We start from the raw sequence: 144,179 nt of genomic DNA on the forward strand, positions 1-144,179 counted from the left end.
TATTCCCTTTGCTATTTGGAAGCACCTCAGCTGGTTGTGGTTTTTTTACCTGGTGGCGTGACCCAAACCTTCATTTCTGAAGTCTGGGCCATTTGTAGTCCTGCCTGGATTGAGTTGCTGTAGTTTTCCACTGACCTTAATTACAGGGCAGGGTGATACTAAGAGACACCCTGAGGGATCTCCTAAATTACAGACATTCTTCCTTTCCTCCATTGTGGAGTAGTAGTCTGATTTCACCTTGACAGTCTAGGTAAATCACCCCAGGCAACACTGTAACTCACTTCCTAACCTGTTGACTCGGAAGCTTGAGGAGCCTAAAGTAGCTCCTCAAGCTACTTTTGTATTGTGTCTCCTGGTGGCAGCATTTCTCCCTCTGGAACTAAGAACTCTAGGCGGCAAACCATAATGTCACTGGAACAAGAAGCAAACATTTTGCTAGTGGTCACTAGGGGTGATGGTGAGTGGTGCCACTTCCACTTCCACTCCCACTCCTTGATTCCTGGACCTGTGAATCCTAGCTATGGGAGAAACAGTACCGTATACTAGACACTGATTCAGAGCATATACAGCCTTCTGGAGAAGACTTCAGTCCTATAAAGTATTGTCACCTAGTTCGCATTGTAATTGCAACTTCAAAAGGCCATTCCACCATTCTATCAAGCCAGCTGCTTCAGGATGATAGGGAATATGGTAAGACCAGTGAATTCCATGAGCATGAGCCCACTGCTGTACTTCTTTGGCTGGAAAGTGAGTTCCTTCGTCAGAAGCAATGCGATGTGGAATACCATGGCAGTGGATAAGGCATTCTGTGAGCCCACAGATGGTAGTCTTGGTAGAAGAATTGCATGCAGGAAAGTCAAATCCATATCAGAAATAACTATCTGTCCCAAGGATAAACCGCTGCCCCTTCCACGATGGAAGTAGTTCAATGTAATCAGCCTACCATTAGGTAGTAGTTCCACTCAAAACTAGCAGCCTTTTGTGTCACTCAATAAATGGGCCAGAGTAACACACCCAAATGAGGAATGTGTTGCCTCGAAAATCCAAATAAGCTCACTAGGTGTTGCACCTCTTTCATAGTTGTAGGAGAGGCCAGATACAACAATTTATCCTTCACCTTAGAAGGAATATCTCAACAGGCCCCACACCACTGGACTCCTAGAAATTTCACTGAGGCAGAAGGCCCCTGAACTTTAGTCAGATTTATTTCTCACCCCCGATATGCAAATGTCTCACCAAATAAGGCCAGAGTGGTTGCTACTTCTCACTCACTAGGTCCAATCAGCATAATGTCATCAATGTAATGAACTGGTGTGATATCTTGTAGAAGGGAAAAGCAATCAAGGCCTCTGTGAACAAGATTATGACATACAGCTGGAAAGTCAATATACCCCTGAGGTAAGACAGTGAAGGCACATTGCTTCTGGTGGGCCTTATGGGCAGCAATGGAGAAAAGGGCATTTGCCAGATCAATAGTTGCATACCAGGCACCAGAGGATGTATTAATTTGCTCAAGCAATGAAACCACATTTACTATAACAGCTGCAAATGGAGTCGCCACTTGGTTAAGCTAATGATAATCCACTGTCATTCTCCAAGATCCACATCTTCTGCACAGGCCAAATAGGAGACCTGAATGGGGATGTGGTGGGAATCACTACCCTGCATGTTTCAAGTCCTTAATTAACTATTTTCCTAGGTAGAGGCATTCTTAATGGCTTCCATTTGGCCTTTCCCACTGTAATAGCCCTCACCCCACAGGCCAGGGAACCAATTTGGGAATTCTGCCAGCTACTAAGAATATCTATTCCAATTACACATTCTAGCACTGGAGAAATGACCATAGGATAGATTCAGGGACTCACTGGACTTGCAATAAGTCAGACCTGAGATAAAACTCCATTAATTATCTGACACCTATAAGCCCCTAGTCTAATTGGAGGGCCACAATGATTTTTTTTTTTTTTTTTGAGATGGAATCTTGTTTGTCGCCCAGGCTGGACTGCAGTGGTAAAATCTTGGCTGACTGCAACCTCCACCTCCTGGGTTCAAGTGATTCTCCTGCCTCAGCCTCCCAAGTAGCTGGAACTACAGGTGCATGCCACTAGGCCCAGCTAATTTTTTGTGTTTTTAGTAGAGATGGGGTTTCACCATTTTGGTCAGGCAGGTGTTGATCTCCTGAACTCAAGTGATCTGCCTACCTCGGCCTCCCAAAGTGCTGGGATTACAAGTGTGAGCCACCACGCCCAGCCCCACAGTGATATTTTGGCTCCCCTAGAATCAATGACAGTTCAGAACCAGTATCCAGTAGCCCCCCAAAAGTCTGATTATTTATTTCTTCAGAGCACAGTTACCCTGCTAAAAGGCCAGAGGTTTCCTTGAGGAAGGTTAGGAGAAAGATTAACAGTATAAATTTTCAGTAGTATAGTGGGGTCCTTCCTCAAGTGGACCTGGCCTCCCTTTCATTCAAGGGGTTCTGGGTCTATAAACTAGCTCAAGTCTGGAAATTGATTGAAGGACCATGATTCTCTGTTTTTATAATTCAAATTGGACTTTTGTTCACTTGACCTGGAAGTTTTCTGCTTATACAGATCAAGTAAGAATATAGTAGGCTTCCTGTTGATTTCACTTCTAGGAAAACCATGATAAATTAGCCAATGCTAGAGCTCTACAGGTTTCAGACTATTCTGATTGCTGTTTTGCCTCTGCTGTCCATTACTAACTATGCCCACCTTGCCTTTGACGGTTGAGTGCCGCCACTTTGCCTCTGCCACCTCGGGATCCAATTATTCCCATTGCATTTAAGTTTTTCAATTGAGTGGCTGTGGTTCCCACTGCAAGATCTGACATACAGAGAAGAGCAATCAAAGAGCTCTTCAAGGATGCTGGTGCTCCCTTCACAAATCTATTTCACAAGGAACTGGTGAAAGGTGTGTCTTCTGGATCCTCCCAGTTGGGATGAGTAGGTCCTCACTGACAAATCCAAATCCACTCTAACATTCCAATCTCCCTAAGCCTTTGGATCCTTCCTCTACATTAAACCAAGGGAGATCAGGCATTTCCAGCTCGCTCACAGTGGGCCATCTTTCGATCCATGTTTCAGCTAACCAAGCAAATAAACTATTAGAACCCTTTTTTAACTCCCTGAGCTGCAATTATTAAATGCAGAATCTCTGTTTAGTGGACCCATAGTAATGAGTTCATCCTGATCTAACTTTATGGTCCTTCCTCCATTATCCCACGCTCTTTTTTTTTTTTTTTTTTTTGTACTTTAAGTTCTAGGGTACATGTGCATAACATGCAGGTTTGTTACATATGTATACATGTGTCATGTTGGTGTGCTGCACCCATTAACTCATCATTTACATTAGATATATCTCCTAATGCTATCCCTCCCCCCTCCCCTCACCCCATGACAGGACCTGGTGTGTGATGTTCCCCATCTTGTGTCCAAGTGTTCTCATTGTTCAATTCCCACCTATGAGTGAGAACACATGGTGTTTGGTTTTCTGTCCTTGCGATAGTTTGCTCAGAATGATGGTTTCCAGCTTCATCCATGTCCCTACAAAGGACATGAATTCATCCTTTTTTATGGCTGCATAGTGTTCTATGGTGCATATGTGCCACATTTTCTTTATCCAGTTTATCATTGATGGGCATTTGGGTTGGTTCCAAGTCTTTGCTATTGTGAACAGTGCTGCAGTAAACACATGTGTGCATGTGTCTTTATAGTAGAATGATTTATAATCCTTTGGGTATATACCCAGTAATGGGATGGCTGGGTGAAATGGTATTTCTAGTTCTAGATCCCTGAGGAATCGCCACAGCGTCTTCCACAATGGTTGAAGTAATTTGCACTCCCACCAACAGTGTAAAAGCATTCCTATTTCTCCACATCCTCTCCACCATCTGTTGTTTCCTGGCTTTTTAATGATCGCCATTCTAACTGGTGTGAGATGGTATCTCATTGTGGTTTTGATTTGCATTTCTCTGATGGCCAGTGATGATGAGCATTTTTTCATGTGTCTGTTGGCTGCATAAATGTCTTCTTTTCAGAAGTGTCTGTTCATGTCCTTCACCCACTTTTCAATGGGGTTGTTTGATTTTTTCTTGTAAATGTGTTTAAATTCTTTGTAGATTCTGGATATTAGCCCTTTGTCAGATGGGTAGATTGCAAAAATTTTCTCCCATTCTGTAGGTTACCTGTTTACTCTGATGGTAGTTTCTTTTGCTGTGAAGAAGCTCTTTAGTTTAATTAGATCCCATTTGTCAATTTTGGCTTTTGTTGCCATTGCTTTTGGTGTTTTAGTCATGAAGTCCTTGCCCATGCCTATATCCTGAATGGTATTGCCTAGGTTTTCTTCTAGGGTTTTTATGGTTTTAGGTCTAAAATTTAAGTCTTTAATCCATCTTGAATTAATTTTTGTATAAGGTGTAAGGAAGGGATCCAGTTTCAGCTTTCTACATATGGCTAGCCAGTTTTCCCAGCACCATTTATTAAATAGGGAATCCTTTCTCCATTTCTTGTTTTTGTCAGGTGTGTCAAAGATCAGATAGTTGTAGATGTGTGGTATTATTTCTGAGGGCGCTGTTCTGTTCCATTAGTCTATATCTCTGTTTTGGTACCAGTACCATGCTGTTTTGGTTACTGTAGTCTTGCAGTATAGTTTGAAGTCAGATGGCATGATGCCTCCAGCTTTGTTCTTTTTGCTTAGGATTGTCTTGGCAATGTAGGCTCTTTTTTGGTTCCATATGAACTTTAAAGTAGTTTTTTCCAATTCTGTGGAGAAAGTCATGGGTAGCTTAATGGAGACGGCACTGAATCTATAAATTACCTTGGGCAGTATGGCCATTTTCACGATATTGATTCTTCCTATCCATGAGCATGGAATGTTCTTCCATTTGTCTGTGTCCTCTTTTATTTCGTTGAGCAGTGGTTTGTAGTTCTCCTTGAAGAGGTCCTTCCCATCCCTTATAAGTTGGATTCCTAGGTATTTTATTCCTAGGTATTTCATCCTTTGAAGCAATTGTGAATGGGAGTTCACTCATGATTTGGCTCTCTGTTTGTCTGTTATCGGTGTATAGGAATGCTTGTGATTTTTGCATATTGATTTTGTATCCTGAGACTTTGCTGAAGTTGCTTATCAGCTTAAGGAGATTTTGGGCTGAGACAATTGGGTTTTCTAAATATACAATCATGTCATTTGCAAACAGGGACAATTTGACTTCCTCTTTTCCTAATTGAATACCCTTTATTGCTTTCTCCTGCCTGAGTGCCATGGCCAGAACTTCCAACACTATGTTGAATAGGAGTGGTGAGAGAGGGCATCCCTGTCTTGTGCCAGTTTTCAAAGGGAATGCTTCCAGTTTTTGCCCATTCAGTATGGTATTGGCTGCATTATCTCACACTCTTAATATCCATCCCATACCTGTTCCCTGGATTTCTGCTCGTGTAAATTAGAAAATTTGAGTAGTTGGAGCCAGCATCCAGTAGCCCCCCAAAAGTCTGATTAGTATTTGGAGCATAGCTTGCCTTCTCATGAGTCATACCCTGAACCTCACCTCTAGGGGCCTGTAGGAACTGGAGTCCAGTTAGAGTCCAGAGGCAAAGACAGGTGGTGGGGATGGGTCCTGAGGAGAACCAGCATTGTCTTTCCTGGCAGCTGCCTCAAGGGAGGACATCACTGTTTCCCCGGGCAATGCAGGGTTAATCTCAAAGATGGAAAGGCTGGAACTGGAATGCATGGGTAAAAGCATGTTGCCACTACTGGGGGTGGGGAGGCCATTTCCTCTGGCAAAAAAAGGCTCATCAGAATTTAGGAGTTCAGGTGTCCCCAGCTTCATCAGAATCCCCCGTATTCCCATCCCAACTTACAGGGTCCCATTCTTTCCCAATCAAAGCCCTCCCTTTGACAGTAGACACTTGGTGAGGCTGAGCATGAACCTTCCATTGCAGATCAGCCACTTGCATAAGAGCTTGTGTCTGATTTTCAGCAATTTCAACTCTTTGTCCACAGAAGAGAAGACTCTTACCCAGGGCACGCTGAGAAACTTTTTGGCTATGTATGTGTATCTAGAACCAGGAGATAGAATCCCTCAGCTCATCCTTTTCCTTCATCACTTTGCCCAGTGAACTTAGGAGCAACCAACCAACTTCATTATATTCCTTGGTTCTCCACAAATGTTCAAAGGTATCATGTACAGAGTCACTAAACTCCTTGCCTCTTAGGAACAGGGAATCAGGAATATCAAATGCATTTATTTTGCGTACTTCTAAACAGTTCAAGCCAAGGACTATTAGTGCTATTCATACTATTAGAAATAGAGTCTTTAGCATTTGGGTCTAATCAGATTAGATATCCAACTCCAGAAATCCCAAAACCGACAAAGGAAATTTATGCTTAAAATTATGTTCCTCTAGAACCACTCCTGATACCAAAACCTGTATTAGTTTCTCCACAGGGACAGAACCAATAGGATATATGTGTGTATATATAAAGGAGTTTATCGGGGAGAATTGGCTCACAGGATTATAAAGCGAAGTCCCATGACTGGCTGTCTGCAAGCTGGAGAAAGAGAGAAGCCGGGAGCGTGGCTCAGTCCAAGTTTGAAAGCTTCAAAACCAGGAAAGCCGACAGTGCAGCCCTCAGGCTGAAGCCGATGGCCCGAGAGCCTCCAGGAGGCTGCCAGTGCAGGTCCCAGAGTCCAAAGGCCGAAGAACCTGGAGTCTGATGTCCACGGGCAGGAGGACAGGAAGCAAGCATCCTGCAGAGGAAAAGAGAGCACCAGAGAGGACCCAGGAAGCTGTTTCTTCCCCTTTTCTGCCAGATTTGTTCCAGCTGCTCTGGCAGTTGATTGGATGGTGCCCACCTACATTGAGGGTGGGTCTTCCTCTCCCAGTCCAGGGACTCAAATGTCAATCTTCTCTGGCAACACCCTCACAGACATATCCAGGAACAATGCTTCCCCAGCCATCCAGGCATCCCTCAGTCCATTCAAGTGGACACCTAGTACTAACCATCACAGTACCTAATTCTAAACTCATAATTTGGCCGGGCGTGGTGACTCAGGCCTGTAATCCAAACACCTTCGGAGGCCGACGCAGGCGGATCACCTGAGGTCAGGAGTTCAAGACCAGCCTGACCAACATGGTGAAACCTCGTCTCCACTAAAAATACAAAAATTACCCAGCCTGTAATCCCAGCTACTCTGGAGGCTGAGGCAGGAGAATCGCTTGAACCCACAAGGCAGAGGCTGCAGTGAGCCAAGATCGCGCCACTGCACTCCAGCCTGGGGGACAGAGCCGGACTCTATCTCTAAATAAATAAATAAATTCATAATTTGTACTTTTTCTTAGAAAGAACCCACATTCATCTCCCCTTCCTTTCTCCCATAATGTAAACTTCAGGTTTTGCAAAATTTGGAACTTGATTTACACTGAACCTGAGAGAGAGGGGGTGAGGTGGAGGCTGATCACACAGGAACTGGTAGACTTTGATCTGGATATTGACCTACTTTTGAATGAGATCCGATATTACTGGAGGGTTTTGAGCAGAGTGGTGACATGATCTGAATTGTATCTTTAAAGGACCACTCTGACTGCTGGCATTGAGAAAGACTGCCTAAAGCAGCACCGTCCAGTTGAAATATAATGTGAGCCACATAGGTAATTTTAAATTTTCTAGTAACCACATTAGAAACTGCAAAAAGGGACAGGTGAAATTAATTTTAGTCATGTTTTTTATTTAACCTGATATGTCCAAAATATTATTTCAACCTATAATCAATGTAAAAAATGATTGAACTATTATTATACATTCTTCTTTTCATACTGTCTTTAAAATCCAGTGACTTTTTTCCACTTACAGCACATCTTAATTTGGACTAGCCACATTTCAAGTGTCCAATAGCAACATGTGGCAAGTGGCTTTAACACAAGTCAAAAGCAGTGTGCCCTGGCCCCCAATCTAGAAGGTTGGAGGCACTCCTTACCCCAGCCTCTGGGCTGGTGGAACACTGTGAGGGCATTTTCCAAAACCCCAAAGGAGTTAAACCTCCTCTGAATGATGAAGGAATATTGTAGGCTCCAATTTGAAGTTTAATAATGACAATGTCTGATCTGTTACATATGTTAAATCATTTAATTTTTTTTTAATAGAGACAGGGTCTCACTATTTTGCCCATGCTGGTCTCGAACTTCTGGCCTCAAGCAATCCTCCTGCCTTGGCCTCCCAAAGCACTGGAATTATAGGTGAAAAATTATCTGCTTTTAAAGGGCTCCCCGATTGAGTTATGCTCACTTGGATACTTTTATAGTCAACTGGGACTTTAATTATATCTGCAAAATCCACTCATAGTTATGCCTAGATTAGAGCTTTAATTAATAATCAGGAGATAAGAATCTTTAGAATTCTGCCTAGAGTTTTTCATCAAAAATGTTAAGTCAACTTTCCACAGATATATAACCTATGTTCAGAAAAGCACCCAAATCACATCTGAATAGATTAATTTTCACACAGTAAACACACCCATATTAACTCCTACCTAGATCAAGACTTTTAAAAGTTCTTTATAAATTCTTTGGTAGGCTGCCTCTGATGGCCCACCAATTACCCTGCTTCCTGGTATTTATGCCATCTGCAATCCCTTACCTATGAGTGTGCACGGGATTTACTGATTCACTTCTAATGAATAGAATGTGGCAGAAGTAATGAGATGTCACTTTCAAGGTTAAATTATAAAAAGACTGTGGCTTGGGTGCTCATTCTATCTCAGGTTGCTTGACCTGAGGGAAATCAGCTGCCATGTCATGAGGCAGCCCTGCGAAGAGACCCATGTGACAAGGGACCAAGGTCTGCCTACAACTACATGAGGAAGCTTGAAAGTGGATCCCTCGCTTAGGTCTTCAGATGAACCCACTGCCCTATAGCTGTCAGCTTAACTACAACCTCATGAGAGATCTTGTGCCAGAAGCACCCAGCTAAGTTGTACCGAGATTCCTGACCCACCAAGATTATGAGATCACTGTTTTGGGGGTAATTTGTTACGTAGCAACAGCTAACTACTATTGAATTCTAGATTCAAATCCTTTATCAACTCTAGGTATTGTAAATATGCTGTACCACTCTGTGGCTTGCTTTTTCACTCTCTTGACAGTGTCTTTTATGAATAGAAGTTCCTAATTTTAACATTCAATTTAACTACCTTTTTCTTTATTATTCTTAGTGCTTGTATTTTGTTTTAGTAATCTTTGCCTACTCCAAAAAGGGAGCTTTTCTATATTCACATTTAGTGCTCGCCTCGGCAGCACATATACTAAAATTCTATATTCACATTTATATATAAAATCCATTTGGAATTGATTTTTGTGTATTGTTTAAGGTAGGAATCAATGTAATCAATTTTTTCATTATTGAAATCTGATTGACTCTCCATTTATTGCAAAGGCAACTCTTTCTTCATTGCAAAGAAATTTTGTATTTGTCATAAGTGACTAAATATGTGTGGGTTTTTTTCCCCTGAACGTCTTTCTATTCCATTGGTCTATTTGTCCTCCTTGCAACAATATTATACTAAGTGATTGCAGTTTTACTGTAAGTCTTGATATCCGATAATGTAAATCTTTTAATTTTGTTCTTCTTTTAAGATTGTCCTAGCTATTCTTGGTCCTTTGCATGTCTATATAAACTTTAGAAACAGTTTCTCAATTTCTTCATAAACATATCCAAATAAAAACCTACAGTCATTTTGATTGGATTGCATGGAAACTACAGATAAATTTAGGGATAAATGACATCTTTCCAATACTGAATATTCTTAGTTTATTAACATGGTATGCCTTTTCATTTATTTTACTTTTCTTCATCTGAATAATATTTTGTAGTTTTCAGTGAAGAGGTTTTGCATATATTTCATTAGATTTATTCCTAGATTTTTGATAGTTTTGATCCTTCTGTAAATGATATAATTAAAACATTTTCTATTAGTTTGTTGTTGGAATATAGACAGGAAGTTGATTTTCTTTATATTGACTGAGTGTTCAGCAATCTTATTAAATTCATCTATTTATCCTAACAGGTTATTTGCTTATTCTTTAAAATTTTCTACATACATAATCATGTCACCTGCTAATCATGAAGGCTTTATTTCTTCCATTCCAATCTTCATACTATCTATCTATTATCTATCTATCTATCATCTATCTATCTATCTATCTATCTATCTATCTATCTATTTTATTGCTCTGGCTAAGACCTTCAAAGCAATATAGTACATGACCAGGCACGGTGGCTAATGCCTGTAATCCCAGCACTTTGGGAGGCCGAGGTGGGAGGATCACTTGAGCCCAGGAGTTCAAGACCAGCCTGGGCAACATGGAGAGACCCCATCTCTATAAAAAGTTTTAAAAATTAGCTGGGCGTGGTGGTGCACATTAAGGGCATTCTCTCCTATCCTTTTTTTTTTTTCTTTTAACAGTATTTTGAGTTGCTGTTTTATCTCTTTTTTTTTTTTTTTTTTTTTGAGATGGACTTTCACTCTTCTTACCCAGGCTGGAGTACAATGGCTCGATCTTGGCTCACCGCAACCTCCGCCTCCCAGGTTCAAGTGATTCTCCTGCCTCAGCCTCCCGAGTAGCTGGGATTAGAAGCATGCGCCACCACACCTGGCTAATTTTATAATTTTTTAGTAGAGACAGGGTTTCTCCATGTTGGTCAGGCTGGTCTCGAACTCCCGACCTCAAGTGATCTGCCCTCCTCAGCCTCCCAAAGTGCCAGGATTACAGGCGTGAGCCACCGTGCCTGGCTTTTATCTCTTATTCTTAATAAGCTAAGAGTTCTTACTACAAATGACTATTAAATTTTATCAAAAAATGTTTTGTATCTGTGGAGACTGTCCCACAGTTTTTCCTCATTTATTAAATGGAAAACACTAATTTTCAAATGTTAAATGAATCTTGCATTCCTGGAAGAAACTCCTTTTATGAAGAGGTCTTATTCTTTTTATATTTCACTGGATTCAATTAGCTAATTTTCTTCAGGGTTTTTATGATAGAGACTAGCATGTAATTTTCCTTTCTTTTAATGTCCTTACATTTTGGCATCAAGGTTATGCTAAACTCATAAAATGAGTTGGAAAGTGTTCCCTCTTTTTTCTACTTTCCAGAAGTGTTTGGAGAAGAAAGGTGTATTTCTTCCTCAATTGTTTAAAATGATTCACTAACCTGGCCCTCAAGATTTTTTTTTTTTTTTTTTTTGGTAAGAAGGTTTCTTTTTTATCACAAATTCAATTTCTTTAATAAATAGAAAGTCTGGTTAGTCCTATTTACTTTCTGTGTCAGTTCTGGCAAATTTTTTTTTCTAAGGAAGTTGTTTCAGTAACTTTGGAGTTATTTATAATATACTTTTTTTATCTTTCTAATGTAAGATCTGTAGCAATATCTTACAAACATAAGATCTGTAGGAATATCTCATTTTTCATTCCTGATACAGGTGTTTTGTAGACAATATTTTTCATAATCTATTATTGGATCAACTGATGAGTGGATAAATAAAATGTGGTATATCCATAGAATGGAATATTATTTGGTCATAAAAAGGAATAAAGGATTGATACAACATGGATACATCTTGAAAACATTATACGAAAAGAAGCCAGTCATGAAAGACCACATAACGTATGATTCCATTTATCTGAAATGTCCAAAATAGGCAAATCTATAAAGACAGCAGATTAGTGGTTGCCTAGGGATGGTAGGTTTGGGGGATGGGAAGGAGTGGGAGTGAGTGCCAATGAGTATGGGGTTTATTTGGGGGATACTGAAAATGTTCTAAAATTGATAGTGGTGATGGCTGCACAACTCTGTGAATATATTAAAAACTACCAAATTGTATGGCATGTGAATTATATCTCCATAAAAGCTGCTTAAACAAATCTATCATTGGACAGATTAGATCCTCCTTCAATATTGTTCAAAACAAGTTGGAAACTACCTAATTTATAAAAGAAGGTGTTAATCATTCATTTTTTTCAACCTCAATATCAGTATTTCAATTATCCCTTTCACTGGTATCCCAGAGGCTTTTCATTCTGGTACAATGCACAATACTACAGCAAAACACTTTGATTGCAATAGTTCTCAGGGAGATAAACTTTAGGAAATATTTCATATGAGAATATGCCTGTGTATCCGTAGAAAAGTCTTTACATATCTCCAGGGATACTATTACCTAGCCTGAAGACCACTCTACTAGGCTATACTGCCTCTCGGTATAGGCATGCTGGGGAGGATTGTGCTGTATTATCTGCTAGCTGTGTGAAAATGTATTCCATGGGAAGGCCCTTTGTGAGCCAGTTGGGATCAGCATTTGAGTTGCTGACCCAGATATGGGTACTTCTAAGGTACCCATGTCTGGGTCAACAACCGTAATCCCAGCACTTTAGAAGGCCGAGTGATAAGGTCACTTCCAGCCCAGGATGTGTCAAGCGATATAGTCAGACAAGCCTATGACGTCTGGAAGCCATAACAATGTAGAAAACAACCCAGATAACCTTGGTTTCATTTGGTGACAGTGAACTAAACATTGTGCAGTTCTCCACCTGAGGCTGCCTGAATGATTTCTGGCAATCAAAGGTAGATTTATATAGCTGGAAAACTTGATCCCTTGCCTTTCCCCTTTTACTTTTTCGTGGGTGCATTTCATCTTTGTACCTTCCATGTCTGCTGGGTGTATAATTAGCATCCTGACATCTGAGCAGCAGTGCCTCTCAGCTAGCTTTATTTAGGGATGGAAATATTTTTTGCTTTGGATAAACTTATGTACTGCTTCCCCCCAAAAAACTTCCTTGTTATACTGGATATGACAGCCTTTTAAACCTTGAAACATATCAAGGACACAGAAATATCTGTGTCTAGATTGCAATTGGAGTTACCCTGTCCTTTAAGATATACATGAAATTGGCTCAACCCCTGTCACTCTCATTCCATGGGCTATGTTAAGGTCAATGTCCTCTTCACAATTTTCTGAAAATAACTGGGAAACACTGGTTCATGTAATCACCTCTGACTTCAGCTCCTATGAACTGTACTAGTTTGGGGATTGTCTCACTCTCTTCCCTGCTGTCCTTTTTCCCCCCAGGTCAACCTAGTCATGGAATTTAGAACTTGTTCTCTTTTGGTGGTGTGCAGGGCTGCGGAGGGATCCCCAAGTCATGTGTGTCTAGCAGACTTCAAAGGAAGTTAGGTAGAAAGTAGGGACTTAATTCCAAGCAATGCAGGCAACATAAAATTGAGTATCAGATATCTGTGTTCTTAAAGTTTTCCCACTTTTCCTGCCTGCATAGGGCTCCAGACTCCTGCCTGGGGCTTGGCTGTCTCCTCTCTGTTCTGATTTCCCTATACATTGCAAAAGCTAACATCCCAACCTTTTAGGCAGAGTAAATCTTTTTTCCAACCCTTCCCGTGGGTCTAGGTTTCTGTCTGCATATCATATGACACAAAACTAAAGCTTTAAAATTACCACTTAAAAGGATTCACCCCATTAAAGTCACAGACAACCATTATCCTCCTTCCTACTTTTATTTCAGAGACTAGGGGTGGGAATTTTGTTTGTAATATTAATCAGGAAGAATTCCTAGGAAAACAAGGCACTGCATATTAACTGAATAGCAGGATGACAGGGAAAACTGAACCAGTCAACACTATTTATTGAGTGCCTAATATGTTCCAGGCACCACGCTAGGCACAGAGGGAAACGAAAGACACAGTTCTGCTCTTGGGAAGCTTACAATGCTAATGGGAAAGAGAAACATCACTCGCGGAAGCAAAATGAAAATAGTAAGTGCCAAGCACCAGGAAGGTCAGATGCAGGTGCTGTAAGAGTAATATGCGGCCGGGCGTAGTGGATCACGCCTGTGTTCCCACCACTTTGGGAGGCTGAGGCAGGTGGATCACAAGGTCAGGAGATCAAGAACATCTTGGCCAACATGGTGAAACCCCATCTCTACCAAAAATACAAAAATTAGTTGGGCATGGTAGTGCACACCTATAGTACCAGCTATATGGAGGCTGAGGCAGAAGAATCGTTTGAACCCAGAAGGTGGAGGTTGCAGGGAGCAGAGATCGCACCATTGCACTCTAGCCTGGCAACAGAGCGAGACTCCGTCTCAAAAAGAAAAAAAAAAAAAGAGTAATATGCTACCTAGTGGGGAGGCCAGGGAAGGTTTCCATGAGGCTGTGACTATAGGGCTGTGATCTGAAGGCCCAGTAAGGGTTAACTTGGGGAGAGGAAAAAGAGCATTCCAGGCAGAGGGAGCAGGACTTGCAAAGGCTTTGTGACAACAGAAAGCCCTGACAAAGGACTGAAAGAAGACCCACGTGGCTAGGGCTGCAGAAGTGTAGAGGAAGATTAGATTGGGAAGGTGGGTAAGAAATGACCATTAAGTTTCAAGCAGGGGGAATGTGAGACTCAAATGTGCATTTTGAAAAAAACAAAACACACAGACTCAGACTGCAGTATGGCGAATGGGACTGGAATGTTACAAAGGCTTGAGAGCAGCTGCTAACTGCCTGTAGCACCCATGGGGAGACACGCAATTGATAAGATTACCCAGAGCAGCACCTTATCTGTGTGTGTGTTTTAATGTAATTTTTAAACTAAATGAATACACACAAATGGTTTAAAATATAAAATAGTGCTAATACTATTAGGCTTATAAAAAATAGCGGTCCCCTGACCATCCGTCTCCACCCCCTTGACCCTTCTGACCCCTTCTTCCACTCTTAACTATTCATCTGGTAGTCTTTCCTCCCCTCCTCTGCTTTTAAAAAACATACTATGCTTAGAGTACTATTTATTTTTCACTTTTAGACATTGTTTACTTCCTACTAAGGAAGAAAAGAATTTTGCGATCTCACCCGCCTCCCTGCTCTATTCTTATCCTGCCAAGAGGGAACATTCAGAGCATTACCAGCGCTTCCTTTTTAGTCTTCCCATGTAAGAAAAATACTGACTCATTCATTACCTGAAAAATCCATCAATCAGTAAGTACAGAACCAGCACATTTCACGATAAATTTATACCTTTGTTAGTAAAAAAGTACCTTCCCTGTACATCTATCATGGACGTATTTGAAGCAGTAAGAATTTTTACTCCTAAAGTAAAAACTACCAAATTTTTAAGTTGGCATAAGAATATTCAAGGAAATCACAATACATCCTACTTGCAAGACATAACAAAGTTATTTGCACTGTGAGGTGAAAATAATCTTCATAGGACTAATGTCTTGGGGAAGAAGCGTTAGCAAGGTCATGAGCTGATGATACTCCATATCATCTCCAGATAGAATATCGAAACAGGCCATTCCTATTCACTGCTGCTAGGAGTGTAAAAGAACATGGAAACCAGTGGGCAATTCCTACGCAGAACCTCCAAAAAGAGGTCAGATTTTCACCCTCAGAGAAATCAATTCTAAGGAAGGAAATACTCAGAGATACAAGGATTTATGCATAAGAATATTCATAATAGTATTATTTGTAATAACGGAAAACAATCTCACTGCCTCCAAATAAAAAAATGGTTAAGTGATACTGTATCTATAGAATGCAGTAACAGAAAATCATTAAATTCATGCTTTCAGAGAACACTTAATGCCGTGGGGAAATGCTCATAATATGCTAAATGAGAAAAACAGTGGAGGTCAGCCTACATGTAAAAATATACATGTGTACATGTGTATAATATACACACATACAAACATAGGTAGAAACACATACAAAATATCTAAAAACACACAAAACTTTAAAAACGCATAGAATAGACAGTTTTTTTCTCCCAATATGGTCTGCCACTCATATACCTCAGAATCACCTTGGGGGCTTATTAAAAATGCAAATTCCTGGGTTTACCCCAGACCTTTGAAAACAGAGCCTAAGTCTTTGAAAACACAGCCTAAGGATCACTGTCTACCTACACACCCTGAGTAATTCTCACCCACCCCTCAGTTTGGGGACCACTGGATCAGAAATAACAGCTCTCTGTGGGTGAAGGAATTACGAATAATTGTCTTCTTTTATAGTATCTTAAAAAAAATTCTCTACCAAGCATACGCTGCTTTTATAATTCAAAGTTCATTAAAAGTGCATTAATGAGGCATGAGTATTAAACAGAGATGATTTAGGGTCTATCTGGGCAAGTGTAAACAACTTTGGAGAATTAGAATGTGCACTTTTTTTTTCTTGAGACAGAGACTTGCTCTTTTGCCCAGGCAGTGCAGTGGTGTGATCTCGGCTCACTACAACCTCTGCCTCCTAGGTTCAAGCGATTCTCCTGCCTCAACCTCCCGAGTAGCTGGGATTATAGGTGCCCGCCACCATGCCCAGCTAATTTTTGTAGAGATAGGGTTTCACCAGGTTGGCCAAGCTGGTCTCGAACTCCTAACCTCAAGTGATCCACCCACCTCAGCCTCCCAAAGTGCTGGGATTACAGGTGAACCATGGTGCCTGGCCACAAGTGTGCATTTTTTAAAATCTAAAATACAGAATGAGACTGTCTCAAATAATAATAATAATAATAAAATAAAATCTAAAGTAGGTATCTATGGATTCCTTACAATGGAGGCAGTTTAGGACAAAGGAAGTAATATATTAAGTGTAGACATGGAAATCATTAGCTCAATAAACTGTGCAGGTAAAAAAAATAAATAGAATAATTTTGCGACGTATGGAGAATGCCATTTCTAAAGTTACAAGATCTTCCGTGGCAAAAAGAGGATTCAGTAATCAAATAAATTTGAGACACAATACATATTATGGTCACCCTCCCCACTTAAGAGTCAAATCCTTGGGTAGATTACAGGTTCTGAGAAGTCCAATATAAGTTTCTTTCTTAATTCTAGCTCCACAAATTCTTAGAATGTCCCTATCACTGAAAACAAATTCTAGCCCAGAAGAGGGTCTAGAAAAAGTTCTCATCATGGACTGATACTCTACACTTGACCCAACATACCGTTTCCACATTCCCATGGCCTCTGAGGGCTTAGCCCATATGTATTTATAGAGCCTGATTCTAAGGGCATGGCTCAAGTCAGCTACCAAGTAATGCTCAGGAACAGCAAAATTCGAGTGCCCAGGATACAAGATTAGAACATGTGAAGCAACTACAGATTTACTTTTATCTACTGGTCTCTTTCACTAGGCTGTGCACTTAGGGCTGGAATTTTGCCATTTGTCTATTCATGTATGTACTACCAACACAATAAAGTCTGGCACTTATTTAGTACTCAGTGAATGGGGCACCACCAAACAGGTGGTTTAAATTCTTTCTGGTAAGCTCAGTAATGAAATGGGCTAGTTTCATTACTATGCACCACCACAGCCAGCTAATCTTTGTAATTTTAGTAGAGGCGGGGGTTTAGCCATGTTGCCCAGGCTGGTCTCGAACTCCTGACCTCAAGCAATCCATCCACCTTGGCCTCCCCAAGTGTTGGGATTACAAGCGTGAGCCACTGCCCCTGGCCAAGATGGAGTCTTGCTATGTCTCTATGGACTTGAACCCCTGGGCTCAAGTGATCCTCCCACCTCAGCCTCCTGAGTAGCTGGCACTACAGGCACACACCACTGCACTCAGCTCTAGGTGGGCATTTCTAAGGATGTGGCAGTGACTAAGACATAATCTCTATCCTCAGGGGCTTCATGCATTAGAAATACTCATCTGAGCCATTCTAGTCCTAGAGTCCTAGCCTCTTGCACAAGTTTAGGTACATTAGATGTCTAATTAATGCTTATTTGAATTTAGAAACCATGACATGCTTTATGCATGATCAAAATTTGGCACTTTTTGGGGGGCAGAGTCTACAGTAAGACAGACCATTCTAGAGACTGCATCAGAATGATCATCTCTTAAGTAACCAGACCTATCTTGATCATTGTTCATTTATTTATTTATTTATTTATTTATTTATTTTTTGAGACAGGCTCTTGCTCTGTTGCTCAGGCTGGAGTGCAATAGCATGATCATGACTTACTGCAGCCTCAACCTCTCCAGGCTCCCACCTTGGCCTCCTCAGTAGCTGGGACCACAGGCACACCACCATGCCTGGCTAAGTTTTGTATTTTTTGTAATGATGGGGTTTCACCATGTTGTGCAGGCTGGTCTGGAACTCCTGGGCTCAAGCAATCCGCCTGCCTTGGCCTTCGAATGCTGGGATTACAGGCATGAGCCACTGCCCCAGCCAATCATCACTACTTTGGAGTCTCCACAACTAGCCAGGGGTCAAAAATTTTGGCCAGAGAAGCCCCAGAACTCAGAGGAATTGAACAGTATGTACTACAACAGTGTTTCTAAATATGTGTGCTGTAAAGCACTCTAGGTTCCTGAGATGTTAACAGGTAGTACCTGGTGAAATAGGACTGAGAAAGGGGTTCCATAGAGCTGACAGGCCTCTGTACTGCAGGATTTCTCAACACCTTCAAGCAATGTGCTACGCTCCTTATATATGTTGTCTTGTTTAACAATCTATGACATGGGTCTTACCGTTTTTCCCATTTTTGAAATGAACAAGCTGAAGAAACTCAGAGAGTGAGTTACCTGCTCCAGACCACACAGAGGTACCACCACACGTCACAGAATGGGACTCTGGGATCAGGTATTTCTGGCATCAAACACTGGTTTATGATCATTTGAAGCAATACTGTTTTTAATATGTTGATGGGCACTACACCATTCCTAGAAGGACAGACAGCAATAATGTGTTTCCCAAACTGACTTGACTGAGGAGCCCCTGAGTGAATCAGCACTCAAGACTAGCTTTCCATGGAGCATGTTTTAAGAAACATTGTGGGGCAAATAATGTTTATTAATAGGGACACACAAATGAAACCTCAGTTTAATAGATAAGCATTTTTTACCTCCAGGTTCATAAGCTTCACTTGATGGCTCATTTCTTTTGAATGTTATTTGGTATGACACTGCAATTCTAACATATTCACTCTTCAGGATTTGACTTACCTAGTAATTCAACTCATTATGTCACTAATTTTGGTAAACTATATTCACATCAAGAGTATAAACTTTAACTTGCTGTGTATCTCAATGGGCCTGCAATTTGCATTTCGGGGTGAGATGATTCTTTATTGTATACGACTGACCAAAACTTTGCAGGACATCTAACATCCCTGATCCCTGCTGACTAAATACCAGTAGTAGTAGTACCACCACTATCACCACCTACTCAGTCACTGTGACAAGAAAACATACCCATAATTTCAAACCTGCTTCTAGAGGAGCAGTGTCACCCCAGCTGAGAACCATGGGTTAAGAGCCAAATAGAAAGTTTAATAAAATGTTAAAATAAACACCTAGCCAAATCCTGCATTCAGTATTCCAGCAAAGCTATGGTCATGCTATTGTCAATCCTACGTATCCAACGTCTCATGACATTTCTCCCTCTTCTGTTAATAACACAAACAGATTCAATACAAACTGCCAAGATACCATTTTTAGCCACGAGGGCTGAGTCCTGTGCTCTTTGCCAATAGCAGCAATAAAGCTGGGCAGAAGCTAAGCCCAGGACTGCATGAAATATTGGCTATCTGTGGTAGTAGCACAAAATAAGACGTATACCTGAATAGTCTATCATTTTGACAAATCTGGACTTTAAAAAGGATGCTGGGGGTTTTTTTCTCTTAAAAAGATTTATTATCAAAAAGCTTGCTCCCTTTAAATACTGAGCAGCTCCGTTCTTTTTAGGATTATTAGGGCCCAAATAATTTCAGACTAAAACAAGAAATAAAAAACTGGACTATAGGTTCAGTAACATATTCACAGACATGTCAGTGTGCACTCAGGAACACTGGTTTCATTTCTTGATTGGAATGCTTATCACCATAAAATCTTCTGCTAGAGTCACTTCTTGGAGATCTAACACTGATTCAGCTTGCTTTTTTAGTTCTGCAATGCCATCTGTTTCTCCTTCTCTGGCCAAGGCAACTGGTTTGTACCTCTGACTGAAGTGAGTCAGAACCAGCCTCTTTGCATGGCACAACTTTGCAAATGTTGCTGCCATCTGTGGTGTGCTGTGGCCGTGCTCCTTTGCTTTGTCCATCTGGGCATCATCCAGGGTCGCTTCATGGATCAACAGGTCTGCTTCAAAGCACAGCTTTATTCCACCATCACCCACAACCCCAGAGCAGTCACCCAATATGCAGATTTTTCTTCCAACAATAGGCTTTTTTAAGACATCTTGGGGAGAAATTGTAACCCCATTTTCCAGAACAACAGAAATTCCATTTTTCAGCTTCCCATAGGCAGGACCTGGCGGAACACCTAATGATGAAGGCAGATAACATTACATCATAGGAATGGAATTTATGACTTTTCAAGAGTCTACTTTAACAGCATTGCAAATAGCTAATGGAAAAGGCATCCGTAATTGTTATAAATGTTTTACTACTTGTGGAAAACTGGAATTATTTATACATTTTTAAAATTTCAGTGTTGATTGATATTAGCAATGCCTTAGTACTTAACACATTTCCCATGCATACATGTCAGACAACTTTTAGTCTCCTAAGTATTGCTAGGACCTTATTGTAGTCACTATAACATTCTTGATTCTCTGCTGTGCACAGAAACAACAGTTTTTGAGAGTGCTTTATTTAATAAGCTCACCTTTGGGTAAAATTTGAGAGTGCATTTAAATAGTGATATAGTCAGGCTGGGTGCAGTGGCTCATGCCTGTAACCCTAGCATTTTGCGAGGCCGAGGCAGGCGGATCACTTGAGCTCAGGAGTTTGAGACCAGTCTGGCCACAAGGCGAGACCCTGCCTCTACTAAAAATACAAAAAATTAGCCGGGCGTAATGGTGCACACCCGTAGTCCCAGCTACATGGGAGGCCAAGGCACAAGAATTGCTTTAACCCAGTGGGCAGAAGTTGCAGTGAGTGAGCTGAGATCACACCACTGCACTCCAGCCTGGACAACAGAGTGAGACTGCTTCAAAAAAAAAAAAAAAAAAAAGATATAATCAACACCTAGTCAAAACAAGTACCTACAAAGTAACTTAATAAAAAAATTGTTAGTGGGATTGTTTGTATTACAAGATCAAGGAGCATTTTTTCACGCAATTGTACATTATTAGTCTTCTTGGCAGACAAGGGCAGTTTCACATTTATCAAAGTGGGCTTAAATTAAGGCCGGGCGCGGTGGCTCACGCTTGTAATCCCAGCACTTTGGAAGGCCGAGGTGGGCGGATCACGAGGTCAGGAGATCGAGACCACGGTGAAACCCCGTCTCTACTAAAAAAAATACAAAAAATTAGCCGGGCATGGTGGCGGGCACCTGTAGTCCCAGCTACTTGGAGAGGCTGAGGCAGGAGAATGGCGTGAACTCGGGAGGCGGAGCTTGCAGTGAGCCGAGTTCGTGCCACTGCACTCCAGCCTGGGTGACAGAGCGAGACTCCGTCTCAAAAAAAAAAAAAAAAAAAAAAAATCTCATATTAATTTAAAATAAGACCTGATCATCACTATGGACAATACTTACAAACTAGTATAATATGACCACCAATTCCAACACAGATCTTGTTTAAAGTTTCCAAATATAATAGTATTTCCACAGGCTTTCAGGTAATAAAAATACCCTTGGCCTAAGTCACTTTTCCTCATTATCTAGCATTTTGTTTTAGTTGAGGAAGAGATCACATAAATAAAAAAACAAACATACACAAAATGCTACCATGCTTTTTACAGGCACTGCCACAGCATGCCCGTGAAGGCAGTGACGCTGGAGATATAACGTACCTGGACTCTACCTCGCAAGAGGTGCTGGAAAGATCCCCTCATGCATGCTGGCTTAGCATGGAGGAGGTGTGAAGCCTTAGATAAACCCCAAGCCCACCTCTGTATGCTTGCTTTCAACTATGATGAACCCTGATATATAAAACTGGTTGAGGCACAGGGTTTTGAATACCAAATTAATTTAATCAAGGTTAAATTAGTAAGCAAAGTAGATACAGAAGGAAACTCTGAAAGCACGTGGTTGCAGCTGTAAGGTTAAGAATGATGGCAAAAATTCTCAGACCAAAGATGTCATCAAAAACACATATCAAAGGGAAGACATGAAAAAATAAAGCCTGGACCTAAAACCATCACCACTACCACCCAAATCACCTTGCCAACCAAGATAGTATAAGATGAAGACAGACTAAGAATGTGGATCCAGGGAGCTGAAGACAGGATTCAAATGTATACTTGGCTTTTGCTCTAAATAGCATTTTTTGGCCCCATGGATTTTCCTTAATAAGCAAACTTTGGGCAAAGGGACTAAGTGGAGAAAATGTCAGTTTTAGGCCTGTGATAGAGGAATGGAAGCTTACTATGACACTTTTTTTTTTTTTTTGAGACAGAGTCTCACTTGGTCACCCAAGCTGGAGTATAGTAACACCATCTTGGCTCACTGCAGCCTTGACCTCCCAGGTTCAAGCGATCCTCCTGCCTCAGCCCCCCAAGTAGCTGGGACTACAGGCACATGCCACCCCACCCAGCTACTTTTTGTATTTTTAGTAGAGATGGGGTTTCGCCATGTTGCCCAGGCTGGTCTTGAACTCCCAAACTCAAGTGATCCTCCCACCTCGGCCTCCCAAAGTGCTAGGGTTACAGGCGTGAGCCACCACTCCTGGCCTTACTATGACACTTCTTATAGCTTCAGTCAACAGGAGCCCTATTGATGAGAAGCGGGGAAAAAAACAAAAAACAAAAAAAACACTTACCAAGGTCTTTAAGTTTCTGTGCATTGAGTTTACCTGGGCGTTTCTTTTCCACGACTGAAAACCCAAATGAGGGAATTCTGTGAAAGAGGCGAAATGCTTTTACAACAAACTGTTCATCATCAAACAGAAGGTATGAGTTTTCTTCTGAGTCTAATAGGATAGTTCTTCCTTGTTCCTCTTTGGGAGGACTGTCTGCTCTATTCACATGCGCAAATCCTTTTAGTTCTTCTGCAGGACATTGATCCGCTGTAGGAACCAGTTCATGAACCACATAATGGAAGACCAGCTCCGTGTGAGAGAGTTCCATGGTTCGCCAGATAAAGTCCCGAAGCCCTACAGGGCCATAGATTTCAATAGGCTGTTTGGACACCATGGAGCCACTCTGCAGGCTGATTGTGCAGAGGAGCCCCGGAAGGCCAAAGAAATGGTCTCCATGAAGGTGTGTGATGAAGATCTTGGTAATTCTCCCTTTTGATTGAGATAGAGAAATACATTTGGAAATTTTTCATTAACTAAAAACCCATACAAAGCTATCTGAAACAAGCCTAACAATTTACATTAAAAATAGTAAATTGAATTTAAAAGTCCTACTTATCATCATAAACTTATTCATTTACATTTTGCTACATGATTCCAAAAACAAGAAGACAGGCTTTATTTCACCAGATGGTTTTTTGTTTGTTTGTTTTTAATAGTTTTTTTTTTTAAAGAGACAGGTCTTGCTCTGTCATCCAGGCTGGAGTGCAGTAGTGTGACCATAGGTCACTGCAGCCTGACCTCCTGGACTCAAGTGATCCTACTGCCTCAGCCTCCCAAGTAGCTAGGACTACACACCCTACCACCATGCCTGGCTTTTTTTTTTTTTTTAATTTTGTAGAAATGGGGTCTTGCTATGTTGCCCAGGCTGGTCTCAAACTCCTGGCCTTAAGCAATTAACCCACCTTGGCCTCCCAAAGTGCTGGGATTACTGTGCCTAGCCCCACTAGATGGTTTCAATAAGATATAACATTTTTCATAAAACATCTTCATATTACATAGTTTTGCAGTTTTCAGAGTATTTTCGTACATTTTCTGTCACATAAAAAAACAAGTAGGCCAGGCGCGGTGGCTCAACGCCTGTAATCCCAGCACTTTGGGAGGCCGAGGCGGGAGGATCACCTGAGGTCGGGAGTTTGAGACCAGCCTGACCAACATGGAGAAACCCTATCTCTTCTAAAAAAAAAATACAAAATTAGCCGGTCGTGGTGTCATATGCCTGTAATCCCAGCTACTCAGGAGGCTGAGGCAGGAGAATTACTTGAACCCGGGAGGCAGAGGTTGCGGTGAGCCAAGATTGTGCCATTGCACTCCAGCCTGGGCAACAAGAGCGAAACTGTCTCAAAAAAAAAACAAGTAAAATATACAGGTGTACCAAAATAATTCACTTAACTATTAAATAGATAGGCCTCAAGTATCAAAAGCATCTAGCAATTACATTGCCCCCTACTGCTCCCTCTGAGAAAAGCAAACATATATTCCAGGAAAACAAAATGTTCCACTGGCTCCCACTGACTGGACCAGTGCCTGAACCCAAAATTGCCTTTTAAAGACTCCCTATACTGGACAGGGATTAACCAATCAAGTCACGGCCTGCTTGTCTGGGTGAGGTTGAAGAAGATGGAGAAAAAGGAAGGAGGGTGAGGAAGGGAGGGGAAAAGGGAGGTAGGAGATGGAAAAAGGTGAGGAACTGAGAAGGAAGGTGGGCAACAGATGCCAGAATGCAGGAGGGCCGATCCCCTAAGCTATTATGTAAGGGTACTTGGGTCCATTCTTCCTTTCAGTCTGAACTAACACAACAGCTTTTTCAGTGCATACTGGCTTAGGTTATAACTTGGTTTAGCCAATGGTAAACTGAATTTATTGCTGGAATATGGCAGGATGCCACATCAGCATTTTCTGAGACGCACCACATGACATTTCAAAAGTAACAACCAAAATTAACACATATCTAGTACAAAAGAGACTTCTGGTCCTTTGCTCAAGGCCCACCTATTTTAAACATTTGATGCTATAAACGTACAGAAACAGTTTATTGATACCACAAAAGAACAGGAAGAGTTTACTGTAATGTGATTTGTTCTATAACATCAAGTGTTCTCCAAGCAAGTCTTCCCAGAATTACTACATCCAAGCCCAGGCCCCAGCAACAGAGAACAATAGATTGGCACAGGCTGATTGTGGACCTTGCGAATCCCCAGGAGGCACTCTAGAAGTTTCCCCAATATGCTCCTTTTTGCTGTTTTTTTACTGCCTGAATCCCTCATATCCCCCGTCTCGCTGTCTGGGTTGCCAAGCCACCTCCATGAGTGACCTGAGGACTCTGCAGACAAAAGAACTACAGCAATAGGGCCAGGCGCGATGGCTCATGCCTGTAATCACAACACTTTGGGAGGCTGAGGTGGGTGGATCACCTGAGGTCAGGAGTTTGAGACCAGTCTGATCAACATGGAGAAAACCTGCCTCTACTAAAAATACAAAATTAGCTGGGTGTGATGGCGCATGCCTGTAATCCCAGCTACTCAGGTGGCTGAGGCAGGAGAATCGCTTGAACCCAGGAGGTGGAGGCTGTGGTGAGCTGAGATCAGGCCATTGCACTCCAGCCTGGGCAACAAGAGTGAAACTCCATCTCAAAAAAAAAAAAAAAGAACTATAGCAGTCACTGAGTCCAGATCCCCCAGTGGCCTAAAAACCGCCAGCATCTGACTTTCTGGGCCCTTTCCCTAACCACTCTAAAACAAAGCCAAACTGAATACCAAAACAACCTGTGAACTCAAAGTGAGGCAAATTAAGTGAAAAACTGCTTCCTACAGTTATCACAGTTTCAAGGAGACAAATATTTCATTTTTCAAGAAACTGATTTCAAAGGGAGAAGGAATGGCAACCACAATTATCAAAGGTATGAGGAAGCTCTCAAATGAAGACACAAAAATGCCTGAGTTCCCTTTCCCTTGGGAACAAGGAAGTTATGGGGGAATATGTCATCCACAGAGGAGTGGAATATTGAGCATTCTCTAAAAATGAAGACATAGGTATATTTACTGGATTTGGAAACGCTGCAATATATTGTTTGTATACATTGCTCAGTTGAAAAAAAAAGCAGGTTATGCCAAGAGCAGTATAATTCTATGTATGCAGAACTATACACACACACACACTCCCATACTATCACCATATCTATATACATAGAAAATGCACCTATGAGGGGAGACTTGGACTTTTCTTACTTACACTTTTCTGCTTTGTTTGAATTTTTACAATAAGCATTTGTACTTTTTATATCATTTAAAAAATCATGCTCTTATAATACTTTTAATAATCATTTCATGTGTACACATAAGTATAGGGTGTAGAATAATATACATGGAAGACTTGGAAGAGTGGGAGGGTGGCGGGGGGCAGGGGGATGTGTTGAGGGATGATTAGTTACCTGATGGGTACAATGTACATTATTTGGTGATGAGTACATTAAATCCCAGACTTCACCACTATGTAATATATCCATTATCCCTAGAGGTAGTACAAGCTGGAAGGGTTTCAATGAATCAAATAATGATGGGTCCAAATAGGTTATGGAGAGAAATTAGTATGTACTGAGAGTGCTGCATTCCAGTTTGAGACTAGGGGCATCTGAAGTACTAGAGAGTCAAAGGTAATGCCCTAGGATTACTATCTCACCTTCCTAAGGCCAGAAATTTTTCTTTCTTTTTTTTTTTCGAAATGGAGTCTCACTCTGTTACCCAGGCTAGAGTGCAGTGGCACAATCTCAGCTCATCACAACCTCCGCCTCCTGGATTCAAGCGATTCTCCTGCCTCAGCCTCCCAAGTAGCTGGGTTTACAGGCACCCACCACCACGCCCAGCTAATTTTTGTATTTTCAGTAGAGATGGGGTTTCACCATGTTGGCCAGGCTGGTCTCAAACTCCTGACCTCGTGATCCACCTGCCTCGGCCTCCCAAAGTGCTGGGATTACAGGCGTGAGCCACCATGCTCAGCCTCAGAAATTTTTTTTCTAAGCATATAGAAATGCAGTAAACTAAAGGTTCCTTTGGGCTTTTGGGGTTGTGTTTTGTTTTGTTTTGTTTTGGGTTTTTTTGGCCAAGATTAGATTTATCAATTGTATGTATGAATGCATGCATTTATGTTTATTTATTTGTTGAGACAGGGTCTTGCTCTGTCACCAGGCTGGAGTGCAGTGGCTCAATCATGGCTCACTGCAGCTTTGACCTCCTAGGCTCAAAGGATCCTCCTGCCTCAGCCTCCCGCTGGGACCACACCTGGCTTTTTTATTTCTTGTAAAGATGGAGTCTCTTTATGTTGCCCAGGTTGGTCTCAAACTCCTGGCCTCACGTGATCTTCCTGCCTTGACCTCCCAAAATACTGGGATTACAGGCATGAGCCACTGTGCCCAACTCCAACTGTTTATTTAAATCCTATATAGACTGGGCACAGTGGCTCACACCTGAATCCTAGCACTTTGGGAGGACAAGGCAGATGGATTGCCTGAGCTCAGGAGTTTGACAACAGCCTGGGCAACATGGCAAAACCCCATCTCTATTGAAAATACAAAAAAAATTAGCCAGGTGTCGTGGTGCGTGTCTGTAATCTCAGCTACTCAGGAGGCTGAGGCATAAGAATCACTTCAACCTGGGAGGTAGAGGTTGTAGTGAGCCGAGATCGCACCACTGCACTCCAGCCTGAGCAACAGAGCAAGACCCTGTCTCAAAAAAAAAAAAAAAAAAAAAAAAAAATCATATATAAAGGAACTGTAAAATATACTTGTGGTGGATACTTTAGGTGATCCCTGTGGCCCCTACCTCCTGGTGTTCACGTCCTACAATCCCCTCTCCTTGAGTGTGGCTGGGACTTGTGACTTGCTTCTAACCAGTACAATATGGCACAAGAATGCAGTGTGATTATGTTATGGGACATAACTTGCTAGCAGACTTACTCTAGAGTCTCCTTCTCCCATGCTGGCTATGAAGAAGCAAGCTACCATGAAGCAGAAATCTACAACGCAGAGAACTCAAGGAGCTCAGGGTGGACTGTCCTACCACTGCAAGCATTCTACCAACAACCTGAAAGAGCTGAGAAGCGGAATCTTCCCCAGTTGGGCCTCTGATGAAATTGTAACCCCAGCCAACACCTAGATTGTAGCCTAGTGAGACCCTGAAGCAGAAAACCTAGCTAAACCAGGCCCAAACTCCCTAACCTACAGTAACTAGGAGATAATAAATGCAAATAAGCCACTAAATTTATAATCTGTTATGCATTATTAGGTAGTATCAGATAACTAACACAAGTATTAAATAAAAAGATGTATCCCCACAGCCAAACCTCTGGTACTCACACTTAACAATTTCTTGTTTCTATTTTAGTACACCTTGCCACCTCAACTCCTACTGTGTAAAATGTTAACTATCAAGTCTCTACTCTGGCCTGTGCCTGTCCAGAGGGCTCTCATGAAGGTTCTTATGAAAGGAATCTCTGTATGATCCAAGAAAAGCAAAGAATAGCACCTGAATTATCTCAAAGTTTCAACACAAGACAGTATATAATTATGGTTCAATTGTACCTACCTAAAGGCCATATGTCCCAAACAATATGCATTAGCTCCTTCCTCCAACAACTCTTTTCCGGACTTTTTCTCTAGGTCCAGGACATCACCATCAGTAACTTGTATTAATTCTTCACTTCCTCGCACACTAGACATTCAGTGACCATCTCCTCTTGGCTCTACAAGTATCTCTTAAATTGAATCTCTCATCTCCATCTCTATACTTCAACATCCTCATTCTCTCTCTCTCTCTCTCTCTCTCTCACACACACACACACACACACACAGTGATGATATGGTTTGTGTCCCCACCCAAATCTCATCTTGAATTGTAGCTCCCATAATCCCCACATCATGGGAGGGACCCAGTGGGAAGTAATTGAATAATGGGAGCAGGTTTTCTCATGCTGTTCTCATGACAGTGAGTAAGTCTCACGAGGTCCGATGGTTTGATAAAGGGGAGTTCCCCTGCACATGCTCTCTTGCCTGCCACCATGTAAGACATACCTTTGCTCTGCCTTTGCCTTCCACCATGTTTGTGGGGCCTCCCCAGCCATGTGGAACTGCAAGTAGTCCATTAAACCTCATTTTTTTTTAATAAATTACTCAGTCTTGGATATTTCTTCATAGCAGTATGAAAATGGCCTGATACAGTAAATTGGTACTGGTAGAGTGGGATAATGCTATAAGGATACCTGAAAATGTGGAAGTGACTTTGGAACTGGGTAGCAGGCAGAGGTTGGAACAGTTTGGAGGGCTCAGAAGGAACAGGAAAATGTGGGAAGGTTTACAACTTCCTAGAGATTTGGAGGGCTCAGAAGACAGGAAGACATGGGAAAGTTTGGAATTTCCTGTTGAATGGTTTTGACCAAAAAGTCCAGGCTAAGGTAGTCTCAGATGGAGATGAGGAACTTATTGGGAACTGAAGCAAAGGTGATTCTTGCTATGCTTTAGCAAAGAGACTGGCAGCATTGTGCCCCTGCCCTAGAGATCTGTGGAACTTTGAACTTGACAGAGATGCTTTCGGGTATCTGGCAGAAGAAATTTCTAGGCAGCAAAGCATTCAAGAAGTAACTTGGGTGCTCTTAAAAGCATTCACTTTTACGTATTCACAAAGATATGGTTTGGAATTGGAACTTATGTTTAAAGGGAACCAGAGCATAAAAGTTCAGAAAATTTGCATCCTGATGATGTAATAGAAAAGAAAATCCTATTTTCTGAGCAGAAATTCAAGCTGGCTGCAGAAATTTGTGTAAGTAACGAGGAGCCAAATGTTATCACCAAGACAATGGGGAAAATGTTGCCACGGCATGTCAGAGGTCTTCACAGCAGCCCCTCCCATCACATGCCCAGAGGCCTAGGAGGGAAAAATGGTTTCCTGGCCTGGGCCCAGGGCCTTGCTGCTTTGTGCAGTCTTGGGACTTGGTGCCCTGCATCCCAGCGTGGCTTAAAGGGGCCAAGGTACAGCTCAGGCAGTTGCTTCAGAGAGTGCAAGCCCCAAGCCTTAGCAGCTTGGATGTGGTGCTGGGCCTGCGGGTGCACAGAAGTAAAGAATTGAGGTTTGGGAACCTCCGCCTAGATTTCAGAGGATGTATGAAAACACCTGGATGTCCAGGTAGAAGTCTTCCGCAGGGGTGGAGCCCTCACAAAGAACTTCTACTATGGCAGTGTGGAAGGGAAATATGGGGTGTGAGCCCCCACACATAGCCACTGGGACACTGCTTAGTAGAGCTGTGAGAAGAGAGCTACTGTCCTCCAGAACCCAGAATGGCAGATCTATTGACAGCTTGCACTGTGTGCATAGAAAAGCTGCAGACACTCAACGCCAACCCATGAAAACAGCCAGGAAGTGGGCTATACCCTGTAAAGCCACAGGAGTAGAGCTGCCCAAGACAATGGGAACCCACCTCTTGCATCAGCATGCCCTGGATGTGAGATATGGAGTCAAAGGAGATCATTTTGGAGCTTTAAGATTTGACTGTCCTATTGGATTTTGGACTTGGGTGGGGCCTATAGCCCCTTTGTTTTGGCCAATTTCTCTCATTTGGAATGGGTGTATTTACCCAATGCCTGTACCCCCATTGTATCTAAGAAGTAACTAACTTGCTTTTGATTTTACAGGTTCATAGGTGGAAGGGACTAGCCTTGTTTCAGATGAGACTTTGGACTGTGGACTTTTAAATTAATGCTGAAATGAGTTAAGACTTTGGGGGACTACTGGGAAGGCATCATTGGTTTTGAAATATGAGGACATAAGGTTCTGGATGAGTCAGGGGTGAAATGATATGGTTTAGCTATGTCCCAACCAAATCTCATCTTGAATTGTAGCTCCCATAATCCCCACATGTCATGGGAGGGACCCGGTGGGAAGTAATTGTATCATGGGGGACAGGTTCTCTCATGCTGTTCTCATGACAGTGAATAAGTCTCATGAGATCTGACGGGTTGATAAAGGGTGGTTCCCCTGCATATGCTCTCTTGCCTGCCACCATGTAGGACATGCCTTTGCTCTGCCTTTGCCTTCCACCATGATTGTGAGGCCTCCCCAGCCATGTGGAACTGCGAGTCCATTAAACCTCTTTTTTTGTCATTGTTTTAATAAATTACCCAGTCTTGGGTATTTCTTCATAGCAGTATGAAAATGAACTGATACAAGTCAACTGTAATTGCCTTGGAACTGGTCTCCCTGATGCTATTCTCTCTCTCTCCCAATACATGTGCCATCAGAAAACTCGGTCCTAAAACACAAACAAGATTGCCTTATTCCCCCCTTAAAAACATGAATGGTTCCTTTTTCCCAGTAGAACAATAAAGTCTAAATATCTTACTATGCTACAGAGGACTTCACAGTCAGCCCTCACCTTTTCAGCATTCTTAGTTCCATCTAGCCTAGCCAAGTACTCAATGCTCCCCAACATGCCAGTTCTTTCCTGGAAACTTCCTTACTTGTTGCTCACTTTGTTGTCTGTTCCCTCAATGTCCATCTCTACTTCTCTCTCAGAAAAACTTCTATGTATCTCTTGGATCCTAGCTCAACTGTTAACAATCTCTGGGATGCCTTCTATTAATGAATGGTCAGTTACTTCCCCCTCCTTTGTGCTCCAAAGTACTTAGAAAATACCTCCATTATTCTACTTATCATATTACGTGATTGATTACTGTCTGTTTGCATGTCAGTTTCCATCACCAGACCAAGAGATCCCTGAACACTAGAAGTATCTTTCCTTTAGTCACCAAGTGCCAGGTACTGTGATGAGTTGTAGGAATAATGACTTCAATATTATTTATCAAGACCTAATAAGTGAGAGGCACTGTGCTAAGTTGCTAAACGTCTTATCCATTCACTAAAGTAACGTAAGTTCCATGATCATTTATATACTTAGTAGATGCCTAGTTGAACAGATATAACTAGGCATCTACTAGGTATATAAATGATCATGGAATGTACTTTACAGTATAGGGAGATAAAGAACACAGAAACAAACTAAATAACATAATTTCAGATACTGATGATGCTAAGAAGTCAATAAAAATAGGACAAAGTAAAGGAATGACTGAGGTGAGAGAGGAACTACTTAATCCAGGAGGATTTGGGAAAGCCTCTGAGAAGATGGCATCTGAGCTAAGATTTAACTGACAAAGATGCAATCACACAGAGAATAAATGATTATATGTAATTCTCATAACACCCTTTCTAAGTACACTTTTTATCCCCATTTTCAAGATGGGGAAAGTAAAGTTGAAGTTTGTTGATATGCTAAGGTCACAGGCCCAAGACACAACCAGGACTAGAACCCAGGTCTGCCTGACTCCGAGCTGAAGCTTTTCACCATTGGACTGCTCTATCTCCCAGATGCTGGCCTCTACTCACTCCATTCCCCCTGGTTGAAATGCCCTTCTTCTCCTCAGCCCTGAAATTCCTCTTCCTCCTTTGACAACCCACATGTCAACCTTGCTGAGAAGTTTACCCTGATAACCCCAAGAGGAAAAGAGCATCTCCCTCCTCCAAACATTTCCTACCCTTTGCATCCTCTCATGAAAACTATCTCCCGTTGGAGGTAAGTATGTACACTGCTTCCTTGCTAAGGCAGTGTCCATCTAATATGCCCGGTGTATCCCACGACATTTCCCAAACCCCAAGCCTACATGAATCCTTGCTTTCAGCATCTACAGGATAAATGAAAAGCAAGTAAATAAGTAAATGAAGTTCAGTGGACGTGGCCAGATGCCTGCGGGCCTTCCAAGTCTCACCAGGGTCTAGCATTGAAGTGGGATGCAACCATCAGGGCTGTTTCTAAACAAAATGTCCAAGGAGAGCCAAGAAAATGAAGCAGAACAACAAAAAAATCTAACGAGATAGCTGAAGGCACACTAACCTGCTTTAAGTTGGCTTTTCATAAGCTGTGTCTGTGTTCCCTCACCACAGTCAAAGAGCCAGCACTCGCCTTCACACCGAAGGACCACAGCAGAGGCACCCCGGGTTGGAGATGGGTATGCTGCACCCGTCCCCAGAAATGTCACATCCATAGACATCTTCCACCCTGCAACAGAAAGATCATCTGGGGATTATTTCATATCACTGTACCAAAAACACATTCCTGTAATATTTATCGTTATTATTACTTTTTGGTTATTTAGAACAGTCTGGATTATTGGTCTCTCATAGTATTCCACACATATCCACAGTAAGATTTTAATAACTTGGCTAAAACTACAAGTTAACAAATCTTGTATAATTGTTCACACACCCAAACAAACAAAAATAACCAAACCCAGGCAATTAAAAACTATAGCTGAATTCTAACTATATGATGTTCTCAAAAAGGCAAAACTATGGAGACAGTAAAAATCGTGCTTGCCAGTGATACAGGGGGAGATAAGGAAGAATGAACAGGCGGAGCACAGGGGATGTTTAGGGCAGTGAAACAATTCTGTATGATACAGTAAGACAGACATATGTCATTATACATTGGTCAACTGTACACAGAATGAACACCACTAGAGTGAATGAGCTCTAATGTAAACTTTAGTTGACAGTGTATCAATATTGGCTTATCAACTGTAACACATGTAGCACATTTTTCTTTTCATTTTTTTTCATGAGCCCTTAAGCTTCTGAACATATACCACATTAATGCAAGATGTTAATAAGGGGAAACTGAGGGGTAAGGGATAAGAGAGTATATGGGAACTCTCTGTACTTTCTACTTATTAATTTTTTTAAAAAAATCCTTCTAATAAACACTAAACAACAACAACTCTAGTTGAGATACTGGGCAAGAGATGGTATTTAATGATGCTCACCAAATGGTGTCTCTGATGCCCATAATGATCAGCCCTTTCTCTGAACAATCATAACAGTAATGCTCTATGATGCTCTATAGTCATGCTGATATTTCACAATAATGCTGAACAAATGTCTCACTCCCTACATGACATGATCCATGACTCACGAGGACTCGGGACTCTGCTATTTTAAGTGATCAGCAACAACCTGTTGAATGTGCAGGTTTATTCCAACTCCTGGCACTATTCCTTTCACTATTTCTAGGTACATCTGACATCACTGATATACTTCTGAGATGCAAGATGTGTATCAAACAGAATACATTAGAATGAACTGAAATTTATACATAACTGATTATAGATTATCCACATTGATGGCAGGGAAGAAAACAAATAAGCTTAAGAAAAACTACTATAAGAGAATTTGACCGACAGCTAGATATAAAATATACAAAAACTTCAATAACTCTTCTCAGTCTTAGCAATAACAAGATAAAAACAGAAATGGGGGAAAAAACCCATTCCAAGAGCAAAAACAAAATTACCAGAAATAAAGTTAGCAGAAAAGGAACAGCACCCAAAAGATTCACACGAATAAGAGATACACATTATGTCCTTGATAGGATGACATCACAGAGATGTGATATCACAGAGATGTTCATCCTTCCTAAGCTAATGTAGATGTATTTGGTGCAAATTCTATCAGATTTCCAGTGGGATTTATTTTGGAACAGAAACAATCCAAAAATCATATGGAAGAAAAAATAAACGTCCGAGAAGGGACAAGAAAATTCCAAAAAGCAGTGAGTAGTGACGTGCTTTTCTAGGTATTGACATTTACTACAGCAATCTGACATAATTAAAATAGAATAGGCTGGGCACGGTGGCTCATGCCTGTTATCCCAGCACTTTGGGAGGCTGAGGAGGGTGGATCACCTACGGTCAGGAGTTTGAGACCAGCCTGGCCAAGATGGTGAAACCCTATCTCTACTAAAAATACAAAAATTAGTCGGGCATGCTGGCACACACCTGTAGTCCCAGCTACTTCGGGAGGCTGAGGCAGCAGAATTGCTTGAACCTGGGAGGCGGCAGTCGTGGTGAGCCAAGATTGCACAACTGCACTCCAGCCTGGGTGACAGAGTAAGACTCTGTCTCAATAAATACATACATACATACATACATACATACATACATACAATAATATTGGCACAAAAATAGAGGTAAAAGGGAAGGGAAAGTTCAGAAATAAACCAACTACCTATCGGAATCAATACAGTATATAACAAAGGTGTAAAAAGTGTGGTTTCTTTAATGAATGGCACTGACATAATTGGCTGTTCTAGCAGAGAAAAAAGCAAAGAAAGATGCTCACTTTGCATTGTATATAAAAATACACTTCACATAGTTAAGAAATTTAAATGTAAAAAATCCAATAACATGTTCAAAAAAAATTAGGAGAATGTTTATACCCTTAACTGTGGAGATGGGAAGCCCTTATTGGCAAGACATAAAATCCAGAAATTTTAAAAACAGACATTTTCACTAAATAAAATCTTTTATATATATCGAGACTCACAAAGTCAAAGGACAAGAAAAGAAAACCTGAAAAAAATAGTTTGGACCCCCTTATGACAGGGGGTTAATGCTCCTAAAAAAAAAGTTTATGCAAATGCATTCAAAATACAAAATACAAAAATACTGGTGCAATGGAAAAACAGGCAAAGGAGATATATATATATATATATATATATATATATATATGAATCACAGAAGAAATCCAAATGGCCTATAAGCATGAAAAGGGTTCAAACAACTATCGTGTATCTATTTAAAAAATTTAAATTAATAAATAAAAGATAAGGGTTCAGTCTCCAGGTAGTTAGTGGAATGCAAAACAAAGAACAAAGAGGCTGGGTACGGTAGCTCATGCCTGCAATCCCAGCATTTTGGGAGGCTGGGGTGGGAGGATCGCTTGAGCCCAGGAGTTTGAAAACAGCCTAGGCAACATAGTGAGACACTGTCTCTACAAAAAAATTAAAAAACAAAAATCAGCTGGACATGGAGGCATGTGCTTATAGTCCCAGCTTTTCAGGAGGCCAAGGCAGGAGGACCATTTGAACCTGGAAGGTTAAGGCTGCAGTGAGCTGTGATCTCACTGCTGCACTCCAGCCTGCGTGACAGAACAAGACCCACTCTCACAACAAACAAAAAAAGAGAGACCATTTACCACACATTAGCTGGCAGGCAAATATCAATGGAGCAATGCTAATCAGTGCTAACCGGGATGAGGGTAAATGGGTACTGTCACAAACTAATGGTGACAAAGTTATGAATTGCGATTATGCTTTGGGAGGATAATTTGGAATATATATTACCAGTAATAATGATGCTGTTGACAATTACATGCTTTCACCCAGTAATCCCATTTTTCATAATCTACCCAAATAATAAAGATCTGTGTAAAATGACGTGTATTGTGGTGCTCTCAAGGTGGCTAAAATATGAAAGCAATCCAAATATATCAATAGGAAAATGGCTGAATATTTTATTGTACATTTGTGCTATTATTTATTCTATCAACTATTTATTCTGCAGCTAATAGAGTCTTCTGTAACTACTGTCATGGAGGGATGACAAGGAGAAAAGTTACAGATGGCTATGGTATGATCTCATTTTTATAACAATACCCCAAACCCCTACATTTATGTAAGACAGAGAAAGTCTGATGTGGGAGAGGATACACACCATCCTGTTAATATGGGTTATCTCATGGGTGATTAAAGTGATGGGGTGGGGGCTGTGCGGGGGATTAACTTTTATTTTAAATCTTTTGCATTATGTTTCAATGAGTGGCATTTTATTTAATTTTTTTTAAATTTATATTTACTTAATGCTGATGATTTTTTTTTTTTTTTTTTTTTTTTTTGAGACGGAGTCTTGCTCTGTCACCCAGGTTGGAGTGCAGTGGCGCAATCTCGACTCACTGCAAGCTCCGCCTCCCGGGTTCATGCCATTCTCCTGCCTCAGCCTCTCCGAGTAGCTGGGACTACAGGCGCCCGCCACCACGCCCGGCTAATTTTTTGTATTTTTTAGTAGAGACGGGGTTTCACCGTGGTCTCCATCTCCTGACCTCCTGATCCGCCCGCCTCGGCCTCCCAAAGTGCTGGGATTACAAGCGTGAGCCACCGCGCCCGGCCGCTGATGATTTTTTTTTTTTGGAAATGTGTCATACGGCCAAACATGCTTCTCTAACTATACACTGCCTAGTCTTCCCTTCCATTTTGGGAAACAGCCCCTCCCCATATTTCCTGCCGCCAACCCTCATACATAAGGTGGTGCATCTCTACCTTAAGCGTAGCGTTGAGGTTATTGCTAACATCCCTTTCATGTGTTACTCTACATTATCACCTCCAAGATCAAGTCTTCCTCTGATAATAAAGGAGCTTTATTTGCAGAGGCTTCCTTATTGATTTGCAAGATAGGTAAGAATAAACAGAATGCAGAAAGTTAACATTTGTAAAGGCAAATTAACTGCAGAAGGAATAATAGAATATAATCACTTTGTCATCCCTAACAAATAATGGATTTAGATCAGTAGTACATAACCCCGGGGGCATTTTAGAATCACCTGGAGAGCTTTTAAAACATATCAGCGAAGGTCAGGTGTGGTGGCTCCTGTTTGTAAACTCAGTACTTTGGCAGGCCGAGGCGGCAGGATGGCTTGAGGCCAGGAGTTCAAGAGCAGCCTGGGGAACATGGCAAGACTCTGTCTCTATAAAAAATCAGCTGGGCATGGTGGCATACACCTGTAGTCCCAAACAAAACAAAAAACCGTATCAATAATTGGACTCCATCTCAGAACATTTAGATAGGAAATTCTGCAAGTGAGACATGTTTTAGTATTAAAAAATAAATAAATAAAAAGCCTTCTCCTGTGATCCTAACATGGAGTCCGACTTGAGGATCATTTAGTGAAAGGCTAACAGAGAACTGCAATGTATGGATCAGGCTGACCTAAACTCAGTACTCAACTAATCAATCTTTTTAAAAAAAGTTTTATTCTGAAAAACTTCGGACACATACAGAAGTAGAGATTAGCACAATGCAATGCCATACACCCATCATTGAACTTCAACAACTGTTAACTCATAGGCAATCATGTTTCACCTATACACACCACCCCCATTATTCCAAGAATACTTGATAAGACAAACGGTGTGCTGTCTAATGGAAGTACCCCATTAGGCAGCACGCATTGTCTAGCTGTCTCTCTTTCTGACGTTAACAGCCACTAGTGATCATTGCCAGGATCCATTATTTCATTAGGGGTTGCCAAAAGGTGATATTCTCTCATTTCTTTTGCATGTATTTGCTGGCATTCCCTGGTCAATTGTTACCCTATGGTGCTACTTGTACATAAAAGGTCCACAAAGAGAGGCAAGATGCTAATTCCTCGTGTGATACAATGTGAAAAACACAGTAATCCCCCATTAAGTTTTCTTGCCAAAAACTAGAACCTGACCTGAAAAAGGCTGCAGGTCTAAATACCTGCTTATTAAAGGATACCAGAGATGGAAAAAGCAAAATCCTGGATGTAGAAAACGTGAACCGTACAAATGACTTGTTCAAGTAAAATACAGGGAACAAAATAAAGAGCGAGGGAAAAAGATTAAGAGAGATCTAAGAGGCATCAACCAAATATAACGTGTGTAGATTGTTTGGATACTGATTTGGACAAACTGGGTAAGAGGAGAGAGACAACTAGGAAAATGTAAATGCTGACTGGATAGTAGCGGGTAAAATGAAGTGCTAATTACACTGATAATGGCTTTATCTCTTAAAAAGGTGTTATTGTGTTTTATAAACATGAACAAGGTAACAGATGGAATGGTACATTTCAGATTTGCTTTTAAATACTACAGTGGGGGAGAGGGTAACAGATGAAACAGAACTGATTCTGAATTGGGAGTTCAGTATACTATTCAATTTTCATATATGACTTGAAGGTTTCCACAATAATTTAAAAACAAATATAATGAAAACCCTCCAAACAGGTCGGGAAGTAATCAGAAATTATTTAATCAATGGTGCATGTTTTGGGACATGCACAATTCTAGGCACTAAGAATTAAATGCGAGCAAACCAGATTAGGTCCCTGTCTTCTTGGAAAAAAACAAAACAAAAACCCAGCTGCTTGCTTTCTCAAGACTGTGATCCACGTTCGGCAAAGTGCGTATTCCAGTCGTGATCACAGTACTGTCATTTCACTCTGGGCCCGTGGATCTCAGTCCCGGCCGCAGATCACAATTCCCCGGTGATGATGGGGCATCAGCATTTGGAGGCTTCCCAAGCGATTCTACTGGCTGCCGGGTTGAGAACCGGCGCTCCTTCGTTTTCAGGCAGGCAGTGTCAACCCTGCAATCACTCTGTGGTGTGCCTAGGGCAGATATCGCCGTCCTCCATCTTAGAGCTGAAAGAACCGGGGCCGGGCGGCAGAAAGTAAGAGGCCAAGGCACAGGCAGGTCCAGAGGCCAGATTTCCGGCCTCTGGAGAGCCCAGGCTCCCCCACGAGACCGTGTTAGCCTCGAAAAAGGCTGGGTGGGCGGCGGCGGCGCCGGGCGGCCGAGGCTCCGGCCCGCCGAGACTCCGGCCCGGGGCGGTGAACGAGGCGCGTCCTCGCTCCCGGGCGCTCCCCAGGCTTAGGTCCCCAGCGCCGGGCCGTGCCTGGTCGAGCCGGCGAGTCCTGAGGAAGCGCGCCCGCCCCCCTCTGGTGTGCCCTACCGCACTCACCCTCTCCCCGAGGCCCGCGCCAGGAGCCGAGGGAGGTGCAGGCCCGCACCCTGGCCCAGCTGTCCGCGGGGCTACAATGCGCCCGGGCGGAAGTGCGCCGCCGGCCGGGTCCCGCGCGGCCGCTCTAGGATGCGAGGGAGGTCCGCGCTCGGTGGCGCCCGCGCGGGTCCTGGCTCTGGGCGCGCTTCCGGGCTCCCCCGGGGCCGCGAGGGCAGTGATTGAGTTTCCCTCCTTCCCAGGTCGCTGTGTGTCAGGTGGTGGCTATGGCCCTGAGGACCAGAGCAGGATAAACCAAAAGGGAAAAAGTTACTCTTCTTTTGTTTTCCGTGTAATATTTTCCACACAAGAGTGTTCTTCCTGATGTTTTGCTCATACATATGTGTCATTTTTGGTCTTTGGTTGGGATGAATCTTTACTGTCTTTCATCCACTAAGATCCTTTGCCTGACCATGCACCTTCATAAATCCCCGTCCATATTCCATTTTCCTACTCTAGGTTGGACTATTTGCTTAGTATCTGAAGCTGATTGCGCCGTACTCACTCCAAGCCTTGGTGTTCTCCTAGGTAGCGGACGTGGCTGGAAAAGCCCAGGCTGGCTGTATACAGAACGAGCATGTGGCGATTACAGACCACAGGGAAATCTCCTTCAGTTTGAATAACAACTTTAAAAAAAGTATTTCAAGCTCCTGTGTACTGCCAGATGCACCGATTTCGTGCTCAATGTACTTGAGGTTGTCAAAATATCCAGCAGCTGGCCTGGCGCTGTGGCTCACACCTGTAATCCCATCACTTTGGGAGGCCAAGAGGAGCGGATTGCCTGAGCTCAGGAGTTCGAGACCAACCTGGCCAACATGGCAAACCTCGTCTCTACTAAAAATACAAAAAAAAAAAAAAAAATTAGCTGGACATGGTGACACACGCCTGTAGTCCCAGCTACTTGGGAGGCTGAGGCACGAGAATCGCTTGAACCCGGGAGGTGCAGGTTGCCGTGAGCCAAGATCGCACCACTGCATTCCAGCCTGGGCGACAGAGCCAAACTTGTAAAAAAAAAAAAAAAAAAAAAAAAAAAATCCAGCGGCTTCAAAGTAGGAATCGGAGTGGTGTTTCTTGAAACCACCAGGACAGAGAGACCGCCACTTGTTTAAAAATCATTAATTGATCTACTTATGGGGCTATTTTAACCTTTATTCCAATATTAATGGAGCTCTGACTTTGTGGATGGTATTATTTTTGATGCTGAGAGATTTTTAAAATTTGTCATGGTCCCTGGTTTTGGGGTTATTTTGTTTGTTTGTTTGTGACAGGGTCTCACTCTATCACCCAGGTTGGAGTGCAGTGGCGCGATCTCAGCTCACTGCAACCTCTTCCTCCTGGACTCAACCAATCCTCCCACCTCAGCCTCCCAAGTATCAGTAGCTGGGACTACAGGACTACAAACTCCCAAGTAGCTGGCACTACAGGCAAGCCACCACATCCAGCTTTTTTTTTTTTTTTTTTTTTTTGTAAAGATGGGGTTTCACTGTGTTGCCCAGGCTGGTCTGAAACTCCTGAGGTTAAGTGATCCACCCGCCTCAGTGTCCCAAAGTGCTGAGATTACAGGCGTGAGCCACCGTGCCCTGCCAGTTATTATTATTATTATTTTTTGAGACGGGGTCTCACTCTGCCACCCAGGATAGAGTGCAGTGGCACAGTCTCGGCTCACTGCAGCCTTGACATCCCAGCCTCAAGCGATCCTCCCAACCCAGCCTCCGAAGTAGCTGGGTCCACAGGTGTATACAAACACACCTGGCTAATTTAATTTGTGTAGAGATGAGGTCTCACTATGTTGCCTAGGCTGATCTCTAACTCCTAGGTTCAAGTGATTCCCCTGTTTTGGCCTCCCAAAGTGCTGGGATTATAGGTGGGAGTCATCATGCCTAGCCTGTGCCTGCTTATTAATGAATATTTGCTTAATGAATGTTTGCATACATGGCAGAATTTGGTCTGAGACTTCTTTTTATTAAAACCTAGTAGTAAGGTTGTAGGGAGTAGCTAACCCTTACCCACCTCAAACCTCTTTGGTATTGTTATCGACCTGAAAGTACCTGTTTTGGGAGCATGTGTCCAAATTGGTTTAGGTTAGCTCACAACATGGTCTGGAGTTGAGACAGTATATCTGGAAGAAAGATCATATCAGAAAATCTAGAAAGTCTAATTACCTTACCAATAGCTCTAATAGTTTTAGTGTTTCTCATCTGCAAACCTACATCCTGAATCAACTGCTATGTTAGTCTGGGTCATCCAAGAAGGAACGTCTCATCCAAGATGAGAATAGACATGCAAGTAATTTTTTTTTTTTTTTTTTTTTTTTTTTTTTTGTCTCTTGAAATAGTGCAGTGGTACAATCAGGACTCACTGCAGCCTTGACCTGCTGGGCTCAAGCAATCCACCCTCCTCTGCCTCCGAGTAGCTGGGACTACAGGGGCACACTACCATGCCAGCTAATTTTTTGTTTCTTTGTACAGACGAGGTCTCACTGTGTTGCCCAGGAACTGCTGAGCTCAAGAAATCCTCCCACATCAGCTTCCCAAAGTGCTAGGATTACAGGCATGAGCCACCGTACCCACCTGATATGCAAGTAATTTATGTGAGAAGAAATGTCTGTGAAGGTGGGGAGGGAGCCAGGAAGAGCCTGCAAGAGCCTTCATAGCATCATACAGATCTGATCCCAAGTGAAAGAGAGGAAAGGAAGAGAGGTTGACTGATGAAGTGCCTTAGGTTGAAGTACAGTTCTGAGCTTGGCAAGGCCACGGGGGAGGGCTTGAGCTAAAGCTCATCAGAAGAGTCTCCTGTCTTCCAGGAATAGGCCTGTCATACCATCCCTGCTGTGAGAAGTCACTGGCTAAGAGCAGCCCACAGGAGGCATGGCTTCCATGTGAAAGCCATGATGAATTTCAGAGTGCAGCAATTGGGGATGGTAGTTACTTATATTCCCAGCAGTTGGAGATCTGTGAGGTTGTGAGTGTAATTTTTAGATCAGCTTGAGAAAGAAAATCATTTGTTTTTAAAGTTGTATTCTATTCAGTTTAGACACAGACCAGGTGGTATTTGAGGTCCACACTGTTCAGGATTCAAGAACAGAGCAGTTGTATTTGGGGAAGGAGGTGCTGCTGACCCACTGCTCTTGCTGAGGTATCTGGGTGTTATTTGCTATAGAGGCAATGATAGGCCTTTATTGGTCTGGCTACCTATTTCAGCCTCCATGCAAGTTGGGGCCTGTCTTTCACCATGCCAGCCCTCCCAATAAAGAAGTATGATGGAGTTGTTAAAAAATGGTGTAGGCCGGCCGGGCACGGTGGCTCACGCCTGTAATTCCAGCAGTTTGGGAGGCTGAGGTGGGAGAATCACCTGAATTCAGGAGGCAGAGGCTGCAATTAACTGAGATCGCCCCACTGCACTCCAGCCTGTGTGACAGAGTGAGAACCTGTTTCAAAAAAAAAAAAAAAGAGGCGTAGGCTAGTTTTTCTCAACCTATCCCGGGAAAAGAAAGGGCCCTTTGATGAAGGTGATGGACTCTCTCCCTCCAAGAGGCACAAGCATAGGATCATGTATTATTTCAGGGGCTTTGTGGACTCCCGGGAGCTATTCATGAATCCTGAGGCAAAAAAAGAACTTTTATCTGAGGGTCTCAGTAGGTATTTGTTATTATATAATTCCCCCCTTCATCACAAAATCAACAGAGTCTCTCCTGATTTAGTATTTTAACATTAGGGTCTTGGTGTTTGTGTGTGAGGAGTGGGGAGAAGAAAAGGCCATAGAGAATTCCTTTAGTATCATAATTAAATCAAGTAAGGAGAGGAATAGGGTAGGAAGCTGAACAAAAGGGAATGAAAAGATGAGGAGCAAAACTAGTACTCCATATGTGAATTTAAGTCCAACAATACATTCCCAAGAGATCAAGTATTCTGGAGAGAGAGAGAAAGAGAGAGAGTGTGTGTTAAGGTTTATATTACCAAGTTTTAAAAGTGTCCTATACACAGAGCCTTTAAAAACAAGATCGTAAAGCATTTTATGCATAAGAAAATTTTACTAAGAAAATATAAGAACACACATCTCATTACAATATATCACAAAAGAGAAAAAATAATTCACATAATTATGAAGTTTTTAGACTGATTCTTGGAACCATTTTTAACAAGTCAATCTGGTATAATATGTTCTATACAAGGCATTCCTCTTAAACTAGCATTCCCATAAGCAATTACTACAAGACTACCCATTCCATCATCTTATTAACACAAAGATGTGAAAGGCTAAGCAATGACTTGCAATACGTGGCTTCCTTGAAGTAAATAATTAGTGCTTGGTATGTTAACAAAGGGAACACAAAAATATCAACTGCAAAAGTACGGTTTTAATTTCAGTTAAATTTAAAGGTCATTAGGCAAAGTATAATAAAACATTGGGCAGACATTTTATATTGTCATATATTTAGCTAAACTAGGTCTTTTAAGAAAGTTATTTCATACACATTTTTGTATTACTACTTTCTAATTATTCTCACCTTTCAATGGAATATGTGTATACAATACATAGATATCACTTAAAATATACCTTATAATTGAATTGCAAATTGACAGGTGGATTCCTAAAGTGAATATTATAATATATAAGCACAACTGAAATTTATTTGCACAGAAGTGTTAACAGTTGTTGATTCTGCGAAGATTACCAAATCAAAAGATGTTAGTGAATTGGCTACTGAGATTTTTGGTGTAATTTATTAAATTCAAAACCAAATCTTTAATGTTTGTGTCCAGTACTTAAAATGCTGAAGACTAAATGAATAAAAAGTTTATATTATATTTGAATTATAAATGGGAACAAAGTAAAAATCAAATGAACTGGTAAAATGTATTAAAAAGGACCTAAGACTAATTTCATAAGAATAAGTGAGGCCGGGCGCGGTGGCTCACGCCTGTAATCCCAGCACTTTGGGAGGCCAAGGAGGGCGGATCATGAGGTCAGAGATCAAGACCATCCTGGCTAACACGGTGAAACCCCGTCTCTACTAAAAATACAAAAAATTAGCTGGGCGAGGTGGCGGGCGCCTGTAGTCTGAGCTACTCGGAAGGCTGAGAATGGCGTAACCCAGGAGGTGGAGCTTGCAGTGAGCTGAGATCGCGCCACTGCACTCCAGCCTGGGAGACAGAGCAAGACTCCATCTCAAAAAAAAAAAAAAAAAAAAAAAAAGAATAAGTGAGAATTCTCATCTGAAGTAACAATTCCTGAAGATATTAGATAAAATTGCCTACGCAGAAGCCTTTCTTCCCTGAGAGGGGTTTGAGCTAAAAACCCAGGCTCTGCCACACATCATAAGACCTTTGACAAGTCATTTAACCTCTCTGTGCCTCTGTCTCTGTCTTTAATCAGGCACAGAAACAGGGGGTAGCAGTGAGGATTAAATATGTCAGATCCTTAGAACAGCGTCTGGTATAGAGTAGGTATTAACCACAAACTTTAGTTTGTCATTATCGGCCCACTGTATATTGTTGGTGATAATCCAATGGCTGTATAGGAATCAATGATTTGCTAGAATATACACTTAAAACTAGGAAAGGAAAAATTACTTTTCTAGAACATAAAAGAAAATCCTGAAAACCACTGAATATATACCCACAAGTTTCCCCTAGTCTTAACATTAAAAAGTGTGCTGAATGGAGGAATAACTTTCCCAATTGCGAAGTTTTTATTTGGAAAAAAACAAGATTCTATAGCCATACGAAAATTTTGTTGACAAAATGCTGTTTACCAAAAGACACTAAGCATTCAAATCACTTGACTTAATGTGTCTATTTTATGCAACTGAACTATGAACATATTTCCATATTTACTTTTCTCTTTGAGATGCACAATTTTCCTTATTCAAGAAAGGGAAATAATGTTTTTAAAATCTAATCACTAGTCTATCTAAGTAACTTCTGGCAAGAATAGGATTTGTAATAATAGTCATGTCTTCATTAGGCCCACCTGAACTTACTGAAATTTGAAATAAAGCACCGAGTTTTTTCTCTGCTTACATTAAAAACTTATCCTGATTTCAGATGAGAAAGTTTTCTATAATCAAATTGCTGTGAACATTTTAAATATGAAGTATGTTACTTCAGCTCACCTGTAGAAAGTTTCATTTTAATAATTAGATGCACAAAGTGCAAATCACGAATCAGTTGAGAGCTATATGACTACGTGGCACCTGAACACGTGTGGTCTTGTCTTGGACGGCAACACGATGCTGGTGCCATTTCATTCTTAGGACTTCCCTTTAAATGGAAGCCCAGTAAAGAGCTATGGGTTTATATTAACGTTCTCGAGTATTACGTAAGCTCACCAGAGCTGACCCCATTTTGGTGAATTCAACAGAACCCTTTTTTTTTTTTTTTTTTTTTTGAGACAGAGTCTCGCTCTGTTGCCCAGGCTGGAGTGCAGCGGCGCGATCTCAGCTCACTGCAAACTCCACCTCCCAGGTTGACGCCTCAGCCTCCCAAGTAGCTGGGACTACAGGCGCCCACCACCACACCTGGCTAATTTTTTGTATTTTTAGTAGAGACGGGGTTTCACTGTGTCAGCCAGGATGGTCTCCATCTCCTGACCTCGTGATCCGCCTGCCTTGGCCTCCCAAAGTGCTGGGATTATAGGCGTAAGCCACTGCGCCCGGCCACTCTGGAGCTTTTTAAGAGTATGAAGAAAAAAAAAAAAAAAAAAAAAAAGACAAGACAACATAAAGAATAGACAAACAAACAAACCAAAAAAAAAGTATGAAAAAGTTATCCTTGAAGGATACTGACTGGGCTTGAGAAAAAAAGCTATGGGAGCACTTGAAGTATTTTTCCCCAGGCAAGGCTTTCTTCACTCCCCCACCATCCCTTTTGGGTTTTCTGTTATCTGAGAGCCAGTAAATAATGCTTCATACTCCTTAATAATGATATTTTGGTCTTAATTCATTGGCAACTCATTTGCAAAAATGTAAAATCCTGTTTCTCCAGAGGCTGACAATTTACAGAAAAAGGACAAAGGATAAGGTAAGCCATGTCATAAGAAAACTAAGAGAAATGAATGTTCATTTGATAGCTAATCTTTTACAAATGAAAATTGGCTACTAGGTTTACTAAGTATCCTACAAATCTATAATTTAGAATTAAAGTATTCTAGTTTTTATATGTTTTCAGAAAAATATGTTCAAAAATTCTCTATTAATTTTTGTTCTTGTAAACAGCCTGTAAAAACATAATAAAACTAGATGAAAACTATTTTGTGTAAGAACATAATTTCAGTTGATCTTTTTCATGTAAATTGAAGTATATGATACATAAACGCTAAAGAACTGCTCACTACATGCAGTACCCTGGAGCAATGCCTCTCAGCATGTTGTTCACTGTACCAGCAGCATAGGCATCACCTGGGAGCTTGTGAGAAACGGACATTCTCGGCTGGGTGCAGTCGTTCATGCCTGTAATTCCAGCACTTTGGGAGGCTGAGGTGGTTGGATCACTTGAGGTCAGGAGTTCGAGACCAGCCCACGCAATGTGGCAAAACCCCGACTCTTCTAAAAATACAAAAATTAGCTGGGTGTGGTGACTTGTGCCTATAGTCCCAGCTACTCAGGAGGCTGAGGCGGGAGGATCGTTTGAGCCCAGGAGGCAGAAGATCCTGCCACTCACTCCAGCCTGAGTGAGAAAGGAAAAAGGAAGAGACCCAGTCTCAAAAAAAAAAAAAAAAAAAAAAAAAAAAAAAAAAGCAGAATCTGAGGCCCCACCCCAGGCCCCCTGCATCAGCATCAGAATCTTGTTAGTTCTCCAAAAGATTCTGCTGCCTGCTTTAAGGCAGTGATTGTGAGGGCAGAATCGGTGTGTCAGGGGTCCTCCTGAAGAGACACCAGCCAGGGCTCTGCCCCCGGGGGCCTGGAGGGAGGAGGAGCAAAGGCACCTGCATTTTAAAGCTTCACAGTGATCTGAGGCAACTTCTTGGTTATGAATCCATCCTTTAAAAGTATTTTAACTAAAATCTTGGACTGAAACTTCTCATTGTCAATAAACCTTACCCTTGCTAGTAATCCAATTTGTTCCATACAACAGGTGGTGGTGGGAGATTAGAAACACTTGTATTCTTACCTTTTCCTACTACTTACTGACACTCTAATCATCAGAATTTCTTCTCAATTCAAAATAAAAGATTCTCTATTGCTGTTATTCAAAATAATTACCTTCTTGCTAGGTAAAGTCTCACCGAAGGTAATGTTTTAATTTCTTTTCCAGCTTGATGCCATTCTGGCCTCCCCCGATTTCCTCAATGCTAATAGTCCTTCCTGTATTCTTAGCTTAAATATTAAGCAATTTTACTTTAATTTACATCCAATAATTGATACTTGTTAAAATACTGACTGGTAAATAACAATGAAAATAGGGAGCTTTTAAAAAAATAGAATTGTTTTATTTAAGCAGGCTATATGACATTTAGCCTATTTTTTTCCTTAAAATACTTAATAACTTCCATGAATACTGTACCAGACATACTTAATAAGCAAACTTCATAGTAAAATTACTTTAATTCAGCATATGTTCCTGCCTTCAATAAACACTAAGCAAGAAACAGGTTTATAATTATTATACATCTTAGGTTGAACTAAAATCAAGATTTCACACAGAGAGTATGTTTAGGCGTGATTTTGTTTTGATAAAGGGAACATGAAAAACAGAAGCCTCTCAGCCAGGTGCAGTGGTGCACACCTTTAGTCCAAGCTGCTCAGGAGGCTGAGGCAGGAGGAGAGCTTGAACCCAGGAGTTCCAGGCTGCAGTGCTCTATGACCCACGCCTGTGAACAGCCACCACCCTCCAGCAAGGGCGACATAGCAAAACCCCATATCTAAAACAAACAAACCAACACCCATAAGCCTTTTGTCTTTAATTAAAAGAAAGGAATTGTGACCATATGTTATGAAAAAGACTTCTGACTTTACTCATCTGTTCAATGAATTAACCAACTGCATTTTCCCATACTCCAAATGGCAATGCCATTGCAACCATTTTAAAATTATTAAATCATATTCAGAATTATGATGAATTGGACCAGGTGTGGTGGCTCACGCCTGTAATCCCAGCACTTTGGAAGGCCAAGGTGGGTGGATCACCTGAAGTCAGGAGTTTGAGACCAGCCTGGCCAACATGGTGAAACCCCATCTCTACTAAAAATACAAAAATTAGCTGGGTGTGGTGGCGGGTGCCTGTAATCCCAGCTACTTGGGAGGCTAAGGCAGAAGAACCGCCTGAACTGAGGAGGCAGAGGTTGCAGAGATCGTGCCACTGCACTCCAGACTGGGTGACAAGAGGGAGACTGTCTCAAAAAAAAAAAAAAAAAAAAAATTGGCTGGGCACGGTGGCTCACCCCTGTAATCCCAGCACTTTGGGAGGCTGAGGTGGGTGGATCACGAGGTCAGGAGATCAAGACCCTCCTGGCCAACATGGTGAAACCCCGTCTCTACTAAAAATACAAAAATTAGCTGGGCGTGGTGGCGTGTGCCTGTAGTCCCAGCTACTTGGGAGGCTGAGGCAGGAGAATCCCTTAAACCTGGGAGGCAGAGGTTGCAGTGAGCTGAGATCACACCACTGCACTCCAGCCTGGTAACAGAGTGAGACTCTGTCTCAAAAAAAAAAAGAAAAAAGAAAAAAATCAATTTGTATCCATAGGCAGATGATGAAAAAAATGAAGTCTCTTTTTTCCTACAAAGCAATATCAAATACTGTGCATGCTCATATTATCGATGAATTATCTGTTGTTGTTACTATCCTAGAATGAGCATTTAAAAGTTTTCTTCCCTAAAAGCAACCACGGTAGGCAGATACATTTTCCTTTAGAATTCTTCAATATGCAAGCCACACAAGAAAACGGTTCTCAGTAGCCATTATTACCCATTTTACTGGGATTAAAAAAGGCATTTCCTGGATGAACACCAACCTTATTCATCCCCACTTAGCTCTAAATTAATCTTGGTGATTTAAAAAAATTAAGTCTGCCTTCAATGGAGAAAGAGTTGTCACTACTAATGATATTCAAAGAAACAGTATCATAGTAACATTCCAAAATTATCTCAAGTAATAAACAGCATCAGTTCTGGAATAAGGGCATAGTTTCTCCAGTTAAATATGACTCATTTTGATGTGAAGCATGACTAATTTAGATTTAAAAAGTCATGTGATGTTCCCATATGAATTAGGTATCTTATACTCCCTCCTAGAATCATCTAGAAGTAACAAAAATATGTGTTTTTCATAAGCAAATCTAAATTTCTAGTTGGGCAATAAGATAGCATAACTGAAGCAATTAAATGTAAGATATTTATTAAATAAAAAGGTTACACTATGATTTTTATACACTGTTGAAAACAATGACTTTTATTTATTCAAAGCCAGCAGTAGTTCCCATTACTCTCATAATGTTATAGTTAAGGCTTGATTTAGTTCCAGAAAATAAATAGGGTAAATTTTTAATATTTCCCTAGCTCTGTCTGCTATAAGGGAATTTCAGAGTATGAAGGTAAGATGAAGCAGATATATAAGACATTTTTAGATACTGACAATTTTTCCTTAAAATTTGGTGAAAATTTAGTTTCTTCTCAAAATTCTGTACTTCTATCCATAAAAGTAAATTTCTATTTTAGTAGCTCTAAAAGAACTAGGCGAGAGAAGAGTATTACCCATAATAGTAAATAGCAAATACTTTGGCAAGTCTGAATTAGAGTACAAGTGAAGACATTCACAAACACACTTTTTACATCTCCTGGATGTGGTATGGGCTGTATGTTAGAATTAAAGCATCACAACTATCTGATTGTAGGGTGCTGGTGGGCAATGCAATCAATCAACACGTCTACCCCAACAGATGTGGAGATGCATGGAAAAAATACGTCAACCAAAGTGGTCGGGGAGAACAAAACACAGAAAACACCATAAAACTGAGGACATTATCTCTTCTTGTCTGAAAAAAGGGGTTCCCTGGAGCACAGATAGTATTTATCAGGGGAGTGCTTCTATTCTGTTATCACAGGAGGGCTTGATGCAGATTCCGGCCATTCATACACATCTGGCAGCAGGGAATCATATTCACTCCGCCATATTCTTTCTTTAACATATTTGGCCTTGTCTTCAGGTTCTGGGTATCGGAAAGCCATTTTATTAGCATATAGGTATTCTGTAACCTGAAAAATAAATAAGGTTATTGTGTAGGCTCTGAGTATTAACCTATTAGAGAGACAACGTACTATTATAACGCGGGAAAATAAGTTTAGAAGAATGGCATTTTTCTTTTTTCAAAATAAAAAATAACATTGCTTTGACTCCTTTCAAAACATTTGGAAACTATGGGAAGTTTAAAAGATAAAACCAAACACATTTAAGTTCCACTGTGTCATTCTAGTAAATACATTTAGATAACCTGCCCAGCCTATGTCATTCCTCCCAGTCTTGCTGAAAGAGTGGCCTTTCTAGAGGGCCACAGAGACTATTTCCTAATCATAACCAACTTGACCAGGAAGAAAAACCTAACCCAAGGTGAGAGAGAGGTTTCTGCTCTAGAATTTGGATTAAGAGGCATAGTAATTATTACAAATCAGGATTTAGACACTAGAACTATAAGGTCATGTGAAGTCAGGGCTAGAACCTATACATGGGAACTGACACCACTATCACTGAGTGCCAGGCACTTTCTATGTGTTTTACAAGGATACCTCCTTTACTCTCGACAAGAACCCCAGGAGATAAGTAGTATCATTATTCTCATTCTGCATATGAGGAATGAGAGTTTAAGCAACTTGCCCAAGGTAGTTACTTGAGAGCTGTTTCAAACCTAAAGCATTGTGAGTCTAGATATTAGACCCTCAACAGTAAGCTCGATTACTCCCCACCAAAGGTGGCTTGAGTGAATTTCAAATTTTACACCCAAGCCACATACCATGATTGATGGTGAGAATAAGCCCTTGAGCCTCAGTTCTGATATAAAATGAGGAATATGAAACGCTTCCTCACAGGGTAGCACAGCGCCTCTCACACAGTAAAGTTCTCAAGTCATGGTTTTATTGATTGATTTGAAACGGAGCCTTGCTCTGTTATGGATTTATTTATTTATTTATTTATTTATTTGAGATGAAGCCTTGCTCTGTCACCCAGGCTGGAGTGCAGTGGCGCGATCTCAGCTCACTGCAACCTCCATCTCCTGGGTTCAAGCAATTCTCCTGCCTCAGCCTCCCCAGTAGGTGGGACTACAGGCATGCAACACCACGCCCAGTAAATTTTTGTATGTTCAGTAGAGATGGGGTTTTGCCATGTTGGCTAGGCTGCTCTTGAACTCTCGACCGCAGGTGATCTGCCTGCCTCGGCCTACCTAAGTGCTAAGATTACAGGCATGAGCCACCATGCCCGGCACGTTTTATTTTAACTTAAAAAAATGTAGTGACATATGGTAGAAAAAATTCAAACAATTATAAGATGTCACTCTCCTCCTCTAATTCTCTTTCCAAATGGTAACCATTATTAAAGTTTCATATTTCAACTTTCTAAAAGAAAAATCTCAGAATAAGATGGTGATTAAAAAATAATCCTTGGTACCAAGAGCTCAATCTCAGTGTATTTTGTGATAGAAAATGTGTTCAATTGTTTTCTGTTCCATTATAGAAAACATATTTTACTAATATTTTATTATCACTGACTAGGAAAAAGAAGTAGGGAAGGGCTAGATCCTCAGTGGCAGGTAACTGCAATAAAGATCTGAGGTTAAAAACCTAAGGGTTGGCTGGGCGTGGTGGCTCACGCCTGTGATCCCAGCACTTTGGGAGGCTGAGGCGGGTGGATCACCTGACGTCAGGGGTTTGAGACCAGGCTGGCCAACATGGTGAAACCCTGTCTCTACTAAAAATACAAAAATTAGCCAGGCGTGGTGGCAGGCACCTGTAATCCCAGCTACTCAGGAGGCTGAGGCAGGAGAATCACTTGAACTTGGGAGGCAGAGGTTGTGTTGAACTGAGATTGCACCACTTAACTCCAGCCTGGGTGACAGAGTTGAGACTCCATCTCAAAAACAAACAAACAAACAAAAAACCCAAGGGCCAAATAAACATAACACATGTCATTAGTACAGTTTGTTGACCAAATTGCTCTTCTCAGTTTTTGTACTAAACAGGAAAAACAGGAATGATATAAAAAGACAGGCAGAGATTTTTGCTTCCAGGAGGATGGAATAAACACACTTTTCCTCATTCCTTCCGACCTTGGAGAGCTGAACACGTGGCCTGCCTGATGTGAGGGGCAGTGGGAGGTGTTCTGAAGCCAGTGAGCAGCATAATTAACATAAATAAAAAATATAAATTTATAAATAAAAGAATGAAGGAGAGAAGGTGGCAGACTAGACACACAAACTCTCACTTGTGGCAGAGCATGGGAGGGAGAATGGGGCAGCGGCCACCATGCATACAATAAGAAGTCAGCTAAAATTTTAAGGAACTGCCAAAGGTCAACGTGAGCTAGTGTTTTATTCTGGAACAACTGCAAGCTTTAGACATAAGGGGGGGCTCACAATCACTGCAAATCTCTTTCCCACAGGCTGGTGGTACCCACAGAAAAAGATTACAGGCAAGGCATGAGATTGGAGAAAGCTCCCCTTGGTCCTGGAGGCATGCAGGAGGTGACTGGTGGCTGTCAGAGGAGCATATACAGCCCTGCTCATAGAGCCAAAGGGGTGAATCAGTGGCTGTTTGGGGTGGGGACAGACACAAAGCTCTGCCTCCTCTACTCACCACTTTCTTATTTGCTTCTAAAAAGAAAAGCCTATGCCACTGCAGACACAGCACACTCTCTACTCCTGCCTCTGGGGAAACACAAGGAGACATGAACCTGGGCCTGTGTTCCTATACTAATCCTAAGCAGAGGTCTCCTTCTATGACCTCATGTACTACCTCTCATTTAGACATACCAATTATTTCTCTCTCTTTTTTCTTTCTTAGAGACAGGGTCTTGCTCTGTCACCCACAGTGGAGTGCAGTGGTATGATCATGGCTCACTGCAGCCTTGGCCTCCTGTGTTTAAGTGATCCTCCCACCCCAGCCTCCTGAGTAGGTGGGACTACAGGCACATATCACTGTGCCCGGCTAGTTTTTTTTTTTTTTTGGTAGAGGTGAGATCTTGCTTTGTTGTCCAGGGATGGTCTTAAACTTAGAGCCTCAAGCCATCCTCCTGCCTTGGCCTTTGAAAGTGCTGTGAATAGAGAAGTGAGCCACTGTGCCTGGCCCAGTAATCTCTTAACTGACCAATATCTTCCAAAATCTCTCCCACCTGTAATATTCTATAAATTCTAAAGTTGGACTCTATCATCCTAGTTCTGGGCTCTAAAATCTTCAACTGTTTTGCAGTAGAAGGTAATTATACTCCTTAGCCTGGCACTTGTATATTTGTACAGCTGGCTTTAATACAACTTTCAAATTTTCTTTTATGCCATTTCCCTACCTGTTCCCCCAGGCTCAACTATTATTCCCTAAGCATACCATCCTTTACCAATTCCCAATCTTTGCTTAGGTTATAGGCACCAAAATAATGCAATAATAAAATTAATAGTCAAAGCTGGCCACAGTGGCTCACATCTATAATCCCAGCACTTTGGCAGGCCAAGGTGGGAGATCTCATGAGCTCAGGAGTTCGAGACCAGTCTGGGCAACACTGCAAACCCCCGTCTCTACCAAAAATGCAAAAAAAAATTAGCTGGACATGGTGGTGCACGCCTGGGGTCCCAGCTACTTGGGAGGCTGAGGTGGCAGGATCGCTTGAGCCTGGGAGGCAGAGGTTGCAGTGAGCTGAGATCACACTGCTGCACTCCAACCTGGGTGACAGAGTAAAACTCTGCCTCAAAATAAATAAATAAATAAATTTAATAGTCAAAATGATAAAATTTTATGATCAACTGTATAGAAGTTGAAATTGTGGCTGATAAATTCCACAGTCAATCCTAATGCTTAAGAAAAATCTTAGTAATCTAGAAATAGAAGACTACTTCTTTTAAAAAGTAGAAAATACTTATTTCAATCAAAAGCTAGCATCATATTTAATATTAACATACAAAGATGTTAGCAAGGTGTGGTGGCATGTGCCTCTAGCTACTCGGGAGGCTGTGGTAGGAAGATCACTTGAGCCTAGGAGTTTGAGATCAGGTTGGCAATATAGACTCTGCCTCTAAATTGAAAAAAAAATACAAGAATACCCTTATCAACCTAATTGCTTAAGACTATTCTGCAGTTTCAGCTAGTTCATAGTTAGAGAAAAACAGACTATGCATATTAAAAAAAGAAAAAATTACTTGCAGACAATTAAAAACTCAACAATTCCAAATGAAATGAAAAACTATTAAAATAAGATTGTTCAAAAAGCTGGTCATCAGGTAAATTCATAAAAATGAATTTTTTCAAATTAGTATTATTCCTGCCTTTTCCTATATATTAGAAATGATCAATGAGAAAATACTTGGAAAGAAAAAAAAGTCTTATATACCTTTTTATTAATATATAATATATAAATATATATAAATATTATATATTTATATATTTATAAATATATAAACATTTTTAAATGACAGAAATTTAAAAATATTTAGAAAAAAGTAAAAATGCCATATTCAGATGAAGAAAACAAAATTATATTAAAAGACTTTTTAAAAAACATCTTAATAAGTAAAGAGAGATAGTGATTGGAGAATACTCAATACTGAAAGACCCAATTTCACCAATTTATAAATGTAACAATTTCATACAAAGTTGCAGAGTTTTTTAAAATTAAAAAAGCAGATGCAAAAACTTGTCCAAAAGAAAATAATTTAGAACAGTCAAGAAAATACTGAAAAAGCATAATGATGGGAAAGTTAAAGTACTAAATGTTACATTATACACATTATAAAATTTAAAACAGTGTCAGATAGTAAACAAAAATGGTCAGGAATAGTAATCCCAGGAACAGATTCAATTCCCAATTAACTGTAAACAACGGATGCATTAATCAATAAATAATGCTGCGACAACTGGTTAACTACTCAGGAAAAAATGTTTCCCTTTCTCATATCATACATTAAAATAAATCCCAGAGAGATTAAAAAAGTTTTATTTTAGAAAATGCAAGTAGACAGTTACGATTTTGGAGTGAGAGAAGGCATCAATATTCATAAAAGGTGAGGATAGAATCCACAAAATAAACAAATAATTCCATAAAAAACTTTTAAAAGACATGTCAAACAATTCTATAAAGTTAAAACGAATGACAAATGGGAAAATATCTGCACCACAGCAAACAGGAGGATCACTACACTTAATATATAAAAAGCCCTCAGAAATCAAAGCCAGAAAGTAGAAAGGCAAATATCCAACATAAAAAAGAGCAAAGGTCATGAAAAAGTAGTTCGTTGAAGAAACACAATTGTTGAATAAACACAAAAAATTCTTCAATCTCACTAATAATGCCTTAATAATGAGAAACAGTTTTACCTATTAAATATGCAAGATTAAAAAAATAATTCTAAGTATTGGCAAAAGTGTGGAAAAAGATACACTCATATCTAATTGCTGCAATGTAAATCAGTACTTTTTCTAAAGAGATCATTTGACAATATGCATCAGAAGCCTTAAAACACCTTAAAAACCTTTGTTCTTAAGCTTAGAATTTATCGCAAAAAAAACCATTACAGCCCGGGCGTGGTGGCTCACGCCTGTAATCCCAGCACTTTGGGAGGCCAGGGCAGGTGGATCACCTGAGGTCAGGAGTTTGAGACCAGCCTGACCAACATGGCGAAAGCCTATCTCTACCAAAAAGACAAAAAATTAGCTGGGCATGGTGGTGGGCATCTGTAATCCCAGCTACTTGGAAGGCTGAGGCAGGAGAATTGTTTAAACCTGGGAGGCAGAGGTTGCAGTGAGCCGTGAGCCGAGATCCCGCCACTGCACTCAAGCCTGGGTGACAGAGCGAGACTCTGTCTCAAAAAAAAAAAAAAAAAAAAAGAAACCATCACAAATACACACAAAGATTTATCTGTAAAGATAGATGTTCATTACACTGTTTTTTTTTTCTTTTTTTCTTTTTTGAGATGGAGTTTTGCTCTTGTGGCCCAGGCTGGAGTGCAATGGCACGATCTCGGCTCACTGCAACCTCCTTCTCCCAGGTTCAAGTGATTCTCCTGTCTCAGCCTCCAGAGTAGCTGGGATTAAAGGTGCCCACCACCATGCCTGGCTAACTTTTTTTGTATTTTTAGTAGAGATGGGGTTTCACCTTGCTGGCTAGGCTGGTCTCGAACTCCTGACCTCAGATGATCCACCCGCCTCAGCCTCCCAAAGTGCTGGGATTACAGGTGTGAGCCACTGCGCCCAGCCTACAGTGTTATTTCTAACAATAAGAAGCTAAAAACTTAAATGTCCAAAAACAGAGAAATGATGAAACATTTTGATAAAATAATAAAGAGAATGCCATGCAGCATTAATGATCACATACATGAGAATTATTATTTAAGTTACATGGAAAAGGCTTACAATATATTAAGTGGAAAAAGTGCAGTAAGAAACCAACTATAAGAATGGGCACAGGTCAGGTGCTGTGGCTCACGCCAGTAATCCAAGCACTTTGGGAGTCCAAGGCAGAAGGATCGCTTCAGGCCAAGGGGTTAGAGACCAGCCTGGACAACACAGGGAGACCCCTATCTCTATTCTTTAAAATAATTTTTCAAAAAGTCACAAGTGACTACATGCATGTGTGTATGCATGCATGTGTTTGCAAAGAAAAAAGACTAGAAGGCAACAAACCCAAAATAATCATGTGTGTTATATTCTGGTAGTAAGAATATGGGCCTAAAATTTCTTCTTTGCAGCCTTCTAGATGTTTCAGATTTATCTTAATACATCTGTATTTCTTTTTTTTTTTTTTTTTTTTGAGACGGAGTCTCGCTCTGTCGCCCAGGCTGGAGTGCAGTGGCGCAATCTCGGCTCACTGCAAGCTCCGCCTCCCGGGTTCACGCCATTCTCCTGCCTCAGCCTCTCCGAGTAGCTGGGACTACAGGCGCCTGCCACCACGCCCAGCTAATTTTTTGTATTTTTAGTAGAGACGGGGTTTCACCGTGGTCTCGATCTCCTGACCTCGTGATTCGCCCGCCTCGGCCTCCCAAAGTGCTGGGATTACAAGCTTGAGCCACCGCGCCCGGCCTGTATTTCTTGTATAAGAAAATGTCATTAAAATTAATGTGAAGAAGTTTAAGTTATTACTTACTTTAATAGCAATGTTAATAGAAACTTCCTGAATATTAGCAAGTGGTGGGTAAAGTCTCCCTTGGGCTAGCTCTTCATCTGTCAATTGGCTTGTCAGGGCCTGAAGAGAAAAACAGCATTTTGCTTTTGTTTATTTAAGTAACAGAATAAGGACCCAGTAAAATGGAAAAAGCATTGGGGAAACAGAGAGTAATACAGGTAATATAATTCCTCTTATTTCTTGAAGGAATACACTTAAACCACTGCAGAAATTAAAACTGTTCATCACTAAACAATAAATAACCAGATTTAAAGACTTATTGATTATATTCTGCTTTATATTACACATGTAGAGTTTGGCTTAATTGCAATGGTTACTTTGAACACAGACATTGATTGTATTAATGTGAGTTCTTCAGAAATACTTCAAAGTCTGGAGCTCCCATAGGCCAGCACTCCAAATAATACCAGTACTTGTCCATTAAAAACATGCAAGGAGTTATCTATGCTGTCACAATATATTCAGATATACAAATTGCAAGTATAGTCTAAGTGTTATTAAAAGAAAGGATTCAGTTTACAAAAATTTAAAAGTCATGATTAAAAAAATTAATTTTATGTATAAATAGGCAAATCACAAAAGTAATTTATGAGTAACTTCCTTTTCATTAATAAGGCAGATTTAACCCATTCTCTCTCTGCTTTTAATTTTCAGATCTACTCATCTTCATAATTCATCCTTTATAAAATAAACAACATTTAAAACATTTACCTTTGCAGCTTCTAGGAAAACACTGTCACTAATATGCCGGGTGTTACAGAGAATAACAGCTAAAGCCACACCTAGAACACATTTTAAAGTTTACTAGTATGGTCACTTTTCAAATTATGAAAGAAGTAAATTCCTATATTCAGGCAAATAAATGGTAATCCATCCACATCACAAACAGCTCCCCCCAAACAGAAAACAGCCAAGAAGAAACAGAAATCTGAGTTAAAATCAAACAATCTTTAATAATTCTTATTCGCTAAGTAATTTCAGAAATATCAAATGGCTTTTCTCAGTTTAGTTTTTACATTTATGAAAATGACAAATACAATTCATCAACGTTTGTTTTAACCGCAGTTCCCAGCCCACCTCTAACACTCCACTTCTTGCTCTACAGAGGCAATGACTTTCAATTTTTTTTAGCTGATTGTTTAACTCTCCCACTCTTAAATAACTTATGCTTCTTGTGATTTTTCTCTCTCTTTTTTTTTTTTCTTTTTTTGCCTTCTCTTATTGTGCTGATCTTGCGTTTTCTGTTTTGGAGATCACTGACTCCTTCCTGTAGGAGTAAGTATTTAGTGCTCTTTCATATTTTCAGCTTTCTTTCTTCTTCCCAATATAGTTAGAGCATAATTTTGGTTCAATCAATATTCAATATTTATATCATGATTACTTTTCCTTTTCTGCATAACTTTGTCTTTCCTGAAGTTAATAATTGTCCTTTTTCCTTTACTTTGATTTTTTAGTATTTAACATTGTTATTTCACCCTTGAACTCTCACTCAACTGTCTACATTTTCTTCTATTTTAGCTACTTTATATATTCTCAAATTTCATGCTCTAGAATAAATCTGCTAAAGCTCCATTTTGGTCTGGTTGTCCCCCATTCCAGCTATGGAGCTGTCATCCTAGAAAACCCCTTTATCATTATGGGCCTCTTTGCTTCTAAGTTGACTCCATTTCCTAAATTCAACTTTTCCTAGTTTGTTACTCCCTCTTTTGGTAGGGTACATTCTCCCAAGGCTTTCTGAAGAACAGTACATGGGAGATATATATTTTTTGAAATCTTGCATTTCTGAAAATGTGTTTGTTTACTTCTTTCTACTTATATTTGATAGTTTGTCTAGGTTTAGAATTCTGGCTTGGAAATATTTTTCCTTCAGAACTGTGAGGTATTATTCCAATACCATCTAGCTTCCAGTGCTAGTGAGAAGCATTAATCTGAGTTCAGAGCCTTTTTAGGTGATTGTTTTCGTTTAATCTCTGGATGCATGTAGGATCCCTTTAAAAAAATTTTTTTTTGGCAAGAGGGTCTCACTCTGTCACCCAGGCTGGAGTACAGTGGCACAATCGCAGCTCACTGCAGCCTCAACCTCCCTGGACTCAAGCAATCCTCCTACCTCAGCTTCCTGAGTAGCTGGGATTACAGGCATGTACCATCACACCTGGCTAATTTTTTTATTTTTTGTAGAGACAGAGTTTTACTATGTTGCCCAGGCTGGTTTCAAACTTCTGGACTCACGCAATCCTCTTGCCTCGGCCTCCCAAAGTGCTGGGATTACAGGCATGAGCCACTGTGCCCAGCCAGATCCTTATTTTTATACCTAATGGTCTGCAATTTCATAACACTGTGCCTTGATGTGCATTATTTTAACTCATCACGTTTAGCATTCAGTGAGTAGGCGCTTCCTATTTGAAAACATGAGTCTTTCAGTTTTGGGAAATGTTCGTGAAGTCTTGGGGATTCACTTCCCTCCATTTTTCTGTTCTTGTTCCCTGACATTTATATTTTCTGATATTGTACCTCTTGGATTGGCTCTCTAATTTTATTTTCCTTCTCCTGTCTTTTGCTCTCTTCTTAGGTAACTTAACTCATCTTTTTCTTCTTTCTGCTATCAAACTTTATTTTTAGGAGCTTGTTTTGCTTTCTAATTTTTTTTTTAAATAAAAATCTGTCTTGTTTATAGGATATAGTATTTTGTCCCCCTGAGGATATTGATAATTTTTAAAACTTTCCTTCTCTTCCCATTATCCTTGTTTTTTTTCCCCAAGATGTCTTTTTCTGTTTGTCTGCTTTGGTCTCTTTTACGAAAATCTTTAATAAAGAGACTTGACTCAGATGACTAGTAATCTTCAAGCATTTCTCACATTTAAGGGTTAAGAACTAGAGAAAATGATTGGAAGCTACGAGCATGAGGGTGGGGTTTACCTCCTCTGAGCATCACTGCACATGCTTTTAAACTTCCTATTTTCTAGCACCTCTGTCCTCAACTATGTCTGGTGTCTCCCAGCCTAGAAACTCTGTTTTACTCTATTCAAAGAATATCCCAACTGGCTTCGAGGAAGGGTAGTCACCAGATTACCTCATGGCTGAGAAGATCACATGGTTAATAGCATTTTTTTTAAGTAGAGAATGTGGTCCATCTAGATTTAATGTAGTTTTTACTTTTATTTTTAGTTTTTTTTTGTTTTTTTTTTTTTAAGTAATTGGGGCAGATTTAGCCCCCAAACACTTAGTCTCATCACTCTCATCTCATCTTGTCTATGTTCCTTTCCCTCTTTTTTCTTGCTTTTCGGATTTTTGTTGTTTCATTTCATCCCAACATTACCTTACCATAAACAGGAAGTCTTCGTAGTGTTTTAATGGTTATCCTAAAATTTATATCATGCATCTTTAACTACCAACATTCCACATTAAATTTTTTTTTTTGAGACAAGGTCTCGCTCTATTGCCCAGGCTACAGTGCGGTGGCACGACCAAAGCTTGCTGTAACCTCAAACTCCTGGGCTCAAGTGATCCTCCGTCCTCAGTGTCTGGAGTAGCTGGGACTACAGGCGCATGTCACCACACCTGGCTAATTAAATTTTTTTTTTTTTTTGTAGAAACACAGTCTCCCTATGTTGCCAGGGCCAGTCTCAAACTCTTGGCCTCAAGTGATCCTCCCATCTTGACATCTCAAAGTGCTGGGATTATGGGTGTGAGCCAACGTCCCCAGCTCCACATTATAATTTTTAATTTACCTTCCTGCCAATCAATGTAAGTCCCTCGTAACAGCTTAACTCTATAAACAGAGCTATTGTTGTTGTGCATTTTAATTCTCTCCATATATATTTTACAAAATCCCATGTGATGTTTGTTTCACCCTATATAAACAACATTCATTTTGTTGTACCCACCCACTTATTCATAACTTTCTTTGCTCTTCATTCCTTCCTACACCTTAGAGTTTCTATGTGGGATTATTTTCTTTTTCCCTAAGGAACAAAATTTCCTTTCCTTTAATATAAAAACTGTCTGCCAGGTGGTGAATCCCCGGTTTTTTTTCTGAAAAATGTCTTCATTTTGCCTTAATTCTTGAAGGATATTTTCACTGTGTAATGAATTCTAGGTTGGCAAGTATTTCCCATAAGCAACTTTAATAGGTCATTCCACTGCCTTGGTATCTTATTGTCACTAAGGAGTCTATTGTCAGTCTAACCGTCACTTCTTTGAAGGAAATCTTTTTGTTCTGGCTGCTTTCATATTCTTCTCTTTGTGGTGATTCTGAAGCCTCACAATAATGTTCCTAGATGTAGATTTCTTTTTATGCATCCCACATGGGTTTCTGTGAGCTTTTTGAATATTGATTGTCAATCACCAGTTCTAAAAAAAACTCAGCCATGAGGCTGGCACATGTTGCCTCTGCTTCATTCTCATTTCTTCTAGAACTTCAATTAAAGACCTATCAATGAAATGTATGTCCCTTACCTGTTTTTTTTTTTTTTTTTTTTTGGTCTCTCTGTGCTGCATTCTGGATTGTTTCTTCAGAGATATTTTGCTGTTGATTAATTCTCTCTGGTCTAATCTGCCATAAGCCTCATTCACTCAGTTTTTCTTTTTTTTTTTTTTTTTTTTTTTTGAGACAGGGTCTTTCTCTGTCACCCAGGCTGGAGTGCAGTGGCCCAATCATGACTCACTCCAGCCTTGAACTCCCAAGCTCAAGTGATCCTCTCATCTCAGCCTTCTGAATAGCTAGGACTACAGGCATATGCCACTATGCCTGGCTAAATTTTTTTTTTTTTTTAAATTTTGTAGAGATGGGGGTCTCACTATGTTGCCAGGGCTGGTCTCAAACTCTTGGGCTCAAGCAGTTCTTCCACCTTGGTCTCTCAAAGTGCTGGGATTACAGGCATGAGCCACTACACCCAGCTCACTCAGTTCTTATAGATTACTACATTTTTCAATTCTAGAATTTAGTGGTACTTGTCTAAGTTTTCAAGATTGGCTTGTATCTCTATAAACCTAATAAGCATATTTGTTTCATAGCATTTACGTTTTATCTAGGGTTTCAGTATGTCTGTTTTTCTTGTTTTCGCTGGTTTTGGCTTCTGTTGTTATGTCTCTTTATGTGCCTCATTATCTTTTTTTTATTTTTCTACTTAGGTTGTACTTGAAAATTTATAAAAATAATTTGAGGACTAGGATGGCATTATCTTATTTCAGAGAAATTTTTGTTTGCTTCTGCTGGGCACTTGTGGGCACTGGCAGTCCTGAACAGAGGCTTGAGGTTTTCTAAATCACCCATTGCTGCTGCAAACTATACCCCCAATCCAAGGTACAGCACTTTAGGGTTTCAGTCCAGAGTGGGAGGTAGTGCCAGACTCAGACATGGTGCCGATCCTGTCCACCTTCCATGAAAAGCACAGCTGTACCTCTGAGCCACTTTCTTCCTGGTCTATGTTTCCACTGTAAAACTGTCTTCAAAAGCTGGCTCTGTGCATTAGTTCCCTCCCTAACTTTGGTCCAGAATTCTCCAATATTCCATTAGAGTCAGTATCTTATCCCTTTGACCCTTTTAAGGTCTTTAAAAAAAATTTCATCCAGTTGTTATAGTTGCTCAACTAGGTCATTCAAATATTAACGTCTTTTTTTTAAGTTGCTTTATAAACAGACTTTCAGCCAATCCTCCTGTCTTTAGGCTCATTTCTACCTCAAATGCCAGGTCATTTTATTTTATTTTTTTGAGACAGTCTCACTTTGTTGCCCAGGCTGGAGTGCACTGGCATGATGATGGCTCACTGCAGCCTGGACCTCCCAGGCTCATGCGATCCTTCCACCTCAGCCTCCTGACTAGCTGGGACTAGGGGTGTGCACCACTACACCTGGTTAATTTTTTTAATTTTTGGAAGAAACAAGGTCTCACTATGTTGCCCAGGCTGGTCTCAAACTCCTGGCCTCAAGCAATCCTCCTGCCTCGGCCTCCGAAAATGTTGGGATTACAGGCGAGAGCCACCATGCCTGGCCAGGTCATTTTTAATGTCTATATTTATGGTATCCACAACTGTTATTAAAGTTAGGACTTTAAAGTGTTATATAAACATAATCAACTGCTAAATTCCTTAATACTCAGGTATGATATAAAAAATGGTTTTGCTGAACTTAGAACAACCACTCACCCCAGCAATCCTATTACTGGGTACATAATCAAAAGAATATAAATCATTCTACCATAAAGACACATGCATGTGCATGTTCACTGCAGTACTATTCACAATAGCAAAGATATAGAATTAACCTAAATGCCCATCAACGGTAAACTGGGTAACGTAAATGTGGCACATATACACCATGTGTATAAATAAAAAAAAAAATACTATGCAGCCATAAAAATGAATGAGATCATGTCCTTTGCAGTAACATGCATGGAGCTGGAGGCTATTATCCTAAGTGAACTAACACAGGAACAGAAAACCAAATACCGTATGTTCTCACTTACAAGTGGAGCTATGTGATAAGAATTCATGGACACAAAGAAGGGAACAACAGACACTGAGGCCTACTTCAGGGTAGAGGGCGGGAAGAGGGTAAGGATCAAAAAACTACCTGTCAGGTACCATGCTTATTACCCGGGTGATGAAATAATCTATACATGAAACCCCCTGCAACACAAAATTTACCTATATAACAAACCTGAAACTAAAAAAAAAGTTTAAAAAAATAGCTTTGTTAAAATCAGCAGAAAAGTATTTCCTTTCCTACCCTCATGTCTTTTAGGCCATAGAAATGTTACTGAATAGAACACATTAATTTTGAACATCATCAAGTTCTAGAAGGAGATTATGGATGACGGGACAGTTTCTATTATAGAAGTTATGTCTCAAGAGACATACAGGAAAACATGAGGGGCAAAAAAGGGAGAAAAATATAGAAAAGCACCAGGATATTTACAGACTAAATACCCTCTTTACTTTGACAACAGTTATACATGCTTGCCTGATGCCAGCCTATATAAACTATAAGTCTACTTGTCATATCTTAATCAGAGCCTGCTGTCAGCTAGTCAGGGAAAGACCTACCAGAAGAAAAAAGACACAAGTGCAAAAGAAAATCATACAAAATTCCTGTTTTACTCAACATAATCTTGCTTAAAAGAAAGAGACAACTGAGGATCACCAGAAATTTACGGAAAATACAGCACAAAGGAAGAAATATTGAAAGGAATCCTAATAATTCTCCAGAAAAAGCTGAAAGAATACTGTAACTGTTTTTGTTTTAAAAGTAGCTATTTAGAAAGAGCAATTCTAGAATAAAAAAAGGTATTGGGAATAAAAATAAGTTGTTGAACTGAGTTAATGATAAATGATATTAAGCAATTATTCTTAATTTCCTTTGGTGTGATACCAGTATAGTGGTTGTATCTTAAAAAATAAGAACACCTGGCTGTGCCTGGTGCCTCACACCTGTAATCCTAGCACTCTGGAAAGGGCAGAACACCTAAGGTCAGGAGTTCGAGACCAGCCTGGCCAACATGGTGAAACCCCATCTCTACTAAAAATACAAAAATTAGCCGAGTGTGGTGGTGCATGCCTGTAGTCCCATATACTCGGGAGGCTGAGGAAAGGGAACTGCTTGAACCTGGGAAATAAATCTATCAGTCACGATAGTAACCGCCAGAAAAACTCCCAGCAAATTATTGACAATGGTTCTGAGATGTATGATTAAGGAGGTACACCAAGGGGAGATAGAGAGGGTTACATAATTTTGTGCCATTCTGTTCCTCTGCATTTTTACAAATCATGCAATATATTATTTCTATAATAAAAACAAATTTAATTAATAATATGAATAAATTTTCAGAGAAAATGGAGCATGCTGAATTCGATGAATTCCTTGAGTTTCCTTGTACATTTATACCAAAATTCTGTAATACTGTTGCTTATTTCAATTTTCCATTCCAAAGAATTCCATTAAGTATTTTTACATAATTAACTATTGCTCTATAACATAAATAATGGTGGCATTTACCTGGAAAAATATATACGTTGTTTCCTTGACCTGGTGTAAAGACTCGCCCATCTGTGAGTTTCACTGGCCCAAATGGACTACCACTGGCAAACAAACACCTGCCCTGTTAATAAAATGAAATAACTTCAATTTTATTATTTTCTGTGGATGAGAAAATTGAGGTGATTTCATACAAAATCAAGTCCTGGAGTAAAGTAGACCAATATATTACCTGGAAACAAGGCATAATATACTATATAACAATCTTTTCATTACAATCCTTTTGTTAAAATGAGGTTTGTTTTATGTGTAGTATACATTCAATAAATAAAAATTAATAAAGTTAAAAATCATTTATTACTAAAAATTTAAAAACCAGACACTTATTTTTAAGAAATTTAAGGCCAGGCACAGAGGCTTACACCTGCAGTCCCAGCACTTTGGGAGGCCGAGGTGGGCAGATCACTGGAGACCAGGAGTTTGAGATGGCTGGCCAACAGAGTGAAACCCTATCTCTACTAAAAATACAAAAAATTAGCTGGGTGTGTTGGCCCATGCCTGTAATCTCAGCTACTCAGGAGCCTGAGGCAGGAGAATCACTTGAACCCGGGAGGCAGAGGTTGCAGTGAGCCGAGATCATGCCACTGCACTCCAGCCTGGGCAACAGAGCAAGACTCCATCTCAAAAGAAAAAGAAAAAGAAAAAAAAAGAAATTTAAAATGTAGATGGCCAATAAATACCATTCCATATTATAAAGACCAATATAAACACCTATGAATGAAGGGGAAATACCAAAACAAATGGCTGTCATTTACTGTATATCTGCTAAAACTAATTACCAAGTACTTTATATGTGTTAACTCAGTTAATTTTGCCATCATGAAAACTTCATCATCTCCATTTCACTAATTTTAAAAAATCAAAAAACTAAGCCTTTAACATTTTCAAATACTTTGTCAAAAGTCACACAACAAAACTGTAGTAGTTAAATCTTAATCTAGATTTTTTTGTAACTCCACAGCCACAGGTTTTCAGTGATGCGATAACACCTAGCAGCAGGCAGTTTATAACACAGGCATGTGGTATGACCACAGTCCAGGAAAACAAATGGCCTGATGCCTTGTTAAAGAAGAATACTTCTCCAAATTTGTCACATCTATCCAATTTTGATACTATGCTCTATAATGGCATATAATAAATGTTACTGGCATATTCAGTGTTTCTAAGAGAATTAATGGCATTATTATTCTTTATAGTATTGTAGACCCTTGGCTTTAGTGGATTTAACATTCAAGAATTTGACTCCAGGTAATCTGAAGGTCAATAATGCAGAGTAAGCATTACTTTTACAAGACATACTTTCCATTTCAAAATGATACAAGGTTTAAGAGTAGAAGCAAGCTAACTATGTTAGTAGGGCACAGCTGACTACCTTAGACTTGCAACTCTATATTGTTATATCATTTTCTACCTATTCTATGGATAGCTATTACAATTATCTATCTGTTCTAAACATTACTTGTGACTAAAAATTTTGTTTCTTTGACGATTAAGGTTAGTTCGTGGTTAATGTCATACATGTTATCACAGTAAGTACATAATTATTTTTCTGGCACCATTAATTTTAATAGTCTTATGAGGTAGATTATACAATATAGCACATCATGGAAAAAATGTTCTCATGATATCAGTAAGTTTGGAAATTTAGAAAGATCTTGGGAATCTCTTCAATAATGACAAGATTCTATAGCAGTTCACATTCTCCAGGTCATCATCCCTGCCTCCCTGCCCATTTAACCCAATAATTAATCCATGGCTTAAATGTGGCCAGGTTTTAATGACAATAGTATATTCTTATTCTGAAGTCCAAGTTGGTCTATGTAAGCAGCTGGCAATTCAACTATGAAGATTTTTTTTTTTAAGTATTTTTCTCACTGAGTGGCAAAGGGTGTTGGAGTAACACCTCCATGGTGAAAACAAAAGGGGACTAAAAATTTAACAGGTGACGACTACTCAAAATTCTATGGCATTATTTCATGTAACACTAAGAAAGAATTTATGTAAAAGTAAGCTATGACACAATGCTCTTTTTATTTTTTATTTTTTGAGACAGGGTCTCATTCTGTTGCCCAGGCTGGAGTTCAGTGGCACGATCACAGCTCACTGCAGCCTCAACCTCCTGGGCTCAAGCAATCCTCCCACCTCAGCCTCCCAAGTAGCTAAGACCACAGGTGTGCACCACCATGCTTGGCTAATTTTTAAATTTTTTGTACAGACAGGGTTTTGCTATGTTGCCTAGGCTGGTCTCAAACTCATGGGCTCAAGCAATCCTTGATCTTAAAACTGATGAAATACAGTATATCAAACTAGTCTCCTTGGGGAATTATTTATTCCAATAACGTACATTATTACAATAATATTTATTCAAAAAATAAAATTCTTAAATGAGCAGTCTTCTGGTGATATACTACTACTGCTCGAAACACTTAAATTTTTTATATTTTGGAAATGTCAACGATCCACAATGCATTTAATATATTTACCAAATAGTCACTGTAGAAGACTAAGATTTAATTTGGGGAGCAATAACCATTAGTTTTAAGTAGTAAAGCCTGGTGAAGAGGACAGCCAATCAAGCTAAAAGTAATAAAAAGATAAGACAGTATACTAAAGAGACTAATTTTTAAATATCTGTATGGTGATTTTGTGATTGATTTAGAAGAAGAGATTTCAATAATTATTATATCAATTGGAAACCAACAGTCATGAGAATTTATTTTGACTAACAGAGTGGCCACACAGAAGCAAATGGAATTTTGAGAGAATACATGTGTCAACATAAAGGTTGTTTTTTTGCTGGTTTTTTTTTTTTTTTTTTGAGAGTCTTGTTCTGTTGCCCAGGCTGGAGTGCAGTGGCACGATCTTGGCTTACACAGCCTCTGCCTCCTGCGTTCAGGCTATTCTCCAGCCTCAGCCTCCTGAGTAGCTGGGACTACAGGCGTGAGCCACCACACCTGGCTAATTTTTTTTTTGTATTTTTAGTAGAGACAGGGTTTCACCTGTATTTTGGGTTGGCCAGGCAGACCTTGAACTCCTGGCTTCAAGTGATCCGCCCACCTTGGCATTCCAAAGTACTGGGATTACAGGCATGAACCACTGTGCCTGGCCTACACAGTGTTTAACAATGGGAAAAAAAAGAATGCCAAATATATCAAGAGTATGAATATTAAGTTCAGGAAGTTCTGAGAGTTCTGCTTTGGCAATGATTTTCTGGGTTGTTTCATACCAAATTTTCCTCTGGTTACAATTTAAAAAACCAGATAAAATACATTTTTAAAAATTTTTGTAAGCAAGTAGAGACCTAACAAGATAGAGTTTGGTGTTGGGGAAGAGAGGTTTCCAAGATTCAAAAGAAGAGGGAAGCAAGATATATGAGCCTAGCATTTGAAGCTTTTCCCCTCAGGATGACTGCTGATTTCCAAATCAAAAGCTGTGACTGAGACCCTGAACAGCAAAGCTACCCAAAGTCTCATGATGACTGAGAGGAAAATGGATGCTCAGGGACCGTTAAGGATGAGAGGTGCTGATAAATACCTCAGGACTTTTGATGATTCATACCCAAAGGGGTGGATATCAGGAGAAAGGGCAAACTGGAAATACCCCAGGCTTCATGTGGACCACATCCTGACTGGATTATGGTGATCTACTCGAAAAAGTAAAGTCCCTTTCTCCAAAGATAACTTTATTCACAGCCTTAAATTATTGCTATAGTTCTTTTTCTACACTATCCATCACTCAATTAAAAAAAACAAAAACAGGCCGGACACGGTGACTCACGCCTGTAATCCCAGCACTTTGGGAGGCTGAGGCGGGGGATCACTTGAGGTCAGCAATTTGAGACCAGCCTGGCCAACAAAGTAAGACCTTGTCTCTACAAAAATAAAAATAAAAAAATTAGCTGGGTGTGGTGGTATTTGCCTGTAGGCCCAGCTACTCAGGAAGCTGAGGCAAGAGGATTACTTGAGTCAGGAATTGGAGTCTACAGTGAGCTATGACTGTGCCACTACACTCCAGCCGGGCAACCAAGAGAGACTCTGTCTCAAAAAAAAAAAAAAAAAAAAAATTAAATGACAAGATATAATTATTGTTCAAATTATGAGGTAAACAGTACTGTGGTGTGTGTGTATATATACATATATGTGTGTGTGTGTATATATATATATATATATATATATATATTTTTTTTTTTTTTTTTTTTTTGAGACGGAGTCTTGCTCTGTCACCCAGGCTGGAGTGCAGTGGTGTGACCTTGGCTCAATGCAAGCTCTGCCTCCTGGGTTCACACCATTCTCCTGCTTCAGCCTCCCCAGCAGCTGGGACTAAAGGCACCCGCCACCACGCCTGGCTAATTTTTTTTGTATTTTTAGTAGAGATGGGGTTTCACTGTGTTAGCCAGGATGGTCCTGACCTCGTGATCTGCCCGCCTTGGCCTCCCAAAGTGCTGGGATTACAGGCGTGAGCCACCGTGCCCGGTCCTGTGGTTATATTTTTAAAAGAATCCTTAGCTTTTGAGAGATATACTATAATATTTTTCCACTATAAAAAACTTTGTTTTAAAGGAGTGAAGATTAAAAAAATGTATCACAGATTTATTACTTATTCTCAAGGATGTAATCTAGCAATTATAGCTGCTAGACATCATTGTAAACAAGCCTTTAAAAATCACTTCCTAGAGCCACTCAGATCACTTACCACAACAATATAGAAAGTAATTGTGGAGATTACAACTACATCCTTACAGAATGGTAGGAAAAAAACCCAAATGTCAAGTGATTTATAGGCAGATATTTGTAATTGGGCTATAAACCCGTGGTAGTGTCAAAGATCTAAAAGTAGTGAATCTTAAACAGTTTGGATGTAAATAAAAATTTGTTCTCCACAGCGTCAGATGACTCAAAAAAAACAGCCTTAGAAAAGACAAACACTGATGGTGAAGATGCATTTGAAGAGAGTAAAAAGAAAAGTTTCATGAAATATGAGTACAAGAAAGCAGTATTTAGAGATTGATTATTTCTACAGTACATGATTTTAAGTCTGTTACTAAATTAAGAAATTACAGATAAAACAGAAATTCTACAAATGAAAAAATACAGCAACTAAAATTAAGAACCTAACAGATGAGCACAGCTGAACAGAGAATCTGCAAACTGGAAAATAGGGCCAAAGGAAATCACCAGATTGAAACACACAGAGCAAGAGAGATAGTAAATATAGAAAACAGTGTAAAAGATATATGAGATATATCTCTAACCATATAATTAGAGTCCCATAAGACGAGAGAGAGAATGTGGCCAAAGTAAAGATACTGGCTGATATTTTTTCAAAACAGAAAAAACAAAAACCAAAAACAGACATCAAGCCACAGATTCAGGAGCAGTATAATCCCCATGCGGAATAAATACAAAGAAAACCACGCATATGTCTGCCGTAGTCAAACTGTTAAAAACCTAAGACAATGATATATCATCAAAAAGAAAACAAAAGTCAGAAAACAGTAAAATGATATCTTCAAAATGCTCAAGTATTTACCAAATTTTATGTCTATGCAGAGTGAAAATATCCTTCAAAATGAAGGCAAAATAAATTACCAAGAGAATTCATTAGACCATAAGACCTACACTTAAATAAAGGAATTCTTCTGGTAGAAGGAAAATGATCCTAGGTAGAAGCACTTGCAGGAAGAATAGTGATAAATAAATTAAAATGTAGGTAAATCTGAATAATTTTTGTAAAATATAACAATAATGTATTTTGGGTTTAAAATACATAGAAAATTAAAATTCACAACAATAGTGCAAACAGTGTGAAGGCATTACAATGGAGTTATAAAGTACCTGTTTCCCATAATTGGTATAAGCAATAATTTATATCAGACTTTGTTCACCCATAGATGCATGCTGTAATCTCTAGGGAAACCACTAGAACAACTGTGTAAGAATGTATAACTAATAAGCTAGTGGAGGGAAAATAATATACATATCAATTCATGTGATTATTAATACCTCTGTAAGTGTATATGCTTCTTCAGCCGTGCACTCTGCCTGTGCTGTAGGATTACTTAATGCAAATATTACAGGCCTTTCATTGATAGAGGCCATGGCTCTGATTACATCAGGAGTGAAAAGACGGCCAGCACCTGCAACTCCTGTAATAAGTAAGGGGGAAAAACAGCAACTTCATTATAGGTATAAAAGCAATGCTTATCAATAGCATTTCTACAATAGGCCTACAATAATAAAAACACAGGTAATATCTCATTACAAAGATGGCACTATCTCAGCAATGCAAAATCTATGAGAACACAATCTCAAATCTGAAAAGAAAAAAAAGTAAGATGCTGAAAGTTCTCACTTAAATATTTATTGTCTACTATACACATAGTAAATTATGGGAAATTTTATTCTTTCAACTTTTTGTTTTTTGAGACAGAGTCTCACTCTGTTGCCCAGACTGGAGTGTAGTGGCACAATCTCAGCTCACAGCAACCTCTCCCTTCTGGGTTCAAGTGATTCTCATGCCTCACCTTCCCAGGTAGCTGGGATTAAAGGTGTGTGCCACCACGCCTGGCTAATTTTTGTATTTTTAGTAGAGATGGGGCTTCTCCATGTTGACCAGGCTAGTCTCAAACTCCTGACCTCAGGTGATCCGCCTGCCTCGGCCTCCCAAAGTGCTGGAATTACAGGTGTGAGCCACCATGCCCAACCAATTTTTAAAAAGAGTGTATGACTATCTTCATCACTCTAATTGGGAAGATAAAACTTGCTACCACATGGATGAAACTTGACATTATGCTAAATAAAATAAGCCAGTCACAAAGAGAAAAATACCATGTCATTCCATTTATATGAGGTAGTTAAATTCATAGAGAGAAAAAGTAGAATGGTGGTTGTTAGGGGGTGGGGAGTGGGGAAAATGGGGGGTTGTTTATTTTTATTTATTTATTTTTTGAGATGGAATCTCACCCGCTGAGGCAGGTGGATCACCTGAGGTCAGGAGTTCGAGACCAGCCTGGTCAACATGGTGAAACCCCATCTCTACTAAAATTACAAAAATTAGCCGGGCGTGGTGGCAGGTACCTGTAATCCCAGCTACTTGGGAGGCTGGGGCAAGAGAATTGCTTGAACCCGGGAGGTGGAGGTTGCAGTGAGCCAACTCCAGCTTGAGCGACAGAGTGAGACTCTGTCTCAAAAAAAAAAAAACCAAAAAACAAAAAAACAAGAAAAAAAAACTTACAGCTATATAGAAAATTAAATAGCTCCTCTTTTAAACACTTCTACATTTTCTGCTGAGAATGTAATGCCATGATGGCATAGTCTGATGGCATCTATGCAATGCCTGACTCAAAACACACTTAAAAGTTTTCAGCTTTGTTGCCCATGAAAACTTTGAGTCTGCATAGAATTTTCCTGGTAAAATCTGCAAATGGCTTTGGTCTTTTTCATGTTTTGAGTCCAACAGTCATACCAACTCTAAAAGCAAAGCACGATCGACTACACAGTGTCTAGGACCTAAAAGTATAAAGCAACATCTGGTAACTGAATTTCATGCATGGTAACCAAAAAGTTATCAAAGAAAACATTGTACATGCTGAAAGCTAGGTAAAACTGCCAATTCATTTGTAGTAATCCTACGTGGTAATTATGACTGGCAACATACAGTTAGGGAGCAAAATTATTTATCAGAAAAACTTTACCTACCGATTATAGTTGAAGGCTTCAGTATATTCACTGCATCTTCAAAAGTATCAGGTATGCTCTCTGGGGCTGGATGAGTAAATGGTTCCTGATAACTATCTATTTTTGCTTTCCGTCCCTAAATTTTGAGATAAAATATAGTATTTTTTTAGTCAATGCATATTAAGGATGAAATAAAAAGACATCATTTCTACAATAGAAATGTCTTTTCATTTTCATTTACTTTCCTCTTCAACCCATATCTTCCAATTCTATCTTCATCATGTCCATAAACTCAAATAGAAAACAAAAATCAAATCTACCATTATTCCTAGAAACTTTCTAATTCCTCTCAAAAATGCATTTACACTATGAGGTCTTCCTAAGTCCAATATGGCACAAAAGCCTACAGTCCTTTATCTGGGGTAGATGAGTTTTGGAATTAAATTAAGAAATTTTCATATTTAATTTAATTTGATTGATTTATTTTGAGATGGGGTATCACTCTGTCGCCCAGTGCAGTGGCAGCCTCTACCTCCCCGGGCTCAGGTGATCCTCCCACCTCAGCCTCCAGAGTAGCTGGAACTATAGGCACACAGCACCATGTCCGGCTAATTTTTTTGTAGAGATGGGGTTTTGCCATCTTGCCCAGGCTGGTCTCAAACTCCTGGGTTCAAGTGATCCGTCCACCTCAGCTTCCCAAAGTGGGAAGCTGAGCCACCACATGCATGAGCCACCACTCCTGGCTGAGAATTTTTCATATTTTAGAAATACAATATGGCATATATCAAATATTACATATTCTCCCTCCCAACAGATACTCCACAACTGAACAAACTTCTGAATAGTCACATCAAGTACAAAAGGTTAAGATTACAAAGAGCTTCTTATTAGTTTGAGTCAGGTTTTGCTACTAGGTAAGTTCAAGGCAATCAGATTGATCACAAAAATAAAGTTTGGAAAAAATTTTGGAATTTCAAAGCCTTTAAGGATTTCAGAATTGCAGACAGACACCATGGACTTGTACTACCAAGAGTTCAGAAACAAGAGGAACAGGGAATTCTGGTTAAAGATGGCTGAATGAAGAAACATGCTTTCCTTTCCAAATCCCAGGTCAAAAACCATAAAAGTTAAATTCTTAGTAATGCCACAAAGCCAGAAGAGATATCACTGACAGACTAGAACAATGAAGAACTTCTCAAAGATTTAAGGCAGATAAAAGCATACTGAATGCAAAAACCAACTGAGAAGTTCATATTCTTATTTTGGTAAAAAAGAAGACTTCTGAAAAAGTGTATTTCCATCAGAACTCCAAGATAACTCCAGATAAGAACCTGCAGGGGCTAGAAAAGCAGGACACTATCATCAATCGGCTGAGAAAACCAGGCTGAGCAAACGGTGACATAAGAAGTCACTGTTTTCAGAGTTTCAAAATGAAGGGCAGTGTTTAGGGTCATCAGGAGACACTGGAAGCCTAATGCCCATAGGCCAAGCTACCTGCACCCTGGAAAAGAAATACATAATCTGATGATGAATATGGAGATGGACAGGGTTCTCACTTAGTGCTAAGTAAACACATTGTAGCTATCAATACTGTGTTAGACCTGACCTACCAATATGCTAAAGAATCACAACATATTTGATGAAAACCAACATTACAAAAAGAAGTACCAAACTAACTGTTTACTAGTCAAAACATACATCCCCCAATAGCCTTCTAAATATGTGATGTTTTATCCTTGTGCCTTACATACTAGTAAATATGGTAGTTACAGCCTCTTTGGAAGGCAGCACAGTTTAATTATTCAGAGCACAGGCTTCACAGTCAGGATACTTGGTTTTGAATCCTACCTCCATCACTTATAAGCTGATGATTTTGGAAAACCCCGTTGACCTTTTAAACTGTTTCTTCATTTGTAAAACTTCACAGGATTTTTTGAGATGATTAAAGGAGATAATACATGTAAAGTCTTATAACAATAACAATGTCTGGTATATAACTACTATTACATTTTAAATTACATGTAGTTTAAGCACTCAAGATTTTTCATTCACATACTTTAATTTTTCATTTTTTTTTTTTACTAATAGAATACTGGTTCTAACTAACAAGAAAAGATTTTAGAACTCGAGCAAAGTACATTTAGATAGCTTGCACCACAGACGTAAATGCCAAGCAACAGCTATACCATTATATTTTAATGTGTACATACAAAAATATAACAGCATTGTGTACTGGATTGGTTTAACTATGAAACAGTTTACTTATATTTCAATGTGTTACACAGAAGATATATGACATTCTTAATCTAGTGAAAATGGTAATCAATGCTAACAAAGGTAGTCAGGCCCAAAGGTACTAAGTTAATCTGGGAGATAAGCTCTTTATTATCCATAAATTGGTTTCAGGAGCACATGCTTTTTTCCTGGGGAAAGGGTCCACAGATTTTTATTAGATTGCTTCAGGGGATTATGATCTCCAAAGAGTTAAGAATTTCTGCTCATGGCCAGGCACGGTGGCCTCGGGAGGCTCAGGCAGGAGAATCGCTTGAACCCAGGAGGCAGAAGTTGCAGTGAGGTGACATCGCACCACTGCACTCCAGCCTGGGTGACAGAGAGAGACTTCATCTCAAAAAAAAAATTAATAAAATTTTAAAAAAAAATTAATAAAATTTTAAAAAAAAATTACTGCTTAAATATCAAAAGTACTGCAATACTGTAATTTAATCAGGAAGTTCTCAGTTCCTATTAAAAACCTAGTTTTAGGAGTGTCAAACACGATCATACTTGTACGATGGCCATTTGATCTCTTAAGAGCAAGACAACAAAGCAAGAAAGAGTAAGTCTGATGCCAACATAGAGATTATTAATTAAATATGAAGCAGGAGTCTTTGTAAAAGACAACAAGACTAGGGACACCTGTTGAAAAGAGAGTGGAAGGTCCCAATTGGTATAATTTGGAGACTCCAATGAGAAACAAGACTTTAAGGAATAATATTTTAAAAATCCAACTAAAAATATAATATGCTGTTTTGCTTCTTCAAATTTTAAATACCTTACCTTAACTAATAAACCATACTTGTCAAACATCCAGATTTTCTTTTGTGCCTCTTGTTCTGACAGGCCATTTTCTACCATAGACATAACTATAAGATTTGCGATTCCAAGAGCAGCCTGTTCAACAAAACATAAATTTTAATATATACTTGAGTATGATGCAATGCTTGAATTACTTTATATATGAAGATTATATGCTACAAGAAATATTTGGTTTATTTTTCCCTTACAAATCAAACAAAAATTCTTTGTGATATTCTCTCTAAACATATTTTAAATTACCTGTTTTACAGCAGAAGTCTTGATTTCATACCCTCTACCTCAACAAAATTACAGGCTCATTATGCTCTTTTATAAACATCAATATTCTGCCCATTTTCTAATTCTAGAAGAGAGGATAGGCTTAAGTTTTAAAAAGCCTACAAAACTTACCTCTCCTGCTCCAAGGAATAAGATTTTGTGTTCAGAGATTGGTTTACTAATAACTTTTTGTGCTGCAAGAAGACCTGCTAGAGCTACTGCAGCTGTCCCTGTAAGAAAAACAAAGAGTTTTACAAATAAAAAATGGGCACATTAAAAATGTTTAAAAAGTAGGAATCAAAATCCTTAAGTTTTTTTTTTTTTTTGCTTTACCTTGAATATCATCATTGAAAGTACAATATTTTTCTCGGTACTTTCTCAAGAACCTGAATGCATTATGATTTCCAAAGTCTTCAAACTGAATGAGTGTGTTCCGGCCATATCTAAAAATAGCAAAACCCACAATAGTTGTGTTGAAAATAACACTATTAAACAGCTTTCCACCTAATATTCCCTATGATAGCATTCAAAAATAATGTATTATGTTAGTTCAGTTAAGGCCATCTGAAAAATTTCAGAGCCTGTGAAAGACTAGATCCAAAATGTAGAAATTATTCAATAAAAAAATGTATGAGATGTTTAAAAAGAACGTGGCATAATGATAAACCCATGGGATATCAATCCATGTCAACTATTTTCAAGCGTCCAGGAGGACACTTCCTTTGACTCTGAACCTCAAAAAAATATATATTTGATATGTATATTCTCATTACATTAATAGTTAAACAGCAACACAAGAAAGTATATATTAAATAAGTAATTGAAAAATAATTGCTATTTGAGTTCACTGACATTCAGAAAAAGAAGATGTCAATCGTCTAGGTGAGCTAAAGTAGTAAGGGAAGGCTTGAAAAGGAGGTGGGCCCTGAAAGAACAAAAAGTAAAGAGCTAGGAAAAAAAGCAGGCTGTTATTAGGGTGATCCTGAATTTTCAAAAGTCTGGCTATATATTTCATGGTTTACATTAAGAGATAAGTGAGAAGTTGGTTAATGCAGGTTGGGACCAAATAAGGGAGAATCTCGAATGCTAAAGTAGAGAAGAGGGACTTTCTTCTGCATCCCATGTAGAAACAGTGAAGGCTGCAGAGAATGGAAAAAATTCACATATGACTCCCTTTAGGAAGGATAAACCTGCCAGTGATACGTAGCACATATTGGTGTGGGAAGACACGAGTGACAGAAGCAACTAGGAGTCTACTGTGATACGAAGAGAAGAGATCTGAAGCAGAAGATGCAGGAAGCAAAAGGAATAACTATGAGCTATTAGGATGAATAGAAATTGATAAGGATCAACTGGGAAATGAGGAAGAAGCTGTTACAATGTGAAGGTAATGGAATAACTAAGAAGATACTATTTGGTTGTCCAAGATAGGAAAGTGAGAGGAAGAAGGAGAGATGGCAATTTCTGGGAAGATGTACAGTTCAGCTTTAGACTTGTTGACTTTGACTCTGAAAAGGAATTAATGTTTAAATATCTTCTACGTGCCAGCAATTTTAAAGGTAGGCCAGGGTTAGATCATTAAGGTAAAGAGTTTGACTTTATCCTATGGCAACAGGAAACCAATGAGAGATTTCAAGCAAAAGAAAGACATAATGAAGCACACGTTTCAAAACAATTAATCTGGTATTAAGGTGGAGATGAACTGGAGAGGAGAGAAACTGGAGGGAGAATTAGAAAACTCCAGAAGAGAGATAAGGAGAGAGCAAGATTGTGGCAATGGAAAACAGGAGACATTTAAGTGGTAGTATCCACTGAATTTGAGGAATATCTGACTGCATGGGAGACTGCTGGAGAAGGCAGAAGGGTCAAAGATAACACTAAGATCAAAGTTTTGGCAATAGGATGAATGTTATTGCCAATAATAGAAGCTGGGAATACAGAAGATAGGTTGTTTGGAAAGGTAAGGAGTTCAGTGTGGGATATGAATATGCACTCACAACAGAATATCCAGATGGAAGATTCAGGTTATTAGAAATGCAGCCCTCACAAGAACAGTGGAACTACGATGGGTTTTTATGGGTTTAGCAGTAACATGCACAAAGGTCATAGTTGACATGGCTGAAAGAGAAGAGGACTAGGTAGTTATCCACATTTAGTAAGAGACAGCAAGAACCTGTGAAGATGACAAAAAAAAAAGACCAAGTTAGGAGGAAGCTGTTTAGTAGTCAAGAGAAGAGAGAGTTTCAAGGACATAGAAGTGGGAAAACCTGAGTCAATGGTACAAAGAGGTAGAGAGGTGGGAGGACCAAATGGTCAGAGAACTTAAAATACAAAAGCTGCACAAGAGCTTCAGTGGAATGGTGGGCGTGAGCCTGAAGGTCAAGGCTGAAAAAGCTGCTGAGCAGTAAGGGTTTGATAGAAGCAGTGAGGGCAGACTTCCCTCAAAATGTCAGGTAACTCAAGAAAGCAAGGCAGACCATGGGTACTACCTCGTATCAGCACATCTAATCAGGAAGAAACAGCCAGGCAGAACAAAGTTCTCAAAAATTTAATCGCCTCCTGCTTATCTTCACAAGAAATAAAGGAAAACAAAACAAAACTTTGGTTCTTACCTCGCCCACCCCATTAAAGATGCTTTCATATACTCAAACTTTTAAAAAATACCTGTCAGTAATAGCTTTCATAAACTCATCAATCAGGTCATCATACTGTTGTGTGCGATCTCGTTTCTGGTACAAACCCATGTAAAATGGGTCTTTTAAGAGGGCCTACAAAATAAACCAAATGTGAAAATAAAATAATTTACATTATATAATCAGTTTAAACATATACAATAAAAATTGCAAAATAAAAAATTACTAATACAATTTTTTAAACGTATTGCCCTACAAGAAACTTTATTTTTTCTTTTTTGAGACAGTCTTACTCTTGTCACCCAGGCTGGAGTGCAATGGTGTGATCTCGGCTCACTGCAACCTCCGTCTTTTGCATTCAAGTGATTCTCTTGCCTCAGCCTTGTAGCTGGGATTACAGGCGTGTGCCACCATGCCCAGCTAATTTTTTTTTTGTATTTTTAGTAGAGTCAGGGTTTCACCATGTTGGCCAGGCTAGTCTCGAACTCCTGACTTTCGGTGATCTGCTGGCCTCGGCCTTCCAAAGTGCTGGGATTACAGGCATGAGCCACCATGCCTGGCCCAAGAAACTTTCAATAGACTTAATTTACTATTATTTATACAAATATTAAAAGTGGAGTTTAAGAAAAAAAATGTCTAATCATAAAACTTTCCCTTCTTAAATTATCATTTTCAAAAAATGAATATTGTACACATTTTTAAAAATACAGGAGGAAGATAAAGGGGGAAAATGATGTTACTCACGATATTATCAGTTCCCACATCAATACACACTGGCAGGCATCTATCAGGCCGTATTCCTGCACAAGCTGTATACAAACAAAGTTTTCCTACTGGAATTCCCATTCCATAGACACCCAGATCTCCAAGACCCAGAATTCTCTCTCCATCAGTCACTACAACAGCCTTAATCACAAAAAAATGCAAATTAAAAGTTGTCAAAAATGGGGCACTAAAGAAAAGCATTTTTAAAAAGATTGATTCACTTCATATATATTTACTCTTTGCTTTTAAAAATAAAATTGTTTCTTGGCTAATTTCCACTGTAAACCAACCAAGCATACTTAAAATTCTAGGACTTCTGACTATTATGAGACATTAACTAGATTTGATTTCCCTCCAACTTCGGTTTAGGAATAGAATTCTTCTGACTAGAGGACCAACTTAAATATCTTCAGAAAGATTAAATATGGCAGAGATGAACAAGATTCTGATGGAGAGATTACCGTAAGAGAAAAATAAGAGTTTAGAAATAAACAGCATGGTACTCCAACACAATAACCTAGGCCAAACAAGAAAAACCTTAGCAACTGTGAAAAAGAAAAAGGTCTAGAACAAAAAAATATACCTACTTATAAGGAAGGTCTTAAGATGATACTGTGAATTTAATTATTTGACCAAATTTTTGCTAGATTATTCAAACCAATGATCATTCAATGTTTATTTTGGAAAGGAGTATAAAGGCAGGTAAGATTATTGCCTATAATAAAATTTACAAAAGCCTACCTAAAGATCTTGAAATAAGTTATTACATTTTATTTTATGAAAGATAACTAAATAGGCCAGGGCTTATATTTGCTATATTTAACATTTTTATATTTGCTAAGGTTCTAAATCTTAGATTTAAAAGAAAAAAAGGCATAACCAAACTTCTCCAACACCATTCATAAACAAAAGTTTTTATGGCATTTTAATGTATTTTCTTTACCTAGAATAATATTAGTGAAATAGAAAAGGAGATGGAGAAGGCAGGAGACACCAGTGGTGCTGATACCAAGAGGGTTCACCTTGTATTCTAGCTGTAATTTCTTTCTCAGAGTCAAACTTTATACCAGTAGCCCATTTTATAACCACTACTATTATCATCCCCTCAGCTGCAAAGCACTAAATCTGCATGTATGTAAGTGCAAAATAAATCAGAGCAACAATGAAAAACTGTTCTTGGAGATTGAGGGTAATTTACAAGAAAAGAGAAAACATTGTGAAAAGGAGGGTTGTGCTATTAGTACCTTAACATGATTTTCTGGCCAGTTATCCACAATTGATCTAACATGACCTCTGTCTGAGATTGAAATAAATAATCCCCTGCAACAGAACAAAAACACCTTTGCATTTCACAACAGCTTTGTTTCTAAGTTTTTGTTCATAATTGAAATATTTTGATATTTTAATAAAATATCAAGACATGGTATAATTTCCAAGCAGATTTAGCTAAGTCACACTGGTTTATTTTCAAACATTTTCAAGTACTTCAAACTGTAATTACACTGTTCATAGCAGATGCAACAAAGATTATTGTTAAATGATACACTCATTTTACCCAAGAAGAAATGTATCCACATCTCATGTTCAAATAAACTCAATACACCACCAGGAAAAAAAAAAAAAAAAATCTAAAGCAAGCCACCAGTGCAGGAGAGCAGTACAAGGCCAACTAAACTATTGTTAAAACTTACTCAAACTGAAAATTTGAAATTCGAAGGAGCAGGAAGGGAGAGAAGAAAATTACAGTAAAATCACACAAAAGATGAGACACCTGAAGCATCAGGAAAAAGTGACGTTACTTTTACTTATTTAGTATTATTTTTTAATTGGCAAAAATTGGATATACAGCTGACCCTTGAACAATGTGGGTGTTAGAAAATCAAGTCAAAAATTTCATATGACTTTCCAAAAACTTAACTACTAATGGCCTACTACTGACCAGAAGCCTTACCAGTAACACATAGATTGACTAACAATTTTTTTTTTTTTTTTTGACTTGGGAGTTTTGCTCTTTCACCCATGCTGCAGTGAAGTGGTACAATCTCGGCTCACTGCAACCTCCGCCCCCCACTGAGGGTTCAAGCAATTCCCCTGCCTCAGCCTCCAGAGTAGCTGGGATTTTACATGCCCGCCACGACGCCTGGCTAGTTTTTGTATTTTTAGTAGAGACAGGGTTTCACCATGTTGGCCAGGCTGGTCTCGAACTCCTGACCTCAAGTGATCTACCCGCCTCAGCCTCCCAAAGTGTTAGGATTAAAGGTGAGTCACTGTGCCTGGTCGACTAACACTATTTTGTATGCCATATGAATTCTATATTGTATTCTTACAATAAAGTAATCTAGAAAAAAGAAAATGTTATTAAAAAATCATAAAGAGGAGGAGGAGGAGGAGGGGTTGGTCTTGCTGTCTCAGGGGTGGCAGAAGCACAATAAAATCTGAGTATAAATGGACCTTCACACCTGTGTTGTTCAAGGGTCAACTGTATTTATCATGTACAACATATTTTGAAATATGTATAAATTGTGGAATGGCTAACCAAAAGTCATTTTAAACACAGTATGTTGTTACCTAATTCAGATAATCCAGATTTCAAAAGAGAAAGCAAAGAAGGAAGGGAAAGAAGGAGGAAAAAAAGAAGAAATGCAGGTTCTAGAACACAGGTCAGGCAGACATGAGGGCCAATGGATCCTCATTGCTGTCAAACTGATTTTATGTTTAACTTTCTCATTGGTATCTTAAATTTGGCACTACTATTACAGTTCAAATCAGTTTAGTTCAGCAATTTCTCAATCTGGCTACATAATGGAATCATCTGATAAGCTTTAAAATGCCAGGGTCCCACCTCCAAAGATTCTGATTTAATTGGCTTAAAGTTTAGATCAATCAACCAACCAACCAAGATTTAATGACCACCTACAAAAACAAAACGAACAACAACAAAAAAAACCCATAGCACAATACATTGCATAAACAATATACAGTATTTGCCCTCACACATAAGCCATGCTCTTCATGTTTCAAGTCAGTTCTCAGCTCTGGGTATACATCAGAATCAAACCAGGCTCTTTTGTGAAACTCCTAAGTCTAGACTAACTGAATCTGAATCTCTGGGGGTGGGGCTCAGGCATCAGTATTTCTAAGTTTCTCTCTATCTTTTAATCATTCTAATAAGAAACTATAAAATAGCTGAGCAGCATGGTTATGTCACAGAAATGTTTTAGTTACAGTAATTGTTGGCAGCATCTAGGTTAGAACAGTCTGTTTCTCAGTGTCTTCCAGGGAACACCTGCAACACAATCACTGAGGGTGCTCACTAAAATCCGGACCTCCAGACCTTTTTTCTTTTTCATCAGAAATCTTGGGGATGGGGAGGAGAGGAAAGTTGGCAGAGATCAGCATTTTGAATAAGTCCCACAGGTATTTCTTACACACATTAAAGTTTGAAAGCCACCAGACTAGATGACAGGAGACTGAATTTCTACACGTGGAAGAATGTGTTAATTGGGCATGGGGAAAATATTATAAGGACTGAGAAAAGTAATAATAGATTAGAGGAATAAGAAAACTCAGATTAAGTGAAAACAGCATATATATGTGTGTGTGTGTGTGTGTGTGTGTGTGTATATATATAATATTGCTTATAATTTTCCAAAGAACTGTCACATTGGTTTCTCCAATAGCTCTTTGATAGGTCCTGCTATTCCCATTTTACACATGAGGAAACACATTCATGGGGATCACGTGACTCATTCAAGAACTTGAGTCAGTCCTTGCCATTTCAGTACTCTTCCCACTTATAATGTTTGTAGGTCCTACAACTATCTGGAATGAAAATTCATTAAAAAAAGGAGAACAGGCCGGATGCAGTGGCTCACGCCCGTAAATCCCAACACTTTGGGAGGCTGAGGCAGGCCGATCGCTTGAGGTCAGGAGTTCAAGACCAGCCCAGCCAACATGGCAAAATCCCATCTCTACTAAAAATACAAAAATTAGCAATGGTGGCATGCACCTGTAATTCCAGCTACCAGGGAGGCTGAGGCACAAGAATTACTTGAACCTGGGAGGCGGAGGTTGTAGTGAGCCAAGATCATACCGCTGCACTCCACTCCAGCCTGGGTGACAAAGAGATACTCTGTCTCAAAAACAAAAAACAAACAGAAATTAAAACTGATTAAAAAATGAGAAAAAAAAATCTCTTAATTTGGCTTTATTGACAAAAATTTTAATGATAATTCTGGAGAATCTCCCACCAGAATTAAGACTTTTTTTGGTGGGGGGGCAGGTTCCAAAAGTATGTAATTCCTCTAACAATCACAATAATTTAAAGAAGATTAGAAATGAATTACGCTATTTTTACAAAGATAAAAGTTATGAATATGTTGGGATTTTGTTAATCTCTTTTAATCAAAATTACGTTTTTCTGAGGTGGGAAATGTGATTTGGCTAAGATACATAAAAGAAATGTAATGGGTGTTATGGAATGATATTTTCCTTATTCAATAATCATTTACAAGTGTTTTTTTAAAAATAAGCCTTACTTAGGTCTTCTAAAGATGTGTCCATACTGGGAGCAGGCAAGACCAACCGTCGGTGTATATACAATTGGCATTAAACTCTCAATGTCATCTTGCAGTATTCTATAAAACAATTTCTCATTTCTTTCTTGTATTCCCATTATGTAGATATATCTGAAATGAAACACAGTAAATAATGGCTAAGTCAGCCTGCATTACATTAAAAGTCTTGGCTTATGAAAGTTAAACCTAAATGTCTAAAATTGAAATTGAGCCCCATTCTCACATCACATTCTAAAAAAAACCCAAAACCTTAGATTATTACTATTTAACACCAAGGACTAAAAATTAACAAAAATATGAGGGTACTTAAATAGTAGATGATGATGATGATGATGATGAAATAACAATAGAAACAATGTTTACTGAACCCTAACTGTGGGTCAGGCTCTGTAGAAGGCACTGGAAATGCAAAGATCACCATGAGGTCCTTACCCTTAAAGAATCAGTCTTCAAGGAGACTGACATATAAACAAGGAAGCAAAATAAAGTGGCATTAATTCAAACATTTGCTTAACACTATATGCCTGGCACTATTCTCCAGGGATATAAGAAGTAACCTCTATTTTCAAGGAGTTTATAACCCAGGAGGGTTAGAAGCATTATAAGGTCTACACAGAGTGCAGAAGCAGCACAAAAAAGGCAATTGTCAATTTATGTCAATAAATATATAAATAACTTCTTTTTAAATTTAGAGAACAGGGAAATATCAGCTTGAAAGCTTGAAAGTCAGTAATCATCTTGAATTAAATATGTCTAAAGCAGACTTATCTTTCCCCTGACCTTGTTTCTTCTGCTATCACGTGACCAAATGCGAAACCCAGATTCCATTCTTGATTTATTCCTCTCCTACCCTCCCCAACACCAATCCTATAAATCACCAAGTCCTACAGAGTCTACCTACTAAGTAGCTTTCAAATATATCCATTTGCTCTCTCCACCCTCGCACAGTACAAGCTACCATCATTTCTCAGCTGATTTACCTCAAAAGCCTTCTTACTAGTCTTTATAAATACAATTTTCCTCCTATGCTCCAATTCATTCTTCTCTTAAAAACCTAACTGTGATCATTTCTGTTCTCCTAAAGTCACTTCCAAATAAATCATCGTAAAATAAGGCTCAAGCTCCTAAAATAGTTAACAAAACCTCTGCCTACTTTTCAGCCTCGTCTTCTTTATGTTGACTTACTTCAGCTCCTCAAATGCATCACAACTCAACCTGGACTTGCTGCGTTTGATGCACCATTTGCCTGCACTCTCTCTCTAGGTATAGTCCTATACACATGCGCTCCAAATGCAGCTCAGGTGGCGTGCTCTCTGGGGCCCCTTTTCTGTCCATTCCCCTCCCCTATCATGTACACATACACGCTTTAGACTTTCCTGTTTTCAGGTCCCATGATACTCTACTTCCCTCTGTTAACTCTCACTCCACTTCTTGACTTTCTGGCTTCCTCCAGTCTAGACAATACCGTAAGTTAGAAACAATCACCTCATATACTTCTATAGTTCCAGGAACTATTAATAGCAATATGTGGCATATAACTGGTGTGCAAATATTTGGTGAATAAATGAGAAGTGATCCCTTCAATTTTATTTTCTACATAGCTAATAGTGGAAGAAATGGTATCAATAGATAGAAATTAAAGGGAAGAAGACTTCTCTGCAGTATAGGGAAGTAAACAAACTGGGCTGCTAAAATGGAATGGATGGCTTTGTGAGATGGAAGTAACGTTAAGGAAAGAACAGACGACCTATGAGGCATGTGATAGAGGGAAGCTGTGCAAGTCATGGATCTCCTCAATGTCACCACTTTCAATCTTTATTTCACTTTAGTCACTCTTCTGTGTGCCTCAGTGATGGGCAGCATTCGTTATAGCTCAGCAATGGTGAATGCCCTTATCCACTCTTGGATCACAATCCTCTAACATTTTCGGTAGCCATATGATGCCCTCACTTCGTCATCCTTCAGAGGGATCTCTAGCTCTTTGACTGCTTCATTTTCTTCCAATTCTATGGGCTCCCTTCGGGATCCTCTTTATTTCCTGCTCTGAATCCCAGGATCAGATCTCTCACTCTGAGCAAATCTCTCCCTGTCATTACTGTTTAGGAATCCCCACATGATTTATCACTGTACTACCCTTTCACAGTGTCTGCCTTTCCACCAGAGACAGTGAACTCTCTGAAGAGAAGGGCTGAGTGTTTTCATTTCTGGAGTTCCAAAGCTTAGAACAATGCCAGGCACATTAGCAGTTCTGAATATTAACTGAATTAATTTATGTAATGCCTGCCTTTGCCAGCCCAGCAAACTCCAAGCCTGAATCAATGTTACATTTCATCTTTTCTGTGGAAAAATAACATTGCTGTGCAGAATGGCACCAATACAAACAAGATCTTGCCACCAGGCCATCAGGGTCTGCTCTCACCCCTTTAACCTGCTCTTGTTTAGCCTTTCTTTTTTTTTTTTTTTTTGAGACAGGGTCTCACTCTGTCACCCAGGCTGGAGGTGCAGTGGTGCAATCATGACTCACTGCAGCCTTGACCTCCTGGGCTTAAGTTATCCTCCTGCCTCAGTCTTCTGAGTTGCTGCAACTATAGGTATGCAACACCATGCCTGGCTAATTTTTTTTTTTTTTTTTTTTTTTTTTGTAGAAACAGGGTCCCACTCTGTTGCCCAGGCTGGTCTGGAACTCCTGGGCTCAAGTGATCCTCCCACCTTGACCTCCCAAAGTGCTGGGATTACAGGCATGAGCCACCAAGCCTAGCTCTTGTTCAGCTTTATCTTATAGCCACGTGGCTCTTCCAAGCATTTCTCACTCTCCTCACCAACTCTACTCAACCCTGGCCCTTCTAAATCTGAGCGATGACTTTCATATTCTATGTCATAAAGGAAAGCAAAGTCATCAGCTAAGATTGAGAGTTAATTACTTCTGCTCAATCATCTCCATACTTATCCTTACTATCTGTATTTATGTTTACTCCAGCTTCGGAGAATGAGCTGTTCTTTGTTCTTGCTCAAGACCAGCCACTGTATCTCTGCATTTGACCCTATGCCTTCTTCCTTTCCCTGAGACCTTGCTCTATCAATTATCCTTTCTCCTGGGCTCATTCCTCCTAAGTACGATGAAACATTAAATTTTCTCCCAGCTTGAAACACACTTAATCCCAAGTCTTGCTTTACTTACTGTTTAATGTCTTCCTTCCCTCCTTACCTGAACTTCTTGAGAGGGTAGTTTACATTTCCCCCCCTCCATTCATTTTTCAATCTATCACAGTATCTCTTTTGCTCCATCACATCAAAGAAACCACTCTTACCAGTCACCAATAATCTCCTATACTTAACAAACTCAATTGATATGCTTAGTTCTATATGCAGACCAATCCCTCTACAAAGAATACTTTGCCTGCTACCTGTAACATACTGTTTACAATTCAGCTTAGGCATCACTCCCTTCAGGAAGCTTTTATCTGATTCCCCAAGTTGAGCTAGATGCCCTCTGCGTGCTCTCAGAATATATCTGCATGTACCTTTTTCTCATGGTACTGTACATTGTGGTCTAGAGACCAATAACAATCATAGCATAACTATCTGTTGATGACTTTTAGAAGACAGGGCTGTGAGTTACTGGGTTGGTCATATATATTAAGTTTGCTGCCTGGTGCAGTGGCTCAAGCCTGTAATCCCAGCACTTTGGGAGGCCAAGGCGGGCAGATTGCTTGAGTCCAGGAGTTCGAAACCAGCCTGGGCAATATGGTGAAACCCTGTCTCTACTAAAAACTACAAAAATTAGCCGGGTGTGGTGGTGCACTCCTGTAATCCCAGCTACTTGAGAGGCTGAGGTGGGAGAATTGCTTGAGCCTGGGAGGCAGAGGTTGCAGTGAGCCAAAATTGTGCCACTGCACTCCAGCCTGGGCAACAGAGTGAGACCCTGTCTCAAAAAAAAAAGAAAAGAAAAGAAAAGAAAAAGTCCAGGCGCAGTGGCTCATGCCTGTAATCCCAGCACTTTGGGAGGCTGAGGCGGGTGGATCACCTGAGGTCAGGAATTTGACACCAGCCTGGCCAACATGGTGAAACTCCATCTCTACTAAAAATACAAAAATTAGCCAGGCATGGTGGTGGGTGCCTGTAATCCCAGCTACTCAGGAGGCTGAGGCAAGAGAACTACTTGAACCTGGGAGGCAGAGACTACAGTAAGCTGAGATTGTGTCACTGCGCTCCAGCCTGGGCAACAGAGCAAGACTCCATCGCAAAAAAAGAAAAAAAAAGTTTGCCAGGGGTAGCTTTGGGTACACCTCTTTTTTATTCTCCAAAGTATCCTGGGTGATATAGTGTATGGTCATCCTATCTATTATCCACTTTATAGCCTCAGTGGCTGGTATAGTGTCAAACACAAATCAATAAAAGTTGTTGAATAAAATGAGTGCAAATTAGATGGTATCCTTTGCTTCTAATATTCCATTCAAACCTGAATTGCTCTGACTGTAAGCATAAAAACTAATTTGTTAAGTTTTACAATAGTGAATACTTGTGAAGTATTCACCGAAGTGAAAGAAACACAATCATTATAAAAGTAGTTAACTGACAAAACACAAACTTATATAAGATTCTGTATTTCTCATGCCATAATAACCATAATGCTCATAAGTTTTCTAATCAGAGTACCAATAAAAAAATGAAACATCTAAGCAACTCTTACTTTTCCAAAGGGCTAGTCATTTTCTTCAAGTTTCTATGAAATCGTAAGGCTTGAATATCTTGTGTCTCTATTTTGGGAGGTAGAAGTCCTTGAAGACCAAGCATTTGTCGTTCTTGTAAAGTAAATGCCATTCCCTAAAGAGGAGAAATAAAAGGATTAAAAATTATTACTTACTGGGGTAGCAATGACATTGTTCTTCAAAATATAATTTAAATGCAAATTCGAAAAATCAATGACATATTATTTTTGCCCAGGCTTTCAAAACTTTGTAAGACTGATGTCCAGTATTGGTCAGGGTGTGGAAAATATTCTCACAAACCACTGCTGGGAATATAAACTAGTTTAGGCCTTTGGAAGACAGTTTTAAAGTATTCTTAAATTTTTTATACACATATTATTCATCAAGCAATCTGACTTCCAGGTAGCCATTCTAGAGAAACATTCTTAAGGGCATACAGAGGCATATACAAAAAGTTTAGTTGTAGCATTGTTTCTAGTTCTCTTGGCTATTACAAGCTAACAAAAAGCCCATTAACTATGAAAGAGTTAAGCATCCTATGGTATATTCATACCATGAAATACCATAAAAAGGGGATAGAAGACATGATGCTTAAGAAAAAATTAATCTATGTCATAAGAAAATCTTTTTCAATTTCTAGTATTTGACTATGGGTTAAATTCTTCGTATCAAAGCAATGTCAATGAAAATGCTGGAGCAAGGCCTTTGGAAAATCTTTTCCTCCATAAAAGCAACAAGAATACTGGACAAATAACCAGAAGCAACTTCTTCAACATTCTGGAAATTTCCCAAAGGAATGCAGCAATCAGGGAGCAGTTATTCAGGAAAAATGGCTGGATTTCAGTAAGCAACAAGCTTTGTGAGTTTTAAATCGAAAACTAACACCTCACAATTACTGTGAAAATCAGCAGCCTGGAAGCCACCGGGGTAGGAAGAAGGGGTTGGAGATTCTTCTAAGCCCCATTCCAGGAAAATGTCATTATTTGACCTGTCTGGCGGTTCCCTGGAAGACCCCACTTCATTTGACCTAACTTGGTGCTCACCCAGTGTGAAAAGCCATTTCCCCAGAAGTGCTTGTTGGAAACAATAAGAGGCAATAATTTAGCATAGCAGCTGCCCAAAGCAGTGGGTAACAGTTGAGAAAAACAATAGGGTAACAAAAAGCTGACAAGGAAAAGCTAAAGAATGAGATGCCCATGGGGTTGGAGCTTTGAAAAGCCGTGAGGTATTACTGGGACTCTAGAAGGTCACATACATGAGCTGTGGACACATCCAGGAAAGACCTGAAAAGACCCTAGCTCACACCTCTGGCTAACCTTGAGGCTCTGTGCAAGCAGGAAGTGAAGGCTTCTGGGTAGTTGTAAACTGCCTGGTTCAGTGCTGGAGGTATGCCGCAACATGCACACGGAGCCGCATGGCAAAAAATGGGAAATTTACTAGTTCCAAGCATTTAAGTCTTTGTCTAATTATCAGCTGACCACAAAACTAACCAATCAGAGACTTCAGTGGGCATGTACAAGAATACAGACTTTATAAAGAATAGTTTGGAGGCCGGGCACGGTGGCTCATGCCTGTAATCCCAGCACTTTGGGAGGTCAAGGTGGGCAGATCACCTGAGGTCAGGAATTTGAGAACAGCTTGGCCAACATGGTGAAACCCTGTCTCTACTAAAAGTACAAAAATTAGCAGGGCGTGGTGGCACGTGCCTGTGGTCCCAGCTACTCAGGGGGCTGAGGCAGGAGAATCGCTTGAACCTGGGAGGTGGAGGTTGCAGTGAGCCAAGATCATGCCACTGTACTCCAGCCTAGGCAAAAGAGCGATACTCCATCTCAAAAAAAGAAAAGAATTAGTTTGGAAATATCACTAAACAAGCAAAAGTAGCAGCAATACAACAAACCCTGGGAGGAGTATTTGATTTCCTGAACTGCTACCTTATTTAAAATGTCCAGTTTTCAACAAAAAAATCATGAAACTGTCCTTGAGGAAGCCTAAACATTGTACTTACTAGATAAAGACTTTACATTCACATCTTTGAATACATTCAAAGACTTAAAAGACATCATGTCTGAAGAACTAAAGGAAAGTATGAGAATAATGTCCCACCAAATTGAGACTACCAACAAAGAAATTAAATGGAAATTCTGGGGATGAAAGTACTGCAAACCAAAAATAAAATTCTAAGGTCTCCCAACCACCTGAATGGACTTCCTCCTTGGCCAGGGCACTCTAACATTTAACCTGAAAAGGCTGGTTTAGGTTATGATGGCATGGGGGGTCGGACATGCCTCACTATACTCCTCCAGCATTAACATCAACACAGACCTTAAGCCTGATAAGAAACATTTACAATCTATTCTCTCTGAAGCCTGCTATCTGGAGGCTTTCATCTGCATGAAGAAACTCTGGTCTCCAAAACCTCCTATCATAATCCAGACATTTATTTCTATTGATAGTAACTCAACCAACTGCCAATAAGAAAAAATTTAAATCTGCCTATAACCTAGAAGCCCCCACTTTGAGTTGTCCCACCTTTCTGGACTGAACCAGTGTTTACCTTAAATGTATTTGATGTCTCATGTCTCCCTAAAATGTACAAAACCAAGCTGTGCCCCCACAACCTGGGGTACATATTTTCAGGATCTCCTGGGGCTGTGTCACAGGCCATGGTCACTCATATTTGGCTCAGAATAAATCTCTTCAAATATTTTACAGAGTCTTAATATTTTCATCAACAGTACAATAAATGAAAATAAAAAATTTACCAGAGGGGTTCAACAGTAGATTTGAGCAAGTGGGAAAGAATCAGCAAACTTAAAAATAGGTCGCCCAAGATTATCCAGTCTAAGATAGAAAGAAAAAAGAATAAAGAAATATGAACTGCCAGGTGCAGTGGCTCACGCCTCTAATCCCAGCACTTTGGGAGGCTTAGGTGGGTGGTTCATGAGGTCAAAAGATCAAGACCATCCTGGCCAACATGGTAAAACCCATCTCTACTAAAAATACAAAAATTAGCTGAGTGTGGTGGCATGTGCCTGTAGTCCCAGCTACTCAAGAGGCTGAGGCAGGAGAATTGCTTGAACCTGGGAGGCGGAGGTTGCAGTGAGCCAAGATTGTGCCACTGCACTCCAGCCTGGTGACAGAGGGAGACTCCGTCTCACAGAAAGAAATATGAACAGAATATCAGAGACCTGTAAGACACCATTGAGTATGCCAACATATGTATAATGAAGTTTAAGAGGAGAGAAAGAAGCAGAATATTTCAAGAGATAATGCCCCAAAACTTCCCAAATATGAGAAACATTAATCCACACATCCAGTAAGCTCAACAACTCCAAGTATGATAAACTCAAAAGAGATCTATACCTAGACAAAGAGAAAAACAAGTCAGCAGATGGAGCATAGTCTAAATGCATTACCATACTTCTCTAAAGAAATAATGTCGGCCAGGTGCAGTGGCTCATGCCTGTAATCCCAGCACTTTGGGAGGCTGAGGCAGGCAGATCACCTGAGGTCAGGAGTTTGAGACCAGTCTGACCAACATGGAGAAACTTTGTCTCTACTAAAAATACAAAATTAGGCCGGGTGTGGTGGCTCACGCCTGTAATCCCAACATTGTGGGAGGCCGAGGCAGGTGGATCACAAGGTCAGGAGTTCTGAGACCAGCCTGGCCAATATGGTGAAACCCCATCTCTACTAAAAATACAAAAAAAATAAGCCAGGCGTGGTGGCGGGGGCCTGTAGTCCCAGCTACTCGGGAAGCTGAGGCAGGAGAATAGCTTCAACCCAGGAGGTGGAGGTTGCAGTGAGCCGAGATTGCACCACTGCACTCCAGCCTGGCTGACAGAGCGAGACTCTGTCTCAGAAAAAAAAAAACAAAAACAGAAGAAACAAAACATAATCCAATTATATGCTGTCTGCAAGGGACACAAATAAGTGGAAAGTAAAAGGATGGAAAAACATATACCACACAAATTGTAACCAAAAGAGAGCCAGAGTGGCTATACTAACAATAGACAAAACAGACTTTAAAATGAATGCTGCTACTACAGAGGACATTTTACAATGATGAAAGGGTGATTCTATTATGAAGATATAACTATTATAAATATAGACATACCTAACAACAGAGGTCCAGAATACATGAAGCAGAGCTAACAGAATTGAAGAAGGAAAGACAATTCAACAAGTTGGAGACTTTAATACCCACTTTCAATAATGGAGGAGACACTAGACAATAATAAACATGTGTCTCATGTTTCTCCTTGTATGATTTTATTGAAGGCTGGGAAATACAAAGAAGGTAAAACCAAAACTGTCACTCTTGCGTCTTTTTTTCCAACTCTAGCGAAAGGCTAAAGGAAAAGGCTAAAACGTATGTTTAAATGAACTATGCAGTTCATTTAGAAGTGCTTTGGGCCAGGCACAGTGGCTCATGCCTGTAATCCAAGCATTTTGGGAAGCCAGCGCGGATGGATTGCTTGAGCCCAGGGGTTCGAGACCAGCTAGGGCAGTATGGTGAAACCTCGTCTCTAGAAAAATACAAAAATTAGCCAGGTGTGGTGGCACATGCCTGTAGTACCAGGTACTCAGAGGCTGAGGTGGGAGGATCTCCTAAGCCTGGAAGGCCGAGGCTGCAGGGAGCCATGACTGTGCCACTACACTTCTGCCTGGGTGACAAAGTGAGATCCTGTCTCAAAAAAAAAAGTACACTTTGCCTATCCTTATTGCCAAAGATAAATGGAGTTGACTATACAAGGTTGTACTGCCTATTTCCTATCTAGATTTAAGGGACACTCAAAAGTGATTTATTTATAATGCAGAGTAAAAAATAAAACGATTAAATAATTTTATGTATAGATATTTATGTTAACAGTTGATTAAGTTCTTAAATTTGCTAGGCTGGTGTTAATAAGTGAAGCAAGCCTGTGATGACGACATTAGTTTAAAATGAATGGCTTGATTAGTTTAGTATTAAGCAGAAATGATCACCTTCTCATCTACTCTTCTACTTTCTCCATCTCCCTTTGCCACTTCTCCCAAGTCTCCCTTTTTCTCATCTATGCAACTGCAATTCCCTCCCTCCCAATTTACATAGCAGAGGTGTACTTCCTCCAGCTGACCCTGAAAGATCCTGAACTATTTTACTTTAGGCACATGCGGCTTCTCCACATGAGTCAATATTGACACAAATCTCTTAAACAGACACTTGAACATTCAGGTAAACATGCTAGGGGGCCAGTAAAGGTGCAAAGCTGGGAGTCTCATCAGCCACTGGAATTCCAAATCCAATGGCTACTACACTATTATGCACCCATATATTTATTATACGGCTTACCAAACATTTTAGAGATATATTTATAGTATACTTTTCCCAGTGTTAAAATTGCATATAAAAGTACATGCTATAATCTTAAAAGTAAGTATATTTTTAAGAGAATCATGGCCAAATAAAAATAGATGATAGAGGCCAGGCACAGTGGCTCACGCCTGTAATCCCAGCACTTTGGGAGGCTGAGGCGGGTGGATCACCTGAGGTCAGGAGTTCGAGATCAGCCTGAGCAACATGCTGAAACCCTGTCTCTACTAAATATAGAAAATTGGCCAGGTGTGGTGGCACATGCCTGTAATCCCAGCTACTTGGGAGGCTGAGGCAGGAGAATCGCTTGAGCCTGGGAGCGGAGGATGTGGTGAGCCAAAATCGCACCACTGCACTACAGCCTGGGCAACAAGAGTAAATCTCCATCTCACCAAAAAAAAAAAAAAAAAAAAGATGATAGAATAATAGGAATGTGATTTTTTAAATCTTTTATTAGTCATATTATTTGTATAAATAAGAACCAGAAGAAAATTCTAAATTTATTAAAGAACTAGCCGGGAGAAGTTAAAATATAAACAAATAAATTAACAAAACCCTCAGAGAACTAATAACCAGAAAACCAGAGTTCCAGATACAAAGCTTGAGCATGTCCTTAAATCTTAGTGATGGAATCTACAAGATAAAGGAGTTATTATTATTATTTTTTTTGAGATGGAGTCTCACTCTGTCGCCCAGGCTGGAGTGCAGTGGCGCAATCTCGGCTCACTGCAAGCTCCGCCTCCCGGGTTCACACCATTCTCCTGCCTCAGCCTCTCTGAGTAGCTGGGACTATAGGTGCCCGCCACCACGCCTGGCTAATTTTTTTGTATTTTTAGTAGAGACGGGGTTTCACCGTGGTCTTGGGGTTTCACCATGGTCTCGATCTCCTGACCTCGTGATCCACCCGCCTCGGCCTCCCAAAGTGCTGGGATTACAAGCGTGAGCCACCACGCCTGGCATGATAAAGGAGTTATTGATTCTCTTCTTTAACACTCCTTCTCGAATTAAGTTAATGGTTTGCACAGGTATTTACTATGTACTTAGCTCTTTTAGTTTTGGCAATCTATGGTTCATTATTCTAAATAGAGTCCATTAGGATATTTGAATTTGGCTGAAATAAATTAAGAATCTGTAGTAAAATCTCTTCACAATCTTACATCTTGAAAACAATACTTGGTTTAAAAGAGATGCTTAGTAGTATTACAGGAGGAACTAGAAAAAGAAAAAAACGTAGATAGCAGGAGTTATTTGAGAATTACTAGCTTATATCAATAGTGTTCAGGTGTTTTTTTAAAAAAATTTCAGGACTCCTATACCTTTAGCCCACTGGGTCATCAATAAAAATGTTGGCATCTCTCTTGCTAAGGCAGCCAACACAGAGGCAGGAAGAACAAAAGTGAAAAAAAAAAAATTGAGGGTAGGAGGCTATGTACATAGTTTAGAGTTGGCTCATCTTGTAATCAAACAATTGTACACTTTTACTGTTGTAATCATAATAAACCTCAGCCTGAATCCTTCCCAAATTTCTTGTTTGAGCACTCTACCCTATGGAAGCATTATTAAAGTGTAAAAGAAAGTATCACTTATAGCTACCTCTAAAAGCTTTAAATCCACACTAAAAATGAATAGCCAATTCATTTATTATATATTTTCTCATCTCTCTGATTCAACCGAATATTTATTTTCTGGTACTCATTTCATACTTTAAAGCACATTTTATCTGTATCTTTAAGCCTTGTACAATCTAATATAAGACATATCCTGAGAGTAATAGAAATAATCTAAGACTAAAACAACTCTTTAATACAAATCAGACTCTTTAATACTGATTTAGGTTTGTAATGAGAAATGTAAGATAGAAGGCAAATGGTTCAGGAGATAGAATCCATTTATACACATTTATATGCAGGAGATAAAATGCATTCCCTTAACCTCAATACGGATAGGCACTATGTAGCCAGTGCCTCACTAGCATTCAAATCCTTGTTTAGACTTCTGAAAATGTGTTGAGATGAACTTGCACTAAAAAGGGCAAATTGTAACTAAGTGGCAAGCTCTGTTCATCACAAATCCACAATTATTCACATCACATGTTCTATGGCTTATGTCGTTTTGGTATAGGAATTAGGTGTTAATACATAAATGTGAAATAAAATATACTCATTGTATTAGCCCATTCTCATGCTGCTATGACAAAATACCAAGACTGAGTAATTTATAAGAAAAGAGGTTTAACTGTCTCACAGTTCCACATGGCTGGGGAGACCTCAGGAAACTTACAATTATGGTGGAAGGCCCCTCTTCCCAGGGTGGAAGGAGAGAGAATGAGTGCTGAGCGAAGGGGGAGGTCCCTTATAAAACCATCAGATCTTGTGAGAACTCACTCACTATCACAAGAACAGCATGAGGGAACCACCCCCATGATTCAATTACCTCCACCTGGTCCTACCTTTGACACGTGGTAATTATTAAAATTCAAGATGAGATTTGGGTGGTGATGCAGAGCCAAATCATATCACTCAACTGAAAACTTTTTAATGTAATTTAAAATTGTTCTTGGCCGGGCGCAGTGGCTCACGCCTGTGATCCCAGCACTTTGGGAGGCTGAGGTGGGCGGATCACGAGGTCAGGAGATCGAGACCACAGTGAAACACCGTCTCTCCTAAAAATACAAAAAATTAGCTGGGCATGGTGGCAGGCGCCTGTAGTCCCAGCTACTAGGGAGGCTGAGGCAGGAGAATGGCGTGAACCCGGAAGGCAGAGCTTGCAGTGAGCCGAGATCATGCCACTGCACTCCAGCCTGGGCAACAGAGCAAGACTCCATCTCAAAAAAAAAAAAAATAAATAAATAAAATTATTCTTACTTTTTTCCTTCTTCTTCCTCCTATTCTTATTTTAAAAAAAAAACTGCTAAATGACGAGTTAATGGGTGCAGGAAATCAACATGGCACATGGATACATATGTAACAAACCTGCACATTGTGCACATGTACCCTAAAACCTAAAGTATAATAAAAATAAAAATAAAAATAAAAAAATAAAAAAAAAACTGCATCACTCAATTTTTAAGAGTTTGTAAGATGAAATGGGCTTTGTAATGCAAGCCATGAGGAGTGGCTGTAAATACAGATGAAGCTTCACTTGCTCAAAAAATGATAAGAAAACACATAAATCAGCACATTGGGAAAAGAGGTGTGAATAGGGGTATTTCCTAACTTGTTTTACAAGAGTAGGTAACAAAACTCCTATCTAATCCAAACTTATTTTCTGGAAACAAAACCTATGTTTAATTATCTGTGAAACTCTGAGCACCAATCATGTCAGATTTTGTTTTCCTATGTGCTCACTTGTTTATGCATTCATCCATCTATCCAGCATGTACTGAGGCTCTGTGTGTGCTAAGTACTCTGGGGTAAGATAATGAGGATACAGACTAAGATATGGTCATTGTCCTCAAGGGAGGAATGAGATAATTCCAACTGAGTATGATACATGGTATTGACAGAAGTGAGCACAAGAATGCTCAAAGGACAGGGGAGTAACTCACCCAGTGTGGTGAGGAAGTAGGAAAAAGGGTCAGTGAAAACTTCCTAGAGCAGTGGTCCCCATCCTCTTTGGCAGCAGTGACCAGTTTCATGGAAGACAATTTTTTTTTGAGACAGGGGCTCGCTCTGTCACCCAAGCTGCAGTGCAGTGGCATGATCTCACTGCAACCTCCACCTCCTGGGCTCAAGTGATCCTCCCACCTCAGCCTCCTGAGTAGCTGAAACTATTGGCATGCACCACAGTGCTTGGCTAATTTTTTTATATTTTTGGTAGAGACGAGGTCAGGCTGGTAGAGACCAGGCCAGGCTGGTCTCAAACTCCTGAGCCCAAGCAATCCATCTCAGCCTCCCAAAGTGCTGGGACTACAGGTGTGAGCCACCACAGCCAGCTGAAGACAATTTTTCTTTTTCATGTCTTAGTTGTTATTGAAGTCATTGATGATAGTTACATTTTCATGAGTTTTTATCTTGTTGACTATATTTCAGGGGGTGGGGAATGGTTTCAGGATGAAACCATGCCACCTCAGATCATAAGGCATTAGATTCTCATAATTAGCATGCAACCTAGATCCCTTGCATGTGCAGTTCACAATAGGGTTTGCACTCCTCTGACAGGAGGCAGAGCGCAGGTGGTAATGCAAGCCATGAGGAGTGGCTATAAATACAGATGAAGCTTCACTTGCTCAACCACTGCTCACCTTCTGCTGTGTGGGAAAGCATGCAGAGCTGAATTTCAGAAAATTATGAGAAAAGATAGCCAAATGAGCATGGGGAGAAAAGAAGAAATCCAATTTTGTACTTGTATAGCCCTTTAAATGTTTCCAAATGCTATTACCTATATTATTTACATGAAAAAACTAAGGCCTAGAGAAGTTGAAGGGTTTGCCAAAGTTTCATGGCTAGTAAATGGTAAAGCTCAAATTAGCACCTAAACTCCTGCTTATAACCTAGCATAATGGTGTCCCACCTTTTAAAGTGTAAGAAATTTTGGCCAGGTGTGGTGGCTCATGCCTGTAATCCCAACAGTTTAGGAGGCCAAGGCAGGCAGATCACTTGAGCCCAGGAATTCAAAACCAGCACAGGCAACATGGCAAGACCTCGTCTCTACAAAAAAATACAAAAAGTAGCCAGGCGTGGTGGCACGTGCCTGTAGTCTCAGCTACTCGGGAAGCTGAGATGGGAAAATCACCTGAGCCCAGGGAGGTCAAGGCTGCAGTAAGCTGTGATAGTGTCATTGCACTCCAGCCTGGGCAACAGAGTGAGAACCTGTCTCAAAAAAAATAAAATAAAATGAAATAATACTAGGTTTCTACTTGGGATAATAAAAAAGTTCTAGAACTAGATGGTGGTGATGGTTGCACACTAAATGAATTTAATGTCACTGAATTGTATACTTTTAAATAGTTAAAATTGTCAATTTTATATTATGCTTCCTTTACCACAATAAAAAAGTTTTATAAACAAAGAGCAGCTATACCTTGAGTATACAGTGATTATAGACATACATTTCAAAAGATTAAGAATTCAATACTGCCTTTAATTACTATTTTATTAATTACAGCAGCAACGTATCCTTAAAAATAATATTTACAAAAATGTGAAAAGTTATTAAGTCTACAATGTTTGAAGCACAAACTAGATTTCTTTACATGGTAAGTTCCTGAGGAGTCTATAACCCATGAATTTGGAATCACTGGTCTATGTTCTTTAAACAAAAATAAACTCTTCCTGATGTTTAAGGGGTTTCCAGAAGTGGTCCTTCAATGATGTGACCATACAGATGCTATTCAATCTTAGGGATTTCAGAAGGCCAGAATGTTAGACATTCTTTTCTTTTTCTTTTTTTTTTTGAGATGGAGTTTCACTCTTCTTGCCCAGGCTGGCATGCAATGGCACGATCTCAGCTCACCGCACTCTCCACTTCCGGGTTCAAACGATTCTCCTGCCTCAGCCTCCCAAGTAGCTGGGTTTAAAGGCATGCTCCACCATGCCCAGCTAATTATGTATTTTTAGTAGAGATGAAGTTTCTCCATATTGGTCAGGCTAGTCTCGAACTCCTGACCTCAGGTGATCCACCTGCCTCAGCCTCCCAAAGTGCTGGGATTACAAGAGTGAGCCACTGTGCCTGGCCAACATTATTTTCTTTAGGGAAGTATGGTAATGCACTTAGACTACGCTCCATCTGCAAACTTGTTTGCCACTCAACGTACTTTATAAATTTCTTATGATCTCTAAGTCCCCAGAGTAGGTAAATAAATTATTTCCATAAAGATAAAATGTAAAATAAAACCAATATATTTATCAAATGCACTCATAGCGCTGTCAAAGATACACAGAAGCATTTGAATGGTCCCTGCCCAAAAGGAACCTGAAATATAGTCAAGAAGATATAAACTCATGAAAATGTAACTACCATCAATGACTTCAATAACAGCTTAAACCATGAAAAGAAGCACAAAGAAACACATATTGATTACTTGCCACAGGAACAGGAAGAAACTACTACGGAGTTTCAGAGAAGGGAGTAATTACTCCAGTCCATGGTGGTGTAAAAAGGTTCTACAGGAGAAGTGGATTTGTAATGAGGTGTGTCTTAAAGAGCAAATGAGATTTGGAGAGGTCAGGCACAAACAAGAGAGGATCAGAATATCCTTCATTAAGCTTCATTTAATGCACTAACTGCTTGTTGAACTCATTCTGTGTCATGTACCAAGAATACAAAGGTGAGGTGCTCTGTGTGACCCATGGTCAAATTCCCCTTTGTAGGCCTGAAACCCCTCAAAACTTACCATACGATAACAATTAACAATTAACTATTTTCCCTGATAGTGGGAAACAAATGGGACTGGCAAGTTTTTTTATGACTGTTCTTTTAAAATAAGTCACACCTTTCATTTGAATTTACCTTTCCCCAAAAGGTAAATTTCATATATTGCAATAAACTCAATGTATCCTCTTGCAAGCTTCTTGTAAAAAAAATCTCTTCCCAGAACTTTTACTTACTATTTAATATTGCCACTAAAAAACAGACAGGCACTTGTCCACTGAACCAAACATAGATGAAGGATGAAGTCATGACTGGATCTCAATATTGCACGTCACTTTTGTCACAAGAGTATAATAAAGAGCCAGGAGTCTATTTTGAAGCAGTCATCTAATCATTCTAATCAATGGGCAAAATTTTTTGTGTGCAATGGTTTGTGTCCAAAAAGATAGATGGAGGTGGGGTGATGTGGACTTTACATAAAGGTTCATTTCACAATTTTGACCCTGCTTTCCAAGGGCCTAACTGATTAGCTCAGGGTGAGTACCTGATATGAGCTGGGGAAATGTAACTATCTCACACGTGGCCCAAAGTCCTGGCCAAAGCACTATTCCGGGATTTTTTATTTTTTATTTTTTAAAGCTAGAACTAGGAATCAAAGTCAATCCTTTTCTGGTGGTAAAAGTCATGAGGATGAAATTGAGGAGGTATAAAGCAACCACGATTTTGCCATGTGGAGAAGCGTGAAAATTTCATGTAAACAACTATCTCTGAACAACCTTAGCATAAAGCTACAAAAATATGTCACAGCTTATCAGTCTTAAATATATCAAACTTTAACAGGAAGAGAGAAAATGCACATTGATATTAATGTTACTAACCTTGTTTGTTCTTGGATTCAGCATAAGTGGCTTGCCTTTTTCTTTTATGTGCAAATGTCGACATGCCAAAGTACAAGTGGTGGAAACTACTCTTAACCGGGACAACATCTTTTCTTTCACCTGAAAAAAACAAAGCAAATAAACCACTGAAGAGAATCATATTATAGGCCTGCATGTCCATCAGGTATCAGTTTTCAAAACACATTTATGTTTCCACAGGCTGCAACAGTTTTAAAAAGGTAACAAGAGGCGAAGGTGAAAACTTACTTTTTCTGATAACACTCTCCTGTTCTTGGGAAATAATCACTGCTACTCTTTAAGTAACACCTACTATGTATCAGACACTGCAAAAAACATTTAACCTCTTTCTAGCCACAGAAGTGTGGCAAGGTATGCATCTCCCACTTGTAACAGAAACACATTAAGAGGTTAAGAAACCAGGTAACATAGTAAATAGCAAAGTGAGTTCCATTTTAATGAGTGAGAGTTTAGCTTGAAGGTGGAAAAGTAAATAATAAGAAAGTAGAGACACAGTCAGAGGAAGAAAAACTATCCTGATTCTTAATCTAGACCTAGAATTTTAATGGACTATGTTCAATGTTTAAATTTAATGTACTAGAATTTTTTGTCTTAGAAAACCTGTTATTTAATATAAACAAATCATATAAGTTGGCTAGAAAACATATAAAGTAATTGTATGTAATTACTTTATATAAAATAATGTATAAAATAATTGCATCCATCATAAACGTGGATATTTTTAAAGAGAAAACTATATATTAAATCTAAAATATTTAGTGACAATAGTCTTCTACTTACCAATTATCTCACCAAAAATCAGAATTTGAAATGCCTATTTATTTCTTTAAACATTACAAATCATTGCAATGATTATGCTGTTAAGTTTTTTAAAATGGATTTCTATTTGTGGAGAAATCCATGATATGTGTGGGGGGGGCAGCAAAACCATTTACATAAGGATTTTTTTTTTTTTTTTTGAAGCTCATATACCATAAAAGTAACCATTTTAAACTGAACAATTCAGAGGCAATTCAAATATTCTTTTTTTTTTTTTTTTGAGATGGAGTCTCGCTCTGTCGCCCAGGCTGGAGTGTAGTGGCACGATCTCAGCTCACTGCAAGCTCCACCTCCCAGGTTCACACCATTCTCCTGCCTCAGCCTCCCGAGTAGCTGGGACTACAGGCGCCCGCCACCACACCTGGCTAATTTTTTTGTATTTTTATTTTTAGTATATAAGGGGTTTCACTGTGTTGTCCAGGATGGTCTCAATCTCCTAACCTCGTGATCTGCCCACCTCGGCCTCCCAAAGTGCTGGGATTACAGGTGTGAGCCACCATTCCCGGCCAAAAAAGGGATTTTTTTTTTTTTTTTTTTTTGAGATGGAGTCTCTTTCTGTCACCCAGGCTGGAGTGCAACGGCGTGATCACAGCTCACTGCAACCTCTGCCTCCCAGATTCAAGCTATTCTCCTGCCTTAGCCTTGTGAGTAGCTGGGATTACAGGAACCCGCCATCATGCCCAGCTAATTTTTTTCCTGTATTTTTGTATTTTGTAGAGACAGGGTTTCACCATGTTGGCCAGGCTGGTCTTAAACTCCTGACCTCAGGTGATCCACCTGCCTTGGCCTCCCAAAGTACTGGGATTACAGGCGTGAGCCACCACGCCCAGCCAAAAAGGGATGTTTTAAATGTGTTGCTTGATCACTTATTCCTGGACACTGAAACACTCCAGTTTGCAAGTAACTTTGCTGAAGTTGTTTTCTGCCTCCCATACCACTTCCATCCACCAACCTTTGAAATCAAGTGTGATTTGATGTTTCAAGACCACTTGCATGAGGCTTAGAGTTTCATCAACACATCCATGTATGGATGGTAAGCCTGATATTAAATATGACGCAGTCAGGGGTAGAAGTCCTTCAACATTGCCAAGAATGTTTCACTCATATTAAATAGTCATGGATGTAATTTAACTGTAAATAATCAAAGCATGAAGGACATAAATGAAAAGAATGTGTGAATGATTTAAAAGGTTTTCTGTTTTTTTGTCAAAAAAGTGGAAAACACTGTACAGGTAGCCAGGCCAAGACAGTAGGGATGGTTTTGTTCACAGCTTCAAAGAAGAAATTTAAGAATTAATTGTGGGACTTAAGAAAACACTGACAAAGAATGCAGAAAATGGGAAGAGCAGAAAGAGTAAGAGGAAGAGGCAGCAGTAGAAAATCTTCAATGTATTGTTAAAAAAATGATTTAATTTCTGAATATGTTCTGTCAGTAGAACAAAACTACAAAATCAAACGTAGGAGATTTGAAACCCTTTTAAGAAATATTTGAGCTGTACAAAAGACAGTAAGACAGAAAAATAACCAGTAGCTGAGCCTACACAAAACTTTTGAGTCAAACACAAGCCAATTACTTCCTCAGTTACCAAGGCTGACTACTGGGGAGGCATCAAACTCTAACAACTTCCTGATGGCCTTTTCAGGGGAAAGGTAACACAAATTATTGAAATTATGTATTTTGCTCATCTGAATGGTCTTATTCATTAAGCAGGTGCTACATCATTATCCTTATCCTTTTTCATTGCTGGATTTTTATCATAGTCATAATAGTGTAGTAAAAATAACCATGATGAAAAATGAGTGTTCAGGTTTCTTTTTAGAAATTAATTTATGCTACCATCTTGATGCTTTAAGTTCAAAATACCATAAAATTACAATTTTGCATATACACTCTTTATTACTATTATTCTGTATATTTATGCTTATTTTATAATAAGTATTGAAGCAAATTTAAAGGATTTTTTTTTTTTTTTGAGATGGAGTCTCACCCAGTCGCCCAGGCTGGAGTGCAATGGCACGATCTCAGCTTGCTGCAACCTCCGCCTCCCAGGTTCAAGTGATTCTCCTGCCCCAGCCTCCTGAGTAGCTGGGATTACAGGGGTGCATCACCATGCCCAGCTGATTTTTTGTATCTTTAGTAGAAACGGGGTTTCACCATGTTGGCTAGGCTGGTCTCGAACTCCTGACCTTGTGATCTGCCCACTTCGGCCTCCCAAAGTGTTGGGATTACAGGCGTGAGCCACTGCACCTGGCCTTAAAGAGTAATTTTTTACTATACTTTTCACTTCATGACTCCACTGAATTGTTTTTCTTAGAATAAAAAAGCAGCATTATTTTGGGCCCATTTACAACAAAGATCTAAAGCTGCAGATGATATAACTGCCATCTAGAAAATCTGAGACAATCAACTGAAAAAAATACCAGAACTAATAAGAAGACTTCAGCAAAGTGGCTGATTATATCAGCAATAATAAATTAAGATATGTAATAGGATAAAGGATTCTATTTACAATACTAATACAAATTATAAAATACCTAGGAATACACCAACACAGAAACTAATAGACATAAATAAGTCCTAAATATATAGATAGAAATACCCATTTCTGGATGGGAATAGTCAACAGTAAAAATATCAGTTTCCCCTCAAACAATCCACAGTTCTAAGGCAATTCCAACAAAAATTCCGAGAATATTTACAGAGTTTTATTTTTTATTTTTTTAGAGACAAGGTCTCATTCTGAGCTCAGGCTGGAGTGCAGTGGCACAATCATAGCTCGCTGCAGCCTTGAACTTTATGGAGCTTTAGACTCAGCTTAAATATATATTTGAAAGAACAAATGTGAGAAAATCCAAGAAATGTTGAAAAAGAATAGGTAGAAGGATTTGCCATTACAGTTAGCAAAACCTTTCAAACAGATTAAAGATATTAACATTTTTTCAAAAAGTAAGGAAACTATAAAGAATTACGAGCCCAGGCCGGGTGCAGTGGCTCACCCCTGTAATCCCAGCATTTTGGGGGGCCGAGGCAGGCAGATTGTTTGAGTTCAGCAGTTCGAGACCAGCATGGTCAATATGGTGAAACCCCATCTCTACCAAAAAAAAAAAAAAACAAACCCACACACACAAAAATAAAATTAGCTGGGTGTGGTGGTGTACACCTGTGGTACTAGCTAAGGTGGAAAGACTGGATGAGTCTGGGAGGCAGAGGCTGCAGTGAGCCGAGATTGTGCCATTGCACTCCAGCCTGGATGACAGTGAGACCCCATCTCAAAAAAAAAAAAAAGAATTATAAGTCCAATTCCAGATGGGCCTCCTGGTGTCATGGAGTAATGGGTCTGTGACTAGTGCCCCCCACAAATTTGTGTGATAATGAGACACCATACACAAACACCACCCTTCACTGTCTACGGCAACAAGAGTCTTCTGCTATCTTAGCCTCTTCGTGGGAGTGAATTTTTTTGGGGATCACGTGGAACCACAACTGTGCCATTTAAAAAATACCACTCATGTCTATGGTATTCTAAACCTGCAAAGTTACCTCTGGGACTTTCCATGAAAAAGGCTTATTGGCTTAGGTGCTTATGGAATAAATTAATTGGCTGTATTTATGAGAAAATTTTGCAGAGACCTCTCATCTTTTCAGAGACCTATGAAAAGACACAAAAGGAATATAGCAAGCAGAATTCAGATTTAAAACAAAGTAAAACTCCTTTGTATGCTCAAACTGCCTGCTTTGGATCCCCTGTGGGATTTATAAAGAAGGCCACTCCACCTTGTAGTCTGGTAGTTCAGATTAATCTTCCTTGGTGTCTCCTCTGACACATCCAAACTCCTTCTTGAAAAAGCTTAAATTCTCTCTATTTGAAATAAGCTACTTTAAAAATTGTTGGTAAAATAGGAATGTCTCAAAATTGTCAGTATTAAATATAATTCAGACATTTTTGCCTTGGGTCTACTGGTCAGATTTACACAGTTTCTTCTACCTATTTTAAGGTCATCAAACTACTGCTCCTGAGATATTTTAAATATTCGTTTGATTTGCCTGAGCTTATGCTTTTGGTTTTGAGCCTTTAAATTCTGCAGTCTACACAGGTGACCATGGTGAGGCCCAGGTACATACGTTTATCTTCAGTACCTGGGCCACCAGCTGCAGGGCAGAGCCAGGATCAATATGGCCCTGCCCTCCTGGTCCAGCAGTGCCTCCTGGCCATGCTAGAAGGGGTCGAGTCCTCCAGACGTAGTCTTAATAGCTCTGTCCAGAACTCTGTACCCGGTACATAGCAATTAAAATTGCTTCCTACTAGGTTTTATACTGGAAATTAGTAAGAGTCAAAATTGTAATATATGTAATTAAAACAACTAGATATAAAGAAAAACAATTCTTTTACAAGAAAGGCAGGATGCTTTTTGGTGAGGAAGGTTATGAGAAAGACAAAAGATGTGCTTTTTTGTTGAAAAAAGGAACTCTGTCTAGTTTAGAGGTTATTTAAAGGTTTCATAATGAAGGAAAAATGATATAGATAAAACTAAATGGATAAAACAAGTTGGGGAAGAAAAAAACCTGAAATAATTTTGTAAGTAGTTGTAAAAAATTTACAGAAATCTTATGTTGTGTGGTCAAAGCTGACTGAGATTGAATTTGTTTGTAAGGTTTTATTAAAATTCACTTTAATAATAATACATTGAGGCCCTGCATAGTGGAGCATGCCTGAAATCCCAGCACTTTGGGAGGCTGAGATGGGTGGATCACTTGAGCTCAGGAGTTCGAGACTAGCCTGGGCAACATAGTAAGACCTTGTCTCTACAAAAAGTATAAAAAAAGAAAAAATAATAATATATTGAATTTGGTTTTCTCTTCTGAACAAGATTTTTGTGTAGTATTAATAAAAAATAACAAAAGATTGTAGTTTGCCTTTTGAGTAAGCTGCAAAACAGAAGAAACATTCTATTTGCATCATGCTGTCTTTATTAGGCCTTTTTATTTTTTATTTTTTTTTTTTTGGACAATGGGGTTGCTTTTCTATCAAAGAGTGAGGATTCTTGATTTTTGAAATCTCTTGATTTTTGAAATCACTTCAGCTGAATGAATATTATTTTATTTCATCACAGTGACCTTGGATACTATTTTTGATCAAGTGTTTTAAACCTTTGACATAATTAACAGGCTTCCCCAAATCAAATTTCAAATCCTAAATTACGTCTTTTTGACCTTAAACTAACTATTAGACATTCCAAAAGGGCCCGTGGAAGTCCAAGGGAAACATATTAGGCTTATTGGGCATGTTAAATTATATGGGAAGCATTGCCAAATAAGAATAATGTTTAACCATTTCCTAGAGTCCCATTAACATGAACAGGTTAATATGTGTTCCAAAACTGCATGAGAGTCCTAGAAATCTGATACGTCTTAGGAAATGTCAGTCATAATTCTAATGCTAAATTGTTGTATGTCACAAAAATAACTAAATTTTCTTGTCAAATGTATCATTATTATTATGAACTCTTATCAAATCTTTAACCATGGCCCATTTTTAAGTCTTCTTATCCACGGTAAATTGCTTTATTCTAATACGTCTTCAAAAAGATCCCCCTTTATTATAAAGGATACAGATGAAGAGCCAGATAAAGAGATGTAGAGGGCAAGGTATTGGGGGCAAGGGGATGCAGAGTTTCCATGCCCTCTCTGGACAGGCCACTCTCCCAGCACCATGTGTTCAGCAACCCAGAAGCTCAGCAAATCTTGTCGTTCAAAAGTTTTATAGAGCTTAATGTCCAGAACCCCCTTCCCCAAAGCTCATGGATAGGGCTGAAAGTTCTAACCCTCTAATCGCTTGGTCTTTCTAGTGATCAGCCATACCCTGAGGGTGCCTAGGGGCTCTACCCTAAGTCACCTTAGGTGACTAGCACACACTCAGGTGTGATCAAAAGGGGATCATTATGACAAAAAACACTCCTATCATGGGGGGAGGGGATTAATGGATAAAAATATACAGCTTGACAGAAGGAATAAGACCTAGTGTTAGACAGATCAGTAAAGTGACTATAGTTTATAATAATCGTCTGTACATTTAAAAATAGCTAAAAGAAGAACTGGAATGTTTCTAGCATAAATACAAATATTGAAAGTGATGGATATCCAGAATACACTGACTTGATCTTTACAAATTATATGAATATATTAAATCATCACATGTACCCTGAAACTATGTACATCTATTATGCATCAGTTTAAAAAAAAATTTTTTTTAAAGACACTCCTATCATTCAGGAAATCCAAGGGTTTGAGGAACTCTGTGACAGAATCAGGAAGATCAATATATTTAGTATAACACCACACTATTTAATACATTGTTATGACCCTGATACCCTTTATAGAGCTTCCTTCCTAAAGCATTAGAGTATATATCATGTTACCAAGCACATAAACCTTAAACTAAATAGTGCTTTATTCTGATTAGATTTACACACTTAGATTTTCCTTGAATCACAATTATAGTTATCACGAGTCTTAGACATCACCTAGTTTAAATATCTTAATTTAAATGAAAAAAAAATAAAGCCCAGAGATAGAAATGGACATGTCCAATATCACTCAGCTTACTAGTGGTAGTCCAGCGTTTTTATTGTTTTCCCTTCCTGTTCCAAATTTTTCAGCCTCTGAGCCTTTGATTCTGTTGTTTTTGTTTCATAAATATATTCCCTCCCATTCCTTTCTAAATCCCATTTTTCAAGACAAAATTTCATTTCATATATTTTCTTTTCTTTTTTTTGAGACAGGGTCTTGCTCTGTTGCCTAGATTAGAGTGCAGTGGCACGATCACAGCTCACTGCAGCCTCAACCTCGGGGGCTCAAGCGATCCTCCCACCTCAACCTCTCAAGTAGCTGGGATGACAGGCATGTGCCACCACGCCCCTAATTTTTGTGTGTTTTTTTTTTTTTTTTGTAGAGAAAGTGTTTCACCATTTTGCCCAGGCTGGTCTCCAACTCCTGGGCTCAAGTGATCTGCCAGCCTCAACCTCCCAAAGTGTTATGATTACAGGTGTGAGCCACTGAGCCTGGCCTCATTTCTTAATTAAGCAATTTATCCACAACCTAACTTCTTATATAGCTCTTTAGTTATCTATTTCTGAATTCCATTTTTTCACTTCAATTATTTTATGTCTATATTTCTATTTGGTTCTGTTTTATGGTCACCAGTTCATGCTTCATAACTTTAAATTCTGGCTTCATTAAATATTTATTTTAAAGACCTTTTCTAATGTCTTTAGTGCCTGGATATAAATTTCCAGTCTCTTTCATGGCATAATTTTTGTCTATAAGCTCACTTTGCAATCTTTGATGGTGGTCCCATACACGTTGCGTGTTGTGGAAACCAACCCTTGGAAGTAGTTTTAAGTTTGCCTCTATATGAGATCCTGAGGGTTTTACAGGCTAAAACTAGTTTCTACATTAGTTTCTGTGTTAGATGGTTACATACCTCGGGTAGAATTCCAAAGCCAAATTCAAACAAGTTAAGGCTTAGGATTCTACTTATGGTGTGAGATGCATGGTTTAACTCTTGTCTCAACCTCAGTGAGGATACAGTCTTCATTTATGGAGAGAAAAGTGTTTCCCCATTCTCAGCTTCCCAAAATATACCTAATTTTGATTCTGAAGATTGAACAGGCCTTGGGAACTCAGTTTCCATCTCCTGGCAAGCAATAAACACTTCAGATCCTAAGTAGTATTTATGTACTGTATTTGTTCCTTGTCTACCCATGGAACATTTGTCTTCAGTCAAGCTCACTGCTATAGGTTCTTTCTTCATTCCTGCATGTGGAGATTTCTCTCTTCCTTTCAAACTCGGCTCTGTGTTGTTTCAATTTTACTTACCATCTCTGTGTTTTTAGAGCAAGAAAGGGAGATTTCAACATGTGACTAATCGATCACTTTAAACTGGAAGTTGATTCAGTTTAAACCTATATTATACTTATTTACTCATCTATTGAGCACCTACCACACGTCAGGGCTGGAATGAGGCCTAGGGTTAGTATTGCTCTCATATTCTTACTTAACACTATAGGAATCCATGTCTTTTTAGCCGCTATGAAACTTACACCATCAGATTTGGTTTTCTTTTTCTTTTTGAGACAGAGTCTTGCTGTCACAGAGGATGGAGTGCAGTGGCACGATCTCGGCTCACTGCAGCCTCCGTCTCCTGGATTCAAGTGATGCTCCTGCCTCAGCCTCCTGAGTAGCTGGGACTATAGGCATGCACCACCATGCCCAGCTAATTTTTTGTATTTTTGGTAGAGACAGGGTCTCTCTATGTTGCCCAGGCTGGTCTCAAACTCCTGGCCTCAATTGATCTGCCAGTATTGGCCTCCCAAAGTGCTGAGATTACAGGTGTGAGCCACTGCGTCCAGCCAGATTTGGTTTTCTCTAGGTAAACATCAGAAGCATTAAACAGAATCTATTAAATCACCACCATGCAATATTCTCTTAATGTTCTATTACCAGGAAGTTATAAAGTCCTAAATAAAGCTCTCCTTCGTGCTTTTTAAAAAGAACTATAAACATGAACAAAACCAAGAAAAAGAACTTGGCCAGGTGCAGTGGTTCACACCTGTAATCCCAACACTTTGGGAGGCTGAGGCAAGTGGATCACTTGAGGTCAGGAGTTCAAGACCAGCCTAGCCAACATGGTGAAACCCCATCTCTATTAAAAATACAAAAATTAGCTGGGCAGGGTGGTGCGTGCTTGTAATCCCAGCTACTCAGGAGGCTAAGACATGAGAATCTCTTGAACCTGGGAGGTGAAGGTGCGCTGAGATCATGCCACCTTCCAGCCTGGGCAATGGAGTGAGATTCCATCTCAAAAAAAAAAAATATCTAACTTACTCTTTCTCAATTTTAAATTAAAAAATAGACACATACCTGTATAGGCTTCCCAAGTTTTCCTTTTTTTTTTTTTAATTTTAAATTTGTGTGGGTATATAGTATAAATATATACACACCCACACATATATAGAACCAGCATTGTGTACTTATGAATTGTCTTCACTATCTGAATCTAATAATGGATATCTATTAAATGTGTACAATCTAGAAGAAGAAACAGTGGTAGAGCCTGCTTTGAGCAAACCCCATTGATTTTATTTTTAAGAGAGAGAATTTGCTATATAAGAGAATTCTTAGGCCGGGCGCGGTGGCTCACGCTTGTAATCCCAGCACTTTGCGAGGCCGAGGCGGGCGGATCACGAGGTCAGGAGATCGAGACCATGGTGAAACCCCATCTCTACTAAAAATACAAAAAAATTAGCTGGGCGTGGTGGCGGACGCCTGTAGTCCCAGCTACTCGGAGAGGCTGAGGCAGGAGAATGGCGTGAACCCGGGAGGCGGAGCTTGCAGTGAGCCGAGATTGCGCCACTGCACTCCGGCCTGGGCGACAGAGCGAGACTCTGTCTCAAAAAAAAAAAAAAAAAAAAAAAAGAGAATTCTTCACTGGATTTCTTTAAATAGCAAGATTTTTCAGGCTATTTTTAAATTTTAAGTTACTCAAATTTGACTTTTATACATCTTTTCAGGATTATCTTGCATAAAAGGTCTATGTCACTTTATTTCCATTTATTAGTGTACTGAAGAAAGTATCAGCAGTTGGCTCTAAAAGTACAAATTATATATACGTTTCTACACTTTTAAAAATTATTAATCAATATCATATGACTAATAATGTTAATTATAGCAGCACAGTGTTAAATATATATATATACCAAGTAGCTTTCTCCCCAGAATCCCCAATATGGTGACAAAAGTATTATTAACAAAATTGGGATGGTTGATACTCTGCTAAGTGGCAAAAAAAACCTATTTAAATTTTATAAATTCTCATTTAAAAAAAGTTTTATTATTATTATTTTTTTAGAGACAGTATCTCACTCTGTCACTCAGGCTGGAATACAGTTGTATAATCACAGCTCACTGCAGTCTTGAACTCCTGGGCTCAAGTGATTCACCTGCTTTAGCCTCCCAAGTAGTTGAGACTACAGATACAAGTCAATGTGCCCGGCTAATTTTAATATTTTGTAGAGCTGGCGTTTGCTATGTTGCCCAGGCTGGTCTTGAACTCTTGGCCACAAGCAATCGTCCGATCTCAGCCTGTGAGTTGCTGGGATTAGAGGCATGAGCCATCACACCCAGCTAAAAAGAAGTTCTAAAAGAATTCGTCGTATGTTTGTGTGGCTCTTCCAGGAGAGAGAGCATTATTTACTATAGTTAAAACTTTGGGCCTGGCGTGGTGGCTCACGCCTGAAATCCCAGCACTTTGGGAGGCTGAGGCAGGCAGATCACCTGAGACCAGGAGTTCGGGATCAGACTGGCCAACATGGCAAAACCCTGTCTCTACTAAAAATACAAAAAATTAGCTGGGTGTGGTGACCGGCGCCTACAATCCCAGCTACTCAGGAGGCTGAGGTGGGAGAATCGCTTGAACCCGAGAGGCAGTGGCTGCAGTGAGCCGAGATTGCACCATTGCACTCCAGCCTGGGCAACAAGAGCGAAACTCCGTTTCAGACACACACACACACACACAAACTTTGGTGATTAGTACTGCAAGGTAGGCAAATCTAAAATGGTATGGAATACATTTTGGAATCAGCAGTTAAGATCAGGTTTCTGATATATGAAATCTTCTATTTTCAACTCCTAGTTAAAATCTTGCTCCTATCAAATAATGAATTTGGGCCTGGTGCATTGGCTTATGCCTGTAATCCCAGCACTTTGGGAGGCCGAGGCGGGTGGATCATGACATCAAGAGATCGAGGCCATCCTGATCAACATGGTGAAACCCAGTCTCTACTAAAAATACAAAAATTAGCCGGGCGTGGTGGTGCGTGCCTGTAGTTCCAGCTACTCAGGAGGCTGAGGCAGGAGAATTGCTTGAACTCAGGAGGCAGAGGTTGCAGTGAGCTGAGATCACGCCACTGTACTCCAGCCTGGTGGCAGAATGAGACTCTGTCTCAAAACAAATAAATTTAAAAAATAATGAATTTGGCTTGTATATAAAGATAACACCACCTCTCAACTCTACCTCATAGAAAACTGTGATGATAAAATGAGAGAATATATGCAAAAGAGTATTATAATTAAAGATAAAACATATATTATTCAAATTAATAGAGAACTTAATTTTATTAGCAAGTGATAGAGTAAAATAAAATATAAAAGTAATTTTAATAGTGTCTTTAGTAGGCATAATTAAAAAAACAACCTAAGGAATAAAACAATCTTTGCCGAAATCGGAACTTAGTACACTTACAGACAGAAACAGACAGGTGGGCTTAATATCTGCTGGAGACAAGACAGAACGGGGAAAACACACACCTAACTCCTTATGTTACACAAAGATGATAGAAGGAGAACTGTAGGAGCGAGTGAAGTAACAACAGGAAATAAAAGAAGGTGGGGATTCTAATTTTGAATAACTAAGTAAAATCAAGCTATTTACTGGAGAGTTTTTTTGTTTTTTAGACAGAGTCTTGCTCTGTCACCCAGGCTGGAGTGTAATGGCACGATCATGGCTCACTGCAGCCTCCACCTCCTGGGTCAAGCAATTCTCCTGCCTCAGCCTCCAGAGTAGCTGGGACTACAGGCACCCACCACCATGCCCGGTTACTTTTTTGTACTTTTAGTAGAGATGGGGTTTCACCATGTTGGCCAAGCTGGTCTTGAACTCCTGACCTCAGGTGATCCACCCGCCTCGGCCTCCCAAAGTGCTGGGATTACAGGTGTGAGCCACCACACCCAGCCAGAGAGTTTCTTGAATACTGGAATATGCCCGTGGTTTCTTGCCCTGGTATGGTCACTGCCTTGCCCTTTCCATGAGTAAGCACGGACAAAAGAACTACCTCAAACAGGGAAGCAGTGGAACTCACTCTCTGGGTGGTATTTATAAACTGGACTGGGACTAAAGTTGTTAAGACATTGGCTGCTGGAGCCTATTCTCCCTGGCCCCCTACCTGGGGGGAGAAGGAAATAGTCAACACCTGAGAAAGACTGTTCACAGGAGACCAAAACCCTAGACACTGTTCAGTAGAAAGAGCTCATGACAGGGCAACAAGCACAGGCTTTGCGGTCAGACAGACTGGAGAGTGAATCTGGACTAGACTCAGCTAATTACCAGTTCAGAATCAGTTGTGTCACCCAGGCATTCCCGAATGATCTCTAAATTGGTGTTAGTTTAGGACATGTTTTTGACAGGTCTATGACCAAATGAGGAAAAACTAACACAATGTAATATAGTTTTTCATAATATTAAATTTATTCTGTTTTTATGTTGTAACTATTACCTTCCTACCTTTGTGGTGGTAAAAATGTCCCCTTTTTAAGGAAAGGATCAGGACAGTAGATTGCAGTAGTTTTTTTGTTTTTTTGAGACAGAGTCTCAAAAATCACTGTCGCCCAGGCTGGAGTACAGTGGTGTGATCTCAGCTCACTGCAACCTCTGGCTTCCAGGTTCAAGCGATTCTCCTGCCTCAGCCTACCGAGTAGCTGGGATTATAGGTGTGTGCTACCACATCCAGCAAATTTTTGTTTATTTTTAGTAGAGATGGGGTTTCACCATGTTGGCCAGGCTGGTCTTGAACTCCTGACCTCAAGTGATCCATCCACCTCTGGCTCCCAAAGTGCTGGGATTACAGACATGAACCACCGCACCCAAGCAGATTGCAGTAGTGTTTAAGAAGGTTCTCAACCTTGACAGAAATAAAAGTTGGAGATCCTACGTCTGGTCCCAATTGTCCCACACACATACGGTTTTTTACTTGCTGGTGAAGTCCAACAGTCTGGAAGCCACTGACTTAGATGTTTCATTTTTCTCATCAATAAAGTGGGGGAGGGTAAACTTGCAGAATTCTGTGAAGTAATGTTGATATATACATATTATTAATAGTGTCAAGCCTTTAGAGTTTTACAATAGCATCTCTATAAAGAGCTTGACTCCTTGACCTCAAAGTTTGCTTTAAAAAACCCATACGAAATAGTCTAGCTGAGTGGTCAAAGGGCAAGTTCTGGAGTCAAACTGCCTGGATTTAAATCCCGTGGTGAACACCTGTAATCCCTAGCACTTTGGGAGGCCAAGGTGGGTGGGTTGCTTGAGCTCAAGAGTTCCAGGTCAGCCCAGGCAACATGACAAAACCCCATCTCTACAAAAAATTTAAAAATTAGCTGGGGGTAGTGGCACACACCTGCAGTCCCGGCTACTTCGGAGGCTGAGGCAGGAGGATGGCTTGAGCATGGGAGGTTGAGGTTGCAGTGAGCCATAACAGCACCACTGCACTCTAGCCTGGGTAAGAGTGAGACCCTCTCTCAAAAACAAAAACAAAACAAAATAAATCCTGGCTTTGCCATTTGCTAGCTCTGTGATGCTGAGTAAATCACAACCTCCCCAATTCGCATTTTCTCATCAGTAAAATGGGAACGTTAAACTACAAGACCTATTTAATAGGCTGTTTTAAGATTTAAATTAGATAATCCATTAAGATGCTTATCACAATGCCCTCTAGGTGCTCTAGAAACACTAGTTATCATAAGCATTACTATTAGTAGTTGTAGACTAAGGTGGTCACAAGGTGCCTACTAAATGCCTCCTAGTTTCTGCATCAACATCTTTTAATGATCAAATTAATATGAGGCTACAAGGATAATCATGATTAACATTTATTCAAAATATTTCAAATCAAATCTAAAAGTCAAGAATGAGAATCTGGATGGCATACAGATACAGGCAACATCAAATGTCATCCTAAACAAGTATATACAGAATATATTTTTTATCACTTTTGAAATTTGTACATATTGATCAAAGGAGGTATAATATGCCGCCATAAAATCAAAATCGTAACTTTCAAATAAAATAATTTCTAATAAAAGTTATCTTTTTATAAAGTCAATGTAATTTTTATTTAGTGTGAATTTTGTCCTGTAACATTAATCCTTAGTAAATATAGGTTTTAACGTTATTTGTGTTTTAAAATATGGCTAGTTCACCGGGCGTGGTGGCTCACGCCTGTAATCCCAGCACTTTGGGAGGCCGAAGGAGGTGGATCACTTGAGGTCAGCAGCTCGAGACCAGCCTGAAAAACATGGTGAAACCCTGTCTCTACTAAAAATACACACACACACAAATTAGCCAGGCATGGTGGTGCATGCCTGTAGTCCCAGCTACTGGGAAGGCTGAGGCAGAAGAAGTGCTTGAACGCGGAAGGCGGAGGTTGCAGTGAGTGGAGATCGCAACATTGCACTCCAGCCTGGGCAACAAGAGCAAAACTCCGTCTTAAAGAGAATAAAATATGTCTAGTTTGTCTGAAATTCGCCAAAATCAATTAGAGTTTTTAACTTAATATACAAATTATACATATATAGCTATATAAGTTTTTAATTTTACAAAAGAAGTTCCCAAATGGTAAATGGGTTTTTTCCTTTATGAATATTTTGTTTTCATAAATATATTAAAAGACAAAAACATATAAACACCCTCTGAGGGCGTCATCCATAAGCAGTTCTCAGGCATAGCTATTAAGCATAAATATATTATTCTCAAGAGAATATTTCTACAGAAGCATAGCCCAACATTTCCTATTAATGCATGATAAAAGTCATATTAGGAGCTAGGCGCGGTCGCTAATGCCTGTAATCCCGGCACTTTGGAAGGTCAAGGTGGGTAGATCACTTGAGGTCAGGAGTTCGAGACCAGCCTGGCCAATATGGTGAAACCCCCGTCTCTATTAAAATTACAAAAATTAGCTGCCCTCAGGTGATCCACCCACGTCGGCCTCCCAGAAGGGCTGGGATTACATGCGTGAGCCACCGCGAACGGACTATATGTATGTTTTTAAAAACAACTGTTTCTCTCATCTAATTTACGGAATATTTGTAAATTGAAAATCAAAATTATGGGTACAACATCGCAATTAGCTTAACAACATGTCCAATGCTTAAGGAGCATACACGTTTACGGGAGTGGGGGTGGAGGATGCAGCTATGAAGTTAGACCACTTGAGTTTGAATCTAGGCTTTGTCACGTTAAAACTGTGGTCTTAGGCAAGTTACTTAACCTACCTAAACCTTAGTTTCCTGGTTTGTAAACTGGAGACAGTAACAGTATCAACCTCAAAGGGTTATTTTGAGATAATCCGTGTAGAAACTAGCGCTCTGCCTGTCACTAGCAATTAATACATGCTACTATTGTTATCGTTATCAACTGCAACACTAACAGAAATAGCAATGCTATTAATCTCTTTGCTTAGAGGTGATAGCAAGCATCAGGAAGGTAAATCCACAGACAGAAGATGATAAAACGTTTTGTAAGAAAGCACGTGTTAATTTGATCACGCTTCTCACCACAAGCAACGTAAATTTTCTAGACTTATCTCCGGAACCAAAAAAGAAAGTCGAAACCTAGGACCACCTAGGTAACACCACATGCAGAGATAGTTATCGCCAGCGTGAAAGAAACACCTGCCAATCCCAGTCCACAGACGGCATTTCATAATAGACGGAATCGGTCCAATCTTAGAACTCTCCAGCCCGCAGCAAGTCTTTTTTTAAAGGGAGGAGCCACACACACAGCCTAACTCCTGCCGTTAACTCGGCCCGACTGAATAAAGGAGATACACTTGCCAAAGGGTTTCCAGCCACAGAAGTCCTTTTGTGGAGGGGTGCAGAAAGAGCGAGAAAGAGATGCTGGCGTTTGGGAGGCCTAGGGCCTCCCTCGTTCCCGGGCGAGAGCGGGGCGCCCCGGCACCACCGGGCGGAGGAACCTAGAAATCGCGCGCCGGGGAGAGCCGCGGCCGCTGGAACCTGGGTCGCCGCGACGCAGCCGGTCCCTCGCCCTCAGCGCGGACTCCGCGGGCCGCTTCCCTTCCCCCAGCCCCCACCGCCAGGCCGGGACCGGCGGGGGCCGCACTCGCAGAGGCCGGAGGCGCGGCAGCGCTGTGCTCTCGGGGCCGAGCCAGGGGAGGCCGGCGCCCGCTCCTCTCCCGGACCCCCGCCCGGGCCCCACCGCGCCGGGCCTTACCAGAGGTCTCGCGCCGCGACAGGTGGTGCAGCCGGCAGAGGCCGCGCCCTGCCGCCCGCCCTGGCGATGCTCAGCTCCGGCGCCGCCCGGCCCTCCCCTTCTGCGAGCCTCCCGGAGCCGCCGCCAGCTCAGGCTCACACTGGCGCGAGCGGCCCCACACCCAGAGGTAGCCCAACGAGCGGCCGGGTGAGGGGAGGGCGCGAGGAGCCGGCCAGGCGCGGGGCCGGGAAGGCGCGGCCCACGGTGGAGACGGACGGGCTCGCGGGCCAATGGGAGGCAGGAACCGGTCGGAGGGGCGGGCTCCGTCTGGAGGCTTAGCTGCCGGCGCCGGGGTTCCTGCCCTCCCCGCCTTCCTCAACCCAGCTCCTGGAGGTTACGGTTCGGAGGCGGGGCGGGCGGCCGCGTGGACGCGATGCTGAGGATGTGAGAAGTGCCGTGTAGAGGAGGAGAAGGAGCTCCGCCGCTCCCTGAAGGAAGCTGGGGCTGGCCGACCGCGCCCCCAGCACTCCTGGCCCAGGGTTCCCAGTCTCCGAACCCGCGGAGGCCAGGGAAGCTGGGAGTTGGGGTCTGTCCCGCCTGAGCCACAGAGGAAGGGGGAGGACGGGAGGGCGGGAGACGGCAAAGGAAGAAGGAAGAGGACCCAGGAAATGCAAGGCTTCTGCACTTCAGCGACGCTTTCACTTTCCGAGCTGTTTTGTGTGCATAGGACTTGCTCTTCTGCAGAATTCTTTGCCACTCCTCATGGCTGCTGGCAAGGTTATTGGCCTGCGGTGAATTTACCAGTCACCTCCAGTGTCACAGTCACCATAAATAGATGTTCAATGTTCTGCCTCAGAAAAGCACCGGAACACTTAATTGTCTTGTCCTTGAAAGCAGCAGGGACCGTGCCTTCCTACATCCCTACCCCCGCCCTCCCAACGGTTGTGACATGGGAGGATATTTCTTCACCCTTATTTCAGAAAATGTTATCACCCAAAATTCTACTATAATGAGCTTGTGTACTCTTAAAACAAGGCATGGTAATGACAATTTCAAAAATAAGATGTAAAATATAAAAAAGAGGCAAGGCAGAATCAAATTAAAAGTGATGGAAATGTGGGATTGAGAAGATGGAGTGGAAGTAGAGAAGAGTGAATTGCTCCCTCCTAAACTCTGACAATTTATAAAATCTGGGGCAACCGCCCCTCTCTGAACATTGAAGGGTGGGGCCTGTGAGGAGGAAACTCCAGTTAGGTGATAATCCATAACTGTGGTTGCTATAATAACCACCGCAGGCAAGGAGAGGTTATAAATATGCATGACCTAAAGTAACTCTGCTTGCCAGGAACTTACGAGATGCAGCAGGTTGGATGAAGGAAACGCAACATTACCAGTGTCTTTCTACATAAACGCTTCATTAGTAGAGGTGAAATTCTTTTGTCTTTGAAAGACAGTTGTGGGGGTGTGTGGGGTGGATGGGGAATGGGGAGATGTTGGTCAAAGGGTAAAAAGTTTCAGGAGTAAGTTTTAGAAATACCGCACAGCATGGTGACTATAGTTCATAATGTATATTTCGCAATGGCTAAAAGAGTAGATTTTAAATACTCTCACCAAAAAGAAATAAGTTTGTGAGGTGATGGATATATTAGCCTAATTTGATCATTCCACAATGTATTGAAACATTACATTGTATCCCATTGCATTAAAATATATACATTTTTTTTTCTTTCGAGATGGAGTCTTGCTCTGTCGCCCAGGCTGGAATGCAGTGGCATGATCTTGACTCACCCAAACCTCCGCCTTGCAGGTTCAAGCGATTCTTTTGACTTAGCCTCCCAAGTAGCTGGGATTACAGGCGCCCGCCACCACGCCTAGCTAATTTTTGTATTTTTAGTAGAGACGGGGTTTCTCACCATGTTGCCCAGGCTAGTCTCGAATTTCTGGCCTCAAATGATCTGCCTGCTTCGGCCTCCCAAAATGCTGGGATTACAGGCATGAGTCACCCGTGCCCAACCATAATTATATACAATTGTTTGTCAATTTAAAGAATTTAAGGACAATTTGTCCTACATTCGAATAATCCCAGGTTGAAGGTTGTAGAGAGCTATCATGGAGGGAACTTACTTTGCTTAAATTGAAGTCAATTCATTCCTTATTAAATACCTGCTACTGTTAAGGAGGTAGACATTGCTGTTTTCTGGTCTGCTCTGACAACAATTTCTTTCCCCTTAGCCACTTCCAGTGATTGGTCAGAGGCTTTCTAATGAAAACAGAATTCCATCCTGGCTAACACGGTGAAACCCCGTCTCTACTAAAAATAGAAAAAATTAGCCAGGCGTGGTGGCGGGCGCCTGTAGTCCCAGCTACTCGGGAGGCTGAGGCAGGAGAATGGCGTGAACCCAGGAGGCCTAGCTTGCAGTGAGCCGAGATCGCGCCACTGCACTCCAGCCTGGGCGACAGAATGAGACTCCGTCTCAAAAAAAAAAAAAAAAAAGAACAAAAGAAAAAGAAAACAGAACTAACTTTTTCTGCTACTGTGCACACACAGTCACCACAGAATACAATACTTCACCTTTAGTCACCAAAACGTATGTGGGTTGCTCCTCACCAACAACCAGTTCTTTAGCTGTGACCTGGTGGGTGTCCTATCATTTAACTTAATTCTGATACTGTCTACCAGGAGATAGTGTCGCATCGCACAGGTTGAGGGCTCAGTCTCACAAGAGTGTCCCCCACTTCAGATGCCAGTCACAAGTCCCAGATTGCCATTACCCTGTCACTGGGTTATATTAACTTGCTAGGATGGCTCACAAAACTCAAGGAAACACTTTACGTACGTTATAAAGGATGTCATAAAGGACACAGATGAACAGCCAGATGGAAGAGATGCATGGGGCACAGTAAGTGGCAAGGGGTGTGGAGCTACCATGCCCTCTCTTGCTTACCACCCTCCACATGCCTTCACGTGTTCAGCAATCAGGAAACTCTTTGAACCCTGTCCTTCTGGAGTTTTATGGAGGCTTCCTTACATAGGTGTGATTAATTACATCATTCACTATTGGAGATCAACTCAACCCTTATCTCCTCTTCCTTCCCAGGAGGTCAGGGGGCAGAGGATGGAGCTAGAAGTTCCAGTCCTCTAATCACATGGTTGATTCCCCTGGCAACCAGCCCCCATCCTGAAGCTATCTAGGAGCCCACCAAGAGTTGCCTCATTAGAACAAAAGATGCCCCTGTCACTCAGGAAATTCCAAGGGATTTAGAAGCTTTTTCTCAGGAACCAGGGCAGAGACCAAATGTACATTCCTATTCTATCACAATGTCACAGACTTCTTTTCCTATACAATATAGTGACATATGGCTATTGAGTACTTGCAATGTGGCTATTTTAAGTTGAGATATACATTGGATTTGCAGACAGTGCAAAAAAATAAAGAAGGGAAATATCTTAATTTTTAAAATATTGATCACATGTTGAGATAATATTCTGTATATTTTGGGTTCATGCAACATATTATTAAAGTTATTTTTTAAATCTCTTTTACTTTTTAAATGTGGCTACAGAAAATTTAAAATTATATATGTAATTCCCATTTGTGGTTTGCACTGTATTTCAGTTGGATCATGCTGGTCTAAGGTGATCCTGTTAGAAACACATACAAGGAAGCTGATGGCTGGGGCTTTTGGAAAGGCTTTTTTAAAAAAAAGAACAGATTCAACTGGCATGTGTCTTTGGCTTTTTTGCTTCATCTCACTTTTTGCCACAGATGTTTAGTGGCATGGCACCCATCATTGGGCCATAAGATGACAAACAAGAGAATGAAGGCCTGCACTTTAAGGATGTCAGAGGAGTAGAAGAGCCTGGGTTCTTCTTCTCCAGTGCACCCACGTGCATACTGGAAAAGTTAATATAGCAACCTAACATGTTCCTTTCATGTAACAGCTGCTGAGTGACGTATTACATATATTGGGATCTGAGCAGTGAAAAGGCAGGAAAAAGACACATGTAATTGGAAAACATGAGTAATCATTAGTAGAAATGTAGTGTCTAAAACCTTCTGAAATTTCCCTCTGCTGGTTTCTACGGGCAAGAATTACACTGGCGGATATAACTCCTGGGTTAAATAAAGTGGTCATTACTCTGCGACTAGTTGTGAATTTTCTGCATGATCATCTTAAGCTTTGAAAAATACTGTGCTTTCTTGCATTTGCCTTTTATCCCCAATCTGTCCAGCATTCTTGCTTGAATTGAGCTATGTCATCTTTAAATGATACTATTTTGGGCTGAGTGAGGTGGCTTACTCCTGTAATCCCAGCACTTTAGGAGGCCAAGTTGGGCGGATTGCTTGAGCACAGGAGTTCGAGACCAGCCTGGGCAATATGGTGAAACCTCATCTTTACAAAAAAAAAAATTAGCCAGGCCTGATGGTGCAGGCCTGTAGTCTTAGCTACTTGGGAGGCTGAGGTGGGAGGATAGCTTGAGCCCAGGAGGCAGAGGTTGCGCTGAGCTGAGATCGCTTCCCTGTACTCCAGCCTAGGTGACAGAGTGAGACCCTGTCTCCAAAAAAAAAAAAAAAAAAAAAAAAGCTTCTTTGATCCAGTAATAGTTATAGTGAGACACTAAGATATCTTATTAGTTAGTGCTTAAAAGACCAAAGGGAATTATATACATCCATAGGTCTCCAGAAATAATGTAAGTGTGTAGTTATTTTTCAAGTATAGAATTTTTAAAAATGAATGTTAAGGTCTAATGTGTAGTAGGTTGGGGCACACAGAATCAAAACAGTACTATGATTATCCTTAATACTATTATTACTAATCTACTACTAGTAGTTTATACTTGACATCCTCAATTTGACCTAATAAGAGTTAATGAGCTATTCTAAAGGAGGAAATATAAATGAAGATATTATGACAGGAACAAGATTTTTGTGCATTTTAAGAGTAACTGTTAGAAATGATTTTTAGCTCCCAACAACAGAAAGCCCAATTAGAGTTGATGTATACAAATATGGGCTTTTTCACAAAAATATGAGGGTAGGATTTAAGGCTAAACATGGCTCAATCACTTTCTGGATAATCCTTGAGAGAAGGAAAGAATCTCTTCTAAATGCAGGGTCTCTCCAGTAAATGAAGATAAAACCTGACAATTTTTGACTGGAACTATGGCTGAGCAAGAAATATAACTCCAAGCAGAGTATAAGTTATCCATAAATTAGACATCCCAATTATAGATAATCAGGGAATGATGGAAAGTTATTTGGATTCCTATGGGGTGGGAGTGGAAGGCATGGAGGGGGTGTTTGAAAATTATCTGGACAAATGCCTCAGTTCTTCAAAGAATTTTTTTTTTTTGCTTTTGTTTTATTTTGTTCATTTACTTATTTACATCGAAGGAAAAAGCACACTTTGGGAGTGTGGAATACTTGAATTCTAGGGCTAGCTCTCACACTGTCTTATAAGAGGCTGGATGTCTTTTTCTCTGGTTAGGTGGACACAATTAAACTTTCCCTACATATCTCGAAGGGCATTGAAAAGAGGAATAAGACAAAAAATATGCAAGAGTTTTGCGAAGTTTAAAAGGATATAGATGCAAAGTATTCTCATGCAGGCTGTCTGCCTGGCATGTAGACGATGTTTGATAAATAATAATTACCATTCATTGAATACTTACTATTTGCTAAGCGTTGCTCTAAGGCACCTAATGTATTTTATTTATTTTTACTTTTTTTTTTTGAGACAGGATCTTGCTCTATTGCCCAGGCTGGAGTGCAGTGGTATGATCTCGGCTCACTGCAACCTCTGCCTCCCAGGTTCAAGCAATTCTTCTGCCTCATCCTCCTGAGTAGCTGGGATTACAGGTGCGTGCCAACACACCTGGCTAATTATTGTAATTTTAGTAGAGACAGAGTTTTGCCATGTTGGCCAGGCTGGTCTTGAACTCCTGACCTCAGGTGATCCACCCTTGGCCTCCCAAAGTGCTAGGATTACAGGCATGAGCCACTGTACCCTGCCCACCTCATGTATATATTAAAATTATTTAATTGTCCTAACAACACTATCAAGTAGGTATAATTATTTCTGTTTCTTTTTTTATTTTATTTTAGAGATGGGGGGGTCTTGCCATGTTGTCCAGGCTGGTCTTGAACTCCTGAACTCAACGAATCCTCCCATCTTGGCCTCCCAAAGTATTGGGATTATGGGCATGAGCCACCGTGCCACTCCTGTTTTTGTTGTTGTTGTTGTTCAAGATAGGGTATTGCTCTGTCACCCACGCTGGAGTGTAGTGCCAATTGTAGCTCATTGCAGCCTTGATCTCCCAGGGTCCAGCAATCCTCCCGCCTCAGCCTCCCAAGTAACTGGGACTACTGGCATGCACCACCACAACCAGCTAATATTTTTTATTTTTAGTAGAGACAAGGTATCGCTATGTTGCTCAGGCTGCTCCTGAACTCTTGACCTCAAGCTATTCTCCCACCTTGACCTTCCAGAGTGCTGAGATTACAGGCATGAGCCACTGTGCCCAGCTGGTAGGTATAATTATTATCCCCATTTTACATATGGGAAAACTGAGGACTTAGAGGTTGATTCATCCACTAATAAGTGGAAAGAGGATACAAACTACACTGTACACTGAATATTTTAAAATATGTTTATGTACAGTTCAGTGTCTTGGAAAGATTTGAAAGTAAGCTTGGAGCATTATGTCACCCCACTCCCCAACCTGGGAAAGCCTTCCCCACTGTAAGCTGTTGATTAAAAACTGCTTCATAATTCAAGGACAAATTCTAATCTCACCTCTTCAGTGAACACTGGTGTAATAGTATGTAAATGCACACTGGAATCACCAGGGAGCTTTAAATGAATTGATGCCTACCTTATACCAATAAAATAAGAATGTTCCGATATGGGTCTCCAACACCCATGTTTCTTAAGAGTTCTCATGTATTTCTGTTTTATATACTTTTTATACAACATACTAGAAACTCCATGAGAGTAGAGATTTATAAAAAGTATTTCTTCCTGTATTCCTAAGTCCTCAGATATGACTGATGCTTGATTAAAGGATAAAACTGTCTGTTTTATTGTGCAAATCACTCAGCGTTGACATCTAACGCAGGAGTTCTCACAGTGTGGTCCCAGGCCATCATCATCATCATCACTGAACTTGTTAGAAATGTAAATTCTCAGGCCCCACCCCACAGCCACTGAATCAGAAACTCCAGAGTTGGGGCCTCCAACTCCAGAGTTGGGTCTTCCTTTTAACAAGCCCTCCAAGTGATCTGGACACACACTCAAGCTTAAGAACCACTGTTTGACGTTGTGCATTCATCAAGCATTCCTCAGGGCATAATTTATTTTCCTGTATTAAATTTCCTGCTGAGAAAAGGTAATTGGGAAATAGGAATGAAAAAGACACAACATTTACCATCAAGGAGTCTACATTACAATATGGAAACAAAGGGTTTACTCATGTAAGTATTTAAACAGGCAGTATATTATTAAATATTTACAGGTGAAGTGATACAGTCATTATATTTCTAATGAGATTGTTGAGGTTGGATGAGGTTTTTTTGGTTGTTGTTGTTTGCTTTTGTTTTTTGGTTTTTTTGAGACGGAGTTTCACTCTTGTCACTGAGGCTGGAGTACAGCAGCACAATCTTGGTTCACTGTAACCACTGCCTCCCAGGTTCAAGCAATTCTGCCTCAGCCTCCCGAGTAGCTGGGATTACAGGTGGGCACCACCACACCGGCTAATTTTTGTATTTTTAGTAGAGGTGGGGTTTCACCATGTTGCTCAGGCTGGTCTTGAACTCCTGATCTCAGGTGATCCGCCCACGTTGGCCTCCCAAAGTGCTGGGATTATAGGCGTGAGCCACTGCACCTGGCTCCAGATGAGGTCTTTATGGGGTTCATTATACTACATTTTCTACTTTGGGGTTTAACCAAGCATTTCATTATAAAAGTTGTGGGTTTTTTTGTTTTATTTTGTTTTAAGTCACCATGTGAAGAATAAGCTCAAAGTGCTGTAGTAGTTCAAAAGAAGTAGTCACTTCTTAAATTTGGATTACCTCAGAAAGCTTTGTGAAGAACGTGGACATCAGAAAGAGCCTTGCCTCAAGCAGAAAAGTCCCTTAAATAATATATTATCAGCTTGATGTGGTAGCTCACACCTGTAATCCCAGGACTTTGGCAGGCCCAGCAGGGTGGATCACTTGAGGTCAGGAGTTCGAGACCAGCCTGGCCAAAACGGTGAAACCCCTTCTTTACTAAAAATACAAAAATTAGCTGGGCATGGTGGTGCATGCCTGTAATCCCAGCTACTCAGGAGGCTGAGGCAGGAGAATCGCTTGAACCCGGGAAGCGGAGGTTACAGTGAGCTGAGATCATGCCACTGTACTTCAGCCTGGGTGACAGAGCAAAACACCGTTTCAAAATAAATAAATACATAAATATAAATATTATCTACTACAGATCCATAAACTATTATCTATAATTCCAAAATCCAAAAAGTTTTTTTTTAATTTTGTCATTTTGGTAGTGCCAGAATTTATTTGGTGACAAATAAGAATTTGTCACAAGGCTGTCTATAGTCTTTATTTCCCCAACATAGTGTAAATATTTATTTATTTCTCTTCAAAAATGTGAATGTGTTAATAGGCACTGCTCCGGATCCCACAGTGGGTATTATGTAACATAACAGTATATGCTCCAAAAGTGTCTAAATTCTGAAGCCCAGCTGGCCCAAAGGGCATCATTCATTTGTGTGATCAAAAAGTGAAGCTCTTCTTGTGGTAAAAGAAATTAGGGAAAGGCTTTGTGTAGTTCTCAATTTCAATTTTCCAATTTCTTAATTAAATACTGCTTATTATAATGCCTGAAACCTAAGCTTATTATGAATGAGAAACAATTATGACATTTTATTTGCTGTTGTGCACACAGAAATGACTCATTTGAGTTTTAAGAACTTAACCTTGGCTGGGCACGGTGACTCACACTTGTAATCGCAGCACTTTGGAGGACGAGGCGGGCAGACTACTTGAGCTCAGGAATTCAAGACCAGCCTGGGCAACATGGCAAAACCCTGTCTCTACTAAAAATAGAAAAATTAGCCAGGCGGAGTGGCACACGCCTGTAGTCCCAACTACTCGGGAGGCTAAGGTGGGAGGATCATTGGAGCCTGGGACGCAGAGGTTGCAGTGAGCTGAGATCACAGCATGCCACTGCATTCCAGCCTGGGCCATAGAGCGAGACCCTGCCTTAAAAAAAAAAAAAAAAAAAAAGAACTTAGTCTTTAAGGAAATATTTGTGATGACAGAAGTCACTAAAGTGGTTACTGTTAAGATAGGTTGGCTGGAAAGAGACATAAAGGAAATTTCCGGAGGCTGAAAACATTCTATCTTTCAGTCTGGGCAATGGCTACATAGGTGTGTACATATATAAAAATTCATCATGTTTGAAATTTACGTACTTTATATACCTCACTGCATAAATTTTATATCCACTTCAATAAATACATAAAATAAGCCATTTGCATTGTGCATTGCTGTTTCTTTGGAAGTAAAGGTTCACTGCAACTCTGTTGTGAGTTCAATATCTTCCTAATGGGCTTCCTCCTTGGTGTCTGATATTGAACTCTCCGAGAAAAAGGAAAGAGCCATCCTTGGCACATTCTTGATTGCCCAGAATAAAGCTCACCAGGCCTTGTCAGTGTGGTCAAATGGCCTTGCAGACAATACAAACAATGCTGGGCCCAGAAAGAAGACATAAGCTCTTCTGGGAAGAAAGATGGATTACGACACAGAGGATCAGGTAAAACAAGGTGTCAAGGCCCAAATGAACATGAAATCAGAGGAGGAAATAGGTGTTCGGTTTGATTACGGAACAAACAGAGGAAGGCAGGGGTGTGGAATAGTTGTGTGAATTCTGTACTGGTGGAAATCGAGGCTGCTATTTTGGGCTTTGTTTTCAGTTCAGCCTATTCACCTGTGAACGGGGAGGAACCTTAAAGTGGCAGTCTGCGGGCACACACCTGGCCATGTGACTTCCCTGTAAAACCCTTCCATTGGCAAAGTGCAAAGTAGTATATGTGTCAGTTATCTCAAGATGGGCATATATTCATCAGCTTTTCTTAAAATTAAAGGAAGATGCCTGGAAAAACTTTTGTATCAGGTATCAGTTGCCATGAGAATGGAGCAGCCTTATCTCATCCAGGCACCATGATTCCTTTTTTTAAAATTTATTATTATTATTATTATTATTGCGGCGGGGTCTTGTTCTGTTACCCAGGATGGAGTGCAGTGTCCCAATCATGGCTAACTGGAGCCTTGACCCCCTGGGCTAAAGCGATCCTCCCACCTCAGCTTCCTGAGTAGCCAGGACTCAGGCGCACACCACCACCATGCCTGGCTAATTTTTGGGGTTTTTTGTTTTGTTTTGCTTTTTGTAGAGATGAGGTTTTGCCATGTTGCCCAGGCTGGTCTCTTACTCCTGAGCTCAAGGAATCTGCCCGCCTTGGCCTCCCAAAGTGCTGGGATTACAGGCATGAGTCACTCCGCCTGGCCAAAATCCATATTATTGAGATTTCAGAGACTTACAGAAGGTTATTATCTTTGTAATAAGCGTAGTATATGAGTAAGATTGTCGGTTTTAGGTTGACACATTACCTACTGCAAAAGCAGATTGTGCTACTCACATCTTTAGATTTGTGTAACTCCATCTGCTTTAGAATAGAAGATATTAATAATGAATACTGACTGCACCACTGAGAATTATTCTCCAATTAATTAGGATCATTAAAAATGCAAACTCTAAAAATACAAGAGTAAGTAAACAGTAAAGGCATTTTTTTTGGCTAGACACACTGCAAAAACAAACCTCTTGTCAGCCTGGTCTGAAAGTGAGGCATAAAAGCATTTGGTGTAGGTAAGTATGATCATTAAGAAAAAATCATGTTTTCCCCAAATACAGTGAAGTGCTAATGGTGGTAATTACCTCCAAAAAAGTACTAACAATTCTTTATAAAATTAAAATAAATACAACTTCCAAGTTGTCTAAAGAGTAAACTAGTGCCATAATAAGCAGTGTCTTCATGATCAAAATATGTTAAGATAAGTTCTAGAAATTTTTGTGAAGAATAAAGAAGTTAACATGACAGGCTTATTAACAATAGAAGAAACTTTATTCCTTAAGGAAAAATAGCATGTTGATAGTTATGGATAATATTGTACTACATTTGATTTTTTCTTCGGGCTTTAGGTAACCTGGAGGGAGTAAAGCAAAAATTGACTAGCAACATGGCATGGTGGAAATATCCTCTTCTTTTATGAAAAGTGATTCAGTCTTGCTGAAGCCTCACCCCTAAAATCTTCCTGAGTTGTAGGCTGCTTGTTGTTACTTATTCTAAATCCTAGTCCTGGCTCCATCACTCTCTAGAAGTCCTTACCTGAGGACTCCAGAAACAGCAATTCTCGCATCACTAGGCAGCTTGTTAGAAAAAGCCACTCCAGGGCCGGGCGCAGTGGCTCACGCTGTAATTCCAGCACTTTGGGAGGCTGAGGCAGGCAGATCACGAGGTTAGGAGATCGAGACCATCCTGGCTAATACGGTGAAACCCTGTCTCTACTAAAAATACAAAAAAAAAAAAAAAAAAAAATACCCGGGCATGGTGGCGGATGCCTGTAGTCCCAGCTACTTGGGAGGCTGAAGCAGGAGAATCACTTAAACTCAGGAGGCAGAAGTTGCAGTGAGCCAAGATTGCGCCACTGCGCTCCAGCCTGGGCGACAGAGCCAGACTCCATCTCAAAAAAAAAAAAAAAAAAAAAGAAAGGAAAAAGCCACTCCAGGCTCGCTGCATCAGGATTTGTACTGCAATAGCATGCCCAGGGCACAGTAATGTTTGAGAAATACGGAGGACCTCTGAAGTGCTAGATTCTGTGAACTCACACTGCTGTAAGTAGACTTGTTTCTAGATAGGGGATAATGAGAAGCCGGTGGTTTGCTCTTTACCTTCCAAAAGGTCCTGTGCCAAGACAAATGCACAGTTGTTCTTTTTCTTCCTACACTGAGAATATGCTATGCTTAAACCATGAGCATTACAATTTTATTGTTCATTTCCTAGATGTGTAATAATGAACTAAGCACCAAATAGGATAGATAGAGTTTTTGGTTGATGTCTGGGGAAAAAAAAATCCCAAGAATATTTACCTTGATCATCCAAATAGTATTCCTGGTATCTTGAAATTAATTCTACGTAAGTGTCTTTAATAGACCCTGCAGGCTTCAAAGCTCTTAGACTATGTGAGTTTGAAAAGCTACCTCTGAGATTCTATCTCTTGGGGGCAGTACAGCGACATTTTTCTGTAAAGTGTTCATGATTTCTCTGGCCAAGAGAGCAGTTACAACAGGTACAGTCATTTAAGGACACCAAAATGGATAAATCGTGTTTGATTATCCAGTACCTTTTCCTACTAAGCAACAAATGGTAAGTTCTTTTGTGCAGGGGATATCAGAACCCTAAAAACAGCTTTGACATTGTATATTGAATCTTTCAAATATTTCACATGAACAAGATGTGGTTGAACCACAAAAGAAACCTCCTAGGTGTGCCTTTCCTTCCAATAGGTTTTTCTATTTGAGACAAGGTTTCACTCTGTCACTTAAGCTGGAGTGCAGTGGCACAATCTTGGCTCACTGCAACCTCCGGCTCCTGGGTTCAAGCAATTCTTCTGCCTTCTCCCGAGTTGCTGGGATTACAGGCGTGTGCCACCCTGCCCAGCTAATTTTTTGTATTTTTATTAAAGATGGTGTTTCACCATGTTGCCCAGGCTGGTCTGGAACTCCTGGGCTCAAGTGATCTGCCCACTTCAGCCTCCCAATGTGTTGGGATTACAGGTGTGAGCCACCATGCCTGGCCCCAATAGTTTTTTACTTTAAACTTGCTAGCCTTCTGAAGTGCTTTCTGAATTGAATTACCTCCTACGGCAAGCTGTGCTCCTGTGCTGAAGATACTTCCAAACGTTCTTCTCATGGCCATTAGTTACCTTAGGAATGTCTGTGGGACTCCAAGACCTCTTTAGAGGTTTGACTCAATTCCAGTGTTTCACCTTGGGACTTGGCCATTTTGGGGTCTGCACCAGCCCCAGAAATTAACTGGGATCCTTCCTGATTAACAGGCATCCAAAGGAAAGTAGTATGTCTTTCCTTCCTTGCACTTGAACCACATGTTCTGCTTAAACCATGAGCAGTACAATTGTATTGCACTATTCACTAGATGTGTAGCAATGAACAAGGCAAGAGGTAGAAGGTTTCACTAAATAGGATAGAGGCAAAGTCTCTGGCTGATATCTGGAAAAAAAATCCCAGAACAGGAATTGTACTTAGATTGTAAAACCAAAATTGAACCAAAATTGTAAATTAAGATTGTACAGAAGGACATAGACTAAATGATTATTCCTAAATAACACTACTTTGCAAAAAGGATAATCTAGATTCCAACTTATTAAGGCCACCAAATGGTGCAAATAGAATTTCTTGTTCATATCGTTGTGCCTGCAACTAAAAGATGATGGCCTAAAAACTTTATTCATAAAGTACTAGATCAAGGGTTCCTAACCTTTTTGGTGTGCTGGACACATCAGCGGTCTGGTGAAGCCTACAGACTCCTCAGAATGTTTTATTAAATGTGTAAAGCAAAATACATAGAATAACCACAGAATCCAATTATAATGAAATAAAGTTACCAGAATAATTTTTTAACCCCCAAATTTCTGGTATAATAATATATATGCTACTTTTTAATGCATTAAATAACAGTGGCTCTAATAACTAGTAAGAATGATATTTCAAAGTATTAGGTTGGTGCAAAAGTAATTGTGGTTTTTGCTATTACTTTCAATGGCAAAAACCTCAATAACATTTGCACCAACCTAATATCTGCAACAACTGTAAAGTGACATAAAAAAATCTGTAATTTTGGCTGGGCACAGTGGCTCACGCCTGTAATCCAAGCACTTCGGGAGGCCGAGGTGGACGGATCACCTGAGGTCGGGGGTTTGAGACCAGCCTGACCAACATGGAGAAACCGCGTCTCTACTAAAAAAATACAAAATTAGCCGGGTGTGGTGGCACATGCCTGTAATCCCAGCTACTCGGGAGGTTGAGGCAGGAGAATCGCTTGAACCCGCGAGGCAGAGGTTGTGGTGAGCCGAGATTGCACCATTGCACTCCAGACTGGGCAACAAGAGCAAAACTCCATCTCAAAAAAAAAAAAACAAAAAAACCTATAGTTTTTGTTAATTCTAGCAGTTTGTTCCCTACATTGATAATTGAAGAAAATGTTAAATTCCAGTTCGAAATTAGTGCAAATAAATACAGATGCTCGTCAACCTCTGATGGGGCCATACCCTGATAAACTCATCATAAAAATATTGTTAAGTTGATAATACATTTAATTCACCTAACCTACCAAACATTATAGTTTAACTTCACTTACCTTCAGTGTGCTCAGAACACTTACATTAGCCTACATTTGGGCAAAATCATCTAGCACAAAATCTTATTTTATTTTATTTTATTTTTGAGATGAAGTCTGGCTCTGTCACCCAGGCTGGAGTGCAATGGCATGATCTCAGCTCACTGCAACCTCCACCTCCTGGGTTCAAGCAATTCTCCCGCCTCAGCTTCCCGAGTAGCTGGGATTACAGGTGTGTGCCACTATGCCCGGCTACTTTTTGTATTTTTAGTAGAGACGGGGTTTCACCATGTTGGCCAGGCTGGTCTCAAACTCCTGACCTCAAGTGATCAACCTGCCTCGGCCTCCCAAAGTGCTGGGATTACAGACGTGAGCCACTGTGCCTGTCCACAAAGCCTATTTTATAATAATGTGTTGACTTTCTCATGCAATTTATTGAATACTGTACTGAAGTGAAGAACAGAATGGTTGTATGGATACTCGAAGAATGTTTTCTGCTGAATGTGTATAACTATCCCACCATCATAAAGTTACAAAATCTAAAGTCTGGGACTGTTTATGTATTTTTCCCAGTCCAAGTTCACATATCACCTATGGTTAAGAACTCTTGTACCAGGCTATCAGTTTTTATCTAAGTTCAACTAGGAACCCTGTTTTATCTGTCAGCAATTTATGAGTTCAACTTATGATCATGGAAAACAATTTCCTGTAGCAATTTCTTTTGTCAGATCCCCAATTTCAAGGTGAAGTAGGGACATTCTCTGTCAACAGGTGTTTTGTGACTTTCAGTAAACTCCACTCTTTCAATTTATTGAGCTTTGCCAGGGACAATGTTACATTACCTGGGCTTTCCAGTTACTGGGTGAATCCACACTATGACACAAATGCAGGTTTAACTGATTAACATTGCAGAGGTTGCTTTCAAGTTGAAAACCGGCCAAATTTCCCAGCCTCCAAGGTTTATAATTTAGGGAACTTGTCTTAGCTATCTTCTGTTCCATGTGAAGAGGAATTTGTTTATGTCTCTCCTTGTGCCAGGGGCACATATTGTTAGGTCAAGAAAGTAATTTATTCCTGATATACTGACTTTCAGAATAATTGCTGTAGAATATGTTTTTGAAAGCCTCCCACAGAGAATTTTTTAAAAAGCAGTTTACAACTTTATTTTTGGTACAAAAATATTTTAGCTTCTTTTGTGAAGAAAAATAACATATATATGTGTATATATGTATATATATATATATATATTTTTTTGAGACAGAGAGTCTCACTCTGTCATCCAGGCTGGAGTGCAGTGGCATGATCTCGGTTCACTGCAACCTCCGCCTCCCAGGTTCAAGCAATTCTCCTGCCTCAGCTTCCCGCAATTCTCCTGCCTCAGCTTCCCAAGTAGCTGGGACTACAGGCACGCACCAGCACGCCCGGCTAATTTTTGTATTTTTAGTAGAAATGGGGTTTCACCGTGCTGGCCAGGGTGGTCTGTGGTCTTGAACTCCTGACCTCAGGTGATCCAGCCGCCTTGGCCTCCCTAAGTGCTGGGATTACAGGCGTGAGCCACTGCGCCTGGCCCTTGTTTATATTTTTTTATGTTTTATTTACATTCTCTGAATAGGCATTAGCGGGCAATAGTCATCTTTGTGTAAGGTTGGGAAAGGAATAAGATTTCATTTTATGCCAGCTGTGAAAATACTTTTTTTTCTTTTTTTGAAACAGAGTCTCGCTCTGTCACCCAGGCTGGAGTGAAGTGGCGAGATCTCGGCTCAGTGCAACCTCTGCCTCCCAGGTTCAAGCAATTCTCATGCCATAGCCTCCTGAATAGCTGGGATTACAGGCACGAACCACCATGCTGGCTAATTTTTTTGTATTTTTAGTAGAGATGGGGTTTCACCATGTTGGCCAGGCTGGTCTGGAACTCCTGGCCTCAGGTGATTTGTCAGCCTCGGCCTCCCAAAGTACTGGGATTACAGGTGTGAGCCACTGCACCTGGCCTCAGTTGTGAAAATAATATTCAAAAAGCATTATGCCAACAGTGAGGAAAGGGAAATGGAACTGTTCTCGGGTCACAAACCCCGTGACTCTCAGCCTATTTTGTACTTATTGAGGCAGAAAGGAGAAGAAAATATGAGAAATAACATTCTGGGGCTCACTGTACTCCATCCAAATAGGGGAGCTTAACTCACCTCCTTATTGCCAAGCCATTTCCACAAGCAGCCTACAGACTCCTGTGAAGGCAGTCACGTCTGCAGCTCAGGGAAGCTGGCTTCTATCCCCACAACTTTTTCAAAACTGTGCAAAAGTTCCTATTTTTTGGTGACATTCAAACCTTTTCTCAGTCCTCAACTTCCTGATTCTTTCAGCCAAATTTGGCCCAGCTGATCTTCCTTTCCTTCTGGAAACACTTTTTTTTTTTGAGGTGGGGTCTTGCTCTGTTGCCCAGGCTGGAGTGCAGTGGCTCCATCTTGGCTCACTGCAACCTCCGCCCTCTCCGGGTTCAAGCGACTGTCCTGCCTCAGCCTCTCGAATAGCTGGGATTGCAGGTGGCTGCCACCATGCCTAGCTAATTTTTGTATTTTTAGTAGAGATGGGGTTTCACCATGTTGGCCAGGCTGCTCCGGAACTCCTGAACTCAGGTCATCTGCCCGCTTCAGCCTCCCAAAGTGCTGGGATTACACTCATGAGCCACTGCACCTGGCCTGGAACTCTTCTGGATCTCTTGCCTCATCTTTGTCATTTCCTCTCCCTTGTTTTCATAATTAGGGGTGATCCCCAAGGTTCAATTCTAAACTTAACTCTACTGAGAGGACTCTCACATCTGGGTGCACCACTGTGAGTTTTTACTTTTGATCCAGTCCTTTTCCCCCAGTTGGCACCATTCTGTCAGCAAACACCTTTGGAGTGCCTACTTGGTTTCAAACAAATATATGATTGCCCCTGACATGACAGAGCTCTCAGGAGGTGGCAGAGAGGCGAAGAGAGGTGGGAGGCAGATACATCTACAGATAATTATAATGTCAGTGCAATAAGAGAAGTGTTACAGACTGGGCATGGTGGCTCAAGCCTGTAATCCCAAAACTTTGGGAGACTGAGGTGGGTGGATCACCTGAGGTCAGGAGTTCAAGACCAGACTGACCAACATAGTGAAATCCCGCCTCTACTAAAAATACAAAATTAGCTGGGCATGGTGACACATGCCTGTAATCCCAGCTACTCAGGGGGCTGAGGCAGGAGAATTGCTTGAACCTGAGAAGCGGAGGTTGCAGTGAGCCGAGACTGCACCATTGCACTACAGCCTGGGCAACATGAGTGAAACGCTGTCTCAAAAGAAAAAAAAAAGTATTACAGTGTATAATGGGGGCACAAAGAAGAGACACCAACCTAACCCATTTGGGATGGGGGTGGAGAAATCCACTAATTTTTTTTTTTTTGTGGGGGGGACAGGGTCTTGTTCTGTCCCCCAGGCTGGAGTGCAGTGGTGCAACCAGGGCTCACTGCTGCCTCCACCTCCTGGGCTCAAGCGATCCTCCCATCTTAGCCTCCTGAACAGCTGGGATTACAAGTGCATGCCACCATGCCCAGCTAATTTTTGTATTTTTGGGAGAGACACGGTTTCACCATGTTGCTCAGGCTGGTCTCGAACTCCTGAGCTCAACCAATTCTCCTGCCTTGGCCTCCCAAAATGCTGGGATTACAAATGCATGCCACCATGCCCAGCTAATTTTTGTATTTTTGGGAGAGACACGGTTTCACCATGTTGCTCAGGCTGGTCTCGAACTCCTGAGCTCAACCAATTCTCCTGCCTCGGCCTCCCAAAATGCTGGGTTTACAGGCATGAACCACCGTGCCCAGACATAATTGCAGTACCGAGGAGTGGAGGTGGGTCGAGCAGGAAAGATGACAAGTCCTGTTTGTAGCCTGTTTAATTTGAAGGCCATCAGGGTGGACATTCCCAGCAGGCAACTGGTGAAGAAGTGTTTCTAAAGCTCAGAAGAAAGGTCTGCATTGGGCAAATAGACTTGGATGTCACTGGCATATAGGTAGGGTTGGAAGCATGAGAGTTTACTCCTGGAAAACTGAGACCCCTCCTAGAAAGTGAATTTAGTGAGAAGAATGGTGAACCCAGGACAGAGACCCAGGCTCGTCATCTGTGTATTGTCTCTTGGCTTCAAATCTGTCCTTCTGGACTCTGTTCTTTGAGGCTATAGTTGAGGTTTGCAAACTGTTTTCTCCAGTCTCCCACTATTTCTGGATGTGTCTGTGAGGGTGTTTCAGGAAGACATTAGCATTTCAATCAGTAGGCTCAGTAAAGATTTGCTGTCACCAGTGTGAAAAGACATCATCCAATCTGTTGAGGGCCTGAATAGAACATAAAGACAGAGGAAAGGAGGCTTTACTCTCTGCTTGAGCTGGGACATCCAGCTTTTCCTGCCCTTGAATGTCCATCTTCTGCTCTTGGATATCAGAGATCCTGAGTCTTGGGCCCTTGGACTCTGTGACTTACACCAACCCTGGCACTCCCCCTCACCCTTTCCCAGCCTCCCATTCACAGGCCTTTGGCCTCAGATGGAATTACACCATGGGGTTTCCTTGCTCTCCAGCTTGCAGATGACACATTGTGGGACTTCTCTGCCTCCACAATCGTGTGAGCCAACAAATTCTCTCTCTCTCTCTCCCATCTATTTATCTGTCCATCTGCCTGTCTGCTTGCCTCTCTGCCTGCCTTTCTTTCTTTCCTTCCTTCCTTCCTTTCTTTCCTTTCTTTCTCTCTCTTTCTCTCTCTCTCTCTTTCTCCTCTTGGTTCTGTTTCTCTGGAAAACCCTGTCTCTAATTCTCTAATTCAAGGGTCAAAGCCCAGCTGTGCAGTAAGGGAGACGGGTCTCTGAGAGCCTCTAGAGGTGGGGGTGAACCTCACCTCTTTGTTTTTCAGCCCTAGGACTAGGGATGGCTTCCTGCAGTTATTGATCTGGGCTATCTCAACACTCTCCTGTATATTCTTTCAGCTTTCCAATGGCTATTTCATCAATTCCCTGTATTGAACACCTTCTTTTTATAGGGAAACTTCTGTTTTTCTGATTGGACTCTGATTCGGACCCCTAAGGCAGGCAGAGGGAAAACCTGCAGAGGAGGAGATGGAAGGGTAAGAAGGGTGCCAAGAGAACTGGAGGTCAGAATAAGGACTGTGTCTTACGGAGACAATGTAGCAGGGAGCTTCAGGAAGGAAGCAATGATGGCCTTTTTAAAAAATTATTATTATTATTATTATTATTTTTGAGACAGTCTTGCTCTGTCACCCAGGCTGAAGTGCAATGGCACAATCTTGGCTCACTGCGACCTCTGCCTCCTGGCTTCAAGCGATTCTCCTGCCTCAGCCTCCTGAGTAGCTGGGATTACAGGCATGCACCACTACACCTGCCTAATTTTTTTTTGGTATTTTTAGTAGAGACAGGGTTTCACTGGTTGGCCAGGCTGGTCTTGAACTCATAACCTTGTGATCTGTCCACCTCCACTTCCCAAAGTGCTGGGATTACAGGCATGAGCCACCGTGCCCGGCCTAATGATGGCCTTTAAAACATGGAGCAGCCGGGTGCGGTGGCTCATGCCTATAATTCCAGCACTCTGGGAGGCTGAGGCGGGCAGATCACCTGAGGTTGCGAGTTCCAGACCAGCCTGATCAACACGGAGAAACCTCCGTCTCTACTAAAAATACAAAATTAGCCAGGTGTGATGGTGCATGCCTATAATCCTAGCTACTCAGGAGGCTGAGGCAGGAGGATCGCTTGAATCTGGGAGGTGGAGGTTGCAGTGATCTGAGATCGTGCCATTGCATTCCAGCCTGGGCGACAAGAGTGAAACTCCATCTCAAAAACAAAAAACAAAACAAAACAAAAAAACATGGAGCAGACCATATGATCCAGCAATACCTCTTCTGGGTATATGTCCATAAGAATTGAAAGCAGGATCTAGAAGAAATATTTGTATGGCCATGTTCATAGCATTATTCACAGTAGCCAACAGGTGTATGCAACCCAAATGTCCATCAGTAAATGAATGAATGAACAAAATATTGTTCATCCATACAATGGCATATTATTCAGCCTTAAAAAGGAAGGAAATTAGACCAGGCACAGTGGCTCATGCCTGTAATCCCAGCACTTTGGGAGGCCGAGGCAGGTGGATCACCTGAGGTTGGGGGTTCAAGACCAGCCTGACCAACATGGAGAAACTCCGTCTCTACTAAAAATACAAAATTAGCCCAGCATGGTGGCACATGCTTGTAATCCAGCTACTTGGGAGACTGAGGCAAGAGAATTGCTTGAACCTGGAAGGTGGATATTGCAGTGAGCTGAGATCACACCATTGCACTCCAGCCTGGGCAACAAGAGTAAAACTCCATCTCAAAAACAACAACAACAACAACAAAAGGAAATTATAACACATCCCACCACATGGATGAACCTTGAAGACATTATGCTAAGTGAAATAAGCCAGACACAAACAGACAAATACTGTATGATTCTACTGATATGAGGTATCTAGGATAGTCAAATCCACAGAGATAGAAAGTAGAATGGTGGTTGCCAGGAGCTGGAAGAGTGGGGAGAGTGGGTAGTTGTTGTTTAATGGGTTTGCACAACAATGTGAATATATGTAACACTACTGAACTGTACATGTAAATATTGTTCAGACAGTAAATTTTATGTTACGTGTATTTGACCAGAATTTAAAATAAAAAAATTTTTAAAAAGGAGCAGAGGGGCCCAGGAAGATAAAAATAAGATGTGTCAATTAGGAGAGCATTTAAGATCTTAGGGGTATATTTTCCAGAGCTAATGGAAGTGAAAGTCAGACTGCAGCAGGCTGAGAAGCAGGTGTGAGGTGAGGAAGTCAAGGCTTTCTCTCTTTGAGAAGTTTGGAGAAGCAGGGATGGAGAAGTTGCAAGGTGTAGGAGGAGAGATTGGAGCATGTTAGAAGCTGACAGAAAGGAGGCAGTAGAGGAAGAGAGATGACACCCAGTGGCATGAAGGAGCAGAATCCTGGGAGGCCCAGGAGGGCAGGTCCTGGCCTTGGGCAGGAGGGACAGTGGCTTCTCTGTTGAGGGGAGGGAAAGCAGTGGCAAGGCTGTGGACGTTGCTACATTTATAGGTAGGAGGATGACGGAGAGAGAAGGTGTGATGCGCTCAGGCTTTTTCTATGAAATAGGAGGCAATGAGGGAGAGACTCTGGGCAGGGGAAGAATTGAGGGGTGCTCACGGCCCAGCTGAAGTTGGAGATTGTGAGTGTTCTCTGCAAGACTGAGAAAGTTTCCTCTGGCAACTAAGTAAAGGTGAAGACAGGTTGTAACATCCAGCCAGGATTGGAGTATTGTCTGAGAGATGTTACAGAGTAACATCTGTACTTCTCCATGGGGTACTGGGAAATCAAAGGCAAAAGCAGGCTTTGGATAATGAGCTAAGGCATCTGGGGTTATTGGAGAGATAGAGACATCTGGAGGAACTAATAAAAAAAAGACTGTGGCAAGGCATGATGGCTCACGCCTGTAATCCCAGCACTTTGGGAGGCCAAGGCGGGCGAATCACAAGCTCAGAAGTTCAAGACCAGCCTGGCCAACATGGTGAAACTCCATCTCATACAAAAAATTAGCTGGGCATAGTGGCAGGCACCTGTAATCCAAGCTACTCGAGAGGCTGAGGCAGGAGAATCGCTTGAACTTGGGAGGCAGAGGTTATAGTGAGCCAAGATCGTGCCACTGCACTCCAGCCTGGGCGACAGAGACTCTGTCTCAAAAAAAAAAAAAAAAAAAAAAAGACTGGGAGACCAGTACTCTTTGGGAGGCTAAGGCAGGAGACTTGCTTGAGCCCAGGAGTTCAAGTCCAGCCTGGGCAACACAGTGAGCCCCTATCTTTACAAAAAATGAATAAAAGTAAAATTAGCCAGGAGTGGTGTTTTGTACCTGTAGTCCTAGCTATTCAGAAGGCTGAGGCAGGAGGATTGCTTGAGCCCAGGAACTTGAAGTTACAGTGAGCTGTGATCACACCACTGTACTCCAGTCTGGGTGACAGAGTGAGAGCCTGTCTCAAAAACAAAAACAAAAACAAAACAAAACAAAAAAGACTGGGAGAAAATAAAAATATCAAGGGATTGATGTTTCTAAAAAGTCAAAGGCATTTTGGTGTTTGCAATAGGAATGATAGAGCTGGAGGCCTGGAAAGTTGGAGAGTTGTAGACAGAAAGCGAGGTTTTAAGTGGAACAGTTGCCTGAGATGGCCAAGATACAGTGTGATCCAGAGGGAGTCACGCAGTGAAGGTCACTGGTTTTTATGTGAGTCAGGATGGAAAGCAAGACGTGAGCCAGGTCAGTATGGAACATCTGCAACTGGATATCCTACCACAGCTCAGATCCAAATCAAAGCCAGTGTATTTCCCCTCTACGGGCCACTCCTCCCAGCAGTGCCATTTCTTTAAATGCCACTTCTCTAGATCCATAATGTCATGAAGAGAATACGGGATTTGGAATCAGGATGCCTGGATTCAAATTCTGCTCTACTACTTACTAGCTATGGACCATGGCAATTCTTTCAATATCTCTTACAAAACTTATTTATCTCTGTGGGATCATTCTGAAGACCAAATTTAAAGAGCACATGAAAGCACTTAAGAGTATAACTAGGAATAGAATAAGAAGCCAGGTGCGGTGGCTCACGCTTGTAATCCTAGCACTTTGGGAGTCTGAGACTGGCGGATCACCTGAGGTCAGGGGTTCAAGACCAGCCTGGCCAGCATGGTGAAACCCCACCTCTACTAATAATACAAAAATGAGCGAGGTGTGGTGGTGCACGCCTGTAATCTGCTACTCAGGAGGCTGAGGCAGGATAATCGCTTGGACCTGGGAAGCAGAGGTTGCAGTGAGCCAAGATTGCACCACTGCACTTCAGCCTGGGCAACAGAGCGAGACTCCATCTCAAAAAAGAAAAAAAAAAGAAAAGAAAGAAATAGAATAAGTGTTCAATAGATGTCAGTGGAATCTGAAAAGGATTTCTCCTTTTTCGCCTATAATGCATTTGTCACCTGTTTCCTGTCTTTGCATTGGCTTCTCCAGCCCTTATTAATTGTCATACCTCTTAACTGGCCACATTTCTGTCTTCCTCGTCTTCCAATGCTTGCCCACCTTACAAATGGTTACTTAACTTACCTTTCTTTCTTTTTTTTTTTCCACTCCGTTGCCCATGCTGGAGTGCAGTGGTGTGATCTTGGCTCACTGCAACCTCTGCCTCCCAGGTTCAAGTGATTCTCCTGCCTCAGCCTCTTGAGTAGCTGAGATTACAGGTGCTCATCAACATGACTCAGATAAAATGATAAATCATTGAACCCTCCCGGGTTCCAGTCATTCTTCTGCCTTAGCCTCTTGAGTAGCTGAGATTACAGGTGCGTGCCAACATGGCTGACTAATTTTTGTATCTTTGTTTGTTTGAGACGGAGTCTTGCTCTGTTGCCAGGCTGGAGTGCAATGGCGCGATATCGGCTCACTGCAACCTCTGCCTCCTGGATTCAAGCAATCCTCCTGCCTCAGCCTCCTGAGTAGCTGGGACTACAGGCGTGTGCCACCACACCCAGCTAATTTTTTGTATTTTTATTAGAGACAGGGTTTCACCATGTTGGCCAGGATGGTCTCGATCTCTTGACCTCGTGATCCACCCACCTCAGCCTCCCAAAGTGCTGAGATTACAGGAGTGAGCCACTGCGCCTGGCCAAAGTTTTGTATTTTTTTTTAGTAGAGACAGGGGTTTCACCATGTTGGCCAGGCTGGTCTTGAACTCCTGACCTCAGGTGATCTGCCAGCCTCAGCCTCCGAAAGTGCTGGGATTATAGGCATGAGCCACCACACCCAGCTAATTTAGCTTTCAAAAATAGCACTTGGACCTACATCATGCCCCCAGGTCAAGGCAGTACAAAGAGGCACTGCACCTTAAATCAGAAGTCTGGGTAAACATTTCACTTCTCCCATTTCAGGATTCTTTCTCTTTCTTAAGTGTGGGGAAGTGCCATACAAAGCCAGTACTGGTGTAATGCCAGCTTAGGTTCCTGGAGCTGGATAGCCCAGACAAGGACCTGGAATTAATCCCCCATCAAGGTATTCAGTTGAGGCATTATTGTTGGGGGGCCTGAAATAATTTGATTCACATGTGGATCGAACCTGATGGCTGCCCCTGTATCTTGCATAATTCTTAGCGTACTTTGAGGCTCAGATGACATGAGGGATGTTTTGTTCAAAGTCTGAAGTCCGTTGTTTCCCCTCCTTATTACCTACCAGCCTCGCCCTCTGCTCCCTCTTCTAAGTCAAGGTCAGATTTCACAGCCTGCCTCTGCAGACTCTTGAGACTCTCCAGGAGTTGGTCCTGTTTTATTCCTACCCAGTTCTATTCCCCACTGAGCTGTTAATTTCTTTTCAGGTGTTAGTTTTGCCCTGGCTGTTGCCCTTAGGCTCTTTTGTACTTCCCAGGGATGTAAAAAGCCACTTGCTCAGAATGTTCACTACTAAGTGAATGAATTCCTCTGCCACAGTTTGAAAGCTAGAAAGGGATTATTGGTTACCTAAATAAGTTCAACATTTTTCCTTCTTGGAAGGTGAAGTGAGGCTTGGACAGGTAAGTGAATGAGTCCCCTTAAGACTCACTGCAGGCAAGGGTCACACTGCCAGCCAGAACTCCCCCCTTTTCACCCACCACACTGGCAGGGCAGTCATCTGTCTAC

The 144,179-nt window shown here is 40.5% G+C and overlaps 2 protein-coding genes across 3 annotated transcripts; both read right to left on the reverse strand.

Annotated features, from left to right (window-relative positions):
- Window positions 1-18,831: 18,831 nt before the first annotated feature.
- ELAC1 (elaC ribonuclease Z 1) lies at window positions 18,832-39,523 on the reverse strand. The gene is made up of 4 exons (XM_003267518.3): window positions 39,431-39,523; window positions 32,731-32,895; window positions 22,762-23,229; window positions 18,832-20,321 (listed from the first exon to the last, which is right to left on the reverse strand). The coding sequence occupies exons 2-4, from the start codon at window positions 32,885-32,887 to the stop codon at window positions 19,855-19,857; spliced, it is 1,092 nt and encodes a 363-aa protein (XP_003267566.1). The 5' UTR covers window positions 32,888-32,895; window positions 39,431-39,523; the 3' UTR covers window positions 18,832-19,854.
- A 10,260-nt stretch (window positions 39,524-49,783) lies between these two features.
- On the reverse strand, window positions 49,784-119,233 carry ME2 (malic enzyme 2). 2 transcript variants are annotated; one of them, XM_030810409.1, is made up of 16 exons: window positions 118,982-119,233; window positions 102,066-102,185; window positions 89,501-89,634; window positions 84,772-84,921; window positions 81,478-81,553; window positions 80,213-80,374; window positions 79,500-79,603; window positions 77,169-77,278; window positions 76,968-77,065; window positions 76,539-76,652; window positions 73,503-73,617; window positions 71,808-71,950; window positions 65,767-65,869; window positions 58,486-58,556; window positions 57,736-57,834; window positions 49,784-50,657 (listed from the first exon to the last, which is right to left on the reverse strand). In XM_030810409.1, exons 2-16 carry the CDS (start codon window positions 102,171-102,173, stop codon window positions 50,490-50,492), a joined length of 1,755 nt encoding a protein of 584 aa, XP_030666269.1. In that variant the 5' UTR covers window positions 102,174-102,185; window positions 118,982-119,233; the 3' UTR covers window positions 49,784-50,489. The 2 variants fall into 2 exon arrangements, 1 of the variants encoding a protein (XP_030666269.1); XR_004029624.1 differs by lacking the exon at window positions 58,486-58,556.
- Window positions 119,234-144,179: the final 24,946 nt, after the last annotated feature.

Source organism: Nomascus leucogenys, chromosome 4 (assembly GCF_006542625.1).
Source record: "Nomascus leucogenys isolate Asia chromosome 4, Asia_NLE_v1, whole genome shotgun sequence".
In the NCBI taxonomy this organism is placed as follows: domain Eukaryota; kingdom Metazoa; phylum Chordata; class Mammalia; order Primates; family Hylobatidae; genus Nomascus; species Nomascus leucogenys.

Excerpts from the sequence above, each read along its gene's own strand:
- ELAC1 (XM_003267518.3), bottom strand. The coding sequence starts at position 32,887 with ATGTCTATGGATGTGACATTTCTGGGGACGGGTGCAGCATACCCATCT. Across the intron at positions 23,230-32,730 it reads GAAAAGCCAACTTAAAGCAG|GGAGAATTACCAAGATCTTC; the intron begins GTTAGTGTGCCT and ends CTCAATCAAAAG. Across the intron at positions 20,322-22,761 it reads ACAGAAACTTAAAGACCTTG|GTGTTCCGCCAGGTCCTGCC; the intron begins GTAAGTGTTTTT and ends CTTCATCATTAG.
- ME2 (XM_030810409.1), bottom strand. The coding sequence starts at position 102,173 with ATGTTGTCCCGGTTAAGAGTAGTTTCCACCACTTGTACTTTGGCATGT. Across the intron at positions 65,870-71,807 it reads AAGCATATACACTTACAGAG|GGCAGGTGTTTGTTTGCCAG; the intron begins GTATTAATAATC and ends TTTTATTAACAG. Across the intron at positions 57,835-58,485 it reads TTTTCCTAGAAGCTGCAAAG|GCCCTGACAAGCCAATTGAC; the intron begins GTAAATGTTTTA and ends TTTTCTCTTCAG.